This window comes from Nycticebus coucang, chromosome 14 (assembly GCF_027406575.1).
Source record: "Nycticebus coucang isolate mNycCou1 chromosome 14, mNycCou1.pri, whole genome shotgun sequence".
NCBI lineage: Eukaryota > Metazoa > Chordata > Mammalia > Primates > Lorisidae > Nycticebus > Nycticebus coucang.
In genome coordinates, this window is record NC_069793.1 from 6,631 (window position 1) to 111,845 (window position 105,215).

General features: G+C 48.0%; 6 protein-coding genes and 1 pseudogene across 23 annotated transcripts; 4 read left to right on the forward strand and 3 right to left on the reverse strand.

The window, feature by feature from the left end:
- The first annotated feature begins 12,512 nt into the window (after positions 1-12,512).
- SCGB1C1 (secretoglobin family 1C member 1) lies at positions 12,513-13,733 on the forward strand. Its single transcript, XM_053562145.1, has 3 exons — positions 12,513-12,581; positions 13,027-13,226; positions 13,590-13,733. Exons 1-3 carry the CDS (start codon positions 12,527-12,529, stop codon positions 13,620-13,622), a joined length of 288 nt encoding a protein of 95 aa, XP_053418120.1. The 5' UTR covers positions 12,513-12,526; the 3' UTR covers positions 13,623-13,733.
- A 1,572-nt stretch (positions 13,734-15,305) lies between these two features.
- ODF3 (outer dense fiber of sperm tails 3) lies at positions 15,306-18,095 on the forward strand. Its single transcript, XM_053561964.1, has 6 exons — positions 15,306-15,414; positions 15,592-15,792; positions 16,267-16,368; positions 16,512-16,633; positions 17,329-17,469; positions 18,006-18,095. Exons 1-6 carry the CDS (start codon positions 15,306-15,308, stop codon positions 18,093-18,095), a joined length of 765 nt encoding a protein of 254 aa, XP_053417939.1.
- Positions 18,096-21,644: 3,549 nt separating this feature from the next.
- Positions 21,645-23,907, reverse strand: BET1L (Bet1 golgi vesicular membrane trafficking protein like). 3 transcript variants are annotated; one of them, XM_053562135.1, is made up of 4 exons: positions 23,642-23,907; positions 22,373-22,464; positions 22,057-22,144; positions 21,645-21,920 (listed from the first exon to the last, which is right to left on the reverse strand). In XM_053562135.1, exons 1-4 carry the CDS (start codon positions 23,687-23,689, stop codon positions 21,753-21,755), a joined length of 396 nt encoding a protein of 131 aa, XP_053418110.1. In that variant the 5' UTR covers positions 23,690-23,907; the 3' UTR covers positions 21,645-21,752. The 3 variants fall into 3 exon arrangements, with proteins under 3 accessions (XP_053418110.1, XP_053418109.1, XP_053418111.1); XM_053562134.1 differs by having other exon boundaries at positions 22,057-22,113; positions 22,373-22,542; positions 23,671-23,898; XM_053562136.1 differs by having other exon boundaries at positions 22,057-22,113; positions 23,671-23,889.
- A 39-nt stretch (positions 23,908-23,946) lies between these two features.
- Positions 23,947-30,722, forward strand: RIC8A (RIC8 guanine nucleotide exchange factor A). 5 transcript variants are annotated; one of them, XM_053562117.1, is made up of 10 exons: positions 23,949-25,076; positions 25,358-25,405; positions 25,494-26,084; positions 26,625-26,713; positions 27,150-27,300; positions 28,336-28,431; positions 28,533-28,677; positions 28,753-28,897; positions 29,447-29,608; positions 29,979-30,722. In XM_053562117.1, exons 1-10 carry the CDS (start codon positions 24,993-24,995, stop codon positions 30,097-30,099), a joined length of 1,632 nt encoding a protein of 543 aa, XP_053418092.1. In that variant the 5' UTR covers positions 23,949-24,992; the 3' UTR covers positions 30,100-30,722. The 5 variants fall into 5 exon arrangements, with proteins under 5 accessions (XP_053418091.1, XP_053418089.1, XP_053418092.1 ...); XM_053562118.1 differs by having other exon boundaries at positions 23,951-25,076; positions 29,489-29,608; XM_053562116.1 differs by having other exon boundaries at positions 23,947-25,076; positions 25,249-25,405; positions 28,533-28,897.
- Positions 30,723-31,987: 1,265 nt separating this feature from the next.
- SIRT3 (sirtuin 3) lies at positions 31,988-56,072 on the reverse strand. Of its 12 annotated transcripts, none has more exons than XM_053562125.1 (9): positions 55,611-55,673; positions 55,306-55,387; positions 54,612-54,682; positions 51,166-51,357; positions 50,836-51,068; positions 47,989-48,089; positions 40,182-40,392; positions 33,923-34,132; positions 31,988-32,312 (listed from the first exon to the last, which is right to left on the reverse strand). In XM_053562125.1, the coding sequence occupies exons 4-9, from the start codon at positions 51,210-51,212 to the stop codon at positions 32,284-32,286; spliced, it is 831 nt and encodes a 276-aa protein (XP_053418100.1). In that variant the 5' UTR covers positions 51,213-51,357; positions 54,612-54,682; positions 55,306-55,387; positions 55,611-55,673; the 3' UTR covers positions 31,988-32,283. The 12 variants fall into 12 exon arrangements, with proteins under 12 accessions (XP_053418100.1, XP_053418101.1, XP_053418104.1 ...); XM_053562126.1 differs by having other exon boundaries at positions 55,523-55,652; XM_053562129.1 differs by lacking the exon at positions 54,612-54,682 and having other exon boundaries at positions 55,611-55,664.
- Positions 56,073-56,172: 100 nt separating this feature from the next.
- PSMD13 (proteasome 26S subunit, non-ATPase 13) lies at positions 56,173-73,847 on the forward strand. The gene is made up of 13 exons (XM_053562119.1): positions 56,173-56,314; positions 58,367-58,445; positions 61,841-61,875; positions 61,962-62,017; positions 62,543-62,586; positions 62,785-62,871; positions 67,356-67,527; positions 69,658-69,737; positions 69,817-69,942; positions 71,719-71,781; positions 72,486-72,566; positions 72,752-72,868; positions 73,413-73,847. Exons 1-13 carry the CDS (start codon positions 56,220-56,222, stop codon positions 73,506-73,508), a joined length of 1,131 nt encoding a protein of 376 aa, XP_053418094.1. The 5' UTR covers positions 56,173-56,219; the 3' UTR covers positions 73,509-73,847.
- A 12,212-nt stretch (positions 73,848-86,059) lies between these two features.
- On the reverse strand, positions 86,060-87,247 carry LOC128565574 (adiponectin receptor protein 1-like; annotated as a pseudogene).
- Positions 87,248-105,215: the final 17,968 nt, after the last annotated feature.

Sequence of the window (105,215 nt, forward strand, 5' to 3'; positions counted from 1 at the left end):
TCACTTGACCTGTGACCTTTAAGTGATCTTCAAGTGACCTTCTCATGACCTTCCTTAATGGATTTATTCATTTTGAAGATGAGAGGGTAAGTTGCTTTTCTATGGTATTAAAAGGATAAACTGGCCTTTTAGTTTTGGACTCAGAAGAGGCCAAGGTGCATCTTTCTTCAGCTGTCCTGACTCTGGGTTCCCCTGACAACAGGCACCTCCACCATGCCACCTAAGTGCAACCCTGATGAGATTTAAGTCATGTACCTGATGTGCACCAGATGGCATAGTTGGTGCCATGTCTGCCCTGGCCCCCAAGTTTAGCCCTCAGGCCTGTCTCCAGAAAACATTGGTGATGATGAGAGAGGATCCCCAGAAAACGTGAGGTCTAAGAGAACAGAGGTCTTCTCGAGGAGAACCCAAGGATACACCTACAAGGTCCTCCCCATGGTGACTCAGCTCTTGGGAATTTGTAGAAACTTAACTTCCTGGGACCTGGAAACTAATGCTTGCTTCTTCTTCTGTAAAAGCCTGCAGTTCTGTAAAAGCCCAAGCCTGCTTCTCCAGTTTGATTCAAATTGACCAACAAGAAAGGTACCCGTGGGCTGGAACTTTTTTTTTTTTTTTGCAGTTTTTGGCTGGGGCTGGGTTTGAACCGGCCACCTCTAGCATATTGGGCCAGCTCCCTACTCCGTTGAGCCACAGACACCACCCCAGGGCTGGAACTTTTTGACTGGAGATAAAAATGAGACTAAGCCAGTTGGAGAGTGTGGCCATTTTGTACTCTTGTCTGCCATTGCTCTGCTGGCTGGAATAAAGACCTTCCTTTTTTAAACATGGTGTTTGGGTGATCTTTCTCTCCATTGGACCTTGTCTTCCTGCAACTATTGGCATTGCCAAGGCAACTGATGACTGGAAGGGTATTATAGGATTACAGTGAAACTATTCAGAACACTCAGGCACAGATTAAAGTGGTACCTTCTGCCTCTGTCCTGATACTCAAAGACCTCAAAAAACCACCAAGAGACAGAATGATACAGAAAACTTTAAACGCAACTGAAAGATCACTTTTGATGAAATTGTCAACATTGCCAAGATCCTGGAGACTGCCCATTCTGTGGGGCAATGTTGATGACCACAACCCTCCCAACATCATAGATGACATCAATAGCCATGCAGTGGAATTCCCAGCTAGTTAAACAATACAAAGGAAACTATTTCAATAAAGGATCATTTGACAATCAAAAAAAAAAGGATATACTGAGACACAATACAGGTTTTTTGTTTTTGTTTTGTTTTGCAGTTTTTTGTTTTGTTTTTTTTTGGCCAGGATTTGAACCTGCCACCTCTGGCATATGGGACTGGTACCCTACTCTGTGGAGCCACAGGTGCAGCTCTGTTTTTTGTTTGTTTGTTTGTTTGTTTTTTTGTTTTTTGCACTTTTTGGCAGAGGCCGGGTTTGAACCTGCCACCTCCCCCAGTAAATGGGGCCGGCACCCTACTCCTTGAGCCACAGGCGCCCCCTTGTTGTTGTTTTTTAGAGACAGAGTCTCACTTTGTTGCCCTCGGTAGAGTGCTGTGGCATCACAACTCACAGCAACCCCCAGCTCTCGGGCTTAGGCAATTCTCTTGCCTCAGCCTCCTGAGTAGCTGGGACTACAGGCGCCCACCACAACGCCTGGCTATTTTTTGTTGCAGTTTGGCCAGAGCCGGGTTCAAACCCACCATCCTCGGTATATGGGGCCGGCGCCCTACTCACTGAGCCACAGGCATTGGCCTCATGATACAGTTTTGTTTTGTTTTGTTTTCACGATACAGTTTTAAAGATTTTAATTATGCAAACAGGAATGCACCAAGCCAAATATGCTTGTTTTGTTTTTTTTTAAGACAGAGTCTGACTATGTCACCCTCAGTAGAGTGCAGTGATGTCATAGCTCACAGCAACCTCAAACTCTTGGGCTTAAGTGATTCTCTTGCCTCAGCCTCCCAAGTAGCTGGGACTACAGGCACCCATTACAACATGTAGCTATTTTTTTGTTGTAAGTTGTCATTGTTGTTTGGCAGGCCCAGGCCCAGTTCGAACCTGCCAGGCTCAGGTATGTGGCTGGTGCCCTAGCCGCCAAGCTACAGGTACCAAGTCCCAAATATGCTTTTATATAGTGAATGTGGAAGTAATACAAATAAAATATTTGATCAGTTACAGTTATAAGGTTACCTGAATGCATTTGGAGGTGCAGGGTTAATTTAAATGGATTACTTATGAAGCATCTTTTGCTCTTTGGTATCTTAAAGGTACTGCTTGTTCTGTGTGGCTCAGGAACTCTGGATAGAAATGGATTAACACACTGTGGTATATGTATACCCTGGAATATTATTCAGTTACCAAAAAAATGAAGATTGTGTATCTTTTGCAATGACCTGGATGGAATTGGAGACCATTCCCCTAAGTAAAGTATCATAAGAATGGAAAAACAAATGTCACATGTATTCGGTACTAAATTGGAACTAGCAAATAAACACCTACATGTTCACATGAGAGAAAACCTCAATGAAATTCAAGAACGGGTGAAGAGGGCGGTGCCTGTGGCTCAAAGAAGTAGAGTGCTGGCCCCATATGCTGGAGGTGGCAGGTTCAAGCCCAGCCCCGGCCAAAAACTGCAAAAAAAAAGGGGATGAAGACAAGGGGCTGAGTAAATTCCCACCCAATAGGTACATTGCACAAGTACATACAATAGGTACATATGCACTAGCTGGGTATGGGACACATCTACAAATTGGACTTGAAAATGCAAACTATGAAATCTAACTATTTGTACTGCCACATTAATCTGAAATTCAAAAAAAAAGAAAATATAATAAAAACTTTCAGAGCTGTGTCTACTCAAAATAAGAGCACTCTGGCTTGGCGCCTGTAGCTCAGTAGTTAGGGCGCGGGCCACATGCACCAGGGCTGGTGGGTTCGAAGCCCGGCCCAGGCCTGCTAAACAACCATGACAACAACAAAATAGCTGGGCATTGTGGTGGGTGCCTGTAGCCCCAGCTACTTGGGAGGCTGAGGCAAGAGAATCGCTTAAGCCCAAGAGCTTGAGGTTGCTGTGAGCTGTGACACCATGGCACTCTACCAAAGGTGACATAGTGAGACTCTGTCTCAAAAAAAAAATTTTTTTTTGAGCCCTCTGCCTGCAGCAGACCTGCAATGGAAGAGAGTTGGTGCCACTCTCCTCCTTTTCATTTTCACAAGTGTCCTTCTTTGGCCAGTCTCTTACTTGATGTTTTTCTCTTTACATCTCTGTCTGCCTTTTGTACTGTTGGCTGACATGTCATTAAATTCTCATATTCTGTAGGAAAATGCTTGACATCAGATTTCTTCTGTTTTATAGCAACTCTTTCCCAGACAAGTGATAATTGCTTACATTTCTTTTTCCTGCCTCTTTTCCTCTTTCCCGGTCTTAATTGTCTTTTATATAAATACTGTGCCCATTTCTAATCTCATTTTATATAAATACTGTACTCATTTCTAATCTCATCTTGGTGTAAAGTGAGATTTTCCTGAACCTGCTATTCATAGGTGGCTCACAGAAGGGTGTGGTCTAGACACAGCAGCTTGTGTGTGAGCACTTGGTCTTGACAACTCCTATACCGAGAAGTCAGGTGTGGGGCTGCCATGGAGCAGCATCTTGTCTCTCCTGCCTCAGACCTGGCTCTTCCCTGCACACATTTCCTGGCTCCAGGAGTCCTTCCTTGGCCTTGCTTTCTCATGTCTCGATCCACTGATTCCATGGATGACACTGGTGTCTGATCACTGCCTTGCACCTGTGGGCTCCTTCTCTGCTTCCTGTCACATGTCCATTTGCCCCCTTCCACCTAGTTGTTTATTTGATATTTCAGTTATTTCCATATTTTATACAGGTGGACTGTTGGTGAAGAAGGGAAATGCTGCCTTGATGGTACCATTTTGAAATTGCCAACTGGGACTTTTAAATTTCTTTACAGAATTTGTTCTTAATCTATATCACTTAGATGTTTCCTTTGGAGAACCATATAAGACCAATTAATCTTTCCTTGGCTCTTAGAAATTTTTCTTGAGACCTTCATTCTCCTGTTATATCCTCTATCATTCAGTAACTCCAATAACAAATGTCAGTCTTTTCTCACTGCCTGAAATTCGAGCTCTTTGGTGACACATATTGAAACAAAACATTTGATATGCAATTACAAAATGGGCAGAATAACTTTCAGAAAGTCTGGGTGGTGTCAGGTAGGCCATAGAGACCAGCCTGAGCATGGGTCCACAGCGAGGCAGGGACACTGTGGGCATCTGATAATCAATAGTCATGACCACTGGGAACATATTGGGCTCATTAAGATCCAGGAGAACCTGTGAGGCTGGGTGTAAAGAGAGTTGAAGAGTCAAGAGAACCTGTGAGGCTGAGTGTAAAGACAGCTGACGCCAGGCCACACCAGGCTTCTGGTCACCTTTACAAAGGGCACTTTATATTGATAATCCATATTACTCTGTAGAAGATTTTATCAGCACCAAGTTCATGGTCACAAAAACAAAATTAAATAAGACACATGGGTCACAGAGACAAGAGTTGCCATAGCTGGGAATGGGCCTTTCACTTGGCTAATCATGCCCAAACTCCAGAATTCATGATGTGCTCCACCATGGAACAAAGAAATGGGTGTCTAGGGCGGCGCCTGTGGCTCAAAGGAGTAGGGCACTGACCCCATATACTGGAGGTGGCGGGTTCAAACCCAGCCCTGGCCAAAAATTGCAAAAAAAGAAAAAAAGAAATGGGTGTCTAAGATTCACATCAGTCCCCTACTTAACCCCAACACAGGAGGGCCTCTTCCTTACCAGTCTGTCTGGGGACAGGACCAAGAGCTGATCTGGAACAGATCAGGAAAATCCTCTTTTCCAAAGACAGATAGGGGCAAGTAGTGAAATTAGAAGATATTTAAAAGTGAATAATGTGCCTCCACCACCTAGGGGAGCCAAACAGACATTAATTAGGAATACCAGTGTCAGGGTACCTATGGGCTCAGACTACGCTGAAAAAGGAGCTATAGGGGAACATAAAAGCTCAGGTTAAGCATGAAACAATAAAAATCCTCCAAGAAAGCATAGGAAAAACACTGGAAGATATTGGCCTTGGGAAAGACTTCATGAAGAAGACTGCCATGGCAATTGCAACAACAACAAAAATAAACAAATGGGACTTCATTAAACTGAAAAGCTTCTGTACAGCTAAGGAGACAATAACCAAAGCAAAGAGACAACCTACACAATGGGAAAGGATATTTGCATATTTTCAATCAGACAAAAGCTTGATAACTAGGATCTATAGAGAACTCAAATTAATCCACATGAAAAAAGCCAACAATCCCTTATATCAATGGGCAAGAGACATGAATAGAACTTTCTCTCAAGACGACAGACGAATGGCTAACAAACACATGAAAAAATGTTCATCATCTCTATATATTAGAGAAATGCAAATCAAAACAACCCTGAGATATCATCTAACCCCAGTGAGAATGGCCCACATCACAAAATCTCAAAACTGCAGATGCTGGCGTGGATGTGGAGAGAAGGGGACACTTTTACACTGCTGGTGGGACTGCAAACTAGTACAACCTTTCTGGAAGGAAGTATGGAGAAACCTCAAAGCACTCAAGCTAGACCTCCCATTTGATCCTGCAATCCCATTACTGGGCATCTACCCAGAAGGAAAGAAATCCTTTTATCATAAGGACACTTGTACTAGACTGTTTATTGCAGCTCAATTTACAATCGCCAAAATGTGGAAACAGCCTAAATGCCCACCAACCCAGGAATGGATTAACAAGCTGTGGTATATGTATACCATGGAATACTATTCAGCCATTAAAAAAAATGGAGACTTTACATCCTTCGTATCAACCTGGATGGACGTGGAAGACATTATTCCTAGTAAAGCATCACAAGAATGGAGAAGCATGAACCCTATGTACTCAATTTTGATATGAGGACAATTAATGACAATTATGGTTATGGGGGGGGAAACAGAAAGAGGGAAGGAGGGAGGTGGGTGGGGCCTTGGTGTGTGTCACACTTTATGGGGGCAAGACATGATTGCAAGAGGGACTTTACCTAACAATTGCAATCAGTGTAACCTGGCTTATTGTACCCTCAATGAATCCCCAACAATAAAAAAAAAAAAAGCTCAGGTTAAATCCAGATTGTTATCCAGGGTCTGGCTATGCTTTCTCAGTGTGGTTTGCCAACCCCTTAACCTTTCACAGTCCTAACCCTAACCCTAACCCTAGCCCCTAGCCCTGCCCTAATCCTAACCCTGACTCTGACCTGACCCCTAACCCTAACCCTGCAAGCAGGTCAAGGCCTCCCAGGCCCTGCCCTTCCTGAATTATGCATGAGGGAAGGCAGAGAATCCCATACAGCCCAGTCCAGACACTCAAGGCCTTGCCCTGCTTGCAAGCTGGGGATCCCAGGCCTCACTCTCTCATGAACTATGCATGGTACAGGCAGGGAATCCTGCCCAACCCAGCCCAGCCAGGACAGTCAGGGCAACAGCCTGTTTGCACTAGGGCATACCTGCCAGGAATATTCATAACCTCTTGAATGAATTCATGAATTCTTGGATTCATTAAGTCTTCTGACCTCTGTCTCTGATGAATTATGCATGACTTCATTAAATATTCATCAAAGGGCCCTTAACCCTAACCCCTAAACTCTAACCCTATCCCCCTAACCTTAGCCCTTACCCAACCCCTACCCCTAGTCCTAACCCTATTCCATTTTCAAACCTTAACCTGAAATATGAATCTGAACATCTCTCCAAATCTTCAAACCTGTACCATAATACAAAACCTGACCTGAAAGTCTAAGTCCTGGTAATTAACCCCTATTTCCTGACACTTTTTCCTTAATCTATTTCTAACTTTTTATTGTCTCCAACATGACTTTACTTCCATACACACCTGAGTGAAAGGAGAATCTGGAATCTCTCTTTTTACGGACACCACCCCAGGTATCCACCAGCTAGGCTTCCATTGCCAAATACCATATTCTGGAAGTTTTAGCCACAGAAACTTATTTCTCACCATTGTGGAGGCCAGATTTTGAGGATCAAGGTACCAACATGAGTTTCTGATGAGGCCTGTATTGCCCTTTGCTGATGGGCACTACCCTTCTGTGTCCTCACATGGCCCTTCCTCTGTGTGTGCACAGGACAGTTCCATGATGTCTTTCTCTTACTGTAAGGACACCAGTGCTACAGAATTAGGGCCCATCCCTTTACCACCTCATTTAACCTTAAGTATCTCCTTAAAGGCCCTTTCTACAGAGACAGTCACATTGGATATTAGGGCTTCAACATACAAATTGCTGAGACAAAATTTAGTCCATAAATGTCCTTCTGTCTTTCTAGGATTCCCAGAATATATAGTAGAACCTCCATAACTGACCACCTCTCTACATTGACCACCTCCTTAAATTCACCTAATTTGTACAGACTAGACGTGCACCATGTGTATGTATCAGTTTAGTAGCCCTAGTTTCTTATGTTGGCTGCCTCTGTATGTTGACCAATTGGTCACAGCCCTTTGGGTGGTCAACTCAGAGTCTCTAATGAATATGTTTTTATGCTTGATGGTGCGCTACAGGTTTGTAAGGCTCTGTTCATATTATTTTTTTTTTCTTTCTGTTTCTGAGACTGGATAATGTTAATTTACTTGTAGTCCATTGAACCTTTCTGGCACTTGCTCAAATTCTATCTTGGACCTCTCTAGTTGATTTTCACTTCCGTTATTACAATTTTCAATTTCAAAATTTCTATTTAGTTCCTTTTTATAACATCTGTCTCATTATTGGTATTTTCTTCTTGGTCATACTTTATTCCCATTGTTTCCTTTAATTCCTTGAGTGTATTTTAAATAGTTTATTCAAAGCCTTTGTCCAATATCTGGAATTCTTTAAGAAACTTTATTTTTCCTTATTTATGAGCCATGCTTTATCATTTGTTTCCATGTATCATAATTTTTTTGTTGAAAAGTGGGCACTTTGTGGCAACTCTAGGCATTGTCCCCCCATCCTTGGGTTTTTTGTTGCTGCTGTTAGTTGTCATTGATGTGCTTATTGTTTCATCACTTTTCTGAAGTCATTCTGTGAAATCCATGCTGTCATGTGTGGCTACTGAATTTTCTATTTGGTTAGCTAATAATTGTATAGATACTTCCTTAAATACTTGGAATCAATAAATGTCCCAATATTTCCTCAAGCACTCTGAATTTTGGGGACATGTCTTCAACACTTGGCCTTAATCCTCCTGGTGAAGCTAGAAGTGAGAGCCTAGGGCCTTCTCAGGTCTTTCCTGGGCATGTGTGTAACCTCCTAGATAAACAGAAATAGGTTGGAGCTTTTGAAAACCTCTACGGACACCTCATCAAAGTTTTTATTTAATCTATTGTTTTTCCCAACTGTTATCTACCACTTCAGGCAGCCACAAGTTAAAAAACACTTACCTGTAATTGTTTTCAATGAATGTATTGTCTGCTCACACAGATAGGAAATTTTCCATTCTGGTCCTGAGTCATTCCAAATACAAACAGCCTTGTTTATGGGGTCTTCCAGCCACCAGACAGGTCAAATAATGACATTTGGGAATGCAGCTTCTTTCTGGTCCGTCTAGTGTCTGCCAGGCTATACATAAAATGAATTCTTTGAAAGAAAGAGTATCAAGTTAAAAAGCTGACAGATACAGATTTTCAATATTTCACATATACACATTACTGCTTTGCAGGCTTTTTATAAAGTAGTGTTTTGGCTTGCTAAGACCAAACAACAACATACAATCACTAGGATATTTGTGGAAAACTGCATCAATGCCTTGAAGCATCAAAGTCACTGGTTGAAAATATTGGGTAAATCTATGACATAGTAAGTAGCTCAGGACCAGGAGTTGTGGCTCACACCTGCAATCCCAGCACTCTAGGAGGCCAAGGAGGGAGGATTACTTGAGCTTAGCAGTTCAAGATCAGCCTGAGCAAGAGCCAGACCCCCTCTCTGCTAAAAATATAAAAATTAGCCAGATTATCTTGGCAGACGCTTGTCATCCCAGCTACATGGGAGCCTGAGGCAAGAGTACTGCCTCAGCCCCAGAATTTGTGGTATGCCAATGCACTCTATCCTGGGTGAAAGAGCAAGACCCTATCTAAAAAAAGAAAAGAGAATGAAAGGAAGGAAGGAAGGAAGGAAGGAAGGAAGGAAGGAAGGAAGGAAGGAAGGAAGGAAGGAAGGAAAAGAAGCTTAGACACCACTTTCCAAAGACAATACCGTTCAGTATAGCAAGGAACTGGCTAATGAAATAGGAGAATAATATATTTTTCATTGCAACTTGATGAATGCATAGTTGTTAGTAACATGGCAATTCTTTCAGCATATATATAATTTAAAATAGTGGTGATGTGAAAGAAGAAATCTATTTTTTACCTCTACCTAGCTCTGAACCACATGTAACTGTGACGATTCACATTTTTATGCATGCAGAATATCCATGCATAGAAATTTAATGAATCTGGCCGGGCATGGTGGCTCACGCCTGTAGTCCCAGTGCTGTGGGAGGCTGAGGCAGGTGGATTGCCTGAGCTCGGAGGTTCAAGACCAGTATGAGCAGGAGTGAGCCAGAGTGAAACCCTGTCTCTACTAACATCAAAAACAGCCAGACGTTGTAGCAGGCGTCTGTAATCCCAGCTACTGGGGAGGCAAAAGGAAAGAGAATCACCAAAGGAAGAACAGAAAAAAAAAAGAAGAAGAAAAGAAACAAAAAAGAACTTCAAATGAAGAAGAATGAAGCAAGCTGAAATTAAAAATTTTTTAAAAATTAAAAAAAAAAGAAATTTAGTGAATCCATTTTTCCCTCCCTCTGACCTCTTTCTGTACTTTCTATTTGCCAAATCCAACCTGAAAACAGAAGGCCCCAGTGTTGCTGGGGGCAAGTCAACACCAAAGGTGGGCACAGAAGAGCCAAAGGAGATGTTAGTACCTGCATTGAGGGAGGGTGGTCTGTTTTGCTTGAAGTTGGGTGGTGTTATAGCATTAAGTATATGCTGATAAGAATGATCCAGTAGAGATGGAAAGTTGGTATTGCAGAAGGATGAGACAAAGAACTCATTGTGACAAGAGGATATGCATGGAGACATGCAGTTCATCCCTTATAACATGAGGAAACACAAAGTAGAAGCCCAAAAAATAAAGGCAAAGCTGGCAGACTTGGTGATGAGTATGTAGGTTTTCTTCTGGTTACTTCCATTTCTCAGTGACATAAGAGCAAAGGCACAGAGAGTAAGATGGCAGGGGTAGTGTGAGAAGTAGCCATCTCCACAGATATGAGAACATCCTACTTCTGGAAGAAGTCACAGAAGCACCTAAGGACCTAGGCAATGGTCAAGAAGTGAGGTCTGTCCATACAGTTTCCCAGATGCATTCTGCCCAGTAGGCCGAGGTGGATTTATCTGATGTTGGGGTTTTGTCAGGGGAAGTGGGAGGAGGGGGCAAGAGGTTAAGCCTGAAAGTACAAGCTAGGGTGTTGTGACAATAAGCCTATAAGTGCAAGCTGGGATGGGTGTGAATGGGTAAGAAACAATGAAGGCTGCTCAGGCTTGGTGCTCCCTGAATAACTGCTGGACTTGGGCACTGAGATGCTCAGAGGGAGGAGTCCTTGAAATAGGAGGGCAGTTGTTGGTGTTGTCAACAACTAAAGAACAACCTTGAAGTGGCTAGCTGAAGCAGTGGAGGCAAGATCACAGGAGATGGGAGGACCAGGAAGTGAAGATGCGGGGCATGAGGTGGGTGGGCTGTGTGAGAAATGAATTCACCATGAGTGACACTGTGGTAAGCAGAGCGAGACAGAACTGAGATACTCAAATCCGTGGATTGATGGAGACTCTGTAGCTGACAGTGCCCAGGAAGGGCTCCAGAGGCAACAGGTAGTAAGTGCTTCCAAGGGGATAGGTGAGAAGACCTCAATCTCAGTGGAGGAAACATGGAGGGAGGGCTAAATTCTGGGCAAGATGGTCTCCATCAGAGCCACTTCCATACATTGGAACCCTCTGGAAGTTTCTGAACTGCAGCTGCCAGGCCCTGTCACCAGGAACCCCTCTTCAGTTGCTCTCGGACAAGGCAAAGCCCAGGATAGTACTCAAGATAGTCTTCAAGGAGGGGGAGGTCAGAGACTGCCTGAGTACATCGAGCCTTGCCCTGAACTGCCAAGTATGGTTTTGTTGCAGATTACTTCATCACATGTATTTCCTGTATTTTTGAAGTTATTTTTATAATTAGGTAATACCATCTGTGGATTTAACTTCATATTAATGAAGGGGGTCACAGAAGATTCATTATAAAGAGGGAACTAAGTGTGCAAGAACCTCTGGTGTTGGTGACCCTTGGGGGTGGCGTGGAGCAAGGGTCTGAGGTCTGCCTCGGGGCAGGAGATGATGCTCAGGTTTGGGTGACAAGTGTACCCATGGTCACCAGCCTGGACAAGGATGTGGCAGGACGGGGTTCGATCAGACTGCGTCATGAGGGGTGAAAATCGATGCTGAATGTGGACCCTCTGCTGGAACAGAAAAGTCAGAGACAGGCAGATGAGCACAGAACCCTCAGCCAGCAGGTGGCAGCAGGGGACAGGCAGAGGGGCTAGCTACAGCGGGCAGGCATGACTCCAATACCCAGCAATGGTTCTCTTTGGTTTGGGGGCCTCGAGAGTCCCCACCTACCCCTGACTATCTCACTCACGGTCTTAGCCCTCCCCTGGTTGGTCTGGCCACAGAGATTGGAGCCCCTTCCTCATTTCCTGCCTCACAGGAAATGACCAGGCCTCAGGGGCAGCCCAGTTTCACCCACCTCAGGTCCTCTAAGGCCATCTTCCCTCCACTGGACCCTGCCTCCAACTCAGGACTCCTGTGGCTCCGGGTCTGCCTCTCAGTCCCTGATGCACAGCACCCAGGAAACACTCCCTGCTCTATCCACAAGGGCAGCTCATGACCATTCCTGTCTGCCACTCCCATCTAAGCAGTAAGGAGGCCCCAGTCCCCACCCCACAGAACCCCAGACATAGACCCAGGCCATGTAGTTAAGCAGGGAAGGGTCCCAGCCCAAAAGAAAGGCCTGGCCCAAAATCTCAGAACTCACCACCCTCAGACTCAAGGCCAAGAATGACCAGAGCCCTTGATGGCCAGCTGCTACCCCCTCACTGGCCAGTTTGTGTGGCCTCCCTTCCTGTAGCCACTCACACTGTCTTCACTCCTGGGCACCTCAAAACCACTTGCCAATAACCCTACACAGCCATTCCCAAGCTGCTGCTGCTGCTGCTGCTGCTGCTTGTCACCCACTGGGGATGGGGGCGGGTCTAGGGTTGAGGACACGCCTCACCTGAGCTGGCTGCCAGGTCCAGGACCTGCCCACCAGGCAAGGTGCCAACTGCAGAGCATAAAACCCCGAGAACCCAGCCAGAGGCAGCTCCTGAGATTGTCAGCCATGAAGGGCTACAGCACCCTCCTGCTGGCAGCCCTCACCGTGCTCTGTGTCTGTGGTGAGTCTGTGCCACTGGGCAGGTGGCAGACACTATGCTTCTAGCATGCTCCAGTAGGGGCTTGGGTTATGTGGGAAACTAAAATCCTGGCATCAGGCCCCTGCAGTGGGCACTCTGCTCACCCATCACAGAAGTGGGAAGGGACCCTGCTGGCCTTGGCTCCCACCCCAGGCAAGCCCAGCCCCAGGTCCCCACCCAGCCCACCTGACCCCAGCCCTTTAAGCCCCAGGTCAGAACAGCCTCACATCAGGGGCTTGACTCACCTTCCCCAGGGATCCAAGGGAGCCTGACTGGAGATGGGGCAGCTGAGATCGTGGAGGGGGTGGAATCTCAGGTGGGAGACTGGGGTGTGGTGGGGGAAGATCTGGAGGAGGAGAGGTGAGTGTTGACAGGGAGACCACAGAGGCTAGGGCTCTGGCCTGGCATAATCTCGCTCATGACACAGGGCTGGCCACAGGGGGGGACAACGATGAGTTTTTCATGGAATTCCTGCAAACGCTGCTGGTGGGGACTCCAGAGGAACTCTATGAGGGGCCCCTGGGCAAGTATGATGTCAACGAGGATGCCAAAGCAGCACTGGCGGAACTCAAGTCCTGCATAGACAACCTGCAGTCCATGCACAAGGAGGAGCTGGTCAAGCTGCTGGTACAGGGGCTGGGGGGGTCCCATTCCCCAAGGACTTGTGGCCCTGCTGAGACCCACCCTATGTGTGGCTCCCAGCCTACCACTTACAAATGCCTGATCTGCCTCAACCACTGAGGTGGACGCTCCAGACCTCCCACCCACAGAACAGTCCCAGACTCCACGGGCCTGCTTCCCCTCCACCTGTGGATACCCCCTTGCACAGATGAACACACACAGATACGGACACACAGGTGCAGACGTGCAGTGCACACTTCAGGCATGCACTCACAGACACACGACACATGCATGCTCATAGTGGACCCCAGAGGCTGGCCCAGGACCGTCTGCCTGATGGCTCTCCTGCCCCACACGTCTGCCTTCCAGGTGCAAGTTCTGGGCAATGAGGATGGTGCCTAAGTGGACCCCAGATGTGGCTCCAAGCAGCCACAGGACCATCCACACAGAAGCCACGAACACACTGCCCCATTACTACTCCCATGTGTAAATTTACCCTCAAATTGTCTAATCAATAAAGCCTTCTGCAGATCAGGGTCTGGCTCCTGTCTTTTGCCCACTGACACATGAAAAGGTCACATCAAGAACACACTCAAGGACATGACCAAACCTTCAGACTCTCATATACAGTCTTCCACAACAGGTCCCACTCATGGAGCATGCATGTGAGCACCACCAGTGAGGGTGGGGGCACACCTGGGATCCACAGAGGAGCCAGCAAACAGTGGGCAAGACTCACAGTGGAAATCTAGCAGAAGCCACAGAGCACAGGAACCACACAGACATGGGAGGCATCCAGAGGGAGAGAGTCTGCAGAGGCAGTGTGGGAGGCAGGAGGGGCACAGAGCCCTGGAAAGTGGAAATGTGTGGGCTGGGAGGGACATACAGCACCCTGCCCCATCTTCCCCAGGGCCAGGTGGGGAGCGTGGCATCTGGGAGCAGGTGTTCCAAGATAGTAGCTGTGCCCAGAGATGCAGGCCACCAACAACCAAGTCCAGGGAAGATTTGAGAACAACCTCTCTTCCCAAAGTCACTCAAGGAAAGAGTCTGTCTGGAAGAGCCTGAGCCCCAAGAGGACCCCTGATAGGGTGGAGAAGAAAGTGCACATATCCAGGACACCCAGGGTCCCAGGGTGGGCTGGGCCAGCAGGCGAGCAGTCTAAGAAAGGTGCGTGGGGGTGGGGGTGGGGTGGCACCTCCCATGCTAACTCCTGCCCACAACCAGCCCAGACCCTGACTCCAACTCTGGGTCTCAGGATGCCCCACAACTGGGACCTTCCTTCAGTTTCCCTAGCTATTGGTCCCTACTCAGGGCAGAGCTGAGTGGAATCACCACCTTCACTCCTTGGCCACTCCCCACTCTAGGCCTTGTGACCTCACTATCCTGTTCCTCCCCTTTCCACTTCTGTCCCACCCCAGCTTGGTGGTGGGGGGTCCCTGTGAGGGTGGTCCCTGTGAGGGGTTCCTGGTGAAGAGATCCTGGTAAAGGGGACCTGGTGGGACCTGGTGAGGGGGACCAGGTGGGGGTTCCTGGGCAGAGACCATTGTCTTCATCACACAGACTAATCTTAGAACCTGTCATCCCACAAAGCCACATTCTAGAGCTCAGGGGTGGGGACCCTTCCCCAATTCTTGAAGCCCCCAGGGAGGGAGGGAGCCCTTTCTCTCCATGTTACTTTTGCGGCAACTCCCTGGCACAGAGGCCCAGGGGACAGACTGTCCCAGAGGAGGCTGGGTCCGCGGGCTGCTCTGAGCGCCACTCCTGCACCAAAGAGGTAAAGGCCCTCCCTGCTCCAGAGCACAGCCTCAATCGAGAAGTTCCACACCTTGGCCTACCTGCTCCTTGCCAGGGTCCTCTATTGTAGGAGGAACCTGCCCTGGCCCCCCTTAGAACCACAAGGGGTGTCAGTCTGGGCCCAGAGCGGAGAGCCCCTCTGGGTGTGCATGGTAGAGTCCCACAAAGAACACTGCTGTGGGTCTGCTGTCAGTGTTGGAGGCAGCAGGGTGGGGACAGGGGAGCCAGTATGAAACACGACAGAGGCCTCCCAGTAACTGGTCACCTTCTCATCTATGGACAGAGCCAGCCATGGGAGAGGAGACATGGGTGGGCGCCTGGAGGCCTCATCGCCCCCGGGGACCCATCATGGCCCTCTACAGCAGCCCCGGACCCAAGTACCTGATTCCACCCACAACGGGTAAGAGCTGAGGGCCTGGGAGGTCAGGAGCTGGGCCTGAGGTAGGGATGGGGAGCGCCAGGGAGTCATGGGCCTGGGGAAGCCTGCAGGAGCTGGGGCGCCTGGGGCACATTCCCTAACGCCCACAGGTAGGAGGCAGGTTAGGTCCAGGTTGCTCAGAGTCCACTGGGCCCACAGGCTTCACGAAGCACACGCCCACCAAGCTGCGAGCACCTGCCTACAGCTTCCGAGGGGCCCCCATGCTCCTGGCAGAGAACTGCTCCCCAGGGCCCCGCTACAGTGTGAACCCCAAGGTCCTAAGGACAGGCAAGGACCTCAGCCCTGCCTTCTCCATCCTGGGGCGCTACCACACTAAGACCATGCTGACCCCTGGCCCAGGTGAGTGACCCTGCCTCAGGCTCCCTACTCAGAACAAAGGCCCTAACTTCCCTCAGCCCTGCCCCTCCCTGTGGGGTGGCAGCTGTACTCCCCTAATCTCCTGCAGGTGAGGCAGGCCAGGGTGTGAGAGCTCAGCCATCCTCACCCCTCCTATCCCATCTATTTTTGAGGCAGCACCATCAGGCTGGGCAGAAAGCCTCTGAGATCCAAGAGTTCAGCTCCAACCTGGACATTTTTCCTCCGGAGTCCAGGAGCCAGACCCACGTCAGACCCTATTCTCCCTGCTCAGAAACCTTTTCCCCCTGCCCCACTGTCAATGTTTCCTCCTAGACATCCCCAACCAGGCCCAGTCACCATCTGGCCCACAGAGGCTCCATGCCTGGAATATTGATTGAGGAGTCTTCCTTGAATTGCTAGACAGAGCCAGGTATCTTCATTGACCCAGCACCACCCCCACCCCACTCATGCCCCTAGGTGACTACTTTCCCGAGAAATCTACCAAGCATGTGTTCGACTCTGCGCCCAGCCACTCGATCTCTGCCCGGACCAAGACCTTCAGAGTGGACAGCACCCCAGGTTTGTGGCAGCCTGGACAGTCTCTAGCTGACTGGACTTGGGTATTCCAGATGGGGTGGGTGAGACAGGGCAGCATGATGGAGAACCCCGGAGAAGGAACCTGATGGCTCACTCTGGCCTGAGGTTCTGTGTCCACCCCACAGGCCCTGCTGCTTACATGCTGCCGGTCGTGATGGGGCCCCACACTGTCGGTAAGGTCTCCCAGCCGTCTTTCTCCATCAAGGGCCGCAGCAAGCTGGGCAGCTTCAGCGATGACCTACACAAGGCAAGAGCCACACCAGCCAAAGACAGAGCACTTCCCCCCACATCAGACTCCTCACCCCCAGAACCCAGGACCACCACTTGGCCCTGCTCTGCTGACTCCCCTTGGCCTTCCAGCCCTGCATCTGGGGATGCCCCATGCTGGGTGACACTGCACCGGTGGGAGGTGTGGCAGTAGACCAGAAAGAAGAGGCCCAAGCCACAACCCAAAAGATAGGGGTAGTGCTAAGGACAAGGAGAGAAGGGTTTTATGAAGTGCTGTCTGGAGAATGAGAGGTAGTCTTAGGGCAGCATGGCAGGAAGGAAAAAGGGGAGAAAGATAAGCCTTCAGCCATTTCGGGAGGAAGGTTCAGCTTTGGAAACAGCCAGTGCAAAGGTCTGGCCTGGGCACATGTCTGGGGGAACTGATGGGCCTGAGACCTGTTGTCCTCACCAGCCCCAGGCCACTGTCCTCAAGTCCAACAGGACAGCATCCCACAGGAAAGGGGCCTCTGACACACTTACACACTCACAGGAGGGATGTCACTGCCAGAGTGAGGCTGAAGACACACTTAGAAGAGGTGTGTGGTGTGGTTCCTATGGCATGACAGAAGACAGAGAGGACACTGATGCACAGGCGCTGTCCATGGCTGTTCTCCTGCCCTCTGGGCCCATGGGCCCTAACAGACTGATCCTGTCTGAACCTCCTTTGCCTCCCAGACCCCAGGTCCAGCAGCCTACCATCAGACTGATGTGCAGGTGACCAAGTTCAAGGCTCCACAGTACACTATGGCTGCCCGGGTGGCGCCCCCAGGGGACAAGACCCTCAAGCCAGGACCCGGAGCCCACAGCCCTGAGAAGGTGCAGGGAGAGCACAGCCTGGAGTGGAGGGGACATAGCCTGGTGGGGTACAGGGAATTGCACAGTGGGTGGCATGGCCCAAAGGCAGTGGGTCAGGAGGCGGGGTATAACCTTCAGAGTGTGGGGATACAGCCTCGTGGCGGAGGGTACACAGCCTGGGGGAATGAGGTAGGGACACAGCAGGGAAGGGGACACAGCCCAGAAGGGCTGAAGTGGGGACATTGCATAGGAGGGGTTACAGCCCTCGCAGCCCTGGGAGGGTGAGGTGCAGACACAGCCAGAGCGTGCACAGCTGGGAGAGGGGGAGGGGAAGGGCCTGAACCCTCCGGACCCTGTCCATCTCCAGCATTAGCCCCAACATTAGTTCCTTCAGGGACATGGGGCCACAGGCACTGCCCTGCACGCTCTGCATCCACATCCTGAAACATAGCCTGAGCCCTAAGCTTAGAATGGCAGCAGCCTGGCCCCAGCTGGGGTAAAGAGCATGCAGCGTGGGAACAGGGTGCCAGTCCCACTCACAGCTTCTCCTCTCCCAGGTGACCCTGACTAAGCCCTGCGCCCCCATCGTCACCTTTGGCATCAAACATTCTGACTACATGACACCGTTGGTTGTTGATGTGGAATAGCCCAGCCTCCACTGCAGCCACCAGCCCTGCCTCTAAGAATCAAGTTCCCACCAGGAGATTCACTGGCTGACAGGGTGAGGCTGTCTCCACCAGCTGGGCTATAGCCAGCCTACCCTTGTGGGACAGAGCATGCTTGTCCGCACATTGTGAAGTTATTTTTCCTATACTACTTTCCCATTTGCTAATCTTGTTTCCTGTTATGCCCAGATTGTTTAATAAATCATGGATTCTCTTAGCAAGGGTTTGTCTTGGGGGAAAGGTCTTTTCCAGAAAGGTCCCCCACAGGCTGTCAGCACCAGCCCACATGGGGTCCCATCCCAGCTTCTAGGGCCTAGGCTCTATGCAGGGAGAGATGGGAGGGCCTGGAAGCCTCCCACACCCTGCCCCTCACCTGTCCTCTTAACGCTTTCTGCCTTGAGCCTCAACAACAGCCACACTTGTGCTCACCACTGCCCTCTGAGAAATGGGGTCTGTGACCCTCCCGGGTTGGGACTGGAGCCTGTGACTGTGCTGAATAAAGGGGTATGGCAGAAGCAGTGCCACCTGACTTATGGCTCCCAGCACACAACGGAAATAGTTTCTTCCTAAATACCCCCACATCTGTATTTGCAGCTGGCACCAGCCACCAAATCATGGGAAAGCCACGACTGGTGAGGCCACGTGCAGTACCAGGGCAGTCGGCCCAGCTATTCCCTCTGCTCACACCAGCACTGACCTGAGTGAGCCTTCAGGTGGTGGCAGCTGCAGCACCCTTATCCCAAGTGTGGCTGCAGCATCATGGAGCAAAGACAGCCACCCCTGCTGTGCCCTGCCTCAAATTCTGTCAATTATTGCTCTTTTAAATAAGTTTTAGGGTGATCTGCTACACACCAACAGATGACCGAGGGGGTACAGGAAAATGTGGGCAGGAAAAATGGTATAAAGGCAGGGCCTTCTAGAGGCTGCCCAGCAGTCTAAGGCCAGGCCTTAAGGAGTGGACTGTGGATTTCACCTCAGCCTTGAGGGAGGTCACTTCAGGGCGAATGGCCGTTAGACATATTGCAGGACTATCACCTGCTGACTCTGACTGGGCTGTGACCATGCCAGGCTGCATATTCTAAGCACTTTGTGTTTACTAATTTAATCCTTACACAGTAATGCTTTCATCATCCCCACGTGAGCCTCAGGCACCTGGGCAGAGAAGGGCCAAGAAGTGGTGGGTCTGTTGCTCCCTCCCCAAGGCAGCCCTGGGAGGGTGAATGAGGAGGGATGCAGGAGTCCCCAAAGGGTGAAGATGGGAAAGGGGAGGGTTTATAGCACCAGATCTCACAGCCAGCGGCTCCAGACAAAACTCCTTCAAATCTCAAGGAAATGAAGACAAAGACCATGAGTTACTTCTTCATGAAGATGTGTTTATTTCGCTTTTTACTGTTAATATGTCTTGTCCTTGAATTATGCAAGTCTGTCCTCACCTAGCAGAGCGAGCAACTCCAGTCCTTCCACTGGGCTCCCAAGGTCCCTTTGTGCTTTATTGGTGTCAGAAGTCAAGTCAGCAAACCCCACTTGTCCATAGGGTTAGATCTGACACAATGAGAGGAAGAATAGAAAAGCAAACTAGTAAGGACCCACAACTCAGACCCCAACGTACCTGGGAGGGCTGTAAACAACTGTGGAGACAGAGGGGGTAACGGAACATCTCCCAGATGGGAAAGCACTTTTGCAGCAAAGGTGCTCCCAGCAGCAGTCTAAACACTGAGTCTGCATCAGCAAGGCGAGTGGGTGCTGATACAGCAAAAGGAGTCTGGGGGCCTCTTTTGGTTCCCACAAGTCAGCTTTTCAGGAAGTATAGGTCAGCCATGCATGGCCCAGAAGAAGAACATGGTACTGGGGTGTGGAGGTGCAATCTACAGTGACCACATAAGGACAAGATGGAGGCAGCTACCACTAAGCTTGGTGTTGAGGGGACCAGGCCTTATGAGCCAAAGGCTAAGCCAAACCATGACACAAAAGACACCAGGGTGCCGGGAATAACATGTAAAGGGACATCCAAGGAGGAAGCAAGTCTGAAGCCAGACCAGCATGGCTGAGGGTTTAGGGCCTGAGACCTAGAGGCAGGAGAGCCTTTTAAGAGTGCAATGCCCACATGCACTGGAAAGAGGAGAAAGCATGCGGATTCTCCTCCTCCAGGAAGTTTAGGGGCTCATCCAGTGTGGCAGAAAGCCAGGTAATGAGGAAAGAGGCTATGGTAAGCATGTACAGGAAGGCTGGTCCTGCCGTGTGGAAGGGTTGAGGGTGCCCAGAACTACAGGTCAGAGCAAGGTGGGACTGCAAAGCAGAGGTGCCAGGCTATGGCTCATCTGTGGTCAGCCCAGAGCTTAGAAGCAGTTCTGCATGGTCAAGACATATAATGTGTTTACATAGGTAGGCAGATAGCTGAGAGGGAGTGATCAGGAGGTGGAAGATGGGAACAGGGCAGAGAAGGGTACAGAGCCACTCAGCTTCTTCTTTAAAGGTGTTTTTATGCCAAGGCAAGGGGGCTAGAACCTCTCCTTGAGGTGGAAATAAGTTGCTGCCCTGCAAGCCCAGTGGTTTGGTTTGCATGAACATGAACTGGGATCAGTGGACAGTGAAGACACAGGAAGAGGTGGGTGGGGAGGTCAGTCTGCAGAAGCTGGAGACAAAGAGGGTACATGGGGCTCCATCACAGCCGGGGAGACTGGCTAGGCCTGGTAGAGGAGCAAGAGGTACTGATAACCGGTATGGCAACAATTCCTAGCAGGCATCCTATTGGGTCCTCCCCAGGAAGCTATCTGGACCCACAGAAGCCCTCCCCCCCAGCCCCACCCCGCCACAACATTCTGGCTGATTCTGAAATGCTGGCCCACTCCTAGGTCTGTTCTTCTGGAAACCCATCTTTGGTACTAGGTAGATACTGAAACCTGAGAAACTAAGTTTCTGCTCCTGGATGCACAGCCAGATGACCCAGAAGGATCCAGGCCCAATAGCTAAAGCCAAGACTATGTCCATGCCTTCATCCACAAGTCTCATCCCTCCCAGGGCTCTGGCTTGATCTGCAGGACTGGAGGGCAAGCACACAGGACTCACAGCAGGACCTCTTAGCCCACATTGGTACACCTGTCCTTGGTAACCTCAGCCAGAAGTAACTGCCATCTCCAGGACCAGGGACCTCAGAAGACATGGCGTTCTCTTGGGGTCTGCAGTTATAGTCCCTTCCTGTGTCAGCTCCACACACCTCAGATCACAGACATGGCCTCACTCAGATGAGAACATGCCAGAGAGGCTTTGAGATGCCAACACTCCAAGAGGTGGGAGAAGAGCTGCTGGCCACAGGTGACTATGTTCAAGATTCAATAGCTGCTCAATCCTAGCTCCTCCTGACATACTGTAGCCCCAACTCTGCTGATATCTCTAGCACCTGGGGATGGGGTGGGCCTTGGTTTCCCCAAAGGAAAGGGTCCTTTCTATATGTGGGACCAGCCAACATGAGCTCAACAATCAAGAGGCAGCCACAGCCTCCCGCCACACAGGAAGAAGATTCCTAACCCAAGATTGTAATTTCAAAAGAGTATCTTGTACGTAAGTCCTCTGGAGCCCAGAACACCAGGTGGGGAAGACCCGGGCTGCCCTTGGCACCCGCAAAAGCCAGTTCCCAATGGCTCACGTCCTTGCCCTTGACAAAAGGTAGGAGAGAATGAAGAAGGCCACGATTAGGCCCACAGCCACACCACACAGAAGCTTCCGGTTGTCTCGCCCAGACCTTGCCATGGTGGAGAAGCGCTTCACGCTCCCTGTAAGCAGGCTGGTCATGCTGGTGAAATCCGAGTCCTGAAGGAGGAATCCCAGCAGGATCACACAGGAGTGGGGCCTTGACCACCCACCCGCGCCAACACTGAAGGAGAGGAGATACAGCAGGTAGTGTGGGGGCAGAGCTAGCAGACTTGCACACACTGCAGACCCTTACCATCCCATCCAGGTACCGGTTTTGGTCCTCCGCATCCCTATCGATGTCCAGGGCCAGCTGGTCAGGACATAGAGAGAGCAGGATTGGGCTAGGGCAGACATAATACAGCACTCACCCTCCCCTCAAGACTAACCAGATCTTGTTAACAGCTCTGCCAGACATGGTGTCACCAGCAGAGGTCAGAAAGGTCCAGGTCCCACAAATTGAATGAGGACAGAAAACTGCCTGAAACACCTCCCCCAGGCTCTCCACCATCCCTTCCTCCCCACTCCCCAAGAGCACCAGATAGAAGTAAGAGAAGAAGACCACCACTGACCGATTTGAGCCTGGTGACCTTGGAGGCCAAGCTGTCAGCCATCCTCTTGTTTTCCTGGTCCAGAATCTCTTCCACCACGTCAGTACTCTGAGCTGTGATTAAGAGGAAGCAGCTGAGGGGTTGTATCCACCCGACCACTGTGGATGACCACTGAGGAGTCCGCACAACCCCTGTCATTCCAATGGCATATGGCTGAGTCAGACATCTATGGGGACCAGGCCCACCTGTGCCTCCTGAGTAGGTCCAGCCCTAACTCAAGTTCCAGGTGTAGACCGTGCACATGTGAGACAGGCTGCATAAAGGCCGACATTTAAGCACCTGTTTGTGAACACATGCCCTGCATACATGTGTTGGGAAGGGACAGGCACTCGCATTGGGTTCAGTCCAATCAGCACTTTCTGAAGCTGATGGTACCAGCTCTTAGACCAAGCCCTGGCACGCTGGTGAGATACAACACTTAACATCACAGATGTCACATTTGCATACATGGAACTCAACCTCAGAGAAAGTAGTCTTTTAAGGACCCCGAAAGACTTAGGAAGAGCAGCCCACAGGGGCTGCAGAGATGACCTCTGAACTAGGTCTTGTAAAGGTAACAAGTAACCAGGACAGGCCGTTGGGAAGGTCCTTTGCCACAGAGATAATGACTAAGGAAAGCTCCCCAACTCCCCAAAACGGGAGCTGAGGTCGACACAGACGGTCCTCAGTCTGCATCTCCCATAGGGCTTCCTGCCAACACCCAAAGAACAGGGCTTGCAGAGACCTAGCCTGTGACGAGAAGTTCCTGTCACGTCAGGTGGTTAAGAACTGCCTCCCCGCCAGCGTGGAGTACAAAATCGCCACTGACTCTAAGCATGAAAGAACGAGTCTCAATGCGGCCCATCAAATGGGGCGGAAGGCGCCGTCCTAGGAATCACTGACGTATACAGAGCCCAAAGGGAAGGGAACTACGGTCCTGTCACTACTTCCCGCTCGTTCATCCCTTCAATCGGCACAACTGCCCTGAGCGACAGACATCAACATCCCACTCCAAGAATAGCGGCTCCGAGAGGAGAAAGGGGGCGCCCAGGGCCCCGGTCAGCACCGGCCTGCTTGGACCCTCCTACCACGCGCGGCCTCTACTAGGGACTGACCTGGGGGGACCATCTAGCCTGGGCCCGGCCCATACTCCAGCCCACCCCGACCTCACGCAGAATGACCTCGAAGGGAGCGGTGGGGGTGGGGACCTCCCCGGCGCGGCTGGGCTGCCCGCCCAGTTCCCGTCCCCATCTCCAAAGGCCCCGCGCTCTCGCGCTCACCCCGGGTCCAGTCCGCCATTACGTCCGGAGCCAATCTTAACTCGCCGCCACCGCCTTCTACGCGGCTTGGTCAAGGCAAAAGCTTCCGGACCCGCCCACGCAGACCACGCCCTTATCTGGCCTCGCCCCTTCCTCCTCAGGTTCCCTCAACTTCCGGCTGCAGTGGCCGGGCGGGTGACAAGGTGGGGGCGGAAGTGACGCACCAGGAAACTGAGGACGTGGCGGGGCCGTTTGATTTGGGACCGCTGGATGGCCGTTATCTTACCGCCAGGCCTGTGGTACTGAGAAGACTCTCTGAAAGGCTCTTCCAGTTAGGAGGACTCTCTGGTGGGGCTGTGCCGGGGGAGCAGCCGGGGTGTGGTGCGCCGTGACCTCGCAGGTCACGGCGAGGTCCGTTATCCTGGAAAGTGGGCGCTCAGGGCCTCCAACAATACATGGAGCGAGTGAACGCGGCTTAAAACACTGGAGAACTGCGGGAAAATGGAGGAGGAGGGACGGGGGAGCAGGGGGAGCCTTCATATCCGGGCGCCCGTGGAGGGCCGGGCCCCTACGCGGGCGCTCGGCTGGTGCTTGCTAGAAGAGTGGGTGGGTGGGCCACCATGAGGGGCGTTTCCGACGTGTCCTTTAATCCTCATGCCTCCACTGAGATGGGCACTTGGACCCGGCATCGCCTCCATCCTGATCTCTTATCCACTTCCTGGGCCCACTACGTTCCTTCCCACCTTTGCACTTGCTGCTCTCTGCCTGGAGGGGATCTTACTCCAGATCGTCTCCTGGCTCGCTTCCTGTCGCTGTCTCAATAAAAACGGCACTTCTCACAGCCTTGGCACTGTGACCGCCTCAAGTCGTCTCGTTTGTCTGCCCCTCTGGAACACGAGCTCCACGAAGGCAGGGACTTGTGAAAGCTGCTGACCCTAGCGTCTTGCGGGCAGTAGGCGGTGGACAAACGCATAACCAACAGGGCTTCGACTTCTGCTCTGCATCCCAGAGGGACTGCAGTGCGTGCCGCGGGTAAGGGTGGGGACTGAGCCTTTCTTGGGTCGGAAATTCCGCCGAGAAGTGAGGGGTCGCTGTTCGGTTCAGGGTCACCAAGTCGGGTCTCGGATCTGGGGCTGCGGTGGCCGCGCCGCGCCACCTTGGGACGCTCCATCTTAAGATGCATACGCCCCTTCCGGCCTCTTCTGTGCGTCCCGCACGCGCCTTCCCGGCTTCCCCCGCGCGCCGATGCTGAGCTTCCCGGGCCAGGGCGGGGCTGGCAAGCTGCGGAGCGGGATCCTCGGCCTTCGTGGCTGGGCCTTCCAAGCGCCATTCCCGGGGACGCCATGGAGCCCCGGGCGGTCGCGGAAGCCGTGGAGACCGGGGAGGAAGCCGTGATCATGGAAGCTCTACGGACGTACAACCGGGAGGTGAGTGGTAGCCCAAGGCCGTGAGACCGGCACGGAGGGAGCAAGCGGTGCACGCGCGCGTGGGCGGCAGGGCGTTGTGTAGCCACGGGGAGCCGGGGTGGCGCGAGTTGTCGGGGAGAGTGGGGGGCGCGCCCATCCGGCAGCAGGTGCGTAGGGCGGTGCGCGTTTACAGCCGGTCATCAGTCCTGAGCGGCGGCAGCTGCTGCGGAGTTAGAGGCTGACAGGCGCCCCCATCCGCGTCCTACCCCATGTGCATTGGCGTACACTGGGTCTTTTTGCAGTATTCCCACAGCTTCACTTTCGATGATGCCCAACGGGAGGACCGGAAGGTGGGTGCTAGCCCAAGGGAGAAAGGGGCGGGAACCTGGGACCTCGGGAGGAGGGGCCTGGTGGAACTGCTCTTTTCCCTGTCCACAGAGACTGGCCGAGCTGCTGGTCTCGGTCCTGGAGCAGGGCTTACCACACTCCCACCGTGTCACATGGCTTCAGAGTGTCCGAATCCTGTCCCGGGACCGCAGCTGCCTGGATCCCTTCACCAGCCGCCAGAGCATTCAGGCACTGGCCTGCTGTGCTTGCATCTCCGCCTCCGAAGAGTCCATCCCAGAACCCGTGGACATGGATGTTGTACTCGAGTCCCTCAAGTGCCTGTGTAACCTCGTGCTCAGCAGCCCTGTGGCCCAGCTGCGGGCAGCAGAGGCCCACCTTGTGGTGAAGCTGGCAGAGCGCGTGGGGCTGTACCGTGAGCAGAGCTTCCCCCATGACGTTCAGTTCTTTGACTTGCGGCTCCTCTTCCTGCTGACAGCACTCCGCACCGATGTGCGACAGCAGCTGTTTCAGGAGCTGGATGGAGTTCGCTTGCTGACTGACACACTGGAGCTAACCCTGGGAGTGACTACTGAAGAGGGTCCCCCCAAGTTCCTTCCTCCTCAGGAGACTGAGCGAGCCATGGAGATCCTCAAAGTGCTCTTCAACATCACTTTCGACTCTGTAAAGAGGGAGGTGGATGAGGTGAGGGCGGACCTGAGTCCATGGGTGGGGTTCCGCTCAGCTCAGCCTAGGCATTTCCTGGACCTACTTCCCACTGGGTTCCTTCATGTTCCTGGGTGTCAACATGGAAAGGATAAGAAAGAACATTGGGAGGAGGCCAAAGGGATGCCTGTTCCAGGAAGGGGCCTCAAGGAAGGTCTCTGACAGAGGTGGACCATCCACACTGGAAGGTTTCACATTTGCTGACCTGGCTGTAGCCTGCCAGGAGGGCTGCTCACACTGGCTGAGTAAGGAATTCTTACTATGAGGCTGTGGGTATAGGGCCTTCATTCAAAGGAGATCCATTAACGTTCTTGCTCAGGGAAGTGCTCCTGGTAGAAGAACACTTGTGGTGTCTGTAGGAAAGGAGCAGTGGTCGTCTTTAGCTCTAGCACTGGCCAGAGTCACCTAGAAGAGTCCAAGGGGCCGGGTGTGCAGTAGAGATGCATAATTGATGCCACACAGTCCTGGGGTGCAGAGACAGTGAGGCTTACCCTCACAGGAACCATTTTCTTTAATTAGGAAGATGCTGCCCTTTACCGGTACCTGGGCACCCTTCTTCGGCACTGCATGATGGCTGTTGCTGGAGACCGTACAGAAGAGCTCCATGGGTGAGGGTAGGGTGTGTTCTGGGAGGGAAGTGTGTTCAGATGTCCAGATGGTCTGAGGCCCTGGCTGTGGCTCAGAACCACTTGGGAGCCCAGGTCCCACTCTAGAGAGCCTGACTTTGGGTGGGAGTGGACATAGTGTGTTTCCAGAAGAGTCACTGATGCTTCTAACATGAGGCTAGGACAAGCATGAATTTGGTAGCAGGAACATGGCTTACTCCTGCGCTGGTCTGGGTTCTAAGAGATCTGGTGCTTTAGCCCAGAAAGGGTGGGGCAGGCAGGGCATCTGCAGAGTCTGTCCCTTCCTCAGAGGGCCCTTGAACTCAGTCCCCATGCTTGGCTTTAAGTCCCTAGGGCTGCTCCTGGAGCCCCCACATGCTGGTTCATGTAATCTATTGCCCCAGCAGGGCCTGTTAAGACCCCTCCCATCTGTCCTCAGCCACACAGTGAACCTTTTGGGGAACTTGCCCCTGAAGTGTCTGGACATCCTCCTGAACCTGGAGTCACACGAAGGCTCCCTGGAGTTCATGGGAGTGAACATGGATGTGATTCACGTCCTTCTTGACTTCCTAGAGAAGCGTTTGCACCAGGTAGGCTGGGGACCTACTGTGCAGGCTCCCCTAGTGGCTCTGGCCCTGGCTTTCCTGCACAACTGTGATCACTGCTTGTGCACCATCCACACTGGTAAGTGGGTGATGTGGGCAGTTCCTTCAGCACCTGGTGGTCTAGCCAGGGAGGAAGCCAGGTCCTTCCTCCTTGAGAAGCATGTGGACACTTCACACACACTTGAAGAGTTCACTTTTGCTGATTACTTACAAGGAAAGAAGTTTTTCGAAGTCTAGCAGTGTACTTGCTATTTTTTTAGACTTTTTTGGTGGATCCTCCTTTGGTCCTGAGAAGCCCCCATCTCTGCTTTTGACCCTCACTGTGTACAGGCAGACCCTTTTGGCGTCCTGGGACCCACAGAAGCCTCTGAACAGTACCATGGGACATCTAGACAGCTGGGACTCTAACCACCTTTCAGGAGCTTGTGGACACTAGGCAGGCTGTAGTGCAACAGATCAAGATTGGGTAGATGTCTCAGGAGTCCAGACTGCTTAAGGGATGCTTACCGTGTGTGAGCTGGTCAGGATGGGGAGCAGGTGCTGGACACGGGCTGTGGTCATCTGTGTCTATTGCTGCTGGTATTGGGGTCCAGGGAGGTGAAGTGGGAGGGTGAGGAGGGACAGGAACTCCCTGCTCTCTATACAGAGCAGAGATTCTGTTGTTACTTCTTGCCACCATTTTCTGAGAGCAGTTATGTGTGCCAGTGTGTGCTAACAGCTTTAGGTGCTTTGTATTTTCACAACCCTGGTTTATAGTCGAGAAAGTTGAAGTAGTTATTCGCCCCAAGTTACAAAGCTTGCAAATAACTTCCTGACTTAGGTCCTATCCCTGTCCCTTTCAAAGTTGACAGAGACACCTCCCATCCACTCTTGACTGTTGACTTACTGCAGGGGGCCTCTTCCCAAATCCCTGCCACTGGGCCTCCCTGGGGTGTGTTCGAGCATGTGCACAGCCCTGCTCCCCTGCCAACCTCGAGTCTGGTAGGAGTGCAGACTCTTATGACAGAAGCTCCTTTGCAGACACACAGGCTGAAGGAGAGCGTGGCTCCCGTGCTGAGTGTGCTGACAGAGTGTGCCCGCATGCACCGCCCAGCCAGGAAGTTCCTAAAGGCCCAGGTACGGGGCAGAAGAGTTCATGCTCCTAGGGCACATGGCTGGGCTCTGGCCACAAACCCTGGCTGCTCCAAGCCCAGGCTTAGGGACAGCTGCCTCCCCAGGTGCTGCCCCCGCTACGTGACGTGAAGACCCGGCCTGAGGTGGGGGAGCTGCTTCGAAATAAGCTTGTCCGCCTCATGACGCACCTGGACACAGATGTGAAGAGGGTGGCTGCTGAGTTCCTATTTGTGCTTTGCTCAGAGAGGGGTAAGTGGGGGAGGCCTGGGCCCCAGCCTGCCCTGCCTTGGTCTATGTGCATACTGACCTCTGTCCTGCCCTCAGTGCCTCGGTTCATCAAGTACACAGGTTACGGGAATGCTGCTGGCCTCCTGGCTGCCAGGGGCCTCATGTCAGGGGGCCGGCCTGAGGGCCAGTACTCAGAGGATGAGGACACGGACACAGATGAGTACAAAGAAGCCAAGGCCAGGTGTGTGCCCCCAACACTTGGGGCTCCTCCCACAGTGCACTAGTCCCTGCTCCTACTCCCATCAGGACTCTTCTGGGGTGGGTGGGACAAAATGACAAATGGACAAGACCTTCTAAAGTCAGGTACCTATTCCTAAGTGATGTCTACCTTGACATCAAGATGAGTCATTTTGAGAACACAGAGACCAATGAGGCTGGGGCTGTAGGATATGGAATGTGGTCAGGTGGAGTTGTAGAGTACCTAGTTTTGCCAGATAGGGCTATAGGGTATAGTGTGTGGTCAGGTGGGGGTGTGGGGTACAGAGTGTGGCCCGGTGGGGGGTACACTCTGGGGGGTACTGGGTATGGCCAGGTGGGGCTGTGGGGTACAGAGTGTAGTCAGGTGGTAGGAGCTTGTTATCTGTGGTGCTCCTAGAGGAAGATCTCTGCCTGTGGTTGACTTGCCCTCCTAACCCCACCCCACTGGGAAAAGAGGTTTCTTGCCAATCCAAGCCTGAGCAGGAAGGTGTGGGACCCCACCAACCCCACACACTCCCTCCTGTCCTAGAAGGTCACTAACACATTCCCCAAACTCCCTTCCCCTGGGAAACAGCATAAACCCAGTGACTGGGAGGGTGGAAGAAAAGCTGCCCAACCCTATGGAGGGCATGACGGAGGAGCAGAAGGAGCATGAGGCCATGAAGCTGGTGAACATGTTTGACAAGCTCTCCAGGTGTGTGGTGTGGTGAGGAAGAGCCTACAGCCAGAGGGGAGAGCAGACCCACATCATAACGTATGAGCCCCAGGACACGGGATCAGAGGAGGGCTTGGTATCTGGCAAAGCTGTACTACTAAAGTTAGAAATCACTTGCTCTGGAGGAAGTGTTCTGAAGGGTTAGGGTGGGAGGTCAATATCATGCCCGTTTTACAGATGACAACTGAGGCCCAGAGAAACTAAGAAAATGTCTTCAAGGCATCACAGGCTTTGCAAGTAAATGGAGCAGCTGATATGGTAGAGAAGAAAGTAACAGCCAGGGGTGAACAAGACCCCTGCATGGCACATTAGGCCCCTTCGCCAGCCCCACTTCATCTTTCCCCTGCAGGGACAGAGTCATCCAGCCCATGGGGATGAGTCCCCGGGGTCACCTGACATCCCTGCAGGACGCCATGTGCGAGACTATGGAAGGGCAGCTCTCCTCGGACCCTGATTCAGACCCCGACTGAGGATAGCAGCTCTTCTCTGGCTTTGGAACTGGTGCTGCTTCCAGAGATTTCCTTGGGGCTGCAAACCCAGGAAGTCACATCTTGCTGGCCACAGAGCTCTGTGCCCCTTTCCCCAACCTGGAGACAGTTTCTCTTTATTTCCAAGGTTCTGTTTATGATTTACCTCTAGCCCAGTTCCTTAACTCTGGGACCACAATGGTCTTTACCTGCTGTAACTGCTCTGGGCAGTCAGCCTTGATTTCCACAGATGAAGGACTTTCATGTGTGCAGGGGCTGCTGCTTGAGGGCAGATCCTCCCTGGATACAGGAGAGTGCATGGAAGAAGGCAGGGGCTGAGTGCACATTCAGGTGCAAGCATGGCTGAGGTTGGAATGCTGGCCCAGAGCCAGCATGTTGGGGCATGTGTTTCATTTTAAAGGGGGAAAAGAAGCTGCTAGAATTTTATAGACAAATTTGTGTCTCACACATACGTCCAAGGTGTGCTCTGTTGTTTCTGTCCCCAGTGCAGGGCTGGTGCTGGTGCCTCTTCCACATTCTCTCTGGTCCTGGCTTAGCCACCTACTGTTGTATCCACAGCACCTGGGCTCTTGCTGGTTTTGACAATTAAATCTCAATCCCTCCTGGCTTAAACTATAAATACTTCCATGAAGGAAAATGCCCCTTGTGCAAACATAAATTGAAGTTTCTATAGTGCACCACAAGTAGCCACAGAAATATCCTGGAATAAAGAGTGTAAGGTAAGAATGAGGGTGAATATACATGTAAAATAACAAGTAGGGAAACATTAAGTAGAATAGAAACTAATTTCATTCTTTGTAGTATTCAACCTGTTTCCTAGGTCACCACTCAATGAAAGACAAGGTCATGGGACCCCTTTCCAGGAAATCTTTTTTTTTTTTTGTAGAGACAGAGTCTCACTTTATGGCCCTCGGTAGAGTGCCGTGGCCTCACACAACTCACAGCAACCTCCAACTCCTGGGCTTAAGCGAGTCTCTTGCCTCAGCCTCCCAAGTAGCTGGGACTACAGGCGCCCGCAACAACGCCCGGCTATTTTTTTGGTTGCAGTTTGGCAGGGGCAGGGTTTGAACCCGCCACCCTGGGTATATGGGGCCAGCGCCCCCTTTCCAGGAAGTCTTAACAGTTAAATTGTTCTGTCAGCTCCAGGCCAGGCCAGGTTCAGGGTCAGGAGGAGCATTTACCCCAGGAAACACCAAGCCAACCAGGATGCCAGGAAGGAGGATGTACACATGGGTAGGTAGTGAAGGGGAAACAGTGCTGGAGGGGTCACCTACTGCTACTGGGCCTTGCTACAACCCAAGGAAAAAGAGCAGGCTCTATTCACACATCCTAGTGTCCTAAGTACAGGTCAGAGCAGTCTGACAAGATGCCAGGAGCCAACCTGGATCTTAGGTGAGTGATGTTTCCATTTCCTAGAGAGTAACTCTAGCAGCACAACTAGAAGAGGCCCTGGTAGGTGATAGCATGAGGACAAGAGACAGGCTAGGATGTGGTGGAATTTCTTAAACTCAGATTTGCTGAGTTTAAGCACTTAAAACATAGTTTCCCAAGGAAAGGTTGAACACAGTGGTGCCAACAGGATGTGATGCCCTTCAGAGAGGAGACCTAGGGTGGAAAAGAAAGTGCTGCCATATCCAGGGTAAATTCAGAGACAAATGTTCCCCTTCCTGAGACTCCTCTAATAGTATGAGACACCCATGTACCTCAAGGTTCCCCTTCCACGTTCATGCCATTGTCTAATTAAAGATAATTCTACTAAAAGACCCCAGGGCCCAGATCTACAGCCTGGCTTTTCTACCCCTTCAGGCTGCTAGGCCTGCCCTTTGGGCAGCAACCCCAGCACAGAAAAAGCACATCCAACCTATGAAAGCAGAGTCCACTCAGTTTGTTTTAGTCCAAGAGGGATCACTGTCGGAAGAAAACATCCTGCATCAAGAGCAGAATGAAGAGTTGGGACACAGCAAACAGTTCCTGCGTGTCAGGTGGCATCAAGTGTGCATACCCCCCTCACAGCATAGTGGCCTCATACCCATTCCTGAGAGTGCATGTCCTGCTTCAGTAGCCAATACTTGTAAATCTGCCCAAGCTGTCTTTAAGCATGAGGTCACATCAGACATGAGGTGTGGACATCTCCTGTGTCACTATTTCTTGCACATGGGGCAGTTATCACCCTCCTATTTGTCTCGTCCATTGAGCTGAAACATAGGAGAAGGAGTTTTAGTTCTCTGTAAACACACCTAGCCAGGCCAACAGATTGCAGGGCCTGGTCAAACACGTAGCTGGAGACAAGCAAAACGTTTTATAAAAAGGTTTTGGATCCAAGTTAATCCCAGCATGCCAGAACAGAATAGGGTGGGCTAAATGGAGAGCCTCACTCTTTTTTTTTTTTTTTTTGAAAGTCTCACTCTGTCACCCTGGGTAGAGTGCCGTGGCTTCATAACACACAGCAACCTCAAACTCCTGGGCTCAAGTGATAACTCCTGCTTCAGCCTCCTAAATAGCTGGGACTACAGGCACCTGCCACAACACCTGGCTAATTTTTCTAATTTTTAGAGACAGGGTCTTACTCTTGCTCAGGCTGGTCTTGAACTCCTGAGCTCAAGCAATCCACTGAGTTGGTCTCCTAGAGTGCTGGGATCACAGGTGTGAACCACCACGCCTGCCCTAAGAGATGTTAAGTACCCAATGGAGATTTGCTGAGTTTAAGCACTTTAAAACATTCACTATTTGAAAAAGTCACCCTCCTGCATAGCAATTGTTAAAAAAAATATATTAAACTCATAACCCATTTAACATAAATGTTTTTGACACTTGATGGTCTTTCTAGTGAGATGAGAAATAGTACCATCCTACATCATAGCTCTAAGAGCCAAATTCTAAAATGACAAGCCAAAAATAATAGTGGTAATGATGCCTAATATCTGTGGATTCTCTCTCCAGTTCAGTCTTCGTAAGAAATCAGGCTTCAACCAGATGCTTGGGGGGCGGGCGGGGGGGAGGGGGTGGAGGGGCTGTGAGAGGAGTGCCATAGCCCTGAGCCATAAAGGCAGGCTTTGCTGTGAACAGGAAAAAGGTCAGGATTTTCTAAAACACCTGTCTTGGGGGACAACAGGAACGTCAAGTGTGATGTATGATTATTCTGGTGAAATCCTCTTTGGGCAATGTTACACCTGCCTGTAATTGTATTATGAAACTGGACTTTATATGCTTAATGCTTCTATAGAAAATAACCTCAAATATTGCAGCTACATGTGCTATGTAACTCTCACAGGACACTGCATTTTCTGTAACTTGTTTACAGATTTGAAATCTAAAAAGCATTGGCTTTCTACTCTCAGCAGATTATAATAGACAAACAACTTCACACTGATTACTTCATAAAAGGCTCACTGGTGTGGGGTCCATTCCACACAGATGCGGAGGAATTCAGCTTTGCAAAGCTCTTTAACTGGTAATCACATACCAGACCCCAGAGAGGAGCTGCTGGCTGCTTTCCTTTAAGGACCAAAGGCAATAGCTAGTGGTGTATTACAAGTGCAGATTCAGCAGCCCTGATGGCCTGACCACATCCCTGCTTGGCCACTGAGAGCTGTGTGACCACAAGAGCAGTACCTAGTGTTGACTGCTTCATCTCCAAATGAGGTGGTAAAAATAACATTGGAGTCAGGTTGGTCAGTGCCTGGTACAAGACTAACAGCTCTATCATCAGCTGTTACTGTTTTAACCAGTAGGGTCCATGGAAGGTGGACCAGATCCCAGAGCACTGAGGAGGGTGGCCCCCGACCACCCTGTTCAGCGTCTGTACCTTCCTGGTTTCCTGCTCGACAAGGTCTTGCATCTCTTCCGTCCAGCCTAGAAGCTCCACCAGCCTTTCCACGCTGTGAACCACATCCCCTAGCTGGGCCACATCCCTGCTGCGAGGACGCCAAGCCAAGGGTCCCACCAAATCCCGGTTGATGAGCACTCGGGGCACTGAGCTCCGCACAGCCTCTGACAAGCTGGCAAAAGGCTCCACCTGTAAAATGGCCCAAACATGAAAGGCACAGTGTTGACCCCACCAGCCCCCTGGGACACTTCACACCACAGCCACTGAGGCCTTGAGGGCCAGCAGACTGAACATCAAACCTCATGATCCAGGGAAAACTACCATCCATCTCATTTCTCCAATCCAGCTACTGCCACTTGGCCTGCAGGCCCTTTCCTCCTCCCCAGCCCTCCTCTCTTCCAGCCTTGAGCTGCTTCCCACACATCCTGGCTTCTCCCTGTTTCCATTCCAAGGCTCATCGGGTCTCCATCTTTCCTACCTCCCCTCTGCCTGCTCTCCCTGCCACACTGTCTCCAGCAGGCCTCAGGTGGAAAACAGCAGTCGTCCCTCTGACTACCCTGTTGGTGGTGATACCACTGCCTCTGTCTGGCACCCAAAGGAGCCAGTGGCTGAACTATTGTCTCACCTTTCCCTCTTCACCACCCAGACTCCGGAGAGGCCTCCCTCACTTGGTACCTTTAGGCTTCTTCCAGCTCTTAAATGAAAGTTTATTTTAAAAGTCACAAGGTAAAAAGAAGGTAGCTTAATAAATGGTATTGAAAAAGTATCCAATATACTCAGCTCTACTATGAAACTAATTCATAGTTTTCATATGAAAGCTATAACCCAATTATAGCCTAAAAATATGGGGAAAGGGAGGGGAGGGGAAGGGGGCAGGATGGGTGGAGGGAGGGTAATTGGTGGGACCACATCTACAGTGTATCTTACAAGGGTACATGTGAAACTTACTAAATGTAGAATACAAATGTTTTAACACAATAACTAAGAAAAAGCCAGAACTGGCTATGTTAACCAGTGTGATGAAAATATTTCCAATTGTACATAAGACCAGTGCATGGTACCCCATGATTGCATTAAAGTACACAGCTATGATTTAATTTAAAAAAAAAAAAAAATGGTGGGCAGCGCCTGTGGCTCAAAGCTTTGGGCGCTGACCCCATATGCCGGAGGTAGTGGGTTCAAGCCCGGCCCTGGCCAAAAACTGGAAAAAAAACAAAAAAAATGGTATTGAGACTGGCTCATTTTCTGGGGGGGGGGGGGGGGGGGAATGCTCAATTCCTGCCTTTCATTGTAAAAATTTCAAAGAGATTAAAGATTTAAATGTAAACAAAACAGCTGAGTGCAGTGCTTCAGGCCTGTAATCCCAGCACTCTGGGAGGCCAAGGAGGGAGGATTGCTTGAGCTCAGAAGTTTGAGACCAGCCTGAGCAAGATCAAGACCCTGTCTTTAAAAAAATAATTAAAAAATAATTAAATGTGAATAAAACAGTTATTAAAGAGAAGTTACAGTTTATAAGTTAAGAGTAGGGAAGAACTTTTTAGGCATGATAGCTGAAGTCAGATAAGAATGGAAAATGCCAGGTTTGACTATGTAGCTACTATCACCTTGGTATCTATGTAAAATTACTATGCCAAAACTAAACATTTTTAAACCTCTCATCACCATAAACAAAAATACATTTAGCATTCATAGAAAAAGTGTGTATGCTAATTTAATGTAATTTAACTAATTTATATTGCTGGTTTAACACCTTATGGAAACACAGGCAAAAGATACAAATACCTAATCCCAAGAGAAGAAACACAAGTGGCCAATAAGTATTTGAAAAGATGGATTTCATTCTTTAATCACAGAAATGCAAGATCACACATACCATTTGTTTGTAACCAATCAAATGGGCAAAAATGTAAAAAAATATTTGGTATTGGTGAAGATATGGGAAAATGGCCACTCATAAACACTTTGTGGCAACATAATTGGTCTATTTTTCCCGAAAGGAAGTACTTGTGTGAACATGTAAAAATATATACAAATGTTCTTTGTTCAGAAGCAATTAAAAAAAAATACACACACACACACACAAACATATATATATATACACACTGGGTGGCACCTGTGGCTCAGTGGGTAGGGCACCAGCCCCATATACTGGTGGCGGGTTCAAACCCAGTCCTGGCCAAACTGCAACAAAATAGCCAGGCATTGTGGTGAGCGTCTGTGGTCTCAGCTACTCAGGAGGCTGAGGCAAGAGAATCACTTAAGCCCAGGAGTTGGAAGTTGCTATGAGCTGTGTGATGCCATGGCACTCTACCCGAAGGGCATAAAGTGACACTCAGTCTCTACAAAAAAATTAAAAAATAAAATAAAATAAATAAATGTGTGTGTGTGTTCTACGGAAGAGACATCTACGTCTCTTCCACAGAGCACAAGGAGTTAACTGTCCATACCCGAACACACACACACACACACACACACACACACACACATACACAAACAGATATTCACCCTAAAGCATTTTAATATAAAAATTGTATACTATTTATTTTTATCATTCACCAATAACAAACTGCTTAAATAAATTTTTTTTTTTTCTTCTTTTGGCTGGGGCTGGGTTTGAACCCGCCACCTCCGGCATATGGGACCAGCGCCCTACTCCTTGAGCCACAGGCGCCGCCCCCTGCTTAAATAAATTTTGTTACAAATCCACAAACCCTTAATTTAACATTATTGTGGTCTGACATGTTTCAGAATTCAGAATTCTTCGTATTTAGAAAAGGTCGTGTGGTTTATACACCATGTATAGAATTGCACCACAGGGAGACCTGAAATAGCACTCCATATCCAAACATGTCAACGTCTCTCCCACAGAGTAACTCTCCATACCCAAACACATCAACGTCTCTTCCACAGAGTAACCCTCCATGACCGAACACATCAACGTCTCTTCCACAGAGTAACTCTCCATGACTGAACACATCAACGTCTCTTCCACAGAACACAGAGTAACCCTCCATGACCAAACACATCAACGTCTCTTCCATAGAGCACAGAGTAACTCTCCATGACTGAACACATCTCTTCCACAGAGTAACTGTCCATACCCAAACACATCGACATCTCTTCCACAGAGCACACAGAGTAACTCGCCATGACTAAACACATCCATGTCTCTTCCACAGAGCACAAAGAGTAACTCTGTGCATGACACCAGGCCATTAATTCATTCTCGTACCATGCTTATAGAAAAAACCCCCTTGGGTGGGACCTTGTATCCATACAAAGGAGGCTACTGGTATTAGCAAGGCAGCAGCCAGTCAGGTATGCAGCTCACATCTGTCATCCTAGCACTCTGGAAGGCGAGGTGGTAGGATTGCTTTAACCCAGGAGTTTTGAAACCAACCTGAGCAACATAGCAAGACCTTGTCTCTATAAAAAAAATAAAAAACAGCTGGGTCTGGTGGTGTACATCTGTAGTGCCAGCTGCTTAGGGGGCTAAGGCAGGAAGATCCTGAGCCCAGGAGTTCAAGGCTGCAGTGAGCTATGATGATGCCACTGTACTCCAGATGGGATGACAGAGCGAGATACAAGTTTCTAAAACAAACAAACAGCAGATTTCCATGTGTTCACACTGTTTATATGAAAACAGCAAGTTGCTGAATAGGATGTATGATTGTATCCAACTACTGGTTAAAAATCACCATCTGCCTATGGCTCAAGGAGTAGGGCGCCGGTCCCATATGCCGGAGGTGGCAGGTTCAAACCCAGCCCTGGCCAAAAAAAAAGTAAAAAAAAAAAAAAAATCACCATCTGTATGTGTATATTTGTACAAAAAAGAAACCTGAGTGGACACAGAAAAAAATGCTACCAGTTCTGGGTGGGATTACAGTTCATTCTTTGCCTACTTTCCTTATAATGTATGAATCTTTTATTTATTTATTTTTTGTAGAGACAGAGTCTCACTTTATGGCCCTCGGTAGAGTGCCGTGGCCTCACACAGCTCACAGCAACCTCCAACTCCTGGGCTTAAGTGATTCTCTTGCCTCAGCCTCCTGAGTAGCTGGGACCACAGGCGCCCGCCACAACGCCCGGCTAATTGTATGAATCTTTTAAAACAAGCATATGATACACTATTATAATCACCAAAAAATACTATTTTCATTTCACTCCAAAAATAAAGATGGCTGATGGTGCCAGTGTCCAAGTCGGCAGCCCATAGCCCACAGCCCACATGGTCACCTGGGCTTAGCATCGCACACTGCTGACAAACACAGCCCCAGCACTGACACTCCCCAACCCCTCTGACTGCTCCTGTGTCCACCTCTCTATCCCGGGCCCAGCCTATGTATCCCATATCTGTTACACCCTGTGCACTTCCATCTACTGACTCCAGGGACCCAGCTCCTACCTCTGGTCCCTCCTGGACTCTGGACTCCAGACTCGTGCATCCACCTGCCCACTCAACACCTCCATGCAGAAGCTGATCATTTCTCAAACCTGTGTGACTGAGGCTAAGTTCCCAAGCTGCCCCCAAAACTGCCTTCTTGGCTTCCCCATCTTAGGATATGGTGGCTGTTCTCCCTACTGTTCAGGCCACAGCCCTGGAGTCCTCCTGCAGGCTCTACAGCCTCCCACATGCATACCACATCAGCTCCATGTTCACTCACAACACCTAGCAGTCCTCAGCTCTGCTGGCCTCACCTGGCACCTGCCCTGCCAACTGGTCACCACCCACAAGGCCCTGATGGGTCTGCAGTTCCCACTCTTGTCCCAGTGGTGGTTTCACAACCAGCACCCAGAGGAACCCTCTCAACAGGAAGCCAGCCCTCTCCACTTCTATGCCCAGTCTTTGGTGCCATCACCGCTTCGCTGGTGCTGTGTCTCCTGCAAGACACACCCTCACCTCTGTCAAGCTTTAGTTCCAGTGACACCTTCCTAACAAGGAAGCAGAACCACAAAGTTGATGCTGCAGCCAGCTCCCAACCCCCCCCCCCCTTTCTATACTACTGGTTTTGTTTTTAGACAGGGTCTCACTTTGTCGGCCTTGGTAGAGTGCTGTGGCATCAGAGCTCACAGCAACCTCAGTCTTGGGCTTAATGATTCTCTTGTAAATCACTCAGTCTCCCAAGTAGCTGGGACTACAGGCACCTGCCACAACACCCAGATGTTTTTTTTTTTTTTTTTAGAGACGAGGTCTCACTTTGGCTAAGGCTGGTCTCGATCTCCCGAGCTCGGGGCAATCCACCCACCTCAGCCTCCCAGAGTGCTAGGATTACAGGCATGAGCCACCATGCCTGGCCTCTATCCTACTTGTTAATTTTCCCCAGAATACAGACCAGCTCGTAATGAACTACTGTGTATCTGCCTGTGTCTGTCCACAACACTGGCACAGGGCTCAGCACACCTTGGACAGCAGCAGTGATAAACTGAACAGATATACAGCTCTGGGCCCCCTCTCCTTGGCCCCTCTGAGCACAGGCCCTGGGTACCAACATCCAGAGGCCAGCTCATGGCCTCTTTTCCAGCTGTTATCACATCTTTTATAAACTTCCTGAGCTTCAGACCCAGATGTGGAACAACCTCTTAAATATGGCCAGTGGGTGTCTCCCAGGCACCTAAGATGTGAGCAGAACCACACTCAGCCCCCTCTCCCAAACCGCTCCACTCAATACCTCCATGCAGAGGCTAATCATTTCTCAAACCTGTGTGACTGAGGCTAAGTTCCCAAGCTGCCCCCAAACCTGCCCTCTTGGCTTCCCCATCTGAGGAGCTGGTGGCTCTTATCAGCCTGTGTCCTGACCCTGTAACCCAAACCAGAAGCCTCCTTCTCCCCTCCCTAGGATGTCTCCAGGCTGCTAGTCCAGCGCCCTCCTTGCTGTCCCTACAATGGCCCACAGCTCTGCCTTCAGGACTGGCTTCCTGGCCCCTGCTCACTCCAATCCCCACTCCCCAAGATCCCTCTGACCTCAAGGGTGCTGCTCCATCCCTGGGCCAATCCCTTCACTTGCATCACGGCTTCCAGCACAGCATAATAGCACAGCATCATTTTCCTGAACTGGCCAGGGAGCCCCAGCAATCTGTCCCTTCCCCTCACACATGGTGCCCCACCCACACATACAGCACCTCCAAAGCCCAGCAGCCCCCATTGCTGCTCCTGTATCCTAGAGCCCCATTTGGGTTCACTCGTCTTCTAAAGGTGGCACTGATGCCCCAGCCCCAGTGGTGACTCCTGTGCACCCACCTCCTCTCCCTGTCCTCCAGCCTCCTCCCCCACAGGCCAGCTGACACACCTCCAGGGAGGTCCCAAGGATGAGCAGCAGATCTGCCATGGGGAAATCAACCACATGTAGCAAGAACCTCTGCGGCAGCGGTTCCCCAAAGAACACAATGTCAGGCTTCACAACTCCGGTGCAGGCTGGGCAGCGGGGAACCCTGTCGGCCAGCACGTCGGCCTGGGGAAACAGAGTAAATAGGCCCAAGGTAGATATTACAACACATTTTCAAAGGAAAAGGCAATAACAATTTCTTTCTTTTCTTTACTAGACCACCAGGGAACAATAATTTCTCATTAAGAAAGTTTCAAACATTCACAAAACCTCCCCATGATCCCAGCTTCAGCAACCATCAACAAGCAATTTCACAGCCACTTGTCTCACTGGCCCTTCAAATTCGGCGAGGGGGTGTTGCAGTCTTTAGAGGCAAATCCTGGGCACAAATGAGTTCTCCCATGAATACTTCAGCAGACATCTAGGGCCACACTATGCTCTGCACCTGGGGCGGGGCCAGAGACACAAAGGCTCTACAGACCTGCCCAGCAGACCCCTGTCCTCCTTCAGTGCTCTGTGGGCATATGGCTGACAACAGACATTGTTCCGTGAAAAAGGTGATATAAAGCCTTTCCTGGCTTGAGCTGAAATGAGCATGCATTGTCTCAGCCCCAAGAGGCATTCAGGTCCACTTCAACTCCCTGGCTGGGATAGTTAGGAGAAGCAACATCTTGCCAAAGACTACTTCCTGTAGGCCAAGGTGAAATAGACGCAAATTATTAATATATCATGCTGGACCTGTATTAATGCCTCGAGCCACATGGAATAGGAAGAAACATAAGGAGAAAGATAGGACTTTCTAAGGTAAGTCTTTAAAGCTAATAGGATTTGTTTTAGCAGGCAGAATCCAGCAAGAACCAGCAAAAACAATGGACAAAAAAAACATACCCACCAAAGATTTCAGATATTATCAGATACACATTAAACTGTATTATGGGGCGGCGCCTGTGGCTCAGTGAAAAGGACGGCAGCCCCATATACCAAGGGTGGCGGGCCAAACTGCAACAACAAATAAATAAATAAATATAAAATAAATTCTTAAAAAAAAACGTATTATGTTTGCATCAAAAGAAAAAAACTTGGAATATTTATTAAAGATAGAAAACTATTTTTTAAATGTAGCAGACTTGAAAAGCAACCACATAGAATTCTAAAAATCAAAAGCAGAGTAACCAAAATTAAAACTGGATGGAAGGATTTTAGCCTCTACAACAAAATAGGACGTTCATAAACTGAAAAACAGATCAGAAGAAACCACAGAGAGCGCAGCACACGGAGGAGAAGGAAGACAGTGAGAAAAGGGAAGAGCCATCAGTAGCAGGGAAGGGAGAGGAGCTGAGTGTCAGGTACCATAGGCACACAAAACAATCTTAAACAAGAAAAACAAAGTTGTAGGACTCACACTGCCTGATCTCAAAACTAACTACACAGCTACAGTAATTTAAACAGTGTGGGACTGGCATAAAGACACAATAGAAAAAAAAAAAGACAGAACAGAGTCGAGAAATAGACCCTCACGTGCATGGTCAATGATTCTGGGAAGGACACCAAGACTGTTCAGTGAGTGCTGGAAAACTGGAAATGCAGATGTAAAACAAAGAAGCTGGGCCTCACCATATACCACACACAAAGATTAACTTAAAGTGGATCAAAAACCTAAATGGAAGAGGTTAAAGTTTAAAACTATTGAAAGAAACACAGGAAAAAGTTTCACTACATTGGATTCAGCAATGGTTTCTTAGCTGTGAAACTAAAAAAACGGGCAACAAACAAAAAAATACATTGGACAACATCAAAATTTAAAACTTGACAGAGTGAAAAGACATGGAAGAAAATATTAACAGATCATATACCTGGTAAGGGTCTAGTTGCCAGAATTTATAAAGATGTACAACTCAACAACATAAAACCAAATAACTTGGGCAGCTCCTGTGGCTCAAAGGAGTAGGACGCTGACCCCATATGCCGGAGGTGGTGGGTTCAAACCCAGCCCCGGCCAAAACTGAAAAAAAAAAAAAAAAACAAATGATTAAAAAATGGACAAAGGACTTGAATAAACATGTCTCCAAAAACATACAAAGACATGAAAAGAATTCAAAATCATTAATCATCAGAGAAATGTAAATCAAAAGTACAAGATACCACCTTACAGCCATTAGAATGGCTACTGTCAAAAAATTAGAAAATGGACAAACTTATAACTTTGACTTAAAATACAAGAGCAAACTAACCAAAACATGTGTACTCCCATAATATTCTGAAAAGATGTACTCCCCTTGGCCACCTGGTGACTGAGTGATATTCAGCAATGAGGTTATGCAGTACTTTTTTTTTTTTTTTTTTTGAGACAGAGCCTCAAGCTGTCGCCTTGGGTAGAGTGCTATGGCATCACAGCTCACAGCAACCGCCAAGTCCTGGGCTCGAGCAATTCTCCTGCCTCAGCCTCCTAAGTAGCTGGGACTACAGGTTCCCGCCACAATGCCTGGCTATTTTTTGGTTGCAGCCATCATTGTTGTTTGGCAGGCCCAGGCTGGATTTGAACCTGCCAGCTCAGGTGTATGTGATTGGCACCTTAGCCACAGGCACCTAGGCATATACAGTACTTTTTTTTGGATGAGTTCATAAACTTAGTTGTTGGGTGGCGCCTATGGCTCAGTGTGTAGGGTGCCAACCCCATATACCGCGTGTGGTGGGTTCAAACCTGCCCCAGCCAAACTGCAACAACAACAACAAAAAATAGCCGGGCGTCGTTGCAGGCGACCGTAGTCCCAGCTACTCCAGCTACTCGGGAGGCTGAAGCAAGAGAATCGCCTAAGCCCAGGAAGTTGGAGGTTGCTCTGAGCTGTGTGACACCATGGCCCTCTACCAAGGGCGATAAAGCGAGACTCTGTCTCTAAAAAAAAAAAAAAAAAAAAAAAAAAAGGGAAGAAATACATAAACTTAGTTGTTCAACCTCGTAAATGGGCTTAATTCATTTATTGTAAGAAAAAATTCTTTTTCTTTTTTAGTTTTTTTTTTTTTTTAATTTTTTTATTGTTGCAGTTTGGCCGGGGTTGGGTTTGAACTCACCACCCTCAGTATATGGGTCCAGCACCCTACTCACTGAGCCACAGGCACCACCCAAAAAAATTCTTTTTCTTTTTTTTTTAATATTTTCTTTTAATTTATTTATTTGTGGGTTTTGGCCAGGGCTGGGTTTGAACCTGCCACCTCCGGCATATGGGACCGGCGCCCTACCCCTTTGAGCCACAGGCGCCACCCGAAAAAATTCTTTTTCAATTTAGCTCACAAATGCCCCTCAACTTACAATGAGGTTATAGCCTAATAAAACCATCTTAAGTTGAAAACAATGTAAGTTAAACTGCATTTAATACAGCTAATCTACTAAACATTATAGCTTAATCTACCTTCATTAGCCCACAACTGAGCAAAATCATCTAACGCAAAGCCTATTTTATAACAAATTGTTAAATAATTCATGTAATTGATTAAATACTGTACTGAAAGTGAAATGAAAATTGGAAAATAAAAAGCGTTGGTTATGATGTGGAAGAACTCTTGTGCACAACTGGTGAGAATGTAAAATGGGTGCAACCACCGTGGAAAGCAGTATGGTGGTTCCTCAAAAAAATTAAAAATAGGGCTCGGCGCCTGTGGCTCAGGTGGCTAAGGCGCCAGCCATGTACACCTGAGCTGGCGGGTTCGAATCCAGCCCAGGCCCGCCAAACAACAATGACAGCTGCAACCAAAAAATAGCCAGGCGTTGTGGCGGGCGCCTGTAGTCCCAGCTACTTGGGAGGCGGAGGCAGGAGACTCGCTTGAGCCCAGGTGTTGGAGGTTGCTGTGAGCTGTGACACCAAGGCACTCTATCAGGGTGACAGCTTGAGGCTCTGTCTCAAAAAAAAAAAAAATTAAAAATAGAATTACCATATGATGCAGCAATTCCACTTCTGGGTCTATCTACTCAAGAACTGAAAGCAGGGTTCACAACAATATCATTTGCAATAACCCAAAGGTGAAGCAATCCAGTTTCTCTTCACAGATAAACGGACAAACAAAATGTAATATATGCATACAATGGAATATCATCCAATCTTAAAAAAGAAGGAAATTCTGACACATGCTACAACTTTGGATAAGCTTTGAGGACACTATGCTAAATGAAGAGGCCAAACACTATGTGACAGACACCACTCCTCAAATTCACACAGACATAGAGTGGAATGGTAGGGCCAGGGGGAGGGGAGCAGGGAGCTGCTGTTTAATGGTTATACGGAGATGCAGTTGGGGATGATAGAGAAAGTTCTGGAAACAGATGATGGCTATGGTTCACAGCATTACGAATGTACTTAATGCCAATGAACTACAGTTAAAAATGGTTACAGTGGTAAATTTTATGTTATGTATGTTTTACCACAATAAAGTAATTTTTTTTTGTAGAGACAGAGTCTCACTTTATGGCCCTCGGTAGAGTGCCGTGGCCTCACACAGCTCACAGCAACCTCCAACTCCTGGGCCTAAGCGATTCTCCTGCCTCAGCCTCCTGAGTAGCTGGGACTACAGGCGCCCGCCACAACACCCGGCTATTTTTTGGTTGCAGTTTGGCCAGGGCTGGGTTTGAACCCACCACCCTTGGTATTTGGGGCTGGCGCCCTACTGACTGAGCCACAGGCGCCGCCCTGCAATAAAGTAATTTTTAAAAAGGAGTATTTAAAATGTGAAAACAAAAAGTAAGTGTGTGGTAATTTTAGTGTTACCACTAAAAGAAAAGAAAAAGAGCATATAACTTCTAAGCTCATACAGTGGAAAAAAAAAGGAATAGTAACTAATGGAGGGGCTTAAAATAAAATAGTACATTTAAATCTGAGTGTTTCAGTACCATATTAATCTGGGTGGACTAATCCTCAAAATTACAAAACAAAATTTATCTGACTAAATTAAAAAATAAAACCTGGGTGGTGCCTGTAGCTCAGTGGGTAGGGCAGTGGCTACATACACCAAGGGTAGCAGGTTTGAACTCAGCCTGGGCCTGCTAAACAACAATGACAACTGCAACAAAAAAAAATAGGCATTGTGGTGGGCACCTGTAGTCTCAGCTACTTGGGAGGCTGAGGCAAGAGAATCGCATGAGCCCAGGAGTTGGAGGTTGTTGTGAGCTATGATGCCACAGCACTCTACTGAGGGCGATAAAGAGAAACTCTGTCTCAAAATAAATACATAAATAAAAATTAAAAAATAAAAAATAAAACCTAATTGTGTGCTTTACAGAAGAACACATCTTTTTTTTTTTTTTTTTGTAGAGACAGAGTCTCACTTTATGGCCCTCAGTAGCGTGCCATGGCATCACACAGCTCACAGCAACCTCCAACTCCGGCTTAAGCGATTCTCTTGCCTCAGCCTCCCGAGTAGCTGGGACTACAGGCGCCTGCCACAACGCCTGGCTATTTTTTGGTTGCAGTTCAGCCGGGGCCGGGTTTGAACCCGCCACCCTCGGTATACGGGGCCAGTGCCTTACCGACTGAGCCAGAGGCGCCGCCCAGAAGAACACATCTAAAACAGTAAGAATATGGAAAGACAGAAAGTTGAAACATGACAAAGACACCTAGGCAAATACTGAGAAAGCTCATGCCACCAGATAAGGATTTTTAGGCAAAGTGACTCTAGAGATAGAGGAGGATAAAACAATGGTTCATTTGCATGCACCTCAATTACTCAATCTCAAAATACACTGAGCAAATATTAACAGAAATGTAAGTAAAAATAAATAAACCCACAATTAGAGTGGGACATTTAACACCAACTATCTCAGAATTTAATAGAATAAGCAGTCAAAAACCAGATAAAAAGATTTGAACAGAATATAAAAGATCTGAACAGAATTAGACTGTTTTTATGACCATATATGCAGAACAGGCATCCAAAAACTGCAGAATGAGCTTCCAAGCACACCAACAGCACTGACTAAAACATCACATTCAAAGCCATCAAGCAAATGGCAACACGTTTCAGGGGACTAAATGCAAACAGATTAAGGACAAGAGAGAATTCAAATGCAGGGATAGGTTCGAGGCCTGTAGCTCAGCAGCTAGGGCACCAGCCATATCCACTGGAGCTGGTGTGTTCGAACCCAGCTGGGGCCTGCCAAAGGACAATGACAACTACAACAAAAAAAATAGCCGGGCGTTGTTGTGGGTGCCTGTAGTCCCATCTACTTGGGAGGCTGAGGCAAGAGAATCGTTAAGCCCAAGAGTTTGAGATTGCTGTGAGCTGTGACACCAAAGCACTCTACTGAGGGCGACACAGTGAGACTGTCTCAAATTAAAAAAAAAAAAAAAAAATGCTGAGGTGGGGTTATGGGAATTGCTTTGTAAAGTAAGAGTTTAGTATTGCAGAATAGTAGGTCAGGTTTATAGCACTGTTGACAGTCCACCAAGGAAATTTACAAGTGTTACTATACATGTACTAATTTACATGCATTACAACACATGTAATAGGAGCGGACAGAAAATGAAGGTAGATCTGAAAGGGCAGGACTCAGAGAAAGAGCAAGATCCCAGAGGAAGGACGAAGGGCCAGTGGGCAGGGGATGGGACCCAAGGGCCCGGAACTACATCCAAGCCTGGTGTGGGGACCCTGAACTTGACCAGCCCAGTCCAGGCTGAGCCTCCTGGGTCCTCCATTAGAAACTCTTTCTAGCCTTTCTTCATCCTTTTTTTTTTTTTTTTTGAGACAGTCTCACTTTATGGCCCGCTAGAGTTGCGTGGCATTGCAGCTCACAGCACCTCCAACTCCTGGGCTTAGGCAATTCTCTTGCTTCAGCCTCCCGAGTAGCTGGGATAACAGGCGCCAGCCACAACGCCCAGCTATTTTTTCTGTTGTAGTTTGGCAGGAGCTGGATTCGAACCTGCCACCCTCGGTATATGGGGCCACAGGCACCGCCTCTTCATCCTTTTTTTTGAGACAGAGACTCAAGCCGTGGCCCTGGATAGAGTGCCGTAACATCACCACTCACAGCAACCTCCAATTCCTGGGCTTAAGTGATTCTCTTGCCTCAGTCTCCCAAGTAGCTGGGACCACAGGCGCCTGCCACAATGCCTGGCTATTTTTTTTGATTGCAGCGTCATTGTTACTTGGCGGGTCTGGGCTGGATTCAAACTCGCCAGCTCAGGTGTATGTGGTTGGCACCTTAGCTGCTTGCGCTGAGCCTCTTCATCCTTTTTTTATCTTCGGGTTCTAGAAAGAAACTCGTAGGGGATAGAAGGTTGTGGTAATTCCAGCTCTACTGCCAGTTGCCAAAAGTTTACCAGTGCCTTCTTTCACTTTATGTTAAAGAAAGGTCACCCAATTTATTTGAATTTTTAAAAGACCTCATCCATATTCATGGCATCCATCACACCGCCAATTATGTCCAGAGGTCTCTACCCTAGGACACTTTTCTAGACTCCTCCTCTCCCCACATCCAGTCAGCCCTGCCTCCTAAGTCTATTAAAGCCATCTTATCCTGTTTTCATTCCTGCTGCTTGGACCAGGCCCTAATCCTTTTATCCACATTGTCCCCACCGTACTACAGGCTTCTAACTTCTGAAAAAAATCCCATCACATCATTTTAAAATAAAAGTATTTTCACACTATTACTGTTCTACTATCCTTCCAATTTGACACTTTATAGATACCACAGATCACCCTACCATGAATGGTAGAAGAGTCAGTGGGGTAACTCACCCAGAAGTTGTCCCCTGGGAAGGGGCTTTGACAGACTGTGCAGGTGGCAGAGGCAAAGGTTCCATGAGCTTCAACCAGCTTTGAGGCAGGGATGCCAGACACTGAAATTCAGACCACAGCTAAGTATTGCTGCCTCTGAGGGGAGGGCACAAGTCCCTAAAGCATAACTTCTGGGCTTGACAGGCCTTTGAGAGGTAAAGCTTGACACCCCCACCTTTATCACGTATTGATAAGCCAGAATAAGGCACAGGGGTTAAGGGACTCCCAGCTGGAGCCACATCACAGTTAAAACAAAGCCGGTCAAAGCACAATGCAAACAACCATTTGATACAAGTTCAGATAAAATTATATCTGATACCTAGGAACACATTTTATATTCTTTAGACAAGTAAAAGTAAAGATATCAGTATTATACATTTAAAAAAAAACCTGCTTGAGGCTCGGCGCCTTTGGCTCAAGCAGCTAAGGCTTCAGCTACATACACCTGAGCTGGCGGGTTTGATTCCAGCCAGGGCCCGCCAAACAATGACAGCTGTAACCAAAAAATAGTCGGGCATTGTGGTGGGTGCCTGTAGTCCCAGATACTTGAGAGGCAAAGGCAGGAGAATCGCTTGAGCCTAGAAGTTGGAGGTTGCTGTGAGCTGTGCTGCCACAGAACTCTACCCAGGGCGACAGCTTGAGGCTGTCTCAAAAAAAAAAAAAAAAAGCCGGGCGCGGTGGCTCACGCCTGTAATCCCAGCACTGTGGGAGGCTGAGGAGGGAGAATCGCTTGAGCTCAGGAGTTCGAGACTCGCCTGAGCGACAGTGAGACCCCGACTCGTGAAAAAAAATGGAAAAACCCAGCCGGGCGCCGCGGCGAGCGCCTGTAATCCCAGCGGCTTCCGGAGGCTGAGGCAGCGGGGTGCCCGCAGCCCGAGTCTGAGGTTGTGGTGAGCTACCACGCCCACTGCACTCTGCTCAGGGGCATAGGGTGGGACCCTGTCTCAACAAAAAAAAAAAAAAAAAAAAAACCTGCTTGGTAGAAAAAGATAAAAAGTAACTTTTTATGAAAGTTGTTTGTAACCACTGCATGGTTCCCAAACACTGCAGTGGGCAGACTGGGTCCTTTAGGCAGTGCTGAGACCACAGCCAGGCACTCCCACCTTCCCAAATGTCTGGCCTGCCCTCCTGTAGCTCTGGGAGAAGCAACCACCTCCACCCTTCTAGAAAGGAAACACATTCCTGAAGTCATGGTGACTCCTCTTTGTAAATGTCAACATGTCTACAGAGTGGCTGAGCTGCTCCTGCCCCATTGAGAACTGCCTGTTCCTGTACCTGTCCATATCATTGCACGTAAGGAAAAGACCCCACCGAGTATTTCTCTAAGACAAGCAGCCAGAGGTCAGCACAACCTGTGAGCTACTGGCTCAGGCCATCATGTGGACACAGTCAACAAATCACCACAGACTTGAGACTGACAATGTTATAGAATGAAGATTCTTTACTGTGATAACGGTATTGGAGTTATGTTTTTAAGTCTTTATCTTCTAGAGATACTCACTGACATGTTTATATGTTACTAGATTAAATGTATGATGTTGAAGGATTAGCATCAAAACAATATGGAAGGGCTCAGTGCCCATAGCACAGTGGTTACAGTGCCAGCCACATACAGCGAAGGTGACAGGTTTGACCCAGGCCAGCTAAACAACAATGGCAACTGCAACAAAAAACAGCCGGGCGTTTGTTGTGGCGGGCACCTATAGTCCCAACTACTTGGAAGGCTGAGCAAGAGAATTGCTTAAGCCTAAGAGTTTGAGGTTGCTATGAGCTGTGACATCACAGCACTCTACCGAGGGCTACATAGTAAAACTGTCTCAAAAAACAAACAAACAAAAAAAAAAATCTGGGAGTTTGGGAGGACACAGAGGAAACAAGGACAGGCCATGTCTTCATGATGGACACTGGGTGAGGAGGACATGAGGGCACATTCCTTACATTTTTCTCTTTATTTCTGTGGGCTTAAAATCTTCCATAATAAGGTAGGCACAGTGGCTCACACTTATAATCCCAGCACTCTGCCAGGCTGAGGCAAGTGGATCACTTAAGCTCAGGAGTTCAAGACTAGCCTCAACAATAGCGAGACCCCATCTCTACTAAAAACAGAAAAACTAGCCAGGCATTGTGACAGGTACCTATAGTCCCAGCTACTTGAGAGGCTGAGGCAGGAGGATTGCTTGAGCCCAAGAGGGTGAGGTTGCTATGACCTATGACACCAGGACACTCTACCCAGGATGACAGAGTGAGACTCTGTCTCAAAAAGAAAAAAAAAAAAAACAGGCAGTGGCTATGGCTCAGTGAGTAGGGCGCCAGCCCCATATACCGAGGGTGGCAGGTTCAAACCCGGCCTCGGCCAAACTGTAACAAAAAATAGCTGGGCACTGTGGCAGGCACCTGTAGTCCCAGCTACTCGGGAGGCTGAGGCAAGAGAATCACCTAAGCCCAAGAGTTGGAGGTTGCTGTAAGCTGTGACGCCTGAGCACTCTACTGAGGGTGAAAAAGTGAAACTGTCCCTTAAAAAAAAAAAAAAAAAACAAGAAAAATCTTTCATAATAAATTTTTTTAAAAATAAAAAAGAGAGACCATAATACCAGATTAGCAAAACAGTGTCAACTTGAGTCTTGCCCAAAATATACTGCCTAGCAGGTATGCCAGGGGAACAGGCAGTGACCCTTAGGCATCCAGAGGACATTTTTGTTAGAGACACAGGCATAACCAGTTAGCTCAAAAATAGTCCCAAGGATGAAGTCCAAGCATGAGACTTCAGCCCTCCCTGAAGAGAACATGTGAGATGGACAGAGGGCTCACCTCTCTCGAGCCCGTCGATATTCTGTGTGTAGAGACGCAGAAGCAGCCCCTTGTCGTGCAGCAGTCGGAGGAAGTAGTGAGTGACATTGGGCCTGAAGTTTCCAGGATACAGCTCCTTGGCCAAAGTGAAAAAGGGCTTGGGGTTGTGAAAGAAAAATGTGAGCTCAAAAATGGCTTCAGGGTACGGGATATTGTACTGCTGGAGGTTGCTGTAGAGGCCACTCCCTGGAGATCTGCAGAGAGAAAAGGACCTTCTGAACCTCAGAAGAAAGCTGTGAAGTGCGGCAGCACAGGAGCAGGGCAGGAGGCAACTGGGATTGCAAGCAGCACCTGAAGTCTGGGATGCCGCTGGGTGTGCTGATGCCAGCGCCCACCATGACAACCACTCTCTGGCAGGCTCCGGCCCGAATCAGCTCAGCTATGTCCAGGAGGGAAAACCTCCCCTTCTCACTGTTGCCTCCACTTCCAAAGATGCTTGAAGCACCCACAGAAAAAGATATGGACCTTCTTCCACCTATAACTCTGACAGAAAAAGCAGAATGGCAAAGGTACAGCTGACAGTCTCATGCTAGCAAGAACAAGCACCCACCGTCCCTTCGCACCACCCCCAATCCAGAACACCACGCACTTCTGTTCAGTCCTCTAAAAATAACCACCTTCCTCATAACTATCGGCCTACAATTGAAAGCATACCAATCAGACCTCAAGACTTACTTGGGAGCAAAAAACTCAGGTTAATAGGAACTGGGCTCACTTTATAACCCACATCAAACACATGTGCTGAGAAAACAAGGCTTCACATGAAGGCTCAAGCCAGAGTCACAAATACACTTGTAGGGCTCTGGGCATACTTCCCACCAAGCTGCATGCCCTAACATAGGGGTGATCAGTCTTTCTAAATAATAGAAAATTATCATCAACTCATACTTTCAACAAGGTATAAAATCTCTCTGCCCACTTTCTTTTTCTTGCAAAGCCCTACCCCCCACCCTTGTGGATCTCTGTCCCTTGAGGAATCCAACAGACAAAAAGGAAATGTAAATTCTCTTTACTTTTCCCTAGTGCCTCAGTCTTTTAGAATTTGTTCCTTTAAGCCTCAAGGGACTCCTAAGTGTCCCTGACAGATTAACAATCAGGATTTAGGATTGGAAATACGTGGAAAATATTTGTCTGCAATCTTACCTGAGGGCAAACGGACACAGCATTCACATTCCCAGCACCTTGTGAACTGAGCTACAATTACCTTCCCCCCTTAAGTTCAGCTAAGCTCTGGACTGCAAGACAAGCAGTCTTCCTTTGGAATGTCTAGCCATTCTCTCCCTCCCCTCCATCTTTCCTTTTCTCTCTTTCTCATCTCTTCCCCCCACTATCTAATATAAAATAAACTTATACCATTATATTCTAACCTTGGCCTAGAGAAATTTGTTAGGTTGGCCAAGCTAACTCCACCTTTGATCTGAAAAAATCATTCTGTGAGACTCTGTTACAGATAGTCGTAATCAGGTAAAGAGAGACATGACACAGGCTCATGCCTCTTTGCACCTCATGGGTTTCAAACCCATGAGAAATATGCTAATCCCGCAAGTCTCTAACACCCTCATAAGAGCCAGCAGAAAGCCCTAATAATGAGCTGCATGCATGTCCTTGGTGCCCTGATAAGAAAACTCTACTGTAAAGCCAGTTGCTCATTAGTCTGCCATAAAAAGAACTGCCTCCCTCCCCAATGCTGCTGACATCTATTTAGATTAAGCCTAGAAGCACAAAATTAAAAATAAATTTTCCAGCATGCTTGTTATATTCATGTGTTTTGATGCAGGCCTCATTTACCTATCAAAAGTCTTTTTTTTTTGGAGACAGAGTCTATGTCGCCCTCAGTAGAGTACTGTGATGTTACAGCTCACAGCAACATCAAACTCTTGGGCTTAAGTGATTCTCTTGCCCCAGCCTCCCAAGTAGCTGGGACTATAGATGCCCGCCACAACGCCAGACTATTTTTTTAGAGACGGGGTCTCGCTCTAGCTCCAGCTGGTCTCAAACACATGAGCTCAAGGCATCCACCCACCCCAGCCTCCCAAGTGCTGGGATTATAGGTGTGACGTACAGCGCCCAGCCCCCATCAAAATTATTTTATCGTCCTACAAGCAGCACTTACAGAGCAGCTGAGCATTTCTTTTTTTTTTAGAGACCGAGTCTCACTTTATCGCCCTCAGTAGAGTGCTATGGCATCACACAGCTCACAGCAACCTCCAGCTTCTGGGCTTAGGCGATTCTCTTGCCTCAGCCTCCCAAGTAGCTGGGACTACAGGCACCCACCACAACGCCCAGCTAACAGCTGAGCATTTCTAAACCTATCACCTAACAAACCTGGGTTGGGGCAAATATAGTGATTTTTAAAGACAATCATAATTCTCAGACCTTTTGATGAACATTACTAGGATGAACAGTGAACTCTAGAGACCATTACAGAAAGAAACATTCCCTCTGACAGCCAGGGGTTCAAACATCTGCAGCCATTCAACAGCCAAAATTATACAATGAGGCAAGGCAGTAGGTAGGGGGTGCCCCTAGAAGGGTTCTCAGATCACCTCCTGAAACCAAAACACTCAGAGGTTAACTGTGAGGAGTATATGACTGGCTTTCACAGGAAAACAACACAAAACACAATAAACAAGTCACAGGCCACTAAGGCCTGTGAGTGGCCACAGGGGTGGAAGCTTCATCTTTCTCTTCTACCCTTCTTCTAAAGAAAGCATTTGTTATGTAAAATTTGGATTCTGCCAAAAGGCCACAATTAAGGACCAGGAAGCCCAAAAGTTTCCTTAAGAGAAGAAAAAAATAGCAATAACACAAAACCTAGAGCAATACCTGAAAATGTCCTGTTAAAAGTCTGCAACTAGAAGCATGATGTGGCCCCTAAAGGCCTCCTAAGTTTATGGACCTTGACACTGTCCTCCTCTCCTCATGTGGCCCTGGTAACTGCCCTGAGCTTGCAACTCTCAGCCCCAGTGCCTGGACACCTTCCTCAAGGACATTTCTGTTTGCAGCATGGAGATCAACCTGACAACACTCCTCAAATAAATGATGAATCTAAACCAAACGGATGTAAAAACAGATAATAGAGTATTTCCTTCACTCTTTTGTCTCACACACCAAAAAAAAAGCACCCTAAAAATATGCTTTAGATATGTGGCAGTACAGTTCGGAATTCACCTTCTAGGAGGAGCCTAACTCACTCTTGTGTTGGTTCTTTTGTCTTGTTCTTTTGTTCCTTGCAAAACCAACAATACGAAATCTCCCCATACAGCAATCTTCCTTATACACTGCTTCTGCAATTTTCCCCAAAGCTCTCTGTTCCTCACAGGATCCTAATGTCTTAGTACAACATAATCCACCCAATGCCAATTTTAAGTCCCCATTACCCCCTCTCTATACCCCTCATTTCAGCCAAATAAAAGGTCTCCCAAACCCTGATGTTCCTAAGCCCTTTTGCCAGAACCCCCCCCCCCAGGACACTTTGGGGCCTTGCACTCAGGAGGCGCTCAACTCTCTTGAAAGATCACCTCCAGACAGGTTCTCTGATGAAAACTGGTCAGGTAGACAGGAAGAAAGAAGGAAAGCTCTGGCTCCAAAACCATCCTACCACCTAGTAAATGTCCCACCTCACACAGCATTTAGGGTATCTATTCACCCAAAAACCTCACTTAAACTACAGTTACTGAGTTCCTCTTAAATGTAAACCCTTGTAAGAAACACAAAAGGTAGGAAGTACAAGTTACCACGGCTGAGTGTAAGGTATTGTGCAGGTACTTGGAGTCCATGCCTCTATGTAAGCAGATGTTTGTGAGCACTGGAAGACACAGGGACAGGACAGGACTTTACCAAAAGCCCAGAACATACTTAATGCATGTAACTTAACATCCATGCTACATAGAAGGAAATTCGCACTGCCTGGACACAAAGGATGAATTACACACGGAGCCCCAAAATCTAAAGTCAAGGGGCCCAAGTTCCAGACCACAGAGAGCCGGTGTGCGGCCCACTCCTCACAAGCAGCCCGGTGGTGCTTCCCATTGCAGGACGAATAATCGGCAGTCTTGCAGATTACTGCCAACATCATAATAAGCTCCAGGGCAGCAAGCGTTTGTGTGTCCTGGTCTCACTCTGTACCCAGCACCGCGATCTGAGTCTGGCTCAGAATAGGGTTTCTCAGAATCTCGGTGTCAAACTCATCACCAGTATTTTTAGTAGTGTCAGACGGCATCAAGAGAAGGTGCCATCATTATTAAATCTTCGTCTGTTTTGAGCATTTGTTTTCCAACAACCACAGCCCTTAGGACTTTTGGGCATGCAGGCTCGGTTTCTAGGTAAGGGCTCCACAACGTGCAATCGCTGCGTGGACGGCTATGAACATAAGCTGCTGTGCGTATTAACCACACAGCCCTCACGAAGGACAAGGTTAAACGTAGGTACCTTTAAATTCGGCAGCCTCAATAAATACTAAGGATTTACTCCAAAAGTGAGGTGCGAACAAGGCTAGCCCGCACAGCATTATCTGTAAGAAGGAAAGAGGGGCTTCTCCAGGTGAATACAGACGGAAGCGACTCCAAGGAAACAACGTCCAGCAAACAGCAAGGGACGGCGCGGTGTGGAGGACAACGCGGAGGGCCCGCCCCCGAGCCCGCAGTACCTGCGCCAGAGGCCGGACCCCGCGAGCCCGGCAGGGACCTTGGGAAGGCCGTGTGCCCCCACCCCGGTGCCCCTGGGGCCCCACAGACCGAGCGCGGCCACCGACCGCCAGCCCCGCAGCGCCATGTTCCCGCAGCGGGTGACCTCCAGGCGGCGCCGCGGTACACGTCCCGGTCGGGCCCCACCCCGCGCGCTCCCGGACCCGCCCCCAGACCCCGCCCCACGCACTCCGGGTGCAGGCCCTGGCGCGTCTATCCCGCGCGAGGGCCGTTTCTCTGACTCCTCGCCGGGGAGGCCAAATCAGGAGTCTGCCTTTATCTATCCTGCGCTTCCTCTTTTTTTCCACCAGGACAGTGATAACTAATACTTCCTGAGCGCTTCCTCCAGTCAGACATTACATTTACACTTGGTCCTCGCGAGACATCGCTGGGAAGGTATTAGTACCATCCCCGCTTGAGAGAAACAGGTTCGCGAACGCTCACGCCTTGGCCAGGTGCGTGGAAAGTCGGCGGCACGCCAGGCGGAAGATTAGCCGGAGCGCTGGGCGCGCCGTCACCTTGACAACCGGCCGACCGCCAGCTGCTTCGGCGCTCCCGGCCTGCCCCGCGCTCCGCCGGAAGTGAGTGAGCATTTCCGGCGGCCATCCCCGTGGCGTTGACGGCCCAGTGGTGCCACTGTCCCGGGGTCTTCCTGCCGACATGAAGGACGTACCGGGCTTCTTACAGCAGAGTCAGAGCTCCGGACCGGGGCAACCTGCTGTATGGCACCGTCTGGAGGAGCTCTACACGAAAAAGTGAGCGCCGAGGCGCGGGGTCCCGGGGACCGAGCGGGCGCTCAGACCGGAGTGGGGCAGCTGAGGAGGCGGAGACGTGTAGGGAGAGTGGTGCCGGGCCAGGCGGGAAGGTGGACTGAAGAACCCGAGGGGCACGGCTGAAGAGGAGGAAGGGTGGCAGCCCCCAAGGACAAAGGAGCAGACCTGCGGCCAGGATGTTGAGGTCTCGGGCCCGCTGCTTTCCTGACCGAGGGACTGCGACTGAGGCTTCTGAACTCCCTTTCCTTCTGGTCTTACTGAAAGGGTTTAGGGATGGCCTGTGATTTTAGCTCTTAATTCCAAACAAGCAAACACACTCAAGACTAGGTTGACACCCCTTTGGGAAACAAATCCCGGTGACTTGTACTTAGGCTTGCCATAGTGTGACTCTATCTACAATTATCTTTCTCACTGTCTAGAGCGGATAAACCTGAGGCCAGTGCAGAACCCCGTTGGTTCTGCGACTAATGGGACAGGGTCCAACCACTTCTCCCGCTCCCATTGTTCGTACTTTCCATTATATTTCACACTGGGTTTTGTGCCCCTAGAGAGACCTTGGAGTTTGGGTGTGTTTATAAACAGGTTGAATTTCAGAACAATTAAATTGCTGCTACTAAGCACCAATCTCTTTTAAAACGAATGGTGTAAATTGCTGTCATTGGGCTAGAGCTGATCCATAGGAAAATAACACCTCCTGTAGTAACCTCCCTGTTAACAATCCTAGCATTTAACATATTACCTTTCACTTAGCTATTCAATACATGTTTTGATGATGTTCAGCATTTAGCAGCCTTCTGCTGTTAGCAGTTTTTGAGAGCAAATTATTAGTGTTTGGAAAATAATTGCTTGTGTTGGGTAGCACTTTGTATTTCTCAAAGCATTTGTCTGCATTATTAAATATTAGCTTTTGGTTTGGGGATTAAGTGCTGTGTCACTGTCCATACTAATACTCAATTGTAATATTCAGTATATACTGATAGCTAAAGATAAATACAAGTCACATTGAGCACCTCTTGTAATTGCAGAAGTCAAATGTGACTTGAGTATTACAAATTTAATACAGTTTTTTCCTTTCTTAAAATGTGTACACATTTTTTTTTGGCACCCTCTGTATGTTAGCTCACTTTATCTTTCATTTCTCCCATTCACAGATGAGGAAACTGAAGCTCAGTTAAATCAGTACCTGAATGACTCAGCAATTAAGTAGAAGAGCTAGAGTTTCAACTTAGATCTGTATGATCCCAAAGTTCTTGTTTCCAATTGAACCTCACAAGTAACCCTTTGAAATAACATAGGAAGGTGTTCCCCATCTCATAGGTGGGAAAACAGAGTCTTAAAGAAGTTAGGTGACATAATTGAGTACCAGAACCAAGAAAAGTCTTGTGGTTTATTAACATCTGTGTTAGCAATTTTTCTGCTATACGATAGAGACAAGTTAGTACAGGTTTAGTATCCCTTCTCTGAAATGCTTGAGGACAGAAGTGTTTTGGATTTTGGAATATTTGCATTATATAATTACTGGTTCAGCATCCCTGATCCAAAAATCTGAAATCCAAAATGCTGTAATGAGCATTTCGTTTAAACCTCATATTGGCATTCAAAAATTTTTGAATCTTGGCTCGGTGCCTGTGGCTTAAGTGGCTAAGGTGCCAGCCACATACATCTGAGATGGTGGGTTCGAATCCAGCCCAGGCCGCCAAACAGCAATGAGGGCTGCAACCAAAAAATAGCTGGGCATTGTAGCGGGCACCTGTAATCACAGCTACTTGGGAGGCTGAAGCAAGAAAATCGCTTAAGCCCAGGAGTTGGAGGTTGCTGTGAGCTGCGATGCCATGGCACTCTACCTAGGGCGACAGCTTGAGGCTCTGTCTCAAAAAAAAATTTTTTTTTTTTAATTTTGAAACATTTCTTATTTTGGAGTTTTGGATTAGAGATACTCACCTTTGTATTTGTTACTTGATAGGACTGTCAAGGCTGAAGGTGTCTGTGACTAGATTTTAGTTTATTAAGTCTTAAGGTTTTTATGTTTTTCAGGTTGTGGCATCAGCTGACACTTCAGGTGCTTGATTTTGTACAGGATCCATGCTTTGCTCAAGGAGATGGTCTCATTAAGGTCAGCAGTTTACCTTGTTAAGTCAGACTGTATCAATGTGCTCAAGACTTTTTAAAACAATAGATAAGCTTTGTAACAATAACAAACTGTACCTATTATTCAACTGTTCGAAGTACTTTATTTACTTTTTTTATTTATTTTTTTTTTTTGTAGAGACAGAGTCTCACTGTACCGCCCTCGGGTAGAGTGCCGTGGCGTCACACGGCTCACAGCAACCTCTAACTCTTGGGCTTATGCGATTCTCTTGCCTCAGCCTCCCGAGCAGCTGGGACTACAGGCGCCTGCCACAACGCCTGGCTATTTTGTTGTTGTTGTTGCAGTTTGGCCGGGGCTGGGTTTGAACCCGCCACCCTCAGCATATGGGGCTGGCGCCCTACTCACTGAGCCACAGGCGCGGCCCTATTTACTTTTTATTTTTATAACAATATTAGGAGATAAGTACTACTTTTATCCCATTTTGTTAAATGTAGAAGCAAAAGTAAGAGTTTAAGTAACTTGGCCAGGTGTGGTGGCTCATGCCTGTAATCCTAGCACTCTGGGAGGCCGAGGCGAGTGGATTGCTTGAGCTAACGAGTTCGAGACCAGCCTGAGCAAAAAACCGAGAACTCGTCTCTGCTAAAAATAGAAAAACTGATGCAAAAGAATCGTTTGAGCCCAAGAGTTGGAAGTTGCTGTGAGCTTTGAGGCCACGGCACTCTACCCAGGGTGACAGCTTAAGACTCTGTCTCAAAAAAAAACGAGTGGCTCTGCAGCTGTAGCACAGAGGTTATAGCGCCAGCCACATGCACTGAGGCTGGCAGGTTCGAGCCCGGCCCAGGACAGCTAAACAACAATGACAGCTGCAACAACAACAAAAAAAAATAGCTCAGCGTTGTGGTGGGCACCGATAGTTGCAGCTACTTGGGAGGCTGAGGTAAGAGAATCACTTAAGCCCAAGAATCTGAGGTTGCTGTGAGCTGTGATGCCCTGGCACTCTATCAAGGGCAACATAGTGAGACTCTGTCTCAAAAAAAAAAAAAAAAGTTTAAGTAACTTAAATACCATTTTATTTAGGTGGCTGTTAGGTTTGTTGTGTGCTTGATTTAAATACATAACTGCCATAGGATATTTCCATTTTTCTTCCTTACTATCCCAGGGTAGTGTCAGGCTCTCCTGATCCAAAGGTGAGGTCATTCAGAGATTCCTTCTCCCAGCTTTGCCCACACTGAGCACTCCTTTTGCCCACTTTCCTAGCCATAATCTCCAGATCATTGTTAGCTCTCCTTCTCTGTTACCAGCTCATTCTGATTAAGTCATTCAACTTACCAGGAAAACTCTCTCAAATTCTTTGTCCATTCTTACTATTATTGCTCCCTCACTCTGTTATCCTGGCTATGGTAACCTCTAACTCAGTGGTTCTCAATCTGTGGGTCGCAACCCATTAGGAGGGTTGAGAACCACTGCTCTAACTGGTCTCTCTCAAACCCTTGCTATCCTCTTTGCCCCCAATCATGTTTCTAAAATACAAGTGTGATCATGTGTTTCCACTTGTTCAGCCATGCATTTTTGGGAAGAGACCAATCTTCAGGGCCTCCCACTCTATGTGCCTCAGAAATATTCCTGAAACATAATGCAGTTTTTGCGCTTTTTTTGAGACAGAGTCTCACTATGTAGCCCTTGGTAGAGTGCCGTGACATCACAGCTCACAGTAACCTCAAACTCTTGAGCTTAAGTGATTCTCTTGCCTTAGCCTCCCAAGTAGCTAAGACTACAGGCACCCACCACAGTACCCAGGTATTTGTTTTTGTTGCAGTTGTCTTTGTGTTTAGCTGGCCTGGGCTTGGTTCAAACCCACCAGCCTGGGAGTATGTGGCTGGCACCCTACACACTGAACTACGGGCACTGCCCAATGCCATGCTTTTGCATATGTTTGTTCCCATTTGAAATGTCCTTCTCTCAACTGCCCCCATCCCACACCAGATGTCCACTTCTCCAAGTGCTCTTCATTCCTTCAAACTCATGTCACCACTTATGAAATAACCTTTGAAACCTCTCTCATAGATTGTGCTTTTCTTTTTTTCTCTTTTACTTGCTCTTGAATTCACAATATTGTCCTTTCTTTAAAGACTGTTCCTCCACTAGGCCAGGAGCTCCTCAAAGACACATCATTTACCTTACACTTTCTGTGTCTGTAGCAGACTCTGACGAAGTGCTCAAGTATGTGCTGAATGGCTAAGAAATAGGGTAATGGTGTGTAATTAGCCTTAACCTTCTGAAATCTGAAGGTACTTCATTTGCTTAGTGAACATTTCAAATTGATAGTCTATCTTATTTAGAGTTCTTTGGAGATAAAAATAGATCTTCAGGACATTCTTTTTTTTTTTTTTTGACAGAGCCTCAAGTTGTCTCCCTGAGTAGAGTGCTGTGACATCACAGCTCACAGCAACTTCCAACTCCTGCACTTAAGCAATTCTCCTGTCATTTTATTTAGGTGGCTGTTAGGTTTGTTGTGTGCCTCCCAAGTAGCTAGGACTACAGGCGCCTGCCACAATGCCAGGCTATTTTTTGGTTATAGTTGTCATTGTTGTTTGGCAGGCCCAGGCTGGATTCGAACCCGCCAGCTCAGGTATATGCGACTGGCACCTTAGCTGCTTGAGCTACAGGCACTAAGCCTCTTCAGGATATTCTTAAGAGGTCTGTGTTCTAATTCCCAAAGCTAGAGAAAACCCTAGTTTCCTTTAATAATCCATTGGTGATGATTTATGTAAACATAAATAAGCCCTAATATGGGTTATTAAGCAAAACATTTATGCATTGTTTATTATGTGGTTAGCATTTTGGTTTGCAAAATATAACTTGTTGGCATTAAATCACTCTTTTTTTTTTTTTTTTTTTTTTTTTTGTAGAGACAGTCTCACTGTACCGCCCTCGGGTAGAGTGCCATGGTGTCACACGGCTCACAGCAACCTCTAACTCTTGGGCTTACGCGATTCTCTTATCTCAGCCTCCCGAGCAGCTGGGACCACAGGCGCCTGCCACAACGCCCGGCTACTTTTTTGTTGCAGTTTGGCCGGGGCTGGGTTTGAACCCACCACCCTCAGCATATGGGGCCGGTGCCCTACTCACTGAGCCACAGGTGCTGCCCTGGCATTAAATCATTCTTTAGCTAAAAATAATGTTTGGGGGGGTTTTGTTTGTTTGTTTTGTTTTCTGAGACAGAATCTCACTTTATTGCCCTGGATAGAATGCCATGGCCTCATAGCTCACAGCAACCTCAAACTCTTGGGCTCAAGGGATCCTCTTGCCTCATCCTCCTGAGTAGCTGGGACCTCAGGTGCCACCATGTGTTTGGCTGATCTTGATTTTTGGTGATGGAAAGACATCCTATAATTTTTCTCCATATTTTTGTTTCACAGCTTTATGAAAACTTCATCAGTGAATTTGAACACAGGTAAAATTCTTTGGTCAGTTTTTTACTTTGAAAATGAGTATGTCTTTATTTATTGGCATTCAGAAACTGGTGGTTTTGTATTTCAGGGTGAATCCTTTGTCTCTGGTAGAAATTATTCTTCATGTGGTTAGACAGATGACTGGTAAGCCCTACTTCGTTTCATAAAGGAGCAGATTCAAATGATAGTTAAAATGATCTTGAAAATGTAAGTTAGGCTCCGTGCATGTAGCTCAGCACCTAAGGGCGCCAGCCACATACCCCGGATCTGGCAGGTTCTAATCCAGCCTGGGTCTGCCAAACAACAATGACAACTACAATATCAACAACAACAACAAAAATAGCTGGGCATTGTGGTGGGCACCTGTAGTCCTAGCTGCTTGGGAGGCTGAGGCAAGAGAATCACTTAAGCCCAAGAGTTTGAGGTTGCTGTGAGCTGTGACACCATGGCACTACCCAGGACAACATAGTGAGACTCTTTCTCAAAATAAGACTTTTAGCTTATAAAAGCAAAATGGTTTAAAAAAGAAAAGATTTTAAGTTATGTTTTTATTATAATTTATTGTCTAAACCTAAACATTATCCTACCTGAAGGTATCTTGTCTGGTAAAACCAGTCTATACAGGTACTCTGTTGGTGGTTCTTCTGACTTTGTTCCTTTCTTTTCTAGATCCTAATGTGGCTCTTACTTTTCTGGAAAAGACCCGTGAGAAGGTAAATGTGAAGTTTGAGTAATACTTTTTAGAACATGTTACTTAACAGTTTGTATCTGCACTCACTATCCATACCTTTAGACAGTGTCTCTAATCGTGGAAGTGAAGTAATTATACAGGTAGCTGACTTACTTTGTTAGATTTCTGAGATTCCCTGTTTTTGTTTTTCGGGTTTTGTTTTTTTTTTTTATCTCTTTAGGTGAAAAGTAGTGATGAGGCGGTGATTCTGTGTAAAACAGCAATTGGAGCTCTAAAATTAAACATCGGGGACCTACAGGTTACAAAGGTGAGATCACCATAATACATATTTATCTTTAGTTTAAAAAGTTTAGCGTGTGACGCCACGGCACTCTACCAAGGGCGGTACAGTGAGACTCTGTCTCTAAAAAAAAAAAAAAAAGTTGTTTAGGCTCGGCGCCCATGCTCAGTGGTTAGGGCCCGGCCACATACACTAAGGCAAGTGGGTTTGAACAAAGCCCGGGCCTGCTAAACAACAACTACAACTGCAACCAAAAAATAGCCAGGTATTGTGGCAGGCACTATAGTCCCAGCTACTCAGGAGGCTGATGCAAGAGACTCGCTTGAGCCCAAGAATTTGAGGTTGCTGTGAGCTGTAATGCCACGACACTCTACCCAGGGCAATATAGTGAGACTATCTCAAAAAAAAAAAAAAAGCTGGGTGTCGTGGCAGCCGCCTATAGTCCCAGCTACTTGGGAGGATGAGGCAAGAGAATCACTTACGCTGGAAAGTTTGAGGTTGCTGTGAGCTGTGATGCCACTGCACTCCACCAAGAGTGACATGGTGAAACTGTCTCAAAAAATAAAGGCTCGGCACCTGTGGCTTAAGCAGCTAAGGTGCCAGCCACATACACCTGAGTTGACGGGTTCAAATCCAGCCTGGGCCCCCCAAACAATGATGGCTGCAACCAAAAAATAGCCGGGCGTTGTGGCAGGTGCCTGTAGTCCCAGCTACTTGGGAGGCAGAGGCAGGAGAATCGCTTGAGCCCAGTAGTTGGAGGTTGCTGTGAGCTGTGATGCAACAGCACTCTACCCAGGGCGATAGCTTGAGGCTCTGTCTAAAAAAAAAAAAAAAACAAGAAGTTGTTTAAACAAAAAATGCGTATTTAAAAATATTTTTAAATTATAGGAAAGTTGCAAAAATAACACAAAGAACTATACTCCTAGGTCCCCATTGTTAACCTTTTACCACTCTTGCTTTATTTTATGTGTGTATATAGTTTTTTTCCAAACGATTTAAGAGTAAGCTGGCCGGGCATGGTGGCTCATACCTGTAACCCTAGCACTCTGGGAGGCTGAGGTGGGAGGATAGCTTAGCTTGAGCTCAGGAGTTCAGAGACCAGCCTGAGCAAAAGCATGACCCCGTCTCTACTTTTAAAAATAGGAGAATTAGTCCAGGCACAGTGGCTCACACCTGTAATCCCAGCACTCTGGGAGGCCAAGGTGGGTGAATAGCTTGAGCTGAGGAGTTTGAGACCAGCCTGAGCAAGAGGGAGACCCCCATCTCTACTAAAAATAGAAAAGTTAGCTGGGCATTATAACAGGCGCCTGTAGTCCTAGCTACCTAGGAGGCTGAGTCAGGAGAATCACGTAAACCCAGGAGTTTGAGGTTGCTGTGAGCTATGACAGCACGGCACTCTACCCTAGGGCAACAGAGTGAGACTCTGTCACAAAAAAGAAAATAAACGTTGCTGGGCGGCGCCTGTGGCTCAGTGAGCAGGGCGCCGGCCCCATATGCCAAGGGTGGCGGGTTCAAACCCAGCCCCTGCCAAACTGCAACAACAACAAAAAAAAAATAGCCGGGGCGTTGTGGCTGACGCCTGTAGTCCCAGCTACTCGGGAGGCTGAGGCAGGAGAATCGCCTAAGCCAAGGAGTTGGAGGTTGCTATGAGCTGTGTGATGCCACGGCACTCTACCGAGGGCAATAAAGTGAAACTCTGTCTCTACCAAAAAATAAACGTTGCTGATACGATGCCTGCTACCATTAAACCAAAACATTCACCCATGTGACTGCAACACACCCATCCTACCATGATTGCACACAGCCTCAGCTGGCTCGAAGCATGTGTTCTCTGTAAGCAAAGCCTATTAACCGTGCGCTGCTCCTACATCATCCTTTGCTTTCTCAATCCTGTTGAAGTTTCTTTTTTTTTTTTTTTTTTTGTTGAGACAGGGTCCCACCCTATGCCCCTGAGCAGAGTGCAGTGGGCATGGTAGCTCACCGCAACCTCAGACTCGGGCTGCGGGTACCCCACTGCCTCAGCCTCTGGAAGCCACTGGGATTACAGGCGCCCGGCTGGGTTTTCCCATTTTTTTCATGAGTCAGGGTCTCACTTCGCTCAGGCGAGTCTCGAACTCCTGAGCTCAAGCAATTCTCCCTCCTGAGCCTCCCACAGTGCTGGGATTACAGGCGTTGTTGAAGTTTCTTATCTGTATTCTTACTTTCATTTCTAGTGCAATTTGAGGATAGGTATGGATTTAAGTGGCAGTAAGACCAATGGGTATGGTCACTTCACTTTGTTTAACTAGGTCCTGCATGTGTTCGTGTCTGTTTTGGTAACCATAACATTAATGGAAATTTAAGGATTAGAGTTAAAAGTGTTCATGTTCTCATTGCCCTTAAAAAGAACTTGTTCTGGGCGGCGCCTGTGGCTCAGTCGGTAGGGCACCGGTCCCATATACCGAGGGTGGCGGATTCAAACCCGGCCCCGGCTGAACTGCAAACCAAAAAAAAAAAAAAATAGCTGGGTGTTGTGGCAGGCGCCTGTAGTCCCAGCTACTCGGGAGGCTGAAGCAAGAGAATCGCTTCAGCCCAGGAGTTGGAGGTTGCTGTGAGCTGTGTGATGCCATGGCACTCTACTGAGGGCGATAAAGTGAGACTCTGTCTCTACAAAAAAAAACTTGTTCTTTGTTGCTTCTCAGTCCTAGCCCCATAGCGTACCTATTGCATTTTGTTTTGAAATAGTTAATACATACCAGTAGCTCAAAGTCACTGTAGGCCAGGTGCAATGGCTCATGCCTATAGTCCCAGCACTTTGAGAGGCCAAGATGGAGGATTGCCTGAACTCAGGAGTTCAAGACCAGCCTGAACCAGAGTGAAACTCCGTCTCTAAAAATTAATAGCCAGGCATTGTGGCAGGTGCCTGTAGTCCCCCCTACTCAGGAGGCTAAGGCAGGAGGATCACTTGAGCCCAAGAGTTTGAGGTTGCAGTGAGCTATACCACCACAGCACTCTACCCAGGCACAAAGTGAGACTCTGTCTCAATAAATAAATAAAAGTTGTTATAAAGAAAGCTATGATGGGCACGTGTGGGCCCCAACCAGCTCACTATTAAAGCGGTGCAGCACAGAGGGATCCCTGCATCCTTCAGGTGATGGTCCTGCCAGCAAGGCACCCTCTCATACCTGTGCATTCCCTTATGCTTCACTACACAGGAGTGAGTAGCAGGTGTGTAGTTTCAAAATACTGACTAGACACTAGGTTTCAGAGCCACCACTTTGACACGTGTAACCAGTGTGTTTTCACTCCTATCTGATATTCCGTTGTTTTTCACAATATACATATTTATTCTCCTATTGAAGGGATCTAGGTGGTTTTTCCTATTACAGATATGCTGTTATTAGTATTTCTGTGCCTGGTCCCTGCATACATGAGCAGAATCTCACCAGGATGTACACCTGGAGGCTACAAGTATAAGTCATGTATATCTTCACCTTTTGTAGGATGTTGCCAAGTGCTTGTCCAAGGTGTTTTATGCCCCACAGCACTGTCTTAACTCTGTATCCTCAAAACTTGGTAGATACAGACTGACTCTTGCTTGATCTAATGGAAATGAAATGATGCCTCATTGGGGGGTTAATTTGCTTTCTCAGTTACTAGTGGTGTGTTGCTTGTCTTGTGACTGCTTTGTGAGACTTCTTTGTGTTTTCCTTTGTCATAATTCCTGTTGGGTTATACATTCTATAAATATCGTTTCCTAATCTGTAGCTGGTCTTTGTACTTTTTTCTGTGTTGTTTGCTTATTTTGAGACAGAGTCACTCCGTCACCCTTAGTAGAGTGCTGTGGCATCATAGCTCACAGCAACCTCAAACTCTTGGGCTCAAGTTATTCTCTTGCCTCGGCCTCCCAAGTAGTATTACAGGTACTTGCCACAACACCCGGCTGTTTTTTTTAGAGATGGGGCCTCACTCTTGCTCAGGCCGGTCTTGAACTCCTGAGCTGGGGGCAATCCACCAGATTACAGGTGTGCACCACTATGCCTGGCTAATGTTTTTTTTGTTTGTTTGTTTTTGTGGTGATGGTGGTCTCAGTATTGCCCAGACTGGTCTTGAACTCCTGGCCACAAGCAATCCTCCTGCCTCAGCCTCCCATAGTATTGGGATTGCAAGCATTAACCAGGCCTGTGGTGTCTACTTTTTATCTTGTGATAGATTACTTTAAAACTCTTTTCAGTTAAAAAGAATGATTTTGCGGGCGGTGCCTGTGGCTCAGTCGGTAAGGCGCCTGCCCCATATATCGAGGGTGGCGGGTTCAAACTCTGCCCCGGCCAAACTGGAACCAAAAAATAGCTGGGCGTTGTGGCAGGCGCCTGTAGTCCCGGCTACTTGGGAGGCTGAGGCAAGAGAATCACTTAAGCCCAAGAGCTGGAGGTTGCTGTGAGCTAAGTGAGGCCATGGCACTCTACCAAGGGCCATAAAGTGAGACTCTGTCTCTACAAAAAAAAAAGAATGATTTTGCTTACAATGTATAGGAGACAATTGAAGATGTTGAAGAAATGCTCAACAACCTCCCCGGTGTGACATCAGTTCACAGCCGTTTCTACGACCTCTCCAGTAAATACTATCAAACAGTTGGAAATCACGCATCCTACTACAAAGACGCTCTGAGGTTTCTGGGCTGTGTCGACATCAAGGATCTCCCAGGTAATGTGGGCTGTTAAGTCCACGTTACACAGGAATTTGTTCTCCAGACATAGCAGCTGTGAGGTACTTGAGGTAATAAGTCTCAGAAATTATTCAATGGATTCATTCCATTTTGAAGAAGAGGTGGGAAGATTTGTTTAAGCTTTAGTTTCTATGCTATATTCTTAGCATTTAGTTCAGCTGAAAATGAGTCTAATTCTTCCTAGCCCCTTTTACAACGCCTTCTCTAGGTCCTTATTATTACATAAGCCAGAAATTTCTGTAGGAAGTACAGTGATGTAAGTATCTTCTAGCCATCCCCACCCCACCCCTGCCACAAGATGAATAGCCTGTGATATCCCTGTAGCTGAGGCCTTCATTTAGTAAACTGAAATTCCAGACCCATGAGAATAAATTATAAAATATTCCAGGGATTGGAGCGTAGAAAGAAAAGTGACCAGTGGAATTTGGAAAAAGTATAAGGAATGTGTTTTAGATGAGACACTTAGCATACTCAGTCAATAGCTGCATCATTCCGCCCCCCCACACCTACCCCCTGAAAGAGACTTCTAACCTATGTTAAGTGTTTCTCACAATACGCTGTTTTGTTTGGGTTTTTCTTGGAGACAGAGTCTCACTTTCACCTTTGGCAGAGTACAGTGGCATCATAGCTCACAGCAACCTCAAACTCTTGGGCTCAAGCAGTTCTCTTGCCTCAGCCTCCCAAGTAGCTGGGACTACAGGTGCCTGCCACAACACCCAGCTATTTTCTTTCTTTCTTTCTTTTTTTTTTTTTTTTTTAGAGACAGGGTCTCGTTCTGGCTCAGGCTGGTCTCAAACCAGTGAGCTCAGGCAATCCACCTGCCTCGGCCTCCCAAAGTGCTAGGATTATAGGCGTGAGCCACTGCTCCTGGTCTACTTTTTTTTTTTTTTTTTTGAGACAGAGTTTTACTTTGTCACCATGGCTAGAGTGCTGTGGCATCATAGCTCACAGCAACCTCAGACTCCTGGGCTCGAGGGATCCTCCCGCTTCAGCCTCCTAAGTAGCTGGGACTTAATAGGTGCCCGCCACAACACTCAGTTAGTTTTTCTATTTTTAGTAGAGATAGGTCTCGCTCTTGCTTAGGCTGGTCTCAAACTCCAGAGCTCAAGTAATCCACCTGCCTCTGCCTCCTAAAGGGCTAGGATTACGGTTGTGAGCCATTGCATCCAGCCTCTCAAAATGTACTGTTGAAGCTCACAAGACCAGCAGCTCTTAAAAACATTTATGCAGTTTTGTTTTTTTTTTTGTTTTTTTTTTTTTGCAGTTTTGGCCGGTTCTGGGTTTGAACCCACCACCTCCGGCATAGGGGGCTGGTGCCCTACTCCGTGAGCCACAGGCACCACCCCATTTATGCAGTTTGATTACTGTATCTCAGAAAAATATATTTGTAAAGCAACTGATATGGTCAAAAGAATAAGGGATTTGCTGTATAGGAACAGAAAGTATGTTAATTTTAGATTGAAAAGAGGCTAAAGTAGGTCATTTATGATAAATAAGAGACAGTGGCTCGGCGCCCATAGCACAGCAGTTACAGCACCAGCCACCTATACCAAGGTTGGCAGATTGGAACCCAGCCCAGGCCAGCTAAATGACAACTGCAAAAAAAAAAAAAAAATATATATATATATATATATATATATATATATAGCCAGGCATTGTGGTGGGCATCTATAGTCCCAGCTATTTGGGAGGCTGAAGTAAGAGAATCACTTAAGCCCAAAAGTTTGAGGTTGCTGTGAGCTGTGACGACATGGCACTCTACCAAGGGCAACATAGTGAGACTGTCTCAAAAAAAAAAAAGAAAGAGCTGGTACTACTTCCTAGAGGGAAGAGGTTTAAGTAACTCATTACTCCAAAAAGTAGTACAGTCTGGAAATATTATTAGATTCACATACATATAGCAGGAAAAAAAGGAATGCTCTTCCCACAAAACTCATGTATGGTTCCTGGTATAATCTAAGTCAATCTAGTACTTCATAAGAAATGGCTAGTGTTAAGGCCCTGTAATTTAACCATTCCAGAGAATGGTTTCTTTACTTTTGTGTTATGGGAGATATTCATAGCCAAACAGGACTGACTGTTGTAACTGGGCCTGTGTTGCTACACAGTGTCTGAGCAGCAGGAGAGAGCCTTCACTCTGGGACTGGCGGGACTTCTTGGTGAAGGAGTTTTTAACTTCGGAGAACTCGTAAGTTGGCCCTGAGCTCAACTTCTTTAGCGAGAGGGAAACTGGGTTTTCTTGGCCAACTGACCATCTGTCCTCACAGCTCATGCACCCTGTGCTGGAGTCCCTGAGAGGTACTGACCGACAGTGGCTGATTGACACCCTCTATGCCTTCAACAGCGGCAATGTGGAGAGATTCCAGACTCTGAAGACAGCTTGGGGCCAGCAGGTAGGTCTCTACAGCGCCACAGCCATTCATTCACTGATTCAACAGATGTTTGTGGAGCTCCATGCCAGGCACACAGGGAGGCACTGGCAAAGAGAAAGTGAAGATGGGCAGGTCCCTGCTCTCACAAAGCAGGAAGTTAAGGGTTGGTTAGTTACAAGAGTGCTTAGTGCTGCAGAGGACAAGTCCATGCTGGCTGGAGGTGCTGTCACAGGGTGTCTCCAAAGTAAGGGTGCTCTGCATGCAACAGGAACAAATGAGGAGCTGTGGGAAGAGCAGACTCAGCAGGGCAGAGAGAGAGCTGCAGCATGTTTGTTGGGCTGAGAGTGAGTGTGGGAGGCTGATGTGCAGGGGTTTTAGTGGAGAGTGGGAAAGAGCACAAGGTGAGGGGGGGACAAGTGCAGGGGGTTGATCAGCTTGACTCAGGGCCAGGAAAGACAGACACTGGGTTTCAGAGCCTGTGTGGGAGGTAGAAGTTAGCAAAAGGTGCTTACCAAGGGCTTGAGCTTTAGCAGTAAGTTTACAGTAAAATTATTAGAAGGAAATTTTACTGAATTATGTACTAGGAATTATGACGGTGTTATTTTCGTACTTTTCTGAAACATTAAATTTTCTTAAATTTTAAAGTAAACTTAGCGGAATATATAGAGCTGAAGGCACTGTGAAGCGGCAGGAAGCACCAGGTCTAACCAGCCCTAACTGGTGTGGTTACATACTGATGGCTCTTAAGAGAAAGTGTGCCACTCGGAGAGATGGCTAGCCATAGCAATTAAAAACAAACAAACAAAACCCCAGGAAATTCAGAGCTGCTTTCAAACAGCATCTATCCAAGCAGCGAAAGCCTGCCCAGAGGGTAGTGAGAACCTTTTCTGCAGAGATTGGCCTGTCTGGTACCTGTGGGAGGAATATCCCTACTAGAGCTGCCTGCATCAGGGTCTGAATTGCTAAACACTTAAATTAAGAAGTCAACTCTATCGACAAATAACTTTTTGATCTGTCTCCAAGGAGAGATTGTGCCTATCTTGCAGAAGGGTGTATTCTAGCTCTCATGACCATCACATTTTTCTTTTCTTTTCTTTTCTTTTTTTTTTTTTTTGAGACAGTCTCAAGCCATTGCCCTGGGTGGAGTGCTGTGGCATCACAGCTCACAGCAACCTCAAACTCTTGGGCTTAAGCGATTCTCTTGCCTCAGCCTCCCAAGCATCTGGGACTACAAGTGCCCACCACAACGCCTGGCTGTTTTTTTGTTGTGGTTGTCATTGTTGTATGGCAGGCCTGGGCTGGATTTGAACCTACCAGCTCCAGTGTATGTGGCTGTCACCCTAGCCGCTGAGCTATAGGCACTGAGCCGACAATCACATTTTTCATTATAAATTAATACCTTCCTCTTTTGATTCAGAACAAGTCTCTAGAACTTGCAGAATCTATTTTGCAGGGATCCCACTTAGGGTTAGCACCCTAAGGCAGCACCCTAAATGCCTGCTGGGCACCGGGACTTCCTTGACAGCACCTCATGCCTGCAGAGTCTTCCTGAAACACATAGACACAATGGCCCTGCCTGTGATGTTTATAAAATTAGTATAAATCTCATAAATTCCTTTTCTTGAGCCTTTCAGTTAGGTACTCCTCTTTAAATTTCCTAAGAAAAGTGAATTCAAATGAAGTGACAGGATTACTGAGCTTCAGCAATCTGTAGTAAACTGTGTACTATTGTAGACAGAATTCCAAACTAATCAGCACTGACATGGAGTATGTTGTTCTTTCTTTCTACACTTACAGCCTGATTTAGCAGCCAACGAAGCCCAGCTGCTGAGGAAAATTCAGTTGTTGTGCCTCATGGAGGTAAGCACACCCTAGGAGCACCTTTGTCTGTGATCTCTATTTTCAGAGCAAATATTGATAAAAATATCCTAATCAGGTCGGGTGTGGTATCTATTGTGCTTCCTGCCTCTTCACAGTGCCTTCAGCTGTATATATTCTGCTAAGTGCTAGGCCTGTAATCCTAGCACTTTGGGAGGCCGAGGCAGGTCGATAGCTTGAGCTCACAGGTTCAAGACCAACCTGAGCAAAAAGCAAGACCCCGTCTCTACTAAAAATAGAAAAACTGGGCCCCACGTGTGGCTCAGTGGGTAGGGCTCCTGCCCTATACACTGAGGGTGGCGCGTTCAAACCCAGCCCTGGGCCAAATTGCAACAAAAAACGTAGCTGGGTATTCTGGCAGGTGCCTGGAGTCCCAGCTACTCAAGAAGCTGAGGCAAGAGAATTGCCTAAGCCCAGGAGTTGGAGGTTGCTGTGAGCTGTGACGCCATGGCACTCTACCGAGGGCAATAAAGTGAGACTCTGTCTCTAAAAAAAAAACTGAGGCAAGAAAATCGCTTGAGCTCAAGAGTTGGAGGTTGCTATGAGCTATGATTCCACGGCACTCTACTCAGGGTGACAGCTTGAGACTCTGTCTCAAAAAGAAAAAGAAAAATCCTAATCAGTTCTCTGACAATTTTTATTTGGAAAAATAGTTTTAAATAGTTAATAACATGATTTTTCTTCAGATGACTTTTACACGACCTGCCAATCACAGACAACTCACTTTTGAAGAGATTGCCAAAAGTGCTAAAATCCCAGTGAACGAGGTACAGTCCCTGGACTCTGGATGTCACAGCAGCAAAACTGCCACCAGGAGGAGACAGAGGCTCTTGTGTGAGCACTCTGCTCCCCAGACTGGTCAGAGACAACAGAAAAAACATTGCCCTGTGTCTCAGAAGCCACCCAGGCCCATGGGTCAGGGTGCTTTACTCAAGCGTCTTTCCCCTTGCAGGTGGAGCTGCTGGTGATGAAGGCACTCTCAGTGGGACTTGTCAGGGGCAGTATAGACGAGGTGGACAAGCGTGTTCACATGACCTGGGTGCAGCCCCGAGTATTGGATTTGCAACAGGTGATGTGACTGAAACCCATGTTTTACCTTTCTGGATTTTTGAGTTATATCTGTGTTGTCTTAGTTTCACTTGGATGAAAGCCATTTAGGAAGAAAGCATTGTTAGACAAGAGGCTTTGGGCAATGTATTAACTGCTGTTGGGTTTTTCTGAGAACCTAATTTAATGTAAGTCTGGGATTTGAACCCTGCATTTAAAAGCTTATGATGATAACAGTGCCGGTTATGCTGATGGGGCCTGTTAATCTTGAGATAGGTACACCCCTCAATTATGTTCCTGTTCTGTGATTTGAGCTCACATCCATCTTACATTTGCTGGAAATCTGATACTGCGGATTTCCTCTGTTCTTGCCTGCAGGGTTTTTTTTTTTTTTTTTTTTAATGTCCTTAGATAAGAACTGACTGGACAGTCCTATCACACATCCCAATCCCCCACCTCGGATGTCCTTTTGGATAGAGCTCTCCATCAGGTGTTGTGGTGTTAGCCACTTGGCCTGTGACTCCCACATGTCTCAATGCCCTGTGTGGTCTTGGTTTGCACTTCAGATCAAGGGAATGAAGGATCGCCTGGAGTTCTGGTGCACTGACGTGAAGAGCATGGAGATGCTGGTGGAGCACCAGGCCCATGACATCCTCACTTAGACCCCAGCATCCCCCTGCCTGCCTGGGGGAGGCATTTCTGCAGCTGATGAAACTGGCAGCTGAGGTCTGTGTGGAGTGCAGGCGGGGGTTGGAGTCCTATGTGAAGTAGAGACTTGCTGTGGCTGTGAAAACAGGGAGAAGCCTCCTCTGTGGGTCTTTTCCGTGGGGAAAGGGTCTCTAGGTCTCAGGTGACAAGGGAAAAAGTGGCCCTTGAGTCAGGAGGATAGGCACTCCAAGGTCGAGTTTCCATCCTCATCCACCTTTGTGAACATCTTTTCCAGTATGGCTCAAGAATGCTCCTATAATAAACAGCTTTGTTTTGTTGGGTTTGTGATTCTATGTCCTGGAGTCTAGCTCTCGAGTCAATCCTGTGCCTGATTAAAAAGTATGAGCTGAAACCGAAGGAGGTCTGGGGGGGTTTGCTTTGGCCTCTCCTCTCCCTGCACATATGGGGCAGGGCAGAGCCTGGCCCTGAGAAACAAGGAAGCTTGTCTTATCTTACCGTCAGAAAGACGGGGATGTCGGCTCCCTTTTTCAGCCTTCAGGTGAATAGTGTGGACACATCCTGGCCACCATGCATCACAAGACCCAGTGGCTTTTGTGACCCATCATCCAGTCCTGGGACAGCTTGGGCTGGGTGGCTGAGGGAAACCACCAAGAGATGTCCAGTCGGGGAGTAGAGACGTGTGTGCACAAGAAGAGTCAGAGGGAACAGCAGTTGGAGGAGAGCTTTAATGTGACCTCTCAGAGGGAATGGCAGGTGGAGGAGGGCTTTGGTGCCACCTCAGCCTGTGCTCGGTGGCATGGAGCCTTCATGCAATGGAACTCCTCTTGTAGCTCTCCAAGTGGGACAGGACCCATCCTGCAGGAACGAGGAAGCTGAAGAACATCATCGAGAGCCCCATAGCCTGCTCCTGGTGGAGGGAAGCACACAAGTACACTGGGTTGTTAGGGTCAACCCAGGGTTGCGGAGGGAGGCTGTCCACCTGCCCTCTGTTCCTGGGGTCCCACAGTGTGGGGCTCCCGTGCAGTGTATCACCACTGCCATCACCAAAGTTGGTACCCCCAAGTCCTCAGCAGGGAGGACCCTCATAGAGACCAGGAGTAGCAGTCTGGGTCTTCGGTCTCCATGGGAGCTGCTGGCCTCCACCTCACCCACTGCCCCAGAGTCTGGCCCCAGACAGTGTGCACACTCTCTGGGTCCCTGTGGCCCCAGACACAATGTGCATATTTCCCATGCAGGCACATCAGGGCACTGTGCAGAAGACAGTAACCAATACGATCTTAAGTTTCAAGCAGGCAAGCACAGGACCCTTTCTTTAAGTGGTAGTCCCGATCAGAGGCTGGGTGCCTGCATGCACGGCCCCGGAGGTGACTCCACCTGGGGCCCTGTTCTCAGTGACGACTTACAGAGCCAGGCTCTGAGCTCCTGCCAAATTTCACCCTCACTCGGTTTCCTCCTGAAACAGGGCCTGGAGCGGTATCTCTATTCCTCTTGTTTCCCAAAGCTGAATCTGATGCCAGGTTGCAAAACAATCCTTTTGACCTTTACCCCCAGAGGTTTAACAGCAAATCTGGCCTAGGATGGGGACTTTAGTCTGAGTTCAAGCCTTAGTTGCATGACCTTGGGCAAATGACCTTCATGTCCTTGGTTTATTTTGCTCCAAACAAAAACACTCATGATCTGGAGTGGGGAGGGTCGGTTTGGGCTTTTAATTTTCACCTGGCCCTCAGAGCAGCCCCCACTATCCCCCATTACCAGAAGGTGAAACTAGAGTACCCATTCTTTGCCAGAAGGTAAGTGGGACCTGAAAATGGAGAGCCTCTCTCCAACAAAGACAGCTTAAAGCCAGCTGCAAGGACCCCTTTCCTGGCATTCAGACACTGAACCCCAGTACCAGGGCCACCTCTCTCTAGTCTGAACTTCTGTGTCACCCGAAACCCCAGAAATGGGCCCACTGCTGCTCTGGTGGTCACTTACCACAGGGGATGTGGGTGTTCTGGCTGGCTTGGCAGAGACATGCATCTTGGGAACTGCCCAGCACCGAAGGGGAGCTTGGAGTAGCCTGAGGGTGGGGGGCAGCCTGGGCATGGTTGTTGGCGCAGCTCCTCCCTGTGTTCAGCTGGCTTCCCTGAGTGTCCTCTGCTCACTCGGGTGTTGGGGCTTTTTATAGCTGGAGGGGGGTAGCTCCAGCTGTTCCCTCCTGTCACAGAGACTTGGCAGAAAAGACGCCTGGTTGGACCTGGGAGACAGCAGGCCTCAGACTGGCAGCCCCTGGCCTGCACTCACTGAAGTAATCCCAAGGGCTTTGTCCCCTCACAGTGTGGACAGGCACAGCACCCTCTAGAAAGGACTCCCACTTCCTCATGAAAAATGTCGATGGAAAAGGGCAGGACCAGGAAAGTCACATTTGAGAGTGCAAGAGGAGAAAATGGCCTCTCAACTGAGCAAAATTTTGATGATGATGTTCAACAGAATTAAAAAAAATCAGTTTCGGCCGGGCACAGTGGCTCACGCCTGTAATCCTGACACTCTGGAAGGCCGAGGGGGTTGGATTGCTTGAGCTCAAGAGTTCAAGACCAGCCTGAGCAAAAGCAAGACCCCATCTCTATTAAAATAGAAAAACTGTGGGCGGCGTCTGTGGCTCAGTCGGTAGGGCGCCGGCCCCATATGCCGAGGGTGGCGGGTTCAAACCCAGCCCCGGCCAAACTGCAACCAAAAAATAGCCGGGCGTTGTGGCAGGCGCCTGTTGTCCCAGCTACTCGGGAGGCTGAGGCAAGAGAATCGCTTAAGCCCAGGAGTTGGAGGTTGCTGTGAGCTGTGTGAGGCCACGGCACTCTACCGAGGGCCATAAAGTGAGACTCTGTCTCTACAAAAAAAAAAAAAAAAAATAGAAAAACTGTTAGCCTGGCGTTGTGGCGGGCGCCTGTAGTCCCAGCTACTCGGGAGGCTGAGGCAAGAGAATCGCTTAAGCCCAGGAGTTGGAGGTTGCTGTGAGCTGTATGATGCCATGGCACTCTACCAAGGGCCATAAAGTGAAACTCTGTCTCCACAAAAAAAAAGAAAAAGAAAAACTGAAGCAAGAGGATCGCTTAAGCCTAGGAGTTGGAGGTTGCTGTGAGCTATGACGCTATGGCACTCTACTCAGGGCAACAGTTTGAGACTCAAAAAAAAAAATCAGTTTCATGTACTTCATTTTCATTTTAACCTTTTTTTTTTTTGAGAGAGAGCCTCAAGCTGTCAAAGCTGTCACCCTGGGTAGAGTGCTGTGACATCACAGCTCACAGCAACCTCCAGCTCCTGGGCTCAAGCGATTCTCCTGCCTCTGCCTCCCACACAGCTGAGACTACAGATGCCCACCACAACATCCAGCTTTTTTTTTTTTTTTTTTTTTTTTTTAGAGACAGAGTTTCACTTTATGGCCCTTGGTAGAGTGCCATGGCATCATACAGCTCACAGCAACCTCCAACTCCTGGGCTTAAGCGATTCTCCTGCCTCAGCCTCCCGAGTAGCTGGGACTACAGGCCTGACTATTTTTGTTTTGATTGTAGTTGTCGTTTGGCAGGCCCGGGCTGGATTTAAACCTGCCAGCTCTGGTGTATGTGGCTGGTGCCTTAGCCACTTGAGCTATAGGCGCCGAGCCAAACAAACATATTTGAATAAATTGGAGTTTAAAATTTAAAAAGAAAGTGACATTATTTCAAAGTAAGTCATAAGTACCTGGAATACTTTAAAATTCTCTAACTTAGGGATTCCTGACTAAGCTGGATGAGCTCTTCTCATTCCCAACTGACCAGAGCGGCCCCAAGTTGCAGGCCCAGCTCCATACACACAGTGTGGTTAGGTCCACCCCTCCATGCTGATGGGCTGCCCTGGTGGGAAGAAGCCCATCACTTTCTGGGTCCTGCCATGACAGGGGCACCCAGGCAGGCCAAGGTGCCCAGGGCTGGATGTGCTGGGTTCATTTGGCTCCAGCTCAAACCTCTTCTGTTCATTGTTTCCCACAGCAAACACTTATTAATAAATTTGCTTTCCTGCTCTCTGGGAGACTGTTTCACTCACACCTTCTCTGTGTGAAACCCCAGGGAGTCTGTGCTGACCCCAAGCAGCCTGTGTCCTCTGCCCCCAACCGCCCTTCCACCAAATGCAAGGCTAGGTTCTGCTGCATCTTCTCCGGCCTTTTACTCCTTGGCTGCTAGATGCTAAGCCTGGGTTTTACACTCACCTGGTCCAGATCCCAGCTGACCTTGATGGCTCCAGTCTAGCAACCCACCCTCTCCAGACCTTACCTAGCCCTTGTCCAGACATCCTCGACACCCTAGCTGTTCCTGTCCTTTCACAATCTCTGGGATCTCCTCATCACTGTCTTTAACCCCCACCTCATGGCCAAGTTCCCACAGCCCAGCAGCACCTCCCAGCCTTCCACAGCCCCTACTCAGCCCCTACTCAGTGCACAGGCCAAGTGTCTGCACATCCACCTCCCTTTCCCTGCAGTGCTCATGCTATACCTCAGCATGCTGACTCCACCCCCACCCCCAGATGTGTCCTCCACACAGCAGCCCAGACAATCCTTCTAGAACAATCAGGTCTCTTCACTGCCTCTGCTCTATACCCTGGAACAGGCTCCACTCCCCTCCAAGGCCCACATGGTCTTGCCTGTTTCTGCCTTCCCCTGACCCCAACACTGGCCTCCGGCCTTGTTCCAAATGGGAGCTTACCATAATTCCAAAGGACACAATCCTGAATGCCACAGTCCCCAAATATCAAAATTCTGAAATATAATTCTAGAAAAAAATAATATAAAAATTATTTAAAAGATATTTCCTTACATTTATTTGAGAAACAAGAATATGACAGAACACTTCCGAGGCCACTTTACTCAATAAAATAAGCATTAATAACATGTATTTTTGCAAGATAAACACTCAAGTATACCACCAACAACTATGACGAGCAGATGGGCTGTCTTCCTAAAGAAACAAGTCAAAAGCTCGGTGCCTGTAGCTCAAGCAGCTAAGGCGCCAGCCACATACACCAGAGGTGGCAGGTTCAGATCCACCCTGGGCCTGAAAACAATGATGACAACTACAAAAAATAGCCAGGCGTTGTGGTGGGTGCCTATCGTCCCAGCTGCTTGGGGGACTGAGGCAAGAGAGTCGCTTAAGCCCAGGAGTTGGAGGTTGCTGTGAGCTGTGATACTACGATACTCTACCCAGGGTGATAGCTTGAAGCTCTATCTCAAAAAAAAAAAAAGAAAAAAAAACAGGTCAGGGGAGGTATAGATGCATCACTGTGGTTGGAACAGCCTTGTAACTGCACTCATACGAGGCCATGACAGGCAACAGGCATTCTGCATGTTCCAACACAACTGATCACAGGCCAGGATGGGGCACTACAGTGTGTGCAGGGCCCAAAGAGCCAGGACCTCAAGCCATTTTATCTTTCACAAGTATGAATGTACAGAAAGAACACTTCTTCATCACTAAGGACGTTTCATTTGTACACACAAAGTCAACACTGTGATAATGCACTTTCATGTAGTCAAATTTGCAAAAAATACATAAAATGAATTAGGGTTCTTGAAAGTTTCTACACAATGTAAACCTCCAGTATGGAAATGCCTAAAAGATGAGACACATAGCCTGGTAAAATATGTAAAAAATAATGCTGAGTGGCTCGGCGCCTGTGGCTCAAGCAGCTAAGGCTCCAGCCACATACACCTGAGCTGGTGGGTTCGAATCCAGCCCGGGCCTGCCAAACAACAATGATGGCTGCAACCAAAAAATAGCCGGGCGTTGTGGCGGGTGCCTGTAGTCCCAGCTACTTGGGAGGCGGAAGCAAGAGAATCACTTGGGCCCAGGATTTGGAGGTTGCTGTGAGCTGTAATTCCACAGCACTCTACCCAGGGCAACAGCTTGAGGCTCTGTCTGAAAATAATAATAATAATAGTGCTGAGCATTTAAAATAGTGAAAACAAAACTATAAAGACAATTTGACATGTGAAAAAGTATTACAAGGATAAATTATGAGCCATTTCCCAGAGATAGTCCATAAGAGCTAGCCAACTTCCACAGTCATTAACTATATGTTAGAGTCTTTCAGCTGCTCTTTTTTTCTCTTAGGACATGGCTTTCCTCAGAAAATACATTCACATTCATTTTCTACATTCTACAATGGATATATGCCACTGTTCTTTTTGAAATTCTTCTATGATTCCTGTAATTATGATGTTCAAGATTTTGGAAATTAGAGATTTTAGACTTGAGAGATTTTCATCTTTTGGGTTTCAACACTTTTGGGATCACATCTTTCAGGGTTATGAAAGAGGTTTACATTGTGTAGAAACTTTCAAACTTTCTGTACTTCCAAGCCTTTCCCAGACTCAGCACCTCCCACCCCTAGCCAGTGTCTACCTGGACAGCCTTTCCCCTATGTTTCTGTTTGTTTCTTCTGATCATTTAGGCTTTGTTCAAATGACATCTCCACAGATATATCTTGTTTATTGTCTGATTTCATAGCTGGAATGTGATCCCATGGGAATAGGGACTCTGTTGTGTTTGTCACTGGTTCTTTGGGGCCTAGAACACTGTCTGCTTTAGCAGATATTGCAGTCAATATTGGATGGATATATGAGTAAATGGATATATGGATGGAAAAAATGGACAGATAGGTAGATGGACGGATGGATGGATAGATGGGTGGATTGATGGGTATGTGGCCATGTGGATGGGTGGATGGACAGATAGGTGAATGGGTGGATAGATGGGTAGATGGGTGGATGGATGTATGGATGGGTGGAAAAATGAGTAGATGGATGGTTGTGAAAGACTTGGGGCAGAACCCCCCACTCAGCCCGGAGCTCTGACCACCCCAATCAACCGCAAGAGTCGTCTCTTGATGCAAAAACGCAAGAGGATTTTTATTCCTATATACAGGGACTTGATTCACAACTCTTTTAGGAGCCGAGAAATCAAGTCCCCCACAGCAGTTTTTTACAAGCTTATAAAGGCAACAACTACAAAGTAGGCGGGAATAGCAGACATGCCAGGGACTCTAACACAGTAAGAGAGAATACACACACCTGGAATTCTAATTAGATAAGGAGAACTCTAGTTCACTATTCAACTGTCTTAAGACAAGACTAATAGTCAAATATTTACTTAATAGTAAACATTTGCTGAAGCTCCTGGGGCTATCTCCTGGAGCAGTTACAAAAGGTCACATTCCTATGGTAGGGAGCGAGAAGTGGTCACATTCTCATGGTAATATTTTCTTTCATTTGGACAGGTAGATGAGTAGATGGGTGGATGGATGGATGGGTGGGTGGATGAGTGGGTGGATAGAGGTTGGGTGGGTAGATGGGCAGGTGGATGAATGAACTTTCTCTTACACACCAGGCTCTGTCCTAGATTTAGGGATATAAAGCAGAGTGAGACATGACAGACAATTTCAGGGATTACACTCCATGGTCAAAATGACCCAACAGGTTGCCATTGACCATGATAAGGCCACAGCCAGTGTATTCTTTAGTTGTCTTCAGACCAAATTGGTATAAGCCCAAGCCCAGTAGCCAGGAGCAGCAGTAGGACATCTGATACCACCAGCCCCCAGAGTCATCCGTGGTCATTGTCTGCACCCCCGGACTTGGCTGTGCCTCTATAAGTTTGCCTGGAAATGGTAATAAATTCCACTAGGAACATAATTTCACCTTCCCCAGAAAGCACATTTATTCTAAATATAGAACTACTTTCTAGGCTGTCCACCTCACCTTCCTGGTCTCAGGCCAGAGGAGGAAGGGTGTCCTAAATGTTATCTCGGGCAGCACTGTGCCCCAGTGCCGGCCACAGCCTGTGGAGGCCTACCTCCTCCTCTGCAATAATCCTTCTGCCTGAACCTTTAATTACAGCTTTGGGGTTCAGTGTGGGATAAGGGTACAGGTCTAAGTGCTCAGGGGATCCTTGGCAAGCCTGTAGTGGTGTTTTTTCTTTCAAAGATAGAACCTAGGACTCTTGAGGGAGCCCCTCCTCCTGTGAGGGCCAGAATAGAAGCTGGCAGGGAGCAGGGGTGGAAGACACCCTCCAGGAGAGCATAGCCACACCAGCCCTTCAGCTCCTTCACCCAACCCCGGACACGCCTTCTACCCTTTTGACCTTTCCAAGCACAAACCTACCTTCCTTGAGCCCTAGTCATACAGCTGCTAGGACCCCTGAAGCACTGAGGTTTGGTGCTCACCCTAACCCAGTTGTTCAAACCAAGACCTATGCTGATCCCTGCCACCACTCCCAACGCGAGCCAGAGCCGGGGAGTGTGACCCAGCCTCTCCCATCCCCAAGGGCTAGACTCTCCCCTTACACACAGGTCTGCCCTTTACTAGGTGGAAAATGATGATGTAACTCGGGAGAAAGGGAAGGTGGCCAAGTGGGGTGAGGGTGGAAACAAAGGCCACGTGTAGCAGCTGGAGAAACTGAGGCTTGGCGAGGTTCTCAGGGCCCAGGGCTCAGGTTCTGCCAGACCCATCCTGGCCTATCCTGGCTCAGCCTGGAGAGAGGCAACCCCAGGAGGTTCTCCCAAGGTTTCTGAAGGACAGAAGTGGCCCCATTGCCAAACCCTCACCCTCACCTTCTTCAACCACTCAGCACACATTTACTGTCCTAAGGGCAGGAATGGGACCAGCCACCATGCACACACCTCTCACAAAGGTGAAGGCCTTAGGACACCTGTGGGCACATGGCACCACCCCGTGTCCAGACTTGGAATCACAGAAGCCACTTGAGAGAGCAGAGCCATGTCAGGGACTGAAAAGGAAGGCACGTGCTTTGCAAGCTCCTTTTTTTCCCTTTTTAAAAATTGCACTGGAAATCTATTTTCTTTTTTTTTTTTTTTTGTAGAGACAGAGTCTCACTTTATGGCCCTCGGTAGAGTGCCGTGGCCTCACACAGCTCACAGCAACCTCCAACTCCAGGGCTTAAGCGATTCTCTTGCCTCAGCCTCCCCAGCAGCTGGGACTACAGGCGCCCGCCACAACGCCTGGCTATTTTTTTTGGTTGCAGTTTGGCCGGGGCCGGGTTTGAACCCGCCAGCCTCGGTATATGGGGCCGGCGCCCTACCGACTGAGCCACAGGCGCCGCCTGGAAATCTATTTTCATCACATAAAACAGTGGCTCTCAAAGTGCAGTCCCTAGAACAGCAGCGTCAGCACCAACTGGGTACTTGTTAGAAATGAATCAGAAACTCTGTGCTGGGCCCCACAGCCTGTTTCACAAGCCCCCCAGATGACTGATACATAGCCAAGTCCAAGGACCATTTTCATATCACTTGAATACCTCATGCTTCACATTATTTCATTCAAAACTATAGGCTGGGTTGGGCGCAGTGGCTCATGCCTGTAATCCCAGCACTCATGGAGGCTGAAGGGTGTGGATCGCCATCACCTGAGCTTAGGATACTACAGGCTATCCGCAGATTATAAATGGGATGGGTTCTTCAGGTTTGTTCTTAAGTGTATGTAAGTTGGAATGGGTATATTTACCTATTACCTGCAATAGCCTCCAATGTGAGCCATGCATCGGTTAGATGTTTGGAACCAGGGATTTAACTGCAATAGCTTCTGTTCCTAAGTGTAAGCCATATGCAAACCAGATGTTTGTAACTCAGGGACTGCCTGTAAATGGCTACTTCTAGAAAAATTACACCAGGCTCTGAGACTTGACCCCTTCACTTTATCTACAAAACCACTAGGAAATTAGTGGAATATTTCCACTAAGTATTTCTTACATTCAGTAGAATTTACTGAAACTTGGGCTCACAGATAGGTAGCCTATGGGGTACAGGATCACCCTTCACCCCAGTGTTCCCCTCTTGAGAAGCTCAGCCTCAACCGAAGCCCTCTTCATGTGGAACATGCCCACAGTCACAGCATTTCATAGCCATAATAGTTTTGTTGGAGTGACATGTTGATGTCATGGTGCCCAGATACATGGTCCAGCATTATTCCAGATGTTTATGCAAAGGTGCTTTCTAGGCCAGGTGCAGTGGCTCACACCTATAGTCCTAGCACTCTGGGAGCCCCAGGCAGGAGAGTCACCTGAGGTCAGAAGTTCAGGACCAGCCTGAGCAAGAAGAAGACCTCATCTCTACTAAAAATAGAAAAACTCATCTGAGCGCAGTAGCACGTGCCCGTTGTTTGTTCCAGCTACTTAGGAGGCTGAAACAGGAGAATCCCTTTAACCCAGGAGTTGAGGTTGCTGTGAACTGTGAGCCTGTGGCTCAAGCAGCTAAGGCACCAGCCACATACACCTGAGCTGGCAGGTTCGAATCCAACCTGGGCCTGCCAAACAACAATGACGGCTGCAACCAAAAAATAGCCAGGCATTGTGGCAGACACCTGTAATCCCAGCTACTTGGAAGGCAGAGGCAGGAGAATCACTTGAGCCCAGGAGCTGGAGGTTGCTGTGAGCTGTGATGCCACAGCACTCTACCCAGGGCGACAGCTTGAGGCTCTGTCTCAAAAAACAAAACAAAACGGCATTTTTATTTTATTTTTTTTTTGAGACAGGTCCTCAAGCTGTCACCCTGGTTAGAGTGCTATGACATCATAGCTCACAGCAACCTCAAACTCCTGGGCTCAAGCGAGTCTCCTGTCTCCGCCTCCCAAGTAGCTGGGACTACAGGCGCCCGCCACAATGCCCAGCTATTTTTCGTTTGCAGCCATCATTGTTGTTTTGCGGGCCTGGGCTGGATTCGAACCCGCCAGCTCAGGTGTATGTGGCTGGCGCCTTAGCCGCTTGAGCCACAGGCACCAAGCCCAAAACAGCATTTTTAGATGAGAGTAACATTTAATTGGTGGTCTTTGAGTAAAGCAGGTGAGCCGCCATAGTGTGGGTGGGCCTCACCCAGTTGAAGTCCTTAATAGGACAAAAAACAAACCTTCCCTGAGCAAGAAGGAATTCTGCCTCCAGGCACTCCTTGAACTCAGCTGCAGCCGCAACTCTGGCATGCTGGCCTCCTCCATAAATACATAGGCCAATTTCTTAAATCTCTTTCTCCATATACAGAGGGTACCAAAAAAATGTACACACATTTTAAGAAACGAAAAAACTGTGGTGGCGCCTGTGGTTCAATGAGTAGGGCACCGGCCCCATATACCAAGGGTGGCCGGTTCAAGCCCAGCCCTGGCTGAACTGCAACCAAAAAATAGCTGGGTGTTGTGGCGGGTGCCTGTAGTCCCAGCTGCTCGGGAGGCTGAGGCAGGAGAATCACGAAAGCCCAAGAGCTGGAGGTTGCTGTGAGTCCTGTGACATCATGGCACTCTACCGAGGGCGGTACAGTAAGACTCTCTCTACAAAAAAAAAAAAAAAGAAAGAAAAAACTGTATTAAATTCATAATACTCAAGTCATATTTGACTTCGGCAGTTACAAGAGGTGCACAACATGACTTGTATTCATCTTTTGTTATCAGTATATATTGAATATTACAATTTTATGCTCATATACATAAATACACACACACCTACCTACCTACATACATACAAACACATGCACACATACCCTGTTGCTTCTGGGGAGTTATAATACAACTGGAATAATACATTTGTCACAATTAATGAGCCAATATTGATACATTAATTATTAACTTAATAAAGTCCATAATTTATTCAGATTTCCTGAGTTCTTCCATAATGTCCTTTTCCTGCCCCAGGGTCTCATCCTGGCACCACGTTACCTTTAGTCATTGTGTCTCTTTGGCTCCTTTTGCTGTGGCAGATTCTTAGACTCTCCTTGTTCTTTAATGACTTTAATAATATAAATCTTACAAAAACTTTTCCAGAGAGTAGAAAAAGAGGCAGTGCTTTTCATCTTTTTTTATGAAGTAAACATAACCTTGTTTTTTTTCTTCTGTACTTTCTTTTATTATCATCATAGTCTTTGCATCAAGATACACGGCAATGATAGCATGTTTCTTTTTAAAGCTTAGTATTAAATATTAAATATCTTTCCCCACTTTAATTTTACATTACTCTACCAAGAAAAAAAAATTAAAACTCAAGTTATTTTAAGCCTGGACACACTTCCATGATTAGCCAGGCTATGTAAAAGTTGGTGGCTTTATTCTTCCTGCTGCGTAAGCAGATCCAGGCCCCAGAAAGATGGGACCAGGTTATATAATTGTTTTTGAAAAGTGTGCTACAAAATGGATAGTCTTTTATAAGCCAGGTTACAAAGTAAAGAAGGGGATAATAGAAGGACATTTTCTTCCAGGAAAAAAAAAAAAAAACAGAATTCCTGAAGAGTCCCAGTCCATTATTTTTTTCCCAAAATAGTAAAGGGGGGTTAAAATCTCAACATGAGTTTCAAAGTACTGTCTCTGTGAGGGGCCGGTAGTTACCTTGCTGAGGAGGGGGTTAGCTAAGTTTGACCATCCCTACCCTTCCCAGCTAGGGGAATGGAAATATTAAGTTTATTGCCCAGTGGGCTGAAGCTTGGTTGGTACTAAATTCTCTAACAGGTTTCTTCTAGAAACAGACAACTCAGACTCTTCCTTTCACTTCAGCAAAGAAGTTATTTTTAAAAGCACTTGGGAAGTTCCTCCTCCACCCCTCAGGTGGGAAGGCTCAGAGAAGGGAGTCATCAGTACAGCCACCTTCTAGGCCATAACAGAACTCCTGAAGGTTGGAGACTCCATAGAAGTGTACAAAGGCTGCTGCCACCACCAGGACATGGAAAATCTGATGAGACTGGAACCATATGTCAAAATTTCCAGGAAAGAAGTGCTCAGGAATTCAAGCAGCATACAGGCCAGCTCCAGTGATGTACATCACAGCCATGAGGAAGAACCAGCCCATGTGGCCCATTGTGGTAGCCTTGACAAAGCCCTCAGCGATAGTAAAGTGCATGGTGGGCACACCACCACTCAAGCCAAGTCCCAGGAACACTCCTGCTCTTGTCTGCCGGTGCTTAGGAGTGGCTAACCGGTCCCACTGTGCCACAGTGATGGCAGAAATGCCCAGGACACAGACAATGGAGAGGTAAATGAGCCATGGCTGGGGGGAGCAGTAGAAAGAGTAATAGAGTCAGGGAACAAAGCTCCTCATAATCAATAGAGCGATCCCTGAATAGTCCAGTTTGGAAAAAGTCCGAGAGACTTTCTCTGAATGACAATAGACAGTGTGGAAGAGCCAGGAGAAGCTGAGGCAGAGCACTGCACCCAGAAAGAACATCCCAAAAACCACCTTCTCCTGTAGAGGGGCCATGAAGTACATATTTGGTCTAAGCATGGTCAAGATTCCCAAAAAGAGAAACAGCACGAAACCAAGCAGATGTGTCCAGATGTTGCCGGTTTCTGTGTGGATGTGGAAGATGCTCTTGAAACAAGCCCGAAAGAAGGGCATGGGTGGTCTATGGCCATGTAGCAGATAGTCACTGTCCTTCAGCCAGTCAGGGAGCACATCATATGGGATGACTCTCCAGTGTCCCTCCCCGACCTCATACACAAACGCCTCCATCTTCTCCATGGCCTGGTGGGCTTGCAGGGGAAGTGTCAGTACCCTAACCTCTTCCTCCTCTTCCTGGGGCACTGGGCATGTTTGCTCTTCTTCAGCTTTGGTTGGGTTGGCAATTACTCGTTTGCCTTTCTCTTCTAGAAGGGGTCCCAGTTCAGCCAGTTCCACTGTTGTCAGTTTCTGTTACTGGCAGGAGACCCATTGTCCTGTGCCACCACAGATCCTTTGTGGGACGACATCTGACTGGTGGTATCTCAAGGCCCTGCAGCTTCAGCTTGGGGAAAAGTTGGGGTCTTTCAGCCCCAGGGGACAGAGATCTCCCTGTGATGGCAGAAAAGCGGGGAGTGTAGACTCTGCTGGGGGCCGCGGTCTCCCGCGCTACATCTCACGGTGATGGAGGCAGCCTGTAGCCTAGGGGCCTGGGATCTTTAGCGCCCTCCCCGCACCGGAAGGGGCACATGACCCTAAACATAACCTTATTAATAAAACCTGATAAGGACATTGATAAAAATAAAAGTACAGGAAGGTTTCTCTCATACACATAGACACAAAAATGCAAGAGACAGGAAACTGCTACTGTGTGGAGACCCCCCAAGGGAAGCCGCCAACACCAGGTCTCACCAGCAGACAAAACCTTCAACCAAAGGCTTGGGGGAGAAGAAGGAAGGAGAGAACCTTAAACCCTAACCCTAACATAAGCACCCATATGTCTGCCCACACAAACATGTGTGCTTTCCCATATACACTCACACCTGCCCATGCACACACGTATGCAGTGAGATTCACTTCAAAGTGAAAACGAAGACCAATCTCAAGAAACTGAAGAATCATACAAAGACAGGGAGTTGAAGTGAATTCAGTCTCTTTCAGGGTTGGAGAACTGCTGATAATCAGACTCCAACACAACTTGGAATGGAAGCAGAGGGTGTGGTTGAAATTTATCAGGAACAAACAGGAGGTCATTCAACAATTTAGATATTCTTTGCACTTTTTCTTTTTCCTCAATCCTTTTTATTTTTAAAAATAGTTATTTTGTAATGTGGTGTTCAAAACGCGACTGGAAACTGGCTCCCCATCTCTTTAAAAACTCTGGTAATTCGCATTCCAGTGCTCATTATTCATTATCGGGTTTTTTTGTTTGTTTGTTTTGGTTTTGGGTTTTTTTTTTTTGTGGTTTCTGGCTGGGGCTGGTTTTGAACCCACCACCTCCAGCATATGGGACCAGCACTCTACCCCTTTGAGCCACAGGTGCCGCCCTATCATTTGTTTTCATTATGCTGATTTTTGGCAATCATGCCTCAGCCCCCTTCATTTTGCCTCCTCTTTTTTTTTTGCAGTTGTTGGCCAGGGCTGGGTTTGAACCCACCACCTCCAGCATATGGGGCCAGCGCCTTACTCCTTTGAGCCATAAGCGCCACCCTTGCCTGCTCTTTTTAAAAATCACAAGTGTGCACAGAGAGGCCACCGCTCTCAGGCCTGTACATGTTCAGGTTTGTGGTGCCAAGTAAAACCAGCCAGTGCAAGCGCTCAAGACTTTCCTGTTAGCCTGCTGTTCTGGCACATGACTGCTGCACTCCTGGACTGTGACTTTCAGTGGGAGACAGAAATTTTTCAGGGAATGGAATGGTGGAAAAAATGACCTTTCCTTGGTGGCACTTGTAGCTCAAGCAGCTAAGGCGCCAGCCACATACACCAGAGCTGATGGGTTTGAATCTGGCCCGGGTCTGCCAAACAGTGACAACTACAATAGAAAAATAGCCAGGCGTTGTGGCAGGTGCCTATCGTCCCAGCTACTCGGGAGGCTAAGGCAAGAGAATCGCCTAAGCCTAGGAGTTGGATGTTGCCGTGAGCTGTGACACCACAGTACTCGACCAAGGGCAATAAAGTGAGACTCTGTCTCTAAATAAATAAATAAATAAATAATAAAGTTATTCATGCAGGAGTGTATACAACAGAACACTGCTCTTTTTGGTTTTACTTGTACTTTTTTTTTTTTAAGAGAGAATCTCAGGTGATGTCTGTGGCTCAGTGAGTAGGGCGCCGGCCCCATACGCCGAGGGTGGCGGGTTCAAACCCAGCCCCAGCCAAACTGCAACAAAAAAATAGCCAGGTGTTGTGGTGGGCGCCTGTAGTCCCAGCTGCTCGGGAGGCTGAGGCAAGAGAATCGCATAAGCCCAAGAGTTAGAGGTTGCTGTGAGCCGTGTGACCTCATGGCACTCTACCTGAGGGCGGTACAGTGAGACTCTGTCCCTACAAAAAAAAAAGAGAGAGAGAGAGAGAATTTCACTTTGTTGCCCTCTGTAGAGGGTCACAGCTCACAACAACCTCCAGCTCCTGGGCTTAGGCGATTCTTCTGCCTCAGCCTCCCAAGTAGCTGGGACTACAGGCGCCCACCACAACACCTGGCTATTTTTTTGTTGCAGTTTGGCCGGGGCTGGGTTCAATCCTGCAACCCCTGGTATATGGGGCCAGCACCCTACCCCCTGAGCCACAGGCACCACCCTACTTGTACTTTTTGACATAGGATATAGGTTTTAAATGGACATTGTCTGTATCAGCTTATTTTTTTTTTTTTTTTTTTGTAGAGACAGAGTCTCACTTTTTGGCCCTCGGTAGAGTGCCGTGGCATCACACAGCTCACAGCAACCTCTAACTCCTGGGCTTAAGCGATTCTTTTGCCTCAGCCTCCTGAGTAGCTGGGACTACAGGCGCCCGCCACAACGCCCAGCTATTTTTTGGTTGCAGTTCAGCTGGGGCTGGGTTTGAACCCACCACCCTCGGTATATGGGGCTGGTGCCTTACCGACTGAGCCACAGGCGCCGCCCTGTATCAGCTTATTAAAATATACAATATTTGTAAAAATGAAAAAAAAATCCAGAGACAATATTAGCAAATCAAATCCAGCTTATACACATGAAAAGATGACATCATGACTAAGTTGGCATTACAGGCTTATCGAAATTTTTAAAAAATTAAATGATACAATCCATTACATTAACAGATTAAGGAAAAAAATTATGTGGTTACCTATACAGAACAAGCAGATAAAACATCTCTTCATCACTTTTTTTCTTTTCTTTTCTCTTTCTTTTTTTATTTTTTTTGAGACAGAGTCTCAATCTGTCACCCTGGATAGAGTACCAGGTGTCATAGCTCACAGCAACCTCAGACTCCTAGGCTCAAGTGACCCTCCTACTTCAGCCTCATCTTTTTTTTTTTTTTTTTAGACAGAGCCTCAAGCTGTCCCCCTGGGTAGAGTGCTATACCATCACAGCTCACAGCAACCTCCAACTCCTGGGCTCAAGTGATTCTCCTGCCTCCGCCTTCCAAGTAGTTGGGACTACAGGCGCCTGCCACAACGCCCGGCTATTTTTTGGTTGCAGCTGTCATTGTTGTTTGGCGGGCCCGGCTGGATTCGAACCCTCCAGCTCAGATGTATGTGGCTGGCGCCTTAGCTGCTTGAGCCACAGGCGCCGAGCCCCTCATCATTTTTTTAAAGTAGCAGACTAAGGGCCAGGCATGGTGGTTCACACCTGTAATCCCAGCATGCTGGGAGGCTGAGACAGGGAGATCGCCTGTGCTTTCCAATTTGAGAACAAGCCTAAGAAAGATAAGACACAGTTTCTTTTTAGAGAGGTGTTGTGGCAGGTGCCTGTAGTCCCAGCTACTCAAGAGGCTGAATCAAGAGAATCACTTAAGCCCAGAGTTGAGGTTACTATGGGCTATGACGTCATAGCACTCTACCAGGGCCACTGGTAGAGTAACTCTGTCTCAAAAACTAAATAAATAAATAAATAATAAAGTAGCAGACTAAGCATAAAAAGAATATCCTTAGTCTTATCTTTTTTTTTTTTTGTAGAGACACAGTCTCACTTTATGGCCCTCGGTAGAGTGCCGTGGCCTCACACAGCTCACAGCAACCTCCAACTCTTGGGCTTAAGCGATTCTCTTGCCTCAGCCTCCCAAGTAGCTGGGACTACAGGCGCCTGCCACAACGCCCGGCTATTTTTTGGTTTGCAGTGTGGCTGGGGCCGGGTTTGAACCCACCACCCTCGGTATATGGGGCCGGCACCCTACTGACTGAGCCACAGGCGCCGCCCTCCTTAGTCTTATCTTTAATATATACGTATATATTTGCCTAACAAATGCAATCAGTGTAATCTGGTTATTTTTTTGTTTGGGGGGGATTTTTTTGTAGTTTTTGGCTGGGGCTGGGTTTGAACCCACCACCTCCGGTATATGGGGCCAGCACCCTACTCCTTTGAGCCACAGGCACTGCCTGTAACCTGGTTTATTGTACCCTCAATGAATCCCCAACAATAAATAAATATATATATAGAGAGAGAGAGACTGGAGCAAACAGCTAACACTGAAATATTGAAAGATTTGAATTTCAGAGTCAGAATGAAACAAGAATGTCTTCAATCATCAGTTCAAGTTCACATTGTACTAGCCAATGCAATAAAGCAAGAAAAAGTAACAAAAATTATAAGAATTGGAAGAAAAAAATGGAAATATCATTATTTTAGAATAGCATAGTTGAAGATGTCAAAAATATAAAAGAATCTATAGATAGGTTATTAGAATTAATGGATGTATTTACCAAGGCCACTAGTTGCCAGGCCAATCTACAAAATCTGTTGTAATTCTATATACTATCAGCAAGAAACTAGAAAATTAAACGAAAAAATAATGATTTTTTAAAAGCATCAAAAATATCAATTGTTTGTAACCCTAGCATTCTAGAGGCAGGTGGATTGCTTGATCTCAGGAGTTCAAGACCAGCCTAAGAAAGAACAAGACCCTGTCTCTACTAAAAATAGAAAAACTAGCCAGATGTGGTGACAGGTGCCTGTAGTCACAGCTATTCAGGATGATCCTTCGAGCCCAGGAGGTTGCGGTTGCTGTGAGCTATAAAGCCACAGCACTCTAGCCTGGGCAACAGAGTGAGACTCTGTCTCAAAAACAAAATCAAAAAAGAAATTGTGTATATTTATATAACAACATGTAGAAACCTGGATCTCACACATACTGTGTGATTTCACACATGTAAAATTCTGAAACAGGCACAGCCAATCCATGTGTAAGAAAACAGGTAGTGGGGAGGAAGGCAGGTACACCCAGTGGGGCCTGGGAGAGGTCTCCAGGGTATGCTGTGGTCTGTCCCTTGACCCAGGCGGTAGTTACACAGGTGTGTTCACTTTGCGATTATTCATTGATCTATATATTTATGGTTTGTATGACTGTTATACCTCAATAAAACTATTAAAATGATAAATAATATATTTTATATAATTTCTTCATATTTTATAAAAGTTTTCAAATTGTAAATGTATATATAGCTACTTACCTCCATAATTGCACCAAAATTGATCTACAGTGCCACATTAATTAGTAGTGATTATTCATGGAAAGAACAGTGGCTGAAATGGAGGGAAAGGCCACTTTCACATTTTATTTCATACACATTTGTGCTATTGAATTTTAAAAAATAATATTCGACCATTACTTATAATATTTAAAATAATACCATTGAGGCCAGGCACAGTGGCTAACACCTGTAACCCCAGCACTCTGGGAGACCAAAGTGGGTGAATTATCTGAGCTCAGGAGTTCAAGACCAGCCCGAGCAAGAGTGAGACCCCATCTCTAGGGCAGTGCCTGTGGCTCAATGTGTAGGGCGCCAGCCCCGTATACCGAGGGTGACGGGTTCAAACCCGGCCCTGGCCAAACTGAAACAAAAAAATAGCCGGGCATTGTAGCAGACGCCTGTAGTCCCAGCTACTTGGGAGGCTGAGGTAAGAGAATCGCCTAAGCCCAGGAGTTAGAGGTTGCTGTGAGCTGTGTGACGCCACGGCACTCTACCGAGGGCAATAAAATGAGACTCTGTCTCTACCAAAAAAAAAAAAAAGACCCCATCTCTAACAATAGCTGGGCATTGTGGCGGGTGCCTGTAGTCCCAGCTACCTGGGAGGCTGAAGCAAGAGAATCACTTAAGCCCAAGAGTTTGAGGTTGCTGTGAGCTGTGACGCCATAGCACTCTACCAAGGGCAACAAAGTGAGACTCTGTTTCAAAAAAAGAAAAAAGCCATTAGGGGGAAGAAACACTTAGGCCCTTCCCTTCATCTGTTTGGAAGTCATCAGGCTCACTCACTCAGAACTATGGACCTGCTTCCACTGCCAGGAGCTGTTCAGGTGCTGGTAGGCAGCAGTGAGCAGGACAGAGTTCTTCCTGAGCCTTGTGGAGTTTCAGCAGAAGGAGACAGACACAGACAGCTGGGCTGGTTATGTGTGTGGGGTGATGTGTCCTCTGGGAGCTGCATCGTGAGTGCTGCAAGGTCCCAGAAGGCTCTCTGAGCAGGAGAAAGAGGACAAGATCTGTGTGTCTTCAGGGAAAAGGCCTCACAAGAGGGGACAGAGGGCCAATGACTCTGTGTGGCTTTGTAGGCCATTGCAGCACCTGGCTGCTCTCTGAGTGGGTGAGACACCATCATGGGAGCCGAGCAAAAGAGGGTATGGTCCAACTTAGGCCACTGGAAGAAATAGTGAGGCCTGTGCGAGTTGTGGCTTGGATCAGGGTATACAGTGGGATTCTGGATATATTCTGAGGACAGAATCAATGGAATCCTATGACAGACTGGGTTATGAGTAAGAGAAGTCCAGGCCAAGGTTTCTGGCCCAAGCAACTGAAAGAGCTGAGTGCTAACATCTGAGATGAGGGAGGCAGCAGGTGAGCCACACTTGGGACAGGGACAAGATTCACCAGGCGATATGTGGACTAAAGATACCTTCTGGAAATAGGTGGGGCTGTTGAGATATGGGAAGGGTGTGGAAATGTGAATTTGGACATCTTCAATGTAGAGATGGCATTTGGAGCTGGGAATCTGAATGGGGTGGTCCAGGAGGACATGCAGGGAGGCAGGGTGACATAGGGCAGAGCTAGAGCAGCTAGGAAGGGTGCAGGAGGAGGTGACTCCAAGAGGCCATGTCCAGGTAGCTAGGGAGGAAGTATATTGTACAATCTGAGGCCTGAGAATTGACTGTTGGCACCAGTGTTGCCATGCTAAGAACCATCATGGCAAAGAAATGGAGTCAGGTGAGATGTGGAGTGAAGCATGGGACAGAAAACACAGAAGCTTGTGGGGTTATGCCGTGGTCAGGACAGAGGGCAACACAGTGTCTGCTTGCCGCTGAGCAAACCAGGGGCGTGGGGCCACAGGTGCGGGAGTCCAGCAGGATGCAGTGAAGACAACAGTTGTAGGTTATGGTTGGGGGGCTTCCAAGTGAAAAGGATGAGAATGTGTAGGCACGGCAATGAGAAGAGAATGCACAGGCTGGAGGGGGGGAGGGTTGGCAGCCCACTGTGTGGGGCAGTGGCCTGAAGGTCCTCGTGGAAGGAGGGCTGGGAGGGCACCTGGGCAGCCGTGGCCAGAGGAGCTGGGGCTGAGGGACTGAGAAGGGTCAAAATAGTAGGGTTGGAGGTGTTGGAAGGGGAATTTCTGTTACTTTGATTTTTTTTTTTTTTTGTAGAGGCAGAGTCTCACTTATGGCCCTCAGTAGAGTGCCGTGGCCTCAGCCTCCCGAGTAGCTGGGACTACAGGCGCCCGCCACAACACCTGGCTATTTTTTGGTTGCAGTTTGGCTGGGGCCGGGTTTGAACCTGCCACCCTTGGTATATGGGGCCGGCGTCTTACCTACTGAGCCACAGGCGCCACCCTTCTGTTGACTTTGAAACACACAAGTGACCCAGGGTGTGGGGGAGGTTAGTGATCCAGGAGCCAAAATGTTCATGAACACAGGGCAGGACCTGGGATGACCTAACACTGAAAATGTCCCAACATAGCTTCAAAGCCGGGTGTTTAGGAGAAGGGCAGGAGACAGGAGAAGGTGTCAAGCAGTGCCCAGGGCAGGGTGTCTACAAACCCGTAGAGGGAACATCAGGGAAGCTGGAGGACCCCAAAATTCCAGGGGCACCTTGGAAGGTTCTAGCAGTTAGGGAGAGGGAGACTGAGTCCAGCCTCTTGGATACTGGAGAAATGGGCAGCAGGACCACCAAAAGAGGTGGTGTAGAGATGGGTGGGAAGAGACAAGCAGCATGCACTGAGAGGTGCTGCTGAGGTGCACAGGAGTGTGTGCCTGGAGTGTGCTCCGGGAGTGTTCACCTGGAGTGTGCACCTGGAGTATTCACCTGGAGTGTTCACCTGCAGGGTGCACCTGGAGTGTGCTCCTGAAGTGTGCACCTGGAGTGTTCACCTGGAGTGTGCACCTAGAGTATTCACCTGGAGTGTGCTCTTGGAGTGTTCACCTGGAGTGTGCTCCTGGAGTATTCACCTGGAGTGAGCTCCTGGAGTGTTCACCTGGAGTGTGCTTCTGGAGTGTGCACCTGGAGTGTGCTTCTGGAGTATTCACCTGGAGTGTGCACCTGGAGTGTTCACCTGGAGTGTGCTCCTGGAGTGTTCACCTAGAGTATTCACCTGGAGTATTCACCTAGAGTGTTCACCTGGAGTGTGCTCCTGGAGTGTTCACCTGGAGTATTTGCCTGGCCACCTGGAGTGTGCTCCTGGAGTGTTCATCTGGAGTGTGCACCCAGAGTGTTCACCTGGAGTGTGCTCCTGGAGTGTGCTCCTGGAGTGTTCACCTGGAGTGTGCACCTAGAGTGTTCACCTGGAGTGTTCACCTGGAGTGTGCTCCTGGAGTGTTCACCTGGAATATTCACCTAGAGTGCTCACCTGGAGTGTGCTCCTGGAGTGTTCACCTGGAGTGTGCTCCTGAAGTGTTCACCTGGAGTATTTGCCTGGAGTGTTCACCTGGACTGTGCTCCTGGAGTATTCACCTGGAGTGTGCACCTAGAGTATTCACCTGGAGTGTGTTCCTGGAGTGTGCACCTAGAGTGTTCATCTGGAGTGTGCTCCTGCAATGTGCACCTGGAGTGTGCACCACAGTTGGTCTCCTGGAGTGTGCACCTGGAATGTTTACCTAGAGTGTTCACCTGGAGTATGCACCTAGAGTGTTCACCTGGAGTGTTCAACTGGAGTGTGCACCTCAATTGCTCTCCTGGAGTGTTCACCTGGAGTGTGCACTCAGCAGACGTCCTCAAACTACGGCCCACGGGCCACTTGAGGTGGTGTGATTGCATTTGTTCCTGTTTTGTTTTTTACTTCAAAATAAGATATGTGCAGTGTGCATAGGAATTTGTTCATAGTTTGTTTTTTTTTTAAACTATTGTCCGGCCCTCCAACGGTCTGAGGGACAGTGAACTGGCCCCCCTGTTTAAAAAGTCTGAGGACTTGGGAGCGGCACCTGTGGCTCAAAGGAGTAGGGCACCAGCCCCATATGCCAGAGGTGGCAGGTTCAAACACAGCCCTGGCCAAAAACTGCAAAAAAAAAAAATAATAATAATAATAATAATAAAGTACAAAACATTAAAAAAAAAAATTGGGGCAGCGCCTGTGACTCAGTGAGTAGGGCGCCGGCCCCATATACTGATGGTGGTGGGTTCAAATGCAGCCCCGGCCAAACTGCAACAAAAAATTAGCCGGGGGTTGTGGCAGGTGCCTGTAGTCCCAGATGCTCGGGAGGCTGAGGCAAGAGAATCACATAAGCCCAAGAGCTGGAGGCTGCTGTGAGCCGTGTGAGGCCACGGCACTCTACCGAGGGCAGTAAAGTGAGACTTTGTCTCTACAAAAACAAACAAACAAAAAATGTTTGAGGACCTCTGATAGAGTGTTCACCTGTCCAGGCAGGTGGACAGAAGCCTCTGAGGAGAGAAGAGGTGGCCTTGTAGCTGCCAGGAATTGCTGTGAGGGTGTGCACCAAACCTTGGTGGTGGGAGAGGAGGAGGTTCCCAGAAGAGGAGGGAAGAGGGGAGAGCGGAGAGCCAGCCCTATGGGTCATCGCCCTTCACTGCAGGTAGCAGACAGGTGTGACCCTGGGGGGCACCAAAGCACAAAGGGTTCAGCACCCCATGCCCCATACACCTGGTCACCAAACTGCAGGCCTTAGCCACAGAGAGGCCTGGACCTGCAAGATGACAGGGGTTCTCTGAACTCTGCCCCAAAGAAGAACTTCAAGGGCCCCAAAGGCAGCTCTGCCTCTGGGATCCTGTCTCTTTGCTCCTCCCAGGGTTTCTTGCCCTGGACAATGGAGGAATAGGCCCTATGCCTCCACACAGGTGGGCACCCCTCTCCTCCACCTGATGAGTCTGTGGGCCAGATGCCCCTTAGGAGAAGAGCCCCTGGGATCTCCATCTTGGCCCGCACAGCAAAGGGCCCTGCCCCCCAGGAGAGTCAAGGATGCACCCCACTAGCTACCAGCAGAGGGTGATTAAATCAGCCTGGAGGGGCTTTCAGGGCTGAGCAAGTCAGTTTTGAGAGGCAGATGGCACCTGCAGGGCCCTGCTCTCACCCTCCAAAAGTGGCAAGGGTCAGCAGTGGTAACAATCCTGATAAGTTTTATAGCCCCTGTTCTCTGGGCTGGGGCAGACGGATCACCTCTCAAGGTCTCTTCCTGGAGAAGCAAGCAAAGGCTTTGGTTTCCTGATGCGGGGAGAACTTGAGCTAATAATTAATCAGAGTATGCATACATTGACTTTCGTTGTCTTATTTTTTAAATTGTGGTAAGATTTATATAACTTGACATGGTTCCAACCATTGTCAAGTGTGCAGTAAGGAATATTGATAACATGCACAGTGCTGTGCAACTGTCACCAATGTTCATCCCCTGAACTTTCTCACCTTCCCAACTAAAGCTCTGTCACCAGCCCCTAGTGCCCCGACTACTTCATCTCTGTGAAACTGGTGACTCTGGGGACCTCACTGGTGTAGTCAGACAAGGTTTGTCCCCAGTGTCTGGCTCATTCACTCAGCACTATGTCCCCAGGGCCGCCCATGTCACAGCTGTCAGAAGCCCCTTCCTTTTCTAGGGTGCCTTATTTTGAGAACCTTTGAACCTTCTCTCTCTGGCTGCTTTGCCAGGCCCCCAAGTTAAGTGACTGCCCAGTGGGCCAGCAGCTTCTCTGGGTCTGAGGGGAGAAAGGAAGGGCCTTCCTGGAGGGGCAGTGTACATGAAGGTGGGGGTGGGGGCAGTCTGGTGTTTATGGGAGACAGGGCCACAAAAGGCTCTGCTGGGGAAGGAGGCAACACCTTCCTACCTACAGCCAAGAGGGTCGGTGATACACAGTTAGGGCTGCCCTGAGCTGCACGGAATGGAACCTACAAGGGAGTGTTCTCCAAACAAGGCCTGGAGGCTTCCCGGCTGCTGGGGTCATCTCCTCTTCTGCTGCTCTGGGCCAGATGTCCACGCCCAAGCAGCAGATTGTGGCTTTCCTGAAAGCTCACCCAGAAGGCTCTCTTTCCTCTCATTGCCAAGACTGTGTCGATGGGCACCTTCTGTGATATCCATTCTCACAGGAAGCACTTCCTGTCCCACACAGCCTGAGGCTCTGTTGTGAGAAGGAAGGGGAGACTGGCCTTGTTCCACCAACCACCACGTCCTGCCATGTCCCGTTCCACAGGGAGCTCTGGGAGATGAAGCTCTTAAGGGTAGGGGGGTTGGTGAAGTGGGGGCTGCCCTCAGAAGGAAGCCAGGGGTGCAATGGGGTGACAGTATTGGGGGGCCGAGGGATGGTAGATGGAGGACATGGGTGGGAGCCTGGTACTGAGGGGCTGTTGTATGAGGGAGGAGGCAGAGAAAAGGAGAGAGTGGCTTCGGCCACAGCCTGGGCGGGCTGTAGGACTCTGGGAAGAAGGGGGAATGCCTAATGAGTCTTTTGCAGGAAAATGGTGCTCTGTCATGGGCTACACTCTGCACTGCCCCTTGGAGAAGCTGAACTACAGAGCATCACAGCCTTTTGAGAATTCCAGAGCCGAACAGAGGATTTTTGGAGGCAGCTGTGGCCTCTGGGACCATGAAGCTGGCTATTCAGATGTATGTGGGTTCCACTGGAGGATCCCTGGAGATTTGAAACCTAAATTTGGTGTCTGTTACACCTTGAACTGAAATATTCTTCACCTGAGCCAAAGGCACAAGTACCCAGCTGCTAGGATTTTATGCAAATTCTCCAGACATGAGCCACAGTGGGCCCCGGAAAATACTCAAGGTCAAGGGGGGTGAGGAGTTGGAATCATAAGCTTAAGGGAAAGCAGGCTCGTGCTGGGGACCGAACTTCATTTCCACTAGGTGTGTCCCATGAACAGCATGTGGGTGGAAATCCTCGGAGGAAACGGGCATGCCCTCAGCCGTCACTTCTCTTCTGCTGGCCATTGTGGATGTGGTCACCTAGACCAGGCTGCACTGTGAAAGGACAGAATGCCCTACAGGCCCTGAGCACATGAGAGCCAGGTTGTTTCTGTCTTTCTAACCCCCACTGTTATGTTGGGGTTTGTCACTGCAGCTGGGCCAGCCCAGCAACCACACACTGTGGGTGAAGAGATCACCCACCACTGGTGTGCCCACCAACTAAGACTGTTCAAAGACTCTCTCATGAAGTTTCAAACTGGAATTAATGTTTTTAAAACATCTGTAGTGAGATGTAGCTTACATATGACACAATCATCCATTTAAAGTGCACGACTCAGTGCTTAGTGTTGTCATAGAATTTCATAAAAGTATACAACCATTACCACATGGAAACTTAGAACATTTCATCATTCATGTTTCTAAACAAAACCTGGGCCAGGCGTGGAGGCTCACGCCTGTAATCCCAGAACTCTGGGAGGCCAAGGCAGATAGATTGTTTTAGCTCAGAAGTTCGAGACCAGCCTGAGCAAAAGCAAGACCCCATCTCTACCAAAACAGAAAAACTGAGGTAAGGGGATAGCTTGAGCCCAAGTTGAAGGTAGCTGTGAGCTGTGATGTCACAGCACTCTACCCAGGGTGACAGCTTCAGACTCTGTCTCAAAAAAAAAAATTTTTTTTTCATGTACTTTTTAATGGTCACTGTCCAATCCCTCCCCCCAGCCCTGGCAGCCACTAGTCTACTCTCTGTCTCTATGTATTTGCCTATTCTGGACATAGGAATTATACAATATTTGTCCTTCTGTGTCTGGCTTCTTTCACTGAGAATAACATTTTCAAGGCTTGTTCAGGTTGTGCCCTGTGTCTGTGCTACATTCTTTTCCAGTCAAATAACATCCCACTATATTAATAAACACATTTTGCCTATCCGTTTAACAGTTGATGGGCATTTGGGTTGTTCACACTTCTCAGCTATTGTGAATAATGCTGCCATGCACATTCATATAGAAATGTTTATATAGACATGTATTTTCAAATCTCTTAGATAGACCCCCTAGTTAATTACTGTGTCGTGTGATAACACCATGTTTATCATTTCCAGGGACTCCCAAGCTGTTTCCTAAAATAGCTACACCATTTTGCATTTCTGCCACCAGGAGTAATTTCTCCACATCTTCACCAACACTTGTTATTGTGTACCTTACTATTATTGTCATCCTGGTGGGTGCAAATTGGTAAAATACTACCAGTTTCTAAAACCAAACCTTATTGGGTGGCACCTGTGGCTCAAGGAGTAGGGCAATAGCCCCATATACCGGGGTGGTGGGTTCAAGCCCCACCCTAGCCAAAAAAACGGCCAAAAAAAAAAAATTTTATTTTTGGGAGCAGTTTTAGGTTTACAGAAAAATTTCCCAGAAAATTCAGAAGTTTTTTTTGTTTGTTTGTTTGTTTTTACAGTTTTTGGCCAGAGCTGGGTTTGAACCCACCACCTCCGGCACATGGGGCCGGCACCCCACTCCTCTGAGCCACAGGCACTGCCCAGAAAATTCAGAAGTTTTATACCCCCTAATTTGCAATATTATTAAATCTTGTATTAGTGTGGTACATTCATTACAACTGATGAGGGAATACTGATACACTATTTTTTTTTTTTAAGACAGAGTCTCACTCTGCTGACTTGGGTAGAGGGCCATGGAATCATAGTTCACAGCAACCTCAACTCCTGGGTTCCAGATATCTTCCTGCCTCAGCCTCCTGCGTAGCTGGGACTATAGGCACCCACAACAATGCCTGGCTATTTTTTCAATTTTTAGTAGAGACAAGGTCTCACTCTTGCTCAGGCTGGTCTCAAACTCTTTAGCTCAAAGCATCCTCCTACCTCAGCCTCCCAGGCATGAGCCACCACAGTAAGCCTGATACACTTTTTTTTTTTTTTTTTTAGACAGAGTGTTACTTTGTCACCCTGGGTAGAGTGCCATAGCATCATAGCTTACAGCAACCTCAAACTCTTGGACTTAAGCAATTCTCTTCCCTCAGCCCCCAAGTAGCTGGGACTACAGGCGCCCACCACAACATCCAGGTATTTTTTGGGTATAGTTGTCATTCTTGTTTAGCAGGCCTAGGCCAGGTTTGAACCCACCAGCCCCAGAGTATATGGCCAGCACCCTAACCACTGAGCTCCGGGCACTGAGCCTGATACATTATTAGTTTTTGTTTTTGAGACAGAGCTTCACTATGTCACCCTTGGTAGAATGCCATGGCATTACAGGTCATAGCAACCTCAAACTCTTGGGCTTAAGCGATTCTCTTGCCTCAGCCTCCCAAGTAGCTGGGACTACAGGCACCCACCATAATGCCCAGCTATTTTTTTGTTGCAGTTGTCATTGTTGGTGAGCTGGCCCAGGCCGGGTTGGAACCTGCCACCTTCAGTGTATGTGGCTGGCGCCATAACTACTGTGCCAAGCTAGTGATACACTATTATTGACTGAAGTCTGTGGTTGACATAAGGAGCTCATTCTTGATGTCGTACACGCTATGACTTTGCATTAACATGTAAAAACGTGTCCACCATTCCAGTATCATGTAGAATAGTTACATTGCCATAAAAAAAAAATCTGCAGTTCACCTACTCATCCCTCTCTGGCAACCATTAATCCTTTTACTATCTCCATAGTTTGATGTTTTCCAGAATGTCATACAGTTAGAATCACACAATGTTTGGCCTTTTCAGGTCAGCTTCTTTCACCTAGCTGTGTGCATGTAAGGCTTCTTACTTCTAATTATCACTGATGGTTAACACCACATTGTTTTGAGCAGACGTCCTCAAACTTTTTAAACAGGGGGCCAGTTCACTGTCCCTCAGACTGTTGGAGGGCCGGACTATAGTTTTTAAAAAAAAAACTATGAACAAATTCCTATGCACACTGCACATATCTTATTTTGAAGTAAAAAAACAAAATGGGAACAAATATAATCACACCGCCTCATGTGGCTCGCGGGCCGCAGTTTGAGGACCCCTGGTTTGAGGGTGGTTTTGTTTATCCATTCACCTGTTGAAGAGTATCTCAGTCACTTCCTGCTTTTGGTAATTATGAATAAAGCTGCTATAAATAAGTTTTTGACATATTTGAGTAAATGTCTGGAGTACAGTTGCTGGACTATGTTTAGCTTTGTTAGGAAACTGCCAGACTGGGTGGCGCCTATGGCTCAGTGAGAAGGGCTCCGGCCCCATATGCTGAGGGTGGCGGGTTCAAAGCCAGCTCCCACCAAACTGCAACAAAAAAATAGCCAGGCGTTGTGGCCGGCGCCTGTAGTCCCAGCTGCTCGGGAGACTGAGGTAAGAGAATCGCATAAGCCCAAGAGTTAGAGGTTGCTGTGAGCCGTGTGACGTCATGGCACTCTACCCGAGGGCGGTACAGTGAGACTGTCTCTACAAAAAAAAAAGAAAAAGAAAAAGAAACTGCCAGACTGTCTTCCAAAGTGGCTGTACCATTTCGCACCCCATCAGCAATGGGTGAGGGCTCCTCACCAGCATTTGGTGCTGCTAGCATTTTGGATTTTAGCCATTTCAACAGGTGTGTGGTGGTGTCCCGCTGTTTTAATTTGAAATACCTTAATTACACGTTATGTTGAGTATCTTTTCATGTGCTCATTTCCATCTGTATATCTTCTTTGGTGAAGTGTCTGTTCAGATCTTAAGACCATTTTTTAATTGGGTGGTTTGTTATTTCATTGTTGAATATTAAGAGTTTTTTATAAATTTTGAATATCAATTTTTTTTTTTTTTTTTGGTAGAGACAGAGTCTCACTTCACCGCCCTCGGTAGAGTGCCGTGGCCTCACACAGCTCACAGCAACCTCCAGCTCCTGGGCTTATGCGATTCTCTTGCCTCAGCCTCCCGAGCAGCTGGGACTACAGGCGCCCGCCACAACGCCCGGCTATTTTTCTTTTGGTTGCAGTTTGGCCGGGGCTGGGTCCGAACCTGCCACCCTCAGTATATGGGCCCGGCGCCCCACTCACTGAGCCACAGGTGCCGCCCTGAATATCAATTCTTGATAAGATATGTGTTTTATAAATACTTAGCTTGTCTTTTCATTCTCTTAACAGTATCTTTTCTAGAGCAGGAGTTTTTTTGTTTTTGTTTTTTTTGCATTAAGCAAGGTACACACACACACGTAATGAGATTTAATATAATTGGTAAACACAGCCAGGTGTGGTGGCTCATGCCTGTAATCTTAACACTCTGGAAGGCCTAGATGGATAGTTCGCTTGAGCACAAGAGTTTGAGACCAGCTTGAGCAAGAGTAGGACCCTTTGTTACTAAAAGTAGTAAAAAAATACAAACCCCAAAATTAGCCAAGCATTGTGGCAGATGCCTATAGTCCCAGCTTCTCAGGAGGCTGAGACAGGAAGATCACTTAAACCTAGAAGTGAGGTTGCTATGAGCAAGGGTGATGCCACAGCATTCTGGCTTGGGCAACAGAGTAAGACTGAGTCGGAAAGAAAGCGGAGGAGGGAGGGAGAGCGAGAGGGAGGAAGAAAGAAAGAGAGGGAGGGAGAAGGGAGGGAGGGAGGGGAAAAAAAGAAAGACAAATTGGTAAATGCAGTTATGGAGACTGAAAAGTCCCGAGATACTGCAGAGTTTTTAATCTTATTGAAGTCCAACTTGTCAATTTCTTCTTTCATACACCATGCTTTTGGTGTTATATTTAAAACATCATTGCCAAACCCAAGGTCACCTCTATTTCCTCTTATGTTATCTTCTAAACATTTTATTGTTTTACATTTAACATTTGGGTCTATGATAGATTTTAAGTTGCCTTTTGTGAAGAGAATAAGTGCTGGGTCTAGATTACTCTGTTTTGGCTTGGAGATGACCAGTTGTTCCAGCGTCATCTATTAAGAAGACTGACTGAGCCACTCAGGGTGGCTCATGCCTAAAATTCCAACACTCTAGGCGACCAAGGCAGGTAGATTGCCTGAGTTCACAGGTTCGAGACCAGCCTGAGCAAGAGCAAGATCCCGTCTCTAACAATAGCCTAGCATTGTGGTGGGCACCTGTAGTCCCACCTACTTGGGAAGCTGAGCCAAGAGTATCGCTTGACCCCAAGAACTTGAGGTTGCTGTGAGCTAGGACACCAAGGCACTCTACCGAGGGCAACAAAGTGAGAGTCTGTCTCCAAAAAAAAAAAAAAAAAATAGCCGGGAGTTGTGGCGGGCGCCTGTAGTCCCAGCTGCTCAGGAGGCTGAGGCAAGAGAATCACGTAAGCCCAAGAGCTGGAGGTTGCTGTGAGCCATGAGACGCCACGGCACTCTACCAAGGGCAGTAAAGTGAGACTCTGTCTCTATAAAAAAAAAAAAAAAAAAAAAAATAGAAGAAGAAGATTGTCCTTCCAACTGAACTGGCTTTGCTCCTCTGCCAAAGAGCAGTCAACAGTGTTTGTGAGAAACATTTTGGGCTCTCTGTTCTACTCCACTGATCCATGTGTCCAGCCTTTTGGCAATACCACACTGTCCTGAGCACGGTAGCTTTATAGTAAGTCTTCAATATTATGTTAGCTATTCTGAGTCTTTTGCCTTTCCATATAAACTTTAGAATCAATTCTTTGATATCCACAAAATCACTTGCCAGAACTTTTATTTGGATTAGACTGACTCTATCAATCAATTTTGGAAGAGTTGACATCTTACTAGTACTGAGTTTTCCTATCCATGACCATGGTATATCTTTCCATTTATTTACATCTTTAATTTTTTATCAGAGATTTGAGTTTATCACATACAGACCTTGTACATATTTGGTTAGATTTATACTCCAGTCACTTTTTTTATTTCAGATCTCAATTGTTCACTCATAATATATAGGAAAGCAAGTGATTTTTGCATGTCGCATTTATACCCTGAAATTTTTCTATGATCACTTAATTCCAGGAAATTTTTGGTTTTGGACTTTTCTACATAAACAATCATGTC

Bases quoted from the DNA above. Each gene is read 5' to 3' on its own strand.
- ODF3 (XM_053561964.1), top strand. From the start codon at position 15,306: ATGGGAGAGGAGACATGGGTGGGCGCCTGGAGGCCTCATCGCCCCCGG. The intron at 15,793-16,266 runs GTGAGTGACCCT...TCATGCCCCTAG, and splicing joins CATGCTGACCCCTGGCCCAG to GTGACTACTTTCCCGAGAAA. The intron at 16,634-17,328 runs GCAAGAGCCACA...TTTGCCTCCCAG, and splicing joins TCAGCGATGACCTACACAAG to ACCCCAGGTCCAGCAGCCTA.
- BET1L (XM_053562134.1), bottom strand. The intron at 22,114-22,372 runs GTCAGTGGTGGT...TGTCCTGACCAG, and splicing joins AGGTCACCAGGCTCAAATCG to CTGGCCCTGGACATCGATAG. The intron at 21,921-22,056 runs GTAAGGGTCTGC...TTCCTCCTTCAG, and splicing joins ACCGGTACCTGGATGGGATG to GACTCGGATTTCACCAGCAT.
- SCGB1C1 (XM_053562145.1), top strand. From the start codon at position 12,527: ATGAAGGGCTACAGCACCCTCCTGCTGGCAGCCCTCACCGTGCTCTGT. The intron at 12,582-13,026 runs GTGAGTCTGTGC...CTCATGACACAG, and splicing joins CACCGTGCTCTGTGTCTGTG to GGCTGGCCACAGGGGGGGAC. The intron at 13,227-13,589 runs GTACAGGGGCTG...TCTGCCTTCCAG, and splicing joins AGGAGCTGGTCAAGCTGCTG to GTGCAAGTTCTGGGCAATGA.
- PSMD13 (XM_053562119.1), top strand. From the start codon at position 56,220: ATGAAGGACGTACCGGGCTTCTTACAGCAGAGTCAGAGCTCCGGACCG. The intron at 67,528-69,657 runs GTAATGTGGGCT...GTTGCTACACAG, and splicing joins CGACATCAAGGATCTCCCAG to TGTCTGAGCAGCAGGAGAGA. The intron at 69,943-71,718 runs GTAGGTCTCTAC...CTACACTTACAG, and splicing joins AGACAGCTTGGGGCCAGCAG to CCTGATTTAGCAGCCAACGA.
- SIRT3 (XM_053562120.1), bottom strand. From the start codon at position 55,647: ATGGCGCTGCGGGGCTGGCGGTCGGTGGCCGCGCTCGGTCTGTGGGGC. The intron at 51,358-55,522 runs GTACTGCGGGCT...TTTTTCTGTCAG, and splicing joins GGGTCCGGCCTCTGGCGCAG to AGTTATAGGTGGAAGAAGGT. The intron at 40,393-47,988 runs GTGAGTTACCCC...CTGTTTCCCCAG, and splicing joins TCCCAGGGGACAACTTCTGG to GCCGACGTGCTGGCCGACAG.
- RIC8A (XM_053562114.1), top strand. From the start codon at position 24,993: ATGGAGCCCCGGGCGGTCGCGGAAGCCGTGGAGACCGGGGAGGAAGCC. The intron at 26,085-26,624 runs GTGAGGGCGGAC...TTCTTTAATTAG, and splicing joins TAAAGAGGGAGGTGGATGAG to GAAGATGCTGCCCTTTACCG. The intron at 28,898-29,446 runs GTGTGTGCCCCC...CTGTCCTAGAAG, and splicing joins TACAAAGAAGCCAAGGCCAG to GTCACTAACACATTCCCCAA.